At 40.1% G+C, this 144,179-nt stretch overlaps 2 long non-coding RNA genes and 2 pseudogenes across 2 annotated transcripts; 3 read left to right on the top strand and 1 right to left on the bottom strand.

Moving 5' to 3' along the window:
* The first annotated feature begins 37,940 nt into the window (after positions 1–37,940).
* LOC134809391 (uncharacterized) lies at positions 37,941–68,081 on the top strand. The gene is made up of 3 exons (XR_010154965.1): positions 37,941–38,409; positions 66,871–67,207; positions 67,806–68,081. It is a non-coding gene; the product is annotated as an uncharacterized LOC134809391 (long non-coding RNA).
* LOC735716 (C-terminal-binding protein 2-like) lies at positions 68,082–70,919 on the top strand (annotated as a pseudogene).
* An 11,325-nt stretch (positions 70,920–82,244) lies between these two features.
* Positions 82,245–103,652, top strand: LOC129138937 (uncharacterized). Its single transcript, XR_008542166.2, has 3 exons — positions 82,245–82,325; positions 92,330–92,420; positions 100,276–103,652. It is a non-coding gene; the product is annotated as an uncharacterized LOC129138937 (long non-coding RNA).
* PANTROV1R-PS295 (vomeronasal 1 receptor panTroV1R-ps295 pseudogene) lies at positions 133,917–134,069 on the bottom strand (annotated as a pseudogene).

Below are 144,179 nucleotides of genomic sequence, written 5' to 3'. Positions count from 1 at the left end.
TTTTGTTTCATTTGTCTATGTGTCGTTTCTATACCAGTACCATGCTGTTTTTGTTACTGTACCCTTCTAGTATAGTTTGAAATTAGGCAGTGACAGTTTCAGCTTTTTTTTTTCTTTTTTTCTTAAGGTTGGTTTTGCTATTTGGGCTCTTTTTTGGTTCCATATGAATTTTAAACTTTTTTTTCTAATTACCTGAAGAATGTCAGTAGTTCAATGTAATCTATAAATTACTTAGGGCAATATGCTCATATTCGTGGTACTGATTCTTCCTCTCCATGAGCATGGAATGTTTCTCCATCTGTTTTGTGTCCACTCTGATTTCTCTGAGCAGTTGTTTGTAGTTCTCCTGGAAGAGGTCCTTCACTTTCCTGCTTAGCTGCATTCCTAGGTATTTTTTTCTCTTTGTAGCAAATGTGAATGAAAGTTCATTCATGATTTGTCTCCCCGCTTGGGTGATGCTTGTGTACGGGAATGATAGCTACTTTTGCACATTGATTTTATATCCTGAGATTTTGCTAGTCTTGCTTATCACCTTAAGAAGCTTTGGGGGCCGGGCGCGGTGGCTCACGCCTGTAATCCCAGCACTTTGGGAGGCCGAGGCGGGCGGATCACGAGGTCAGGAGATCGAGACCATCCTGGCTAACACGGTGAAACCCCGTCTCTACTAAAAATACAAAAAATTAGCCGGGCGTGGTAGCGGGCGCCTGTAGTCCCAGCTACTCGGGAGGCTGAGGCAGGAGAATGGCGTGAACCCGGGAGGCGGAGCTTGCAGTGAGCCGAGATCGCGCCACTGCACTCCAGCCTGGGCGACAGAGCGAGACTCCGTCTCAAAAAAAAAAAAAAAAAAAAAAAAAAGAAGCTTTGGGGCTGAGGCAATGAGGCTTTCTAGATATAGGATCAGGTCATCTGCAAACAAAGATAATTTGACTTCCTCTCTTTCTATTTGAATACTGTTTATTTCTTCCTCTGGCCTGATTCTCCTGGACAAGGTTTCCAATACTGTGTCAAATGGGAGTGGTGAGAGAGGGCATACTTTTCTTGTGCCAGTTTTCAAGGGGAATGTTTCCAGCTTTTACACATACAGTATGATATGGACTGTAGGTTTGTTGTGTATGACTCTTATTATTTTGAGGTATGTTTTTTCAGTTCCTAGTTTATTGAGAATTTTAAACATGAAGGAATGTTCAATTTTATTGGATACTTTTTCTGCATCTATTGAGATAATCATTTGGTTTTTGTATTTAGTTATCTTTATGAGATGAATCACATTTATTGATTTGCATATGTTGAACCAACCTTGCATCCTGGAGACAAAGCCAATTCCATTGTGGTGGATGCACTTTTTAACGTGCTGCTGGATTTGGTTTGCCAGTATTTCATTGAGGATTTTTGCACAGTGTTCATCAAAGACATTGGCATGATGTGGTGTTGTTGTCGTTGTAGTATCTGTGTCAGGTTTTGTTATCAGGATGATGCTGGCCTGATAGAATAAGTTAGAGAGAACTTCTTTGTCTTCAATTTTTTTTGGATAGTTTTAGGAGAAAAGGTATCATCTCCTCTTTGTACCTCTGGTCAAATTCAGCTTGCTTGGTAGGCTAGTTGTTACTGCCTCAATTTCAGAACACATTATTGAACTATTCATAATTCAGTCTTGTGGAGGGTTTATTTTGCAAGGAAATTGTCCATTTCCTCTAGATTTTCTGGTTTATGTGCATAGAGGTGTTTATAGTATTCTCTGATGGTTGTTCATATTTCCATGGGATCAGTGATGATATCTCCCTTATTATTTCTAATTGTGTTTGGTTCTTCTTTATTTTCTTATTTATTTGCCTAGCTAGTGTTCCATCTAGTTTATTAATTTTTTTTCATAAAAACAGCTCCTGGATTGGTTGAGTTTTGTTTTCTTTTTTTTTGGAAAAGTTTTCAGTATCTCTATCTCCTTCAGCTCTACTCTGATCTTGGTTATTTCTTGTTTTCTGCTAGCTTTCACGTTCGTTTTCACTTGGTTTTCTTGTTCTTTTAATCAAGATATTAGCCTGTTAACTTTAGATCTTTCTAGTTTTTTTTTTTTTTTTTTTTTTTTCTTGTTGCAGAGTCTCAATCTGTCACCCAGGCTGGAGTACAGTGGCATGATCTCAGCTCACTGCAACCTCCACTTCTCGGTTTTAAGTCATTTCTGCTGTCTCAGCCTCCTGAGCAGCTGGGATTACAGATGTGCATCACCACACCAAGCTAATTTTTTGTATTTTTTTGTAGCGATGGGGTTTTGCTGTTGGCCAGGCTGGTCTTGAACATCTGGCTTCAAGTGATCTCCCTGCCCCAGCCTCCCAAACTGCTGGAATTACAGGCATGAGCCAACATGCCTGGCCCTTTGTAGCTTTTGATGTGGACCTTAGTGCTATACATTTCCCTCTTTTCTTAGTTTGTAGTGATTATTTTATTGTATCTTGGTGAGTCGTCAGGGAAATAATCTTAAATTCACAATCAACTTATAGTTTAAATCTAAATAATTATGTGAGAAGAACCCTTTGTTATTTGAAGGTGATGTTTGAAAGATTTTCTACTGTGCCTTTTAGTTAGTCTTAAATTTCTAATTGTAGTTAAAAACATTCCATTTTCATTTCTAACATTTTAAGTATATGGTGTAGAAGTGGTAAGTGTAGTTCTTTTTTTTGCAATAGGTTTTAGATAATTTTTGTCTTACAAAAGTAAAAGTGAATACTCATTACTTGTGAAAGAAGTTAGGTAGCTTGCTTTAGGTAGATAGCAAGAGAACGGTCCCTGGAAAGTCCCTGATCCTTGGGTCAGTGTCTCATCCCTGCATAACCTAAAAGGAATCCTGGAAAAAATCAAGCTGCAGACGCTAACAAGGTAACTAGCCCATGGTGTGCTTGGAGACCTGCCCATGGCTGCACGGATAGAAAAACCTCTGGCCCATTTGGATAAAAACTTGTACAAACCTCCAGCTCACTCAGATAAGGGAACAAGACTGACCTGGCATAGAAATGCCTTTGTTTGGCCAGGCACAGTGGCTCATGCCTGTAATCCCAGGACTTTGGGAGGCAGAAGTGGGCGGACCACCTGAGGTCGGGAGTTCGAGACCAGCATGACCAACATGGAGAAACCCCGTCTCTACTAAAAATACAAAATTAGCTGGGCATGGTGCCGCATGCCTGTAATCCCAGCTACTTGGGAGGCTAAGGCAGGAGAATGACTTGAACCCAGGTGGCGGAGGTTGCTGTGAGCCAAGATCGCACCATTGCACTCCAGCCTGGGCAACAAGAGCAAAACTACATCACAAAATAAATAAATAAATAAATAAATAAATAATAAGAAAGTACATCTCAAAAAAAAAAAGAAAGAAATTTAAGAAAAAGAAAAAAAGAAACGCCTTTGTCCTTTGTGCAGTCAGTGGGCTCCCAGGAAGTTTCTTCTCCTTTTGTGGGCATAAGCACAGTGGGCTCTGGTGCATTCCGGTCAACACTCTCCTTTATTTGGACTGTAAGTCTGACCTCTATGAATAATTACTTCAGCCCCTGATTGCTCCAGGGCCAAGCTCCTGGACCAAGCTCCTGGACCAAGCTTTCACCTTAGCTTCTGAGAAGTCCTGGGCCAATCTAAGCAGCATCTATGAATCATCCCTTCAGCTCCTGATTGGTCCCGGGCCAAAGTCCTGGGCCAAGCTGAGCCACACGTTTTTCAAGACAGCCTGTGAACTAGGCACATTCCCTTCCCTTCCCAGTCCATAAACTCCCTGGACCCCAGCCTCACAGAGGGCACCCCGTTCAGACACCTATCTCTCCTGACAAAGAGCTTTCTTCTCTTGCTTATCAAACTTTCACTCCAACCTCACCTTTGTGTTCACGCTCCTTAAACTCCTTAGAGGTAGAACAAAGAACTCTGGGAGTTATCTCAGACTATGAGAGACTGTTACATCTTGGTGCACTGCTGAGACTACAACATTTGGTTTCTTTGAGTTTGACTAAATATTTTACGTAAGTGTAATTATACAGTTTTCCTTTTTGACTGTCTTGTTTTACTTAACAGAATGTTTTCAAGATTTGTCCTTATTGTAGTACTTTTCAAGATTTCCTTATTTTTCAGGCTGAATGCTATCCCAGTGAATATACGTGCCCTGTTTGTTGAATCTACTCATCCTTAAAGGTACATTTGCTTCCAGGTAGTATGTTTGTGAGTAATACTACAATGTACATAAATGAGCATATATCTATTCCATGTTCTGCTTTGCCTGTTTGGGATATTTTTCACACGGTGATTTAGTACCATGTGTGTTCCCTTGCTTTTGTTGTCTCGTCCGTTGATTTTACATCCCCCAAATTATTGCCAGGACCAATTGTCATGAAGCTTCACCCTTCTGTATGGTGCTAGGAATTTTACAGCTATAGATTTTACATTATAGTCTTCATTTTGTAAAATTGACACATGTAATTGTACATATTTTGGGGAAACAATCATGTATATATGTCATATAGCAATAAAAATCAGAGTACTTAGTGTATTTATTGCCTCATGCATTTGCTATTTTTGCGGTGAGAACATTCAAAAGCTTCTTCTCTAGCTAATTTTTTTATCTTTATGTATTAACTTTTTTTAGAGAGAGGATCTTGCTCTAACACCCAGACTGGAATACAGTGGTGCACTCCTAGCTCACAGTAACCTCAAACAATCTTCTAACCTCAGCTTCCCAATTAGCTGAGATTACAGGAACCTGCCACCATGCCTGCATAATGTTTTAATTTTTCACAGAGACGGGGTCACATTATGTTGTCCAGGCTCATCTTGAACTTCTGTCTTCAAGTGATTCTCCCACCTCAGTCTCCCAAAATGTATGGATTGCAGGAATGTGCCACCAAAACTGGTCTCTTTTAGCTATTTTGTAATATGCGATACCTTTTCATAATTATTATTATTCTACTGTGTAACAAAAAACAAAAACTTGTTTCTCCTATCTAATTGTAACACAATACATGTTAAGCAGCCTTTTCCTATCCTACTGCTTCAGTCTCTCGTAACCCCTGTTGTACTCTTTGCTGATATCAACCTTGTTTTTCAGCTTCCTCAAATGAGTGAGATAATAACATCATAAAGTATTTGTGTTTCTCTATGTAGCTTATTTTACTTAATATGGTATGCTCAAGGTTCATCCATGCTCTTTTACTGACAGAATTTTATCCTTTCTTACGGCTGAATAGTATTTCACTGTGTATATACAGTAGATTTTCCTTATCCATTTATCTGTTGCTGTACATTTGAATTGATTCCATATATAAGCTATTATAAATAGTTCTGTAATGAACACGGGAATGCAAATATCTTTTTGACACAGTGATATGCTTTCTTTTGGATATACAGCCAGGAGTAAAATTGCTGGATCATATAATAGATTTATTTTAAATTTCTTTCAGAAACCTCCATACTATTTTCTATAATGGCCATACTAATTTACAATTCCACCAACAATGTATACATTCACTCTTTTTTATATCCTCATTAGTACTTGTTTTATTTATTTATGTATTTTTATTATAGCCATTCTAAATGCGAGTGAGGCGGTATCTCATTGTGGTTTGGATTTGCATTTCCTTGGTGATTAGTAATGTAGAACATCTTTTTATGTTCCAGTTAGCCATTTTTGTATCTCTTTTTGACGAACATCTATTAAGATCTTTTGCATTTTTAAAATTAGATTATAAGTGTATTTTATTTTGAGATTTTAAAGTTTCTTATATATTCTGAATATTAGCCTTTTGTCATATGTATATGAAAACATTTTCTTTCATCGCCTAAGCTGTCTCTTCAATCTTTTGGTTGTTTTTTTTAATATGAAAAAGCATTTTAGTTTGACATAATATTTTTTGCTTATTTTTGATTTTGTTGCCTATGTTTTGACATCTATTTTAATAATCCTTTCCGAGTCCAATGTTATAAAGCATTTTTTAAGTTTTTCTCTAATAGTTTCATAATTTATGGCATTCCATTTAAGTCTTTAGTTCGAGTTGATTTTCATATATGGCAAGGCACAAGGGTCTAGGATTATTTTTCTGAATGTAAATATTTAAATGGCCCTGCACCATTTATTGAAGAGATTAGCTTTTCCCTAAAGTGTGTTCTTGGCAATTTTGTTGACAATCAGTTGGCTTTAGGTGCATAAACTAACGACTGGGCTTATTGGGCACATTAGTCTATGTTTTTGTTTTTATGCCAGTACAGTGCTGTTTTGGTTACTATAGCTTTATAAGAAGTTTTGAAGTTTGAGAAAGCGATGCCTTTAGCTTTGCTTATTTTGCTCAATGTTGTTTGTCTATTCAGAGTTTTTTGTGGATCCACATAAATTTAAAATATTTTTTCTATTTCTGTGAAAAAATGTCATTGGTATTTTGATAAAAATCACATAATGTCTGTAGATTACTTTGGGTAGCTATATTAACAGTATTCTTCCAGTGTATAAACACAAGATTTTTTCATTTATTCATTTGTATTTTATATTTTTTATCCATGTTTTGTCGTTTTCAGAGTAGAGATCTTTTATCTTTTTAGTTAAGTTTGTTGCTAGGTGTATTAGTCGGGCTTCCCTAGAGAGATCACAGGATCCCACAATAGGTTGTCTGCAAGTTTGAGGAGCAAGAAGAGGCGGTCCATGTCCCAAAGCTGAAGAACTTGGAGTCTGGTGTTTGAAGGCTGGAAGCGTCCAGCACAGGAGAAAGATGTAGGCTGGGAGCTTAGGCCAGTCTCTCCTTTTTACGTTTTTCTTCCTGCTTTATATTCACTGGCAGCTCATTAGATGGTGCTCTCCCAATTAAGAGTGGGTCTCCCCTTCCGAGCCCACTGACTCAAATGTTAATCTCATTTGTCAATGCCCTCACAGGCACACCCAGCATCAACGCTTTCTATCCTCCAATCCAATCAATTTGACACACTGTATCAACCATCACATTAAGTATTTTAATTTTTGTGTTGGATGAAATTCATCATTCATTATGATGAAAACTCTCAACAAATTAGGAATAGAAGTTATGTGCCTCAACACAATAAAGGCCACTTATGACAAAGCAATGCTAACATTATACTGAATAAGGAAAAGCTGAAAGCTTTCTCTGTGAGATCTGGAACAAGAAAAATCATCCCCACTTTGAGACCTCTTATTCGACATAGTACTGGAAGTACTAGCCAAGGACATTAGGCAAGAGGAAGAAATAAAACTCATACTAATTGGAAAGGACAAAGTCAAATGGTCTCTGATTGTGGACAAAATAATCTTATATGTGAAAAACTCTAAACACTACACCAAAAGCTAAGAGAACTGCTAAACAAATTCAGTAACATTTCGGAAAATCAACAGAGTAGTAGCTTTCTGTATGCTGATAGCAAACTGTCTGAAAAATACAGTTTTAAATTGCATTTTAACAACTATAAAAAATTAGTTATTTTGAGTTTATTTCTTTATTTGAGGTGGAGTCTTTCTCTCTCGCCAGGCTGGAGTGCAGTGGTGTGATCTTGGCTCACTGAAACTCTCACCTCCCGGGTTCCAAAGATTCTCCTTCCTCAGACTCCCGAGTGTCTGGAACTATAGGCATGTGCCACCACAACCAACTAATTTTTGTTTGTATTTTTAGTAGCGACTTGGTTTCCCCATGTTGGCTAGGATGGTCTTGATCTCCTGACCTTGTGATTCACTTGCCTCAGCCTCCCAAATTGCTGGGATTACAGGTATAAGCCACTGCACCTGGCCTTCAGTTTATGTTTTTATTTGGTGCAAGATAAGGTCTAACTTTGTTATTTTTTCCTTATAAAATTTATTATTCCCAATACTGTTTGTTGAAGAGACTGTTCTTTCCTTATTGTGAATTCTTGGAACACGTTTTAAAAATATGTTTACTAGACTCATGAGGTCTTATGTCTGGACTCTCTCATCTGTTTCATCATTCATTTGTCTTTATGTCAGTACCAAACTGTTTTGATTACTATACATTTGTAGTATGTTTTGAAATTAGAAAGTATGATGCCTCTATCTTTATATTTTTTCCCCAATATTGTTTGGCTGTTTGTGGTCACTTGAAATTCCATAGAAATTATAGAATATTTTAAAACTTCTGCCAAAAGTTTCATTGGTATTTTGATAGAAAGTATATTGAATCAGCTGGGGGTGGTGGCTCATGCCTGTAATCCCAGCACTTTGGGAGGCTGAGGAAGGTGGATCACCTGAGGTCAGGAGTTCCAGACCAGCCATGGAGAAACACCATCTCTACTGAAAATACAAAATTAGCCAGGTGTGGTGGCACATGCCTGTAATCCCAGCTACTCAGGAGGCTGAGGCAGGAGAATTGCTTGAACCCAGGAGGTGGAGGTTGCAGTGAACTGATATCACACCATTGCACTCCAACCTGGGCAACAAGAGCAAAACTCCATCTCAAGATAAAAAGATAGAAACAAAAAGAAAGAACATTGAATCAGTAAACCGCTTTCTGTAGTAGTGACATATTAACAATATTAAGTCTATAACCTCTTGAACAAGAGTGTGTTTGAGAATTTATTGTTTAATTTTTACTTATTCTTTGACATGCTAGTGTTTTTAACTTCTTGTTTTATTGTATCATAGTTAGCAATAATTTGTGTAATTCCTTCTGCTTAAATTTGCTAAGATTTGTTTTTTAACTTAACAGGTGGTCTATCTGGAATATTGTGGCATGTGTGATTAAAAGTGTTGCAGATTCTACTGTTGAGTGAAGAGGTATAAATGTGAATGTTAGGTCTAATTATTCTATTGTGTTGTTGAAATCCTCTGTTTACTTATCAATCTTATGTTTGTTTTTTTAATTTACATTACTAAAAGTCAAATATAAAAGTCATCTCCTGTTATCAGGTGCTGGCTACTTCATGTTTCAATTCTGTAAAATGTTGCTTCATATATTTGGGAACTGTGATGTAAGGCACATACGTTACTGTTGTTGCTTTTATTGTTGTATGTTGTTTTAATGTTGCTGCTTTTATTGTTGTATGTTGCTTTATTATTGTTGCTTTTATTGTTGTTGTTTTTACTGTCCTTTTCCTCTTGTCTCTTGAGGAAGTTTTTGATATAATATTGATTTTGTCTACCATGACAGTATTGGATTTTGCATTTAATATTTTTTCTTATTCTTTCATGTACGGGTTATATGTGTTCCAGATCATAATTTGGTTATTTGTAGGAAGCAGAGAGTTGAATCTTGTTTCATGAATTTATTTAGTGAAAGTATGTTTTTGATTGACATAGTTGATTTATATTAAAAAATTACTAAAACGGAATGATTTCCTATTGCATTTTGTTTCTTTTTTGTTTTAGGTCCTCTAGCTTTTTTTTTTTTTTTTTTTTTTTTGAGACGGAGTCTCGCTCTGTCACCCAGGCTGGAGTGCAGTGGTGAGATCTTGGCTCACTGTAAGCTCCCCCTCCTGCGTTCATGCCATTCTCCTGTCTCAGATTCCCCAGCAGCTGGGATTGCAGGCGCCTGCCACCACGCCTGGCTATTTTTTCTTTTTTCTTTTAGTAGAGACGGGGTTTCACCGTGTTAGCCAGGTTGGTCTCGATCTCCTGACCTCGTTGATCCACTAACCTCAGCCTCCCAAATTGCTAGGATTACTGGCGTGAGCCATCGCTCCTGGCTGGTCCTGTAGCAATTTTGTTCCTGTTTTTCCCTCTTGTTCTCTTTCTTAGTGTACTCTTGATTTTTGCAGTGACAAGTTTTAATTCTTTTCTCACTACTCTCTGTGTGTGTGTGTGTCTTTGTGTGTGTGTACTATAGGTATTTCCTTTCTTTTTTCTTTTTTTTGACAGGGTCTTGCTCTGTCACCCAGGCTGGAGTGCAGTGGCACAATCTCTGCTTACTGCAAGCTCTGCCTCGCAGGCTCAACTCAAACAATCCTCTCACCACAGTCTTCTGAGTACCTGGGACCACAGATGGGCACCACTACTCCTGGCTAATTTTTGTTATTTTTCATAGAGACAGGGTTTTGCCATGTTGCACAGACTAGTCTCAAAATCCTAACTACTGTAGGTATTTTCTTTGTTGTTGCTACAGATATTACCAAGAATAACTACTATGGCATGTAGAACCCTGCCTCTTTATGGCTCCCTGTGTGTTTTATTGATGTCACAAATTATATTATTTTGTATTGTGAATCCATTGGCACAGATTTATAGTCATTTTTAAGTCTTTGTTATCTCAAATATATAGCAGAATTAAAAGTATTCTGTGCATCTTCATTATAATTACAAAGAACATTATGATTGTGTACATAATTTTCTCTATTAGAAAATGTCATATTTTACATAATTTTGTGTTGCTCTCATCATTTCATTTTTTAATGTGAATGACTTTTTAGCATTTTTAAAGACAGGCCTAGTGTGTATAAATTTATACAGTTTTCATTTATCTTGAATATTCTTTATTTTTATTTTTTAATTCGTTTGAAATGATAGTTTTGGCAGACATAGTGTTCTTGGCTGGTACTTGCCATTTTTTCAGCACTTTGAGTATGTCATCCTACACCCTCTTGCCTGTAAGTTTTTTTGCTGAGATATCTGCCGGTCATCCTGCAGTGGTAACATTTTACATGCTAAGTCACTTTTTTCTTGCTGGCTTCAAGATTCTCGGTGTTTTAACTTTTGAATCTCTGATTATAATGTGTCTTGTCATGGGTCTCCCTGTGTTGTTACTAGTTAGAGTTGGTAAAGTTTCATTAAATTTTAGGTCATTTTCTCCCTCAAATTTTGAGAGTTCTCAGTCACTGTTTGTTTCTTGAAATAACTTTGCTGCTCTCTTTTCTCTCTTTTTATTTTAGAATTCCCATTATAAGTATATTGGCCATCTTAATGGTATCCCATAAGTCCCTTAGGCTCTCTTAATTTTTTAAATTATTTTTAGCCTCCTCGCCCTATAATTTCAAATGACTTCTTATCAAGCTTGCTGGATTTTTTCCTGCTAGATCAAACCTGTTGTTGGATCTTCTAGTGAATCTCTAAATTCAGGTATTTTACTTTTCAGCTCCACACTTTGTTTCTATTTTGTACTTTTAATCACTTCGTTGATAATCTCATTATCTTCATGCATTGCTTTCTTTTTCTGTTTAGTTTTCTATGTTCTTCTTTAGCTGACTGAGCATCTTAAACTAGGTGTTTTAGCCAGGCACAATGACATGTGCATGTAACTCCAGCTACTTTGAAAGCTAAGGCAAGAGGACTACTGTATTAATCCATTCTCATGCTGATAATAAGGACATAAACAAGACTACATAATTTATCATGAAAAAAGGTTTAATGTACTCACAGTTTCACATGGTTAGGGAGGTCTCACCATTATTGGAGCAAGCAAGAGACTTTGTTCAGGGGAACCTCCAGTCATAAAACCATCAGATAACGTGAGACTTATTTGTTATTATGAGAACAGCACAGGAAAATCCCACCCCCATGATTCAATTACCTCCCACACGGTCCCTCCCAGGACATGTGGGGATTATTACAATTTAAGATGAGATTTGATTGGGGACACAGAGCCATACCCTATTAATTACTTAAGGCCAGAAGTTTGAGACTACCCTGAGCAATATTGTGAGAAGCTATATGTAAAAAATATTTTTACATGCATGGTGGAATGTTCCTGTAGTCTCAGGAATTTGGAGGCTGATGTAAGATTATTCCTTGTGTTCCCCAGTAATTTGAGGCTGCATTGAACTATAATCATGGTATTGTATTCTTGTCTGGGTGAGAGAGTAAGACCTCTTTTTAGAATTTCAAATTTATTTTAGATTTCGGAGGTACCTACACAGGTCTCTTCCATCGGTATTTTGTATAATGCTGATGTTTGAAGTATAAGTAATTCCATCACTCAGGTAGTGAGCATTGTACTAAATAGACAGTTTTTCAGTTCTTGGTCCCTCCCTCTCTCCACCCTCTAAGAGTTGTCCATTATTTTTGTTTTTATGTCCATGTGTAGCCAGTGTTAATTTCCATTTATAAGTGAGAATATGCAGTATTTTCATTTTCCATTTCTGCATTAATATGCTTTGTATAATGGCCTTTAGTTGTATTAACATTGCTGCAAAGGACAAGTTTTCTTTCGTTTGTTTGTTTTTTGTTTGTTTGTTTGTTTGTTTGGGTTTTTTTTTTTTTTTTTGCTAAGTAGTATTGCTGTACATGTGACACTTTTTAAATTCAATTTACCATTAATAGCCTGGACACGGTGGCTGATACCTGTAATCCCAGAACTTTGGGAGGCCAAGGCGGGTGGATCATGAGGTCAGGAGATCGAGACCATCCTGGAAAACATAATGGAACCCCTTCTCTACTGGAAATACAAAAGTTAGCCAGGCGTGGTGTCATGTGCCTATAGTCCCAGCTACTCGGGTGGCTGAGGCAGGAGAATTGCTTGAACCTGGGAGGTGGAGGTTGTAGTGAGCTGAGATTGTGCCATTGCACACCAGCCTGGGCAAGAGAGTGAGACTTCATCTCAAAAAAATAAAAAATTACTATTAATAGGCACCTAGGTTGATTCATGTCTTTCCTCTTATAAATAGTGTAGTGATGAACCAACAAGTGCATGTGCTATTTTGGTAGAATAATTTATTCTCTTCTGGGTATATACCCAGCGGTGAAATTGCCGGGTTGAATCATAGTTTAATTCTCAGTTATTTGGAAAATCTCCAAGCTGCTCTCCACTGTGGCTGAACTAGTTTACATTCCTATTAACAGGTATAAGTGGTTTTTTCCCTCTAAAACCTCATCAACATCTATTATCATTTTACTTTTTAACAAAAGCCATTCTAACTGGTGTATGATGGTGTCTTATTGTGGTTTTTATTTACATTTCCTTGATGGTTAGTGATGATAAGCTTTTTATTGTTATTTGGCCACTTGTATGTATTCTTTTGAACAGTGTCTGTTATTGCCCACTTTTTCATGGGGTAATTTTTTGCTTGTGAATTCTTTAAGTCTCTTACAGGTTCTGAGTATTAGATTTTGTCAGATTCATAGGTTATGAATATTTTTCCCATTCTGCTAGCTTTGGGGTTAGTTAGTTTTTATTTTTCTAGTTTCTCTAAGTGTGATGTTAAATTGTTAGTTTGAGATCATTCTAACTTCTTGATGCAGGTATTTAGCACTCTCAACTTTCCTCTTAACAGTGCTTTTCCTACATCCCAGATATTTTGTTATATTGTGTTTCTTCTATTTCAAAATCTTTTTAATTTTCTGCCTTAATTTTTTTGTTTACCCAAAATTCATTTAGGAGCAAGTTGTTTAATTTCAATATCATTCTGTGATTTTGTGAGATTTTCTTGGTATTGATTTTTATCTTTGTTCCATTGTGGCCTGACAGTATGATTGGCATAATTTTGATTTTTTAAAAATGTATTGAGAATTGCTTTATGGCTAGGAAGTGGTCAATCCTAGAGTATATTCTGTGAGCAGATGAGAAGAATTTACTTTGCTTAGATGATGTGTGGCATATACTGTAAATGCCTATTAGTTTCAATTGACCAAGTGTGAAATCAAACTCCAGAATTTCTTTGTTAAGTTTCTGCGGAGATAATCTGTCAAACACTTAGTGGGGAGTTGCATTCCCCTACTATCATTGTGTGTCTACTTGAGTCTTATTGTAGGTCTAGCAGTACTTGTTGTATAACTCTATGTTCCCCAAAGTTGGGTGCATCTACATTTAGGAGAGTTAAGTCTTCCTGTTGAATTGAACCCTTTATCATTATGCAATGTCTTTCTTTGTTTTATTTTACTATTAATGATTTAATGTCCTTTTTTCTTAAAAGAGAAAAATTCCAGGTATGGTGGCTTATGTCAGCACTTTCAGACTGAAGCAGTTGGATTGCCTGAGACCAGGAGTTTGAGACCAGCTGAGGCAACATAGCAATATACTGTTTGTCCAAATTTTTTTAAGGAAACTATACAGGAGTGGTAGTGTGCACAACTGTGGTCATATTTACTCAGGAGACATAGGTGGCATGACTGCTTGACTTCAGAAATTTGAGGTTACAGTGAGCTGTGATTCCACCACTGTACTCTGTCCCAGGAGATAGAGTAAGATCCTGTGCATAAAATGAAAAAGTAAAGAAACATAAAATGATTTTAAGTTAAAAAAATAATTCATAGATCTCCACTTCTTTAGGTTCACTTGAGTATATATTTTTCTCCTTTGATTAGGCTATATTTCCTGGTTGCTTTTACATACTGTGGTTTTGTTAAGGTTTCGATCAGTTAAGAAACCACTACCTATTTTATCCTTTATGAAATAGCTTTATACATGGGAAAATTGACAACATTCAGCCACACTAGTCATTCTGGGAGCTTCTCCAATCTGTTGTCAAAATGTGTCTTCTTTGGGCTACTGTATGTATTTTCTTCTTAATAAGGTTTACCTCTGTTTACCTAGCATCCCCACTGTGCATGCTAGGAGGCTGGGGAAGCCTCAAATACACAGTGACTTTTATTGGTTCCCAGAGATGGTAAGAAAAACACGGTTATGTTCCAGCTATCTCTTCTATCCTGGAACCCAGGCTGCATTTAGGTCTTTCCAGGGAATTAAGGGGAAGTTGTGTTTGCATAATTGTGTACAAATAAAAAGTTGAGCAATCAGTAGCATAGTGGGGCCTTTGGGTATGTCTTACAGAAACAAGCGGACCAGTAGATGGAACCTTGAAGAGTTTAACACACTTTCTTGGTGACAGAACCCAACAGCAGTTAAGAAACCAGGAATTCACATTCTTGAGACAGCTCTGTATCCACCTCTGTTGGTGAGAGATGCTCAAGAGAGTGAGATGCTCTTTCATTGTGCCCTGAAATTTCTGAGTTTCGGCCTTACAAAGGTTCAATGTAAAAGTCTTATCTGATAACACAGATGTCAACTCAGCCCTCATTCCTGATGTTCCTGGCTACTGGCTGGTTGCACCTACAAATAACGCAGGGCAGCCCAGAAAAGACCACTCCAGGCCAGGCGTCTCTTCTCAACTCATCTGGGCAGTGGCACACCACTTCTTATACCATGAGTTGTAGGGGGAACAAGAGGGAGGGCACTCTTCTTGGACTGAAGCAGATTGTCGAGTGTTGGAACTCTTGAGTATCTGTCATGTTCATACCCAGGCCATAGCTGGCAGAATAAAAAGAAGAGGCTTGGAGAACGAGTCTATGTACTCAGATGTGAATTCCAAGACTTTAACTTGTCCTCTGGTTTCCTTCCTTGATGGAGATTTATACAGATTGTCCTTATGTGCCTAATCTGAAGAGCAGAATTTCTTTTCTTTTCTTTTCTTTTGTCCTTTCTTCTCTTCTCTTCTCTTCTCTTCCCTTCTCTTCTCTTCTCTTCTCTTTTCTTCTCTTCTCTTTTCTCTTCTCTTTTCTCTTCTCTTTTCTTTTCTTTCTATTTCTTTCTTTCTTTCTTTCTTTCTTTCTTTCTTTCTTACTTTCTTCTTTCTTTCTTCTTTCTTTCTTCTTTCTCTTTCTTATTCTTTCTTTCTTTCTTTCTTTCTTTCTTTCTTTCTTTCTTTCTTTCTTTCTTTCCTTCTCTCTCTCTTTCTTTCTTTTTTTCATGAAGTCTCGCTCTGTCATCCAGGCTGGAGTGCAGAGAAAAGCAGAATTTCTAATGGAGGTGTCACATACAGTGAAAACAAGGCAGACCACAGACTTTTCTTTGCGTGGTTTCTAGGCACTTTTTACAAAGCTGCATTCAGATTGATGAGGAGCTGTTTGATGTGGCCAACTCCTCTCTCTTTTTGGAAAAAGAGCAGGTGCACTAAACCAGCAACCACAGCCAGCACCTTCCTGTGCTGAGAGCAGCCACATAGGCATCTCTACAGACAGAGACCTGAGAAGACCGGGACAGACCCAGGACCCAGACTCAAATATGAAAAATCTCTGGGCTTTGTCCTACGGCCTTCCCATGAGTAACTCATAGTCTTGTTCCAGTGGAATCTGGCCTTCATTAGTCTCAGTGGCAAGTTGGTTATGTGGAAAGTCTCTCTTCACACACTTGTGCGAATAACAGTAAAGACTTTTGTATTGTTTTCACTTTACATTAGGCCATGAGTATTTATGCCTGTGGCTGCAATTTTTATTAGTTTCCTGCCCCAGGAATCACCTGCAGCATGCAGCTTTAGTCCTACCAGACCCTCAAAACTTAAAAGCTGACACTATTACCAGGGAAGATTTCTCAGGAAAATGGAGAAAGTGCTACACACAAAAAAGGTTAAACTACTCTATGCATATTTCTGCAATGTATTATCTCAAGAACTCATCTCTGTAGCCTATCAGGGCAGGAGCTGGGCTCTCACCTTTTGATAATATTCCATAAGGGAGATTCTTCCCCACAGTGTTTAGTCTTCCAACGCTGGTACAGCCTGACATGATGACATTCTACTTTCATGTCGGTCATGCTGCAGGAAAAATTCTGTGAGTTTCCTAATATGCTGGAATCATTTGCTAGGGCGAACCCCATCTTTGTTGTTCACTTTTCTGTTATCTTATAATTAGCTTTATTCTAAGCAAATCCATGTCTATTTTATTTATTTGTTTATTTACTTATTTTTATGTATGGAAAAACACATTTTTTAATTAATTAATTTATTTAGAGACAGGGTCTCCCTCTGTCACTCAAGCTGGAGTACAGTGGCAGAGTGGTGTGATCATGGCTCATTGCACCCTCAAACTCTTGGGCTCAAATGATTCTCTCACCTCAGCCTCCTGTGCCACCATGCCCTGCTAGTTGATTTTAATTTTTTATAAAGAAGGAGTCTCATTATGCTGCCCAGGCTGGTCTCAAACTCCTGGGCCCAAGCAATTCCCTCATCTCAGCCTCCCAAAGCACTGGGATTAAAAACATGAGCCACTGTACTGAGCTGTGCCTACTTCAAAAGACTGAAAATAAAAAATCAATAAATCTTTGCCAAATTAAAAAACAAACAATAGTTTCCAGGTCTTAGATAAAGACAATTCTGTGTCATGAAGAATGGCGAAAGGCTTATTTAGCTGTTAAAATGATTTGCTTATATTTCAAAGAAGCAGAGAGAAAAAGGTACATATAAAAGTTTTCCAGGCCAGGCACGGTGGTTCATGTCTGTAATCCCAACATTTGGGGAGGCCAAGGCAGGAGGATCACTTGAAGCCAAATATTTGAGTCCACTACAGGCAACATGATGAAATTCTGTCACCATAAAAAAATAAAATAAAATAAATATGGCTCGGCATGTTGGCTCATGCCTGTAATCCCAGCATTTTGGGAGTTGGAGGCAGGTGGATAATGAGGTCAGGGGTTCGAGACCAGCCTGGGCAAAGTGGTGAAACCCTTTCTCTCCTAAAAATAATAACAATAAAAAACTAGCCAGGCATGGTGGTGTGTGCCTGTAATGCCAGCTACTCAAAATGTTGAAGCAAGAGAATTGCTTGAACCTGGGAGGCGGAAGTTGCACTGAGCTAAGATCATGCCACTACACTCCAGCCTGGCCCACAGAGTAAGACACTGTCTTGAAAAAAATAAATAAATAGATAAATAAAGTTAGCCAGTCATGGTGGTGCATGCCTATAGTCCTAGGTAATTAGGAGGTTGATGCAGGAGGACTGCTCAAACCCAAGAGGTTAAGGTTATAGTGAGCTATGATTATGCCCTTGCACTTCAGACTAAGCAAAAGCATAAGATTCTGTCTCAAAAAATTAGTGATACAAGTTTTCTAAATTACATTGTTTAAGAAAAGGGAAAAGAAAAAAATATCTTTTTTAATTTTCAAATGGGAGAATAGAGCCTCTCATTTCTAACTTGTATTTCCTTCTGCAAAAACACGGTCTAGGCCCATGGTCTTGAACTACTGGACATCTGAATTTTAGTAGGTGCTGGATTCAGGCAACTGAGGGGTGGCCTGGACACACTGAGTGCACTTAAAAAACGGTTTGAGGTGAACTAAAAGGTAAAAGAGGGGAAGGTGCTATTAAGAACCCACAATTGGGAGACAGTAAAGGGTTGGTGGAAGGATGGGTTCATGCTACAGATACTGACCTAGGTGAAACTTTGCTCTGACTTATTTCTATGTCCATGCAAGAAGATGAGATTATGATCAGGTGGCACAGAAACCTGGAATGGTGAAAAAACCAGGTTGCCATTGCAGATTCGGTGTCTAAGGTAGAGCATATGCCAGGGGTCTTGTAGGCACATGTGTGGGTTTTTGGTGGGAAAGTCTATGAGGAAAGGTAGCGTGGCAACAATCTTGATGCCGAAGCCCTGTCCTGGGAAGGGCTTGACCACATCAACCTGCAGTGCGTAAGTTCAGTGGGTGAAAAACATGTTGTGGCCTCAGGTTGGCAGGAGGGTAGAAGTCATCTGTTCTCGGAACTTCTTCCCTCAGAGTCCTTGGTCCTTCTCACCCTGGGAGGATGCCTGGAACCACAGGGCAGTTCATGGTGTATTAGCCTGTGTGCAGAGCAGAGACTACATTCCCCGACACACCTGGAGTCTCTCTCCAGCGGAGGCCCCCACGTTGTCTTTCTTTTTACAATGCTTTTGATCCTAAATGTGTAAAGTTCCCTGAAAACCCACTGATTCTCCAACACCCATTTGTTGCCCCCAAATTTAATTCTGACACAACTTAGAGTTCGCACAGACCCTAAAAATTCAGGGCTCAGTCTCACATCGCCATCTGCACTGCAGAGGAGAGTCACATGTCCTTGAAGCCCATCTATACTTCTCAGCTACTGCCTATAAATCTGAGACTCCCATAAACCCCTTTTCAAGTTAAATAATTTGATAGAATTACTAAAAAAAAAAAAAACTCAACAAATAACTCTAATTATATTTACCACTTTATTATAAAAATATAACTCAGAAACAGCCAAATGGAAGAGATGTCTAGGGCAAGGAACAGTTGTGGGTGAAGGTAATCCTGGAAATAGCTATATTTAAAGAAATTCCCCCATTCTTTGTATTCTCAAAGAACAGCTTAGTGAAGAGAAACGTGCTTCCCATTATGACTTTGAGAATGCTCCCCGCTGTCTTTTTAACCTATCACAAGATGGACACAGATTGAAAATTCCCATTTTTAAAAATGAACAACCATTCAGTAATTTAGTCTTCAGTGGTCAAAATAACATATTCGTTACAGGAAATTTGCTTGTTTCTCTTCTTCCAACCAGCCCCTGAACTTTGACTCACCCACCACCTCAGCAAACCTACAACCCTTATACATAACCCTCCTAAGAACAGGCTGACTTCAAGGTGAAACATTATCTTATCTGGGATCCGATTTTGCTGCCCTCCATCCTGTGCTTCCCTTCCAACCTTCCTTGTAAACTTGTTTTCTCCTCCCTATGAAATAAGACCCTTTTCCGCCTAACCTTTGAGACCCTCAAAGATCTAATCATTTGTACTTTTTCTTTGTTGCAATATTTCTTAGGTAACTTCTTAGACCAAGTCTAGAAACAGTCTCAGGACAATAACAATTCCATTCTAGAAAGAATCTCCCAACATTTCTTCTATCTCAAGCTCAATTGCATCTGTCTGTGAACTTCCGGCTTACCAACGTTTTATATCTTCTGGCAGTAACAAAGGCTCCTTCCATGGTTGGTGTGAGCAGGCTTGGATGCCTGCAGGGCAGACACCCAGGAATAATCAACTGGGCCTTCAGTGGTCCTCTTTTGCAGGGTCAAGGTGGGCCTTAGCTTTTAGTCAATGGTCTAAGAGTTCTACTTACCAGTTAGTCATTCAGTTAGTTTTCAATTTAAAAAATACTTCATGTTTGAAGAATCCAGCAAAAATTATTCAAATCTAAGGTATAAAACAGAGGAAATTACAGCCGGGCATGGTGACTCATGCCTGTAATCCCTGCATTTTGGGAGGCCGAGGCAGGCAGATGACCTGAGGTCAAGAGTTTGAGACCAGCCTGACCAACATGAAGAAACCACGTCTCTACTAAAAATACAAAATTAGCCAGGTGTGGTGGTGTATGCTTATAATCCCAGCCACTCGGGAGGCTGAGGCAGGAGAATCTCTTGAACCCGGCAGGTGGAGGTTGCAGTGAGCTAAGGTCTTGCCATTGCACTCCAGCCTGGGCAACAAGAGTGAAACTACATCTAAAAAATAAATAAAATAAAATAAAATAAAATAAAATAAAATAAAATAAAATAAAATAAAATAGGCTTACATCTTATAACTCATTAAGAAAAGCCAAAGTATCTATCCCTTTCAGAAAATAAACATGTAATTTAATTATGTTCATAACAAATCATTTAGTAAACAATTAATCATATGTGAACACTTCCAGTAGGTGCCAATTCCCAGCTCCTAAAACTTAGCATTACCCTCAAACGCCCAGATGGCAGCATATGGAATAGAGATATTCACTTTCACAAGTTCTCTGTTTTGAAAAAAAGAATAACTGATGTGATAAATTTATGTAATTTGACAATTAATCTACCTCATGGGCTTGCAGATATGTATTCATTTCCTACCACCGTAGTGGAAGACAGACTGTCCCTGTCTTTACACCTAGAAGCATTTCCAACACTAAGCTGTGAGATTCTGCTTGAAGTCCCCTCTCAAACAAATAAAAAACAGACCTGGAAAACGTGCTACACTCATTCTGCTGAAGAAATAGGTAAGTAACAATTTTTAACAAATGAAATATATTACTACTTAATTTTATTCAAAATTCACCAACTTAATGTGCTTTATAAATATTTTCATACCTTTGAAACTCTACTGATAAAACATAATTTACAGTTAATGAAAAAGTGAAGTTAAAATAAATACAATAATATATTCAGGGTGACAAAATTAAGAGGTGACAATGCCAATTGAAACACAGACATATCTTACCCAAGGGTCAAGTCAGCCCATTCTATTACTTGGGATATTTTCCCTGCTCCCATCTGTTTCAGTGAAGTGGGTCATCAGCATCCTACCAGGAGCCACTATGCTGTGCTCCACTGTGTCCCTGAGGTGCATTTTACTTTTCAGGTTTTTGCACTGACGCACTAGGTTGGGTTTCTTTGTCCTTTGAAATATTTTCTCTCCCTTCACCAATCTGAGGACATTTTTTCCTCAATATCAGCATCCAGTTGTCTGGACTGCAATGTGTATCTAAGGAATGGAAACTAAGCGTTGGGCTAAGAAATTCTTAATGTCCTAAGGGGTTTGCTTTTAGCGCAAGGGTATACCTGGAGATTCCTTCCAGGTACAGTGAATCCAATCACTCCACAAAGAGGCTGCGTTCTCAGACCTTGGGCTGTTCCCTGAGAGGAGATGACACAAGGGATGCTATTTACTAGACACTTCAAGAGTCATGGCCAGTGTTGGCATCTTGGGGAATCCTCAAACAGTTTTGAAACTCAAAACCAAGAAAATAACACAGGATGGCTGAGGATGTATTGCCCTGTGAAGTTTCCAAAATGAAACCTCAACCCAAAGACATTCTGATGGGGTGTCTGTGCCAAGGGAAGATTAAAGAAAGGGGCACAAATATTTTCCTTTCTTTCTTTCTTTCTTTCTTTTTTTTTTTTTTTTTTTTGTACTGTGGAGTGACAGGGGATTATTATCTGCTTTCATCTCCTGTAAAATGTTTACAAATGAAAAATATTTTTTAAGGGTCATCCACTGCTTTTTGAAAAAATGAAGAATCAAAATACTGTGTCTAAAATGTACAATAAAGAACAGTTGATAATACTGTGAGTTACACAATGTTAGTTAGTGTTGGCAAGTGTCAGGAAAGAACCGGAAATTTAAAATCTGACTGCAAGCCAGAGTTAGGCTGGGGTAACAGGGAGGTAGATTTAAGGCTCTGCTTGCCACACATTTGGAAAATGCATGAGAAAACGAATTCTCTTTTGGAGTGTTAAAACAACTAAAAAACAGGCGATTGTGTTGAGGTGGCTCTAGTGTCCTGAGCTCTGAGTGGAGAGACAGGCAAAGGCCTCCCTAGATCCAAAAAGCTGTCCATTCTTCTCCAGCTGTGCACCTGATTAGATACTTTCCACTCCAGCACCCATGATTGGATATAGTTCAATTCCCCATCACGCCCCCTCAGGCCATGAGTGATATATGTGATTTGACACTGGGTTGAATAAAGCAAGAATTACAGGTTTTTTCTGGATCCTTTTCTGGCAGGGCTTCCTCCATACACTGGACACTGGCCCTGCCTGTAAAATACTTGCATTTACATTTGTGTGTAAGATTATTTTTATTTATGAATAATATATATGTGTTATTCATACATGGAAGCAATATAATGACTATTATTTTAAAATTTCAGATTTTTTTACCTTCCTGGCACATCCAGGTTTTAGAGCAGGCAGCCTGAGATTTCAAAAATGAGGCAATTCTCTAAGAAATAATATGTGAGGCACATGTGAATTTTAAATATTCTAGTAGCTACATTTTAATAAATACACCAGACATGCTTGCCTGTGCCTGTAGGTCGAACTGTTAGGGAGACTGATGTAGGAGGATCACTTGAGGCCAGGAGTTTGAGACCAGCCCAGGCAGCATAGAGAAAGCCATCTCTACAAAAAAAAAAAAAAAAAAAAAAAAAAAAAAAAAAAAAAAAAAAAAAAAAAATTGAAAAATTAGCCAGGTCTGGTGCATGACTTCAGTCCCAGCTGCTCAGAAGGCTGGAGCTGAAGGATCACTTGAGCCTGGGAGGTCAAGGCTGCAATGAGCCATGATCACACCACTGCACTCCAGCCTCACTGACAGAACAAAACCCTGACTCAAAAAACTCATCTCTGGAAAGGCATTTTCTTTTTCTGCAACGTAGCCAAATAGCTAAGTATGTATTGAAGCCATCCTTTAATTTTTAACAAGGCAAGAATGTTTTCTAAGACCCCAAACTCCAGATATGCAATGGGGCAAATCCTGAAGCGTACATGGATATCTCTCACAGCTAAAGCATTCCTCACCCCCATCCAGCGCTTCTTACCCCTGGTGCAAGAGAATCACCTACGGGGAGGAAAACTTTCAAAATCCCTTAAATCCAAGTTGTAACTGCTCGATTAAATCAGAATCCTTGGAGTTGGATCTGAAAAAAATATGGTTTAAGTTGTGCAGGTGATTACAATGTGGAGGCAAGCCACAAAACCATGGCTTTAACCAGCAGCTTTTGTTAGAAATGATTTCTCAAATGAATGTAAAAACGTTTGCTGCTGAATTGTGACCCTTCAATTTTATCTGCTTTTCCTACAAAGCATATTTTGCAGACCCAGGCTCGCTTCTCCTTTTGTTCCTGGTTCACCCAGTGCCGTGTGTGCTCAATGCATCCTGTGCATGGGTCACTGTGCTGTGTGCTCTGGCCTGGGAGAGCATCATTCTTCGGGGGGAACCTTTCTGAAAACAAAGCTGCATTCCAAAATGTTAAAACCATGCTACTTACTGTATTGAGGTAAAAATTAAAAGACCTAGGGGACTCATCCAAAAGTTAAAACATAAATAAATATCTTGGTACATTAATATACACCTGATGATGTCCTGAGTGAACATGCTCCACTTTAAAACAAAACAAAACATTACTATTATTCTAAAATATTAATTTAGGACTGTTATGCAGATATGTACTATTTAAATTTTTATTGATGAATAACATGCATACAGCAATATTGGAACAAAATATTTATGGAATGCTTGATGAATTATTACAAAATAAACACACTTGTGTGTCTAAGAATCAGATTTGTTCATGCCCTTGACACTTTCTCCTTCCCAAAGGTAACCAAGATCTTAAGAGCTAAGTGCAGATAAACTTTGTCATCTTCTACAAGTGTTTTATTGCAGATCATTGAAAATGTATACACAATACAAAAAAAGTATAACAGACCAGTCACTCAGCTTTAACAGCTACTAGTCATGTATCATTTTTGTTTCACCTATACTTCCAGCCATTCTCACCCCAACTTCATTATTTTTTAGGCTTTTTGGATAACATGTATATTCATTGCAAGGTACAATGTGAACTGTAAATAGTAGAGAGATGGGGTTTCACCATGTTGACCAGGCTAGTCTTGAACTCCTGACCTCAGGTGATTCACCTGCCTTGGCTTCCCAAAGTGCTGGGATTACAGGCATGAGCCAATATACTTGGCCTGAGAATTCATATTTCTAACAACGTACAAATCCATAGGGCACACATGACAACTGCAATGTCTATCTACAGTAAATACAGTTTGATGAATAAAATGAAAGGCAATTGACCTAAGGTGAAAAAAAAAACAAAAACAAAAAATCAAAGCATGGGTACTATGTGCTATCTGTAAGAGCATTTGGTTAAGAATAACAAACAAACCAGTTTTATCATTTTAATAACCGAAATTGGCAAAATTTCTAGTTTTTCTTTCATAAAAATGCTCTTTGCAAGAAAAAATTTTCATATAGTGAGAGCAAAAATGGCAACCATTTGCAAGTAAATGTCTTGTGAAATTAAGTAGCACATATCAAGCTCATGACGTTCAGATAGTTACCCCTAACTCAATCATTTACACAGCAAGTGCAGATAATTCTCATAACTCCCTATTAAAATTATATTTGAATGCCCTTACAAATTGTGACTATTTTTAAATAAAGCTCACTAACTAAAATTTTGTATGTGACATATGATAAATTCGCCTTCAAGTCACCTTACATTTACTTAATTTTATTAGCCAGTATCTGTCTACTACCTAATAATACTTGGGGATTCTCCCTCCATTTGCACAGGCATCATAGCTGGGAAACAGGGATTCAAAAAACCCAGGCTGTTCCCTACATATGTTTCCTCCTCAGACATCAGTTCGTCAGTCAATCAAGTCATGTGAGAGTGGAGGCCATGTATTCCCTATTATTTTTGGGCACTCTCCTCCAAGGAGGAAAAGGCCAGGAGGTCCTGTTAGAGGATGCACTCTGAGAGGCCAGGCTTCCTAAGGTGTGAGAGTTCTAACCAGCTGGTGTAGACTTTTCAGGAGTCAGGAATGAGGCAGGCATTCCAAACCTGGAGCTTCATCACCTTTTGTTTCATCTCAAGACAGTTCTGAGGGGCTGTTTTGGAACGTGTCTGCAAGGTGAACATTGACGAAGAATGTGGGCTTTGCTGTGACTCAGATGAGATCTTTCATGGGGAGGCAGGAATTCAATGCCCAGAATCTGGGCTGGTGTCTTTGAGGTCAGTAGGTTGCCTCTTTGTATCCAAGTCCATTGTTACTAGGTTGGAGGCTGGAGATTCTAAATGGCTTCCAGACTGCCTCTCTGGTTCTCTTTGGGAGATGGGGTCTGAAAAAGACAATGTCAGTATTTTTGGGAAATTCTAGAAAGTCTGCTTGGAAACGTGGGAAGAGCTCTTGCCTAGTGCCTAAATGCTCCATTTGCAGCTCTAGCCACGTAGATGCTTGGTAGGTATAAAGCTGGGTTTGCATTTATATCAGCAAAACCTATGTCAGAGTTGAAGAAGTAGTCAGGACAAAGTGTCTTGGTCGCAGGCTGGGGAACATCTTAGAAGCAAACTTCTAGCCTGCTGACTCTTGCAGTGAGTGTTGGTTCCTGGCTAAAGCGCCTTGAATGCAGCATGAGGCCAATCCATGAATCCAACTTCTCATGGAGAAATGTTAATATTTTTTCAGTTTAATGCAATCAGGGTGAAACTACCATGCTATTGGGTTGCTTACCTTTTATTATTTCATATAAAATCTAAGACAAAATACATTAAATGCTTATTGACATATGTATTTATTCTTCACCTGGCTGATAATATCTGCCTAATTTTAAACTTTCTTCCATTTTGTAGGTTTCAACTTATTTTATTGTAAGATATTATTAAATCTAATACAGGCATTGTCACTTTTACATATAATTTTATTTTATTTCATGTATTTCCTATTGGCATTTTACATTTAAATTATGGAGCACTTCATCATATAAAAAGCTTCATTTATATTTAAACAGTAAGTCTTTGGGTTTTTTTGTCTTGTAATTTCCATATTACATAGTAATGAAATAAACATTAATGTTTTCAGGGTATTTTAAATTTTAGATAATTACTCATTGTATTCATGTGAAATTTGTTTTTACTGCATGTGCGGGTTGGAGAACTGTTTTCACTTCTGATTCATCTTTACTCTTATCTCCTCAGAACTCATACCTCTTGCAGTTGGGGGATTGAAGTTTATAATTCCAATAAATGGGGCAAATTCAATAATAACATAATACAAATGAATTTGAATGCAGGACAGGTCTTCAAAGCATACACAACATGGGTCTACATATGTACAACAATAATAATTTATAAGTTACAGTTTGGATGGAAAGTAAAAGTACTGAAAATTTGTTAAAGTAAATTAAAATGGAGATCACATCTCAATAATCTCTGAGCAGACAAAATTAGTTAGGTCTCATAAGTCATTTCAACCTTGCTTGATTTGCAAATACAAGCAAAACTTAAATTATTTCTTGTAGCTGCCTATTTAAAAAAGAGAAATGAAGCTCAACCAATCAGGAGTAGCCAACAACCTTATATAAATAGAAAGTGTCCAACAAGGTAAACAGACAAACAAAAAACAATAAAAAAAAAAAAAATTTGTGCTACCACCAATCAAATGTTTTCTTTGTTTCTACATTTTTCAAATAAATACTTGCTTCTTACACTGTCAATAAGCACTCAATATCTTTCTGTCTGATATTTTATAATTTATCAATTGCTCTTACTCAAATAAACACTTTGCAAATTCATTGTGTCTCAAATTACTTTTTAGCAGAATAAAATAAACTAGGAATAAATATTAGAAAAATATGTACATAATATGGAAAAAACATGGAAAGTTTATGAAATATATGAATGTACACATAAGCAAATAGACAATTTGTATCATATTCTTAGGCAGAAAAACTCAATATTATCAATTGTCCTTAAAGTTATTTATAAATTCAATTTTGTTCCTATACTGATACCATTTAATATTGCAAGTAGACGTTACTATAAAATATTAGATAGATGAAAACACAAATAAGAATAGACAAGAAAATTCTTAAAAAAAAAAAAAAAAAACACTGGCAAGCCCTGTGAAAAATCTTGATTGATTAAAAATCTCATAGATCACTGAAACTAAAAATTCAGAAATAAGCCAAAGTGCCTAAGAAAGTGTCATAGTGCATCCTGGCTGCTATAACAAAATACCTTGGACTGGGTAAAGGATAAATAACAGAAATGTATTTTTCACAGTTATGGAGGCTGGAAAGTGGAAGATCAAGGCAGCAGCAAATTTAGTATATGGTGAGAGCCCTGTTCCCCATAGATGGTACCATCTTGCAGACTGGATAAGGGCATTCCCTTCAACTTCCTTTGAAAGAGCACTGATTCCATTCATGAAGATGAAGAACTCTTGGCTTCAACACTTTCCCAAAGGCCTCACACCTAAAATTATACACATATGAATTTGAAAGAGGACATAAACATTCAGGCTATAGCAATAAAAACTACATGGGGGATGGCATCATTTATACATGAGGTGTAAAAATGTGACGTTCTTATCACAAAGGAAATAAATGATTTATTCTTCATGGCATATATCAAAATAAAGGTCCAATGAAAATATTGTTTATAAAGATAAATCTATATGGCAAAAAATTAAGTGTTGATAAGGTTAACCCTACAGTTTGCATCACGATGTTCAAGGTTTCAGGGGATGAGCAAGGCCCCGGAGTTTCATCCTGTGACATTTTCCTGAAAGTTGCTCATGCTGTTATTCAATTTGAAAGTAGATAATATTGTTTTTTTCTGTTCCGATATTTACTAAATTCAAAATAATATAGGGCTCTTTACACGTAATTCTCAAACAATCATCCAGTCAGTGGGGCTCTGCTGAGGAAGGGCACAGACACATCCACACAAGTATAATGTTCCTCAAATAGAAGACATCTCCCTGTGCTGGAGCCACCTATGTTGCACTCGATCAGAGGCTTTCTCAGGATAGAATTTCTCTGCAGCCCTACCACAGTCTTAACCCTGATAATCCGACTCAGAAGGTGACGGATGAACACCCACCCTAGGGTTCTAATGTAATGGATCCTCTCTTAACAATCCCTTCCAGGGATCTGGGATCTTTCCTGGATTCGTCGGCCACACACAGCTAGGCTCAAAATTTGAACAGAAACTTTGATCCTCATTGGCCCTCCTGACCTGTCCTACCAGATTCTCTAGAAGTATGCTTCTCTAATTGCTCCTGAGACACACTATCTAAGGGTATCTCCCTGTGCCAATATAATTGATCTCATAAAGTGAGAAGGGAAATAGGCAAGAGTCCAGCTAGGCTAGAAGCAGTGTCTAGGGTTCCTTACCTGATTTATGTCTCTGACTTACTTAAATATTGACAAATACAGATTCATCTCTACGTGGTAGAAAAACAGAAGGAGAAATCCCAGTTCATAGAGGAAGAAGAAAATGCAATCAATGCTGTCTAGAGTCCCACTTAAGCTCAGCCACAGGGTGCTAAGTCTCTTCAGGAAAAAGCAATGGTTGTCCATCATCTGAAAAACTGTGGCCCTGAACCAGGGGCACTGAGAGTGCACACTGCCCGCTAGAGTTCCAAGCCTACATCGCAGAGAGATAGAATAGTCTCAAAGGATTCTTAAGGGTAATGTGGAGACCAAAAGGAGATGAATCCGCAGCCTCTGCCTTACCGTCTGATGTAACGAATAGTACTTCCAGACCTTTTTGTGGGCTGCACCAGGGGTTATTCAGAAAGGAAAAAAGTTGTTAATGTCCCACCATTTCCCGTAGCTTCCGAGGTCTGTGTTGTTCATTCCCCAGGTTACAGGTTGTTGTTCTCCCACTACTTCCACAGAATCAGTGTATCTCATTCCGGTACCTATAATCTCACTTTTATTCTAGTCACCCTCTACTTTTTTCTAGACATTTTATCTAGTAGAGCCAGGTAAAATAGAGACAAGAATATTTACATAAAACTTAACTAGAACTAAGTTGGAGTCCCATAACTGCTACTAGGCTGGGATGCAACTAAGAGGATACAAAAGCCAGGCTTGCCTAGAATTGCAGTTATCGGAAAGAAAGTCACATTTCACCCAGGAATTATTAGCATGAAATTCCAACTTTGTGAAATAGATTCCTAGATCCCCCAACCATTTCATCCTCATCTTGGAGGCAATCAGGAAGAGATAATAAACCATATCTAATCAACAAATTATCTAACCAACGTGTGTGGAAAAGAAGAGAACATCATAGAGTTGGCTCATTTTAGTACATGTGGTGAAAAACGCCACAAAGTCAGCGCTCAGTTGGTCTCAAAAGCCTAAAAGATGGCACAGATTAGCTTCAAGGGACACATGGTGTGGCTGGAGTCGGCTTACTGTTATGCTGAAGATGTCGCGAGTGGTGACTGATATCCCAAGAAGTGGGCCAAAAGTCCACTTCTGGTTATTCTGCTAGGTATGGTGTAGGAATTCTTAAACCATGAGACAAACAGGTCAGCTTTCACCAGCAACCCCAAGTCTGGCTTGCAGTATTAGACTCTGCATTAGACACGGATTTAGGCTCAATCTGCAGCTTGATTGTGGTCACTCTCTAGAAAACAAACCCTTACCATGGATTTCTAGATGAGTGATCCAGTTAGATCAGCATCTGAGATTGTTTCTGGTTTGCAGCCCAAAAGACATTCAGCCAGTCTACAGTTTCCATTGTAGACAACCAAACAGATAGAATATGTGCAATTACCCCAAACCCTGAGTTCTGACCTTTGAGAGGAGCAACCACTCATGTCAGGTTCTGTATGGCTGGCACAGATTAAACAGCCACAGTGGCCCAGTGGACATCATGAGGTTTCACCTTCCCTGACTCATCTATGAACCAGGACCAGTCATATGGGAAATGCTCAGTAAATTGGGGGCCCCACAGAGACAGCAGCTTTGCTTCAGAGGATAGAAGGAGGCACAAAATTTCTACCAGCTAGGGATGCTCTAGCCCTCTATGGGTGAAACTGAGTTTGGCAGGAGTTCTGCAGCAAGCTCTTAGCTGACTTTCAAATCAGTGTAACCAGTAGTGTGTCACTGAGTCCAAAAGGCCAAAGAACACTTCTAGGTGGAGTCTAGTCCTTTACTGGAGGCTCCAAATGTCAAAATCAAGATTTTCTTGACCTCAGGATGAATTGATCAATGCAAATCTCCCCAAATATTTTTACTCAACCTTGATTGGATAGTAAGACTCCAGATTTTTTAATCCTCACTAAAAATAAATATCTGATTTTTTCACCTGGGATCTATGTATGTGTGTTGGAGCATGCCTTTACCAATCAGCATAAAGTTACAACTCTCCTTTAGCTTCTACTTTCTACTTGTGCAGAGTTTAAAATACAGAGGTGAGAGCTTAGGGTTTTCTGGGTCTTTTGCTAAGCATGTGCCTGACCCTGAGCATCGCCATTTCCCCATTTCCTTCTTGACCCCGAAGACCATTACCACAGTCCCAATTCCCAGCAGCTTTTCCTCCTAGAGCTTTTTGGCATGATTATTCTTAGACCCAACTGATATCCTTTGTTCCTGGTGGACTGTGTAGTTCATTTCCATTTAAATGCTTTTACAAACATTAAGCTATTGATTTAAGATTTATCTGCTTTTTAAATTAAGTAATGCTGCTGTTAGCTTTCCACAGGACTTGAGGGTTTAAAAAAAGGAGGAAAATAATTATTTTATACCAATAGTATGAAAAAGAGACTGCAGATGACTATATTAATAGCAGCCAGAATAGACTTAAAAACTTTCAAGAGACAATAAGACATCATATAGTCATAGAATATCCATTTGGAGGGAAGATAGAAATAGTTTAAACCCATATATAATAATTAAACATTTAGATATGAAAAGCATAAGTTGACAGAATTAAAGGGACAAATAGACAGTTCTAAAATAATAGTTGAAGATGTTAATATTCCACTCTGAGTAATGAATAGAAAAATGAGATAGATGATAAATTAGGAAATAGAGGACTTGACTAACTCAATGAACCAAATTGATCTAACAGACAGATACAATATACTCCATCCAACAAAAGAGACTACACACTCTTCTCAAATGCACATGGGGAATTCTCCAGGATGGGCTGTATAGTAGATCTCAAATTAAATCAGTAACAGAAGAAACGCTAGAAAGTTTACAAAATTGTATAAATTAAACAACATACCCTTAAACAACCAATAAGGAAAGGAAGAAATCACAGAGGAAGTAGAAACATACTTACAGAGGAAGAAAAATGAAAACAAAACATATCAAAAGTTATGGGAAACAGCAAAAACAGTGCGAAGATGAAAAGTTTGCAGCTAAAATAAATTTTAAAAGAACAAAGATTTTAAATAAATAATAACTTTATCACCTAGCAAATTAGAAAAATAAGACCAAATTAGATGCAAAGCAAAGAGAAGGAAGAAAATATTAAAGATTTTAGCAGAGATAAATGCAATACAGGTTATACGAACAACAGCATTCCAAAAAAAACAGAAGTTCATTCTCAGTTCTTCAAAAAATTAACAATTGGCAAACTTTCAGCTACACACAAAAATAATTAACAGCATATTCACATACTAAAATGAGAAATGAAAGTGGGACATTACTACCAATTCAAAGAAATAAAATGTTTTAAAAAATGTACTGCGAACTACGATAGGATGATAAATTGGAAAACCTAGATAAAGTGGGCAGATTCCTACGTATACATGACTTGATTACAAATAAATACAAAATCTGAATAGATACAAAACTACTAAGGAAATGGAATCCGTAATTAAAAATCTCTTCTCGAAGAAAAGCCCTTGTTTTTCTGGCTTCACTAGTGATTTAGATCAAGCATTTATAGAACAAAAATCCTTTCCAAAGTCTACCAAAAGCCCGAAGAGAGCAGTTCCAAACTTATTCCATGATGCCAGCATTAGCTCACACCAAAGCTTGACAAAGAGACTACAAAAACCCATTGACAAATATCCCTTATGAACACAGATGCAAAACTACTCCGCAACATCCTAGCTAACTACATTCAGCAGCATACTAGCAAGATTACAACCCACGACCAAGGGGAATTTATTATTGGAATGTAAGGAAGTTTTAGCATATGGCTGGTTTCAGTGCAGTGGTGTTTACAAATAATTGATCACAACCAGTATAGATTTCTTTATTCTTTTTCCACTCTCACTGGTTCACTTAGCTAGCCTTTCTTAACAAATGTTTAAGCATATGAAAATTAATCAATGCATATGCCACATTAACAACATTTTTAAAAATATTCTCTCATTAATACAGATAATGTATTTTACAAAATTCAAAATATTTTATAATAAAAACAATAAATTAGGGATAAAAGGAAACCATCATTGTAAAATTCACATATAAAAACCCATAGCAAACAACATATTCTAGAGAAAAAGATCACAATTCTTTCCTCTAAGCTCAGAAGACAGACTGAATGTCTGCTCTTGCCAGCCACTTTTATTCAACACTATATTAGAAGTTTCATTCAGAGAAATTAAAAAAGACAGTGAAATAAACTGCATCAAAGTTGGTACAGAAAATATATTCTTATATGTAGAAAATCTTTAAGGTTCCACAGAAAAAAAATATTACAACTAATAAATTCAGCTGAGTAGTAGCATACAAAATCAACATAGAAAAACAAACTGTATTTTTGTAGTAATATGAATAATCTGAGAAGAAAACTCTGAAAACAATTCAATTTACAATAGCATCAAAAGAAGAAAGTACTTAGGAAGTAACCAAGAAGTAAAATGCCAATTACTTTCGTGTAGATATAAAAAAATCAATTTTTAAGTTTATGGGGAATCTCAAAGATCCTTAAATTGCAAAAATAATTTTGAAAAATACCACAGTTAGGGAAGTCACACTTAATGATTTCAAAACTTACTACAAAATTCCCAAATAGCATGCTACAAAGAGACTAATGGAGTAATACAGAAAGCCAATATAAATAAACCCTCATATATATGGTCAAATGATTTTTATGGGAAATGAACTGCCTTTCAAAAATTAGTGCTGGGGAAATTGAGAGCCCACATGTAAAAGAGTGAAGCTGGGCCCTTAACTTCTACTATAAAAAAAAATTAACCAACTGGATCAAAGACCTAAATGTAAGAGCTAAAACTACAAAATTCTTAGTATAAAATGTAGGTAAAACATGTCATAACACTGGATTTGGCAGTGATTTTTTTTAACAGGACACCAAAAACTCAAGAAACAAAAGAAAAATAGATAAATAGGACTGTATCCAGAATATACAAAGAACAATTCAGCAATAATAAAACAAACTACTTGTTTAAAATATGGGCAAAATACTTACTTAAACAGACATTTCTCTAAAAATTATGTGAAGTGGCTAATAAGTCCATGAAAATGTACTCAACAAAACTAATCATTAGTAAAATGAAAAGCTAACCCCAAATGACATATCACTTAATACGCATCAGCATAACTACTACCAAAAGAAAAAAACAAAACAGAAAATCACAAGTGTTGGTGGGGAAGTGGAGCAATTAGAACACTTGTACGCTGTTGGTGGAAATGTAAAATGCTGCAGCTGCTATAAAACAACAGCATAGTAACCAAATAATTTACACAAAAAATCACCATACGATTCCGCAATTTCACATCTGGGTATGTAGCAAAATATGTGAAAGCAAAGACACAAAATAGTACACATACACCTAGGCTCATAGCAGCATTACTCACATCACCCAAAAGGTTTTTGAATTACCCGTGTCGTTTGAATTATGATCAATGAATAAATAGATAAAATGTGATTCATACATACAGTGGGATATTATTCAGTTATGTAAAATAAGGAAATTCTGACACATGGTACGTCACACATGAACCTTAAGGACATTGTGCAAAGTGACATGAGCCAGTCATAAAAGGACAAATACTGTATCATTCCACTTATGAGATACTGAGAGTAGTTAAATTCTGGAAACCCACGTGGAAGAGTGGTTCCTAGGAGCTGGAGGGGGAGTAACAGGGAGCTTTTATTTAATGTGTATTGAATTTTGGTTTTGGAAGTTGAAAGAAGGTCCCTATGAATGGGAATAATAGTTGGAAAACAACGTGAATGTAGTTAATTTTTCTGAGCTGCACACTTAAAATAGCTAAAATGGTTAATTTTATGTATACTTTGCCAAAATATAAAAAAAAAATTTAAATAAACTATAGCTATCTGAAATAACATGAATTAATATCATAAATATAAAGTTGCAATAAGGAAAGTAGATGTAAAAGTATACATATTATATAATTTCACTTATATAAAATCCAGAAAGTGAACACAACTGAGGTTCTGGCTTCCAGTAATAATGAAGCAGACTAGTTCGTTGAATAACTGTTTCACAGATAACTATAATAAAGCTTAATAAAATACTACATTTTGCCATATAGAAACGCGCACTGTTTAAAGACTGAATGAAGATTTTATCTATGTCACTGTAGAAGAGATAAGGATTGGGGTTTGAATCTATTCAAATTAACTCCCTCTTAAAATAATAATTTTCAAAGAAATACAACAGAATCCAGAGTCCCTGTAGTTCCTATTTACACAATTTAAAAATTCATGAGATGCGTGAAGAAGCATGAAAATGTAATCTATTCACAAGATAAAAAGCAGACAATAGAACCTATTCCCAAGATGTGCAGGATGCTGCAATCAGTAGATAAGATTTGAAAGAAGCTATTGTAAGTACGTTCATGGGGGTAAAGGAAAACAGTCTCATGACAAGTGACAAGATGTGTAACTGTACACTCCCAGTCTTTTGGTGACAGGGCTGTGGGACTGAGGAGGGAAATTAAAGAAAAATAAAATTAAAAAGCAAGAGGAATACATTTTCTTGTATTAGGCTGACTTGTCCCAGAGGCATCAACAGGCACAGCCCAGACCCAGGAAAAGTCTTGATAATATTATCTTATGTGCTCTGGAGGCTCTCCCAACACTCCCCCAACATAGGGAAAAGAAAAACAAATTTCCTTTGTTTTACGAAATGAGTTTATAGATTCTTGTTCTCTGTAACTAGTGACTTCAAGCATTCTGTTTTATCGAAGAAGTACAATGAAAGTCATGAGAAGCCTGAGTAGGCTGAACTATAGCTGCTTAGGCACCATAGTGAGGGTTATAGCATAAGCCCCTGCCGAGGGAAACCTAGAAAATGGACATGTGGGTTGCTTGGCAATGGTCTTGTGCAATCTTGTCTTTGTCCTGCCTCTGTATTCCTGCCTTCACGCCACTGTAAGCTTGCTTCAAGCTGGCCCACCCCCTTTTGTGAAGTGTGTCTAAAAGTCAGGTTCTGTCTTTTTTCCGGGCCCAGTCTTTTTGACGTGAGTTAGCTGGTCCAGAGTTTCACGCGCATCCGTATGAAGAGACCACCAAACAAGCTTTGTGTGAACAATAAAAGCTTATTTAATCACCTGGGTGCAGGCGGGCTGAGTCTGAAAAGAGAGTCAGCAAAGGTAGATAGGGATGGGGCCGTTTTATAGGATTTGGGTAAGTAAAGGAAAAAGGGGGGTTGTTCTCTGGCGGGCAGGAGTGGGGCTCACAAGGTACTCAGCGGGGGAGCTTTTGAGCCAGGATGAGCCAGGAGAAGGAATTTCACAAGACAGTGTCATCAATTAAGTCAGGAACAGGCCATTTCCACTTCTTTTGTGGTGGAATGTCATCAGTTAAAGCAAGAACCGGCCATCTGGATGTGTACATGCAGGTCACAGAAGATACGATGGCTTAGCTTAGGCTGAGAGGCCTGACACTGAGTGCACTCAATAAAAATTCTCCTGTTTCAACCCGAGGTCTCTCTCATCCTCCTGAATTCCGCAACATGAGAATTCCAGCATGCACCAGGTTCACAGGACAGTGCGCGGTCACTGAAAGAAGAGTGGGGCGGGGAGGGTGGTGCGCGGCTGTGGGCACCTCTTGCGCTTGCTGGGAGATGTAGTCTTACAAAGACTCCCAGCCCTTTGGTCACAGGGCTGCAGCACCACAATTCCAGCATACACCGGAATCAGGGGCAGTGCGCGCCAGCAGAGGAAGAGGTAGAGCTGTGCGTGACTCGCTGGGCTTGATGGAAAATGTAATCTCATGAACACTCCTTAATGAACAGTGCGCCTCACTGGAGGAAAAGGCGGGGCTGTGCAGGCCTTGCTCTTCTTGCTGAGAGATGCAGTCTCATAAAAACTCCCTACCCTTTGGTCACAGGGCTGCAGGACTACATTCCCATCATGCACCGGGATCAGGGATAGCGCATGTGCCTGGGCGAAGAGACAAAGCTTTGTGCGCCTCCTTTGGCTTCCTGGGAGATGTAGTTTCATAAAGACACCGAGACTTTTCATTACAGGGCAGCAGGACTACAATCCCAGTATGCACCAAGATCAAGGATAGTGTGCATAACTGGAGGATGAGGCGGGACTGTGCACGCCTCGCTGGGCTTGGTGGGATATGTATTCTCATAAGCATGCCCAACCCTTTGGTCACAGGGCTGCAGGACTACAATCCCAGCATGCACCTGGCTAAGAGACAGTGCCTGTCACTGGAGGAAGAGGCGGAAGACTACAATCCCAGCCAGCACCGGGCTCACGGAAATTGTGCGTCACTGAAGGAAGAAGCGGCGTTGTGTGCTACTCGCCGGGCTTGCTGGGAGTTGTATTCTCATAAGCCCTTCCAGCGCTTGCATCACAGGGCTGAAGGACTACACTTCCAGCCCCAGCATGCACTGGGCTCGGGGACAGCGCGTGTCACTGGAGGAAGAGGGAGGGCTTTGCGCTTCTCTCTGGGCTTTTTTGGGAGATGTAGTCTCATTAACCCTCCCAGCCCTTTGGTCACAGAGATCCAGGACTGCAATCCCAACATGCACCCAGCTCAGGGACAGTGCGCTAGTCACTGCAGGAAGCGGCAGATCTGTGTGCACCTCCTGGGCGTACTGGGAGATGTATTCTCATAAACACTCCCATCCCTTTGGTCATAGGGCTGCAGGACTACAATCCTAGCATGCACCCAGCTCAGTGACGGCGCGCTAGTCTAAGGAGAAAGAGGCAGGGCAGTGTGCGCCTTGCTGGGCTTCCTGGGAGATGTAGTCTCATGGCCTCTCCCTGCCCTTTGGTCACAGTGCTATAAGACTACAATCCCAGCATGCATGGGGCTCACGGACAGCTCGCGTCACTGGAAAACAAGGGGAAGGTTGTGCACACCTCGCTGCGTTTGCTGGGAGATGTTGTTTCATAAAGACTCTCAGACCTTTTGTCACAGGGCTGCAGGACTACAATCCCAGGATGCATCGGGATCAAAAACTGTATGCGTCACGGGGAAAAGATGCGGGGCTTTGTGCCTCTCCCTAGGTCTTCTGGGAAATGTAGTCTCAAAAACACTCTTGGCCCTTTCGTCACAGGGCTGCAGGACTACAATCCCAGCATGCAGCGGGTTCAGGGACAGTGTGTGTCACTGGAGGAAGACTTGGAGCTGTGCGTGCCTCGCTGGGCTTGCTGGGAGATGCAGTCTCATAACTACCCCAGTCCTTTAGTCACAGGGCTGCAGCACTACAATTTCAGCATACCTCTGGCTCAAGGAGAGTGCACTAGTCACTGGAGGAAGAGGCAGGTCTGTGTGCGCCTCGCTGGGCTTGCTGGGAGAGGTAGTCTCATAAACACTCCCAGCCCTTTCATCACATCTCTGTAGGGGTACAATTCCAGTATGCACGGGGCGCCGGGGAAGTCCGCGTCACTAGAGGAAGAGAAAGGCGTGTGAGCGCCTTGCTGGGCTTTCTGGGAGATGTTGTCTCATTATTTCTCCCAGCCCTTTGGTCACAGGGCTTCAGGACTACAATCCCAGCATGCACCCTGCTCAGGGACAGCGCGCGTCACTGTAAGAACAGGTGGACCTGTGCTGTTCTCGCTATGCTTTTTGGGAGATGTATTCTCATAAACACTCCCAGCCCTTTTGTCACTGGGCTGCAGCACTACAATCCCAGCATGCAACGGGCTCAGGGAGAGTGCGCTAATCAGTGGAGGAAGGGGCTAGGCTCTGCACGCCTGGCTGGTCTTGCTGGGAGATGCAGTCTCATAAACACTCCCAGCCCTTTGGTCACAGGACTGCAGCGCTACAATCCTAGCATGGACCGGGCTCAGGGAAAGTGTGCGTCACTGGAGGAAGAGGCAGGGTTGTGCGCGCCTCTCTAGGCTTGGTGGAAGATGCGGTCTCATAAACACTCCCAGAACTTTCATCACTGGCCTGCAGGACTACAATCCCAGCATGCGCCCGGCTCAGGGACAGTGCGCATTACTGGAGGAAAAGGCTAGGCTGTGGACACCTCCTTCTGCTTGCTAGGAGATGTAGTTTCATAAAGACTTCCAGAACTTTCATCACAGGGCTGCAGGACTACCATACCAGGTATGCACTGGGGTCAGGGACACGGCCCGTCAGTGGAGAAAGAGGCGGGGCGGTATGCGTGTCCTTAGGCTTGCTGGGAGATGTATTTTCATAAACACTCCCAACCCTTTGGTCAAAGGGCTACAGGACTAGAATCCCAGCATGCGCCAGTCTCCGGGGCGAGGCACAGTTCTGGAAGAAGGGGCAGAGTGCTACACGCCCCACCTAATATGCTGGGAGCTGTAGTCTGTTAACTGCTCTCAGCCTGTTTGTCGGTAGGCTTCAGAAATATAATCCCAGCATGTACCAAGAACCGGGGTGCATAGCCCTGGAGGGAGGGAGAGAGCGGTGTGGGTGTGGACTTCCCGGTGTGCAAAGCACTGCTGAGTTCTTATGCTATGCCGACTCTTTGCCAAGGAGAATGAGTACAGAGGTGGACCTGGAGGACAGGTCTGCGCTGAGCATTGAGAAGGGTATTACCCTACGTAGACACCTTACCTTTGCCCAAATCAGGCGGGTTGTCCTCAACCGATTGGCCCTATCCTTCTCAGGTTCTTCTTTCAGCTGTACCCAGGGTTCTTTCCAGAGCATTGCGCCTTCTGCAGCCCAGGGCGCTGCCTTCTTTCCTAAACTTCTGTGGAAACTGTCCTGATGTCTGAGACACTGTCCATTGTGCCGCAGCCCTCTTTTTACTCTAGCCAGAGCTCATGCTCAACAGCTTTTGAGAGAAATCTTCCACGTGGCCTGCTTATGAACAGCTTCAGAACTCTGCAGGGGGTGACAACGTCTGTGCCTCCCTGGAAATGTCACTCTCAATGGCGCCTTTTTCACGAATGTGAAAGTCAAGGCATCAGGAAGGTTAATTATTGGGTGGCACAAAATCTGCTAAGAGCAAAGGAGAAGACCCCATTTCCGAGGAGTGAGACTTGTGAGCCATTTTCATCCACCCATTTAAGCGGACAAGCTCCAAAATGCAAGCTGAAGCTGCTGATTATTTAGGCGTTTTACGCTTGAACTCATCAGTCTCATCTCAAGTCACGCCTGACTTGCCAGTGTCTCAGAAACACAGATGGGACCTGATCTCTCAGGAACAGATAGTGTTCCAGGTTTGTTGGAGCGACATTTAAGATGTGGAGCACTTGGGGTCCTTTGAAACCCGCTATCTTCATTAGGGACTTTTACTTCTAGACAGCATGTGCATTTTGATTTTATCTATCCTCAAACTGAACTTTTGCTCATTTTGATAGTAAAAACACATTCCTGGGTGGAGACTTAATATGCTAATGAGACATGCAATGTATGCACAAATATGTACAGCTACTGCACATGTGCACCCAGAAAACGACTCAAAACCTGCTTCCTATAACACTTCTTTCCACCTTCTTATGAATACTCACGTAAAAGTCCCAGAAGGAGGGTTTCTTCAGTAACAATTAATGCTGTCTCACTCTTATGAGCAGGCTGCCCTGGAATCTCTTTCTCAGAATGTACCGTCTATTCTGCACTTAATTTTCAAAGTATTCTTTTGTGTGTGTGTGTGCAATAAATTACTCTATGTGGTACTTCTTTTGCTGCGTGTTTCTTGTTTAAATTCTTTTAAACTAAGAAAATAAGAACCAAGGTATTACATCAGCCATCAACATTTCTTGTGCCATGGCCCGGAGAGATGTCTGTCCGCTTCATTAATTTCACTTTCATTTTACTTGCAGTGAATACTATGGCACTTCCAGACTACCTGGGTAACTATCGCTGGTTGTTCCAGCGCTGTTTCACTAACGTTCTGGGGAAACCCTGTCCCTTCAGGCTTTATGGATTTCCCAGCTCCTTGAAATTGTTCTTCAACAGTCTTTCTTTGCTGAACAAAAGATGCACAGTCATGTAGATGCCCAGTCGTAGGGTTTAAATCTGAGCATTGCAAGTGTTATAATTGGGCATCATAAATGGCAAGCCAGTGAATTAGGGAAAGGCTTGTCAGCCAGACATCTGCTCCCCAGCGAGCAGTGGGGGTCATCTCGGCAGGGCTGGAGATGTCCACCGCTGGTGAGATAGGACGGTGTATGGCAAATGCCTATGACCTCCTAGAGCTTCAGTTAATGGGGTTTCGAGGGGATGCACTGGACACCTTGGTGGTTCCACTTGGCCCATGGGGATGCCCATAGTCTCCTGGACTTTAGTACATGTTCTCTCGTTGCAGGATTCTCTCAGCACCATGGGAGTCACTTCCTCTATTGACACTGAAACACACCTGGGATGTATATTTAAAAATTGAAACAGCTTTTGGCTAGATGAATAAAAAAAATTATCTTCTTTTGTAACACTATTTAGCCTGCATAGAGATTAGTTCACGAAACATGGCTGGAGAATGAGACTGTGAACGTTAACACCATTCTACAGCTAGATCTTTTCTGTAGAAATCAGGGAAAATGGTCTGAAGTATCCCATGTGCAAGCCTTTCTGGGCTGACAACAAAACCCAGCTCTACGCAGCACCTGTGGGCTAAAGCCTAGTAAGCCACAAAGCCCCTCAGAACCATTAGAAGATCATCTGTTTTAAGGGGAAGGGACCCCAGACACCACAGCCCAATACCAGCTCCAGATAGGGGCCCTCAGAGGCCTACACCTCCTTTAGAATCCCCAGCGTCCCCACACTATCAGTCTTCTGTAGAATCTAAGCTTGTTTCATCTCCTCCTTATGCTCCTCTTTCGGCCTTTGCCAGGTACAATATAGACCAGCCCATCTGTAGTTACTCACAGTGGAGCTTCACACCATGCAGGACCAGATAATTTGATTCCCTTACAGAAAGTACCAAATGGAGAGAGGACCATCAGAGTGTTTGTTCTCTTCTCAATAAATGATCTAATCCAATGTAAGCAACAGCTCTGATGGCTCTCAGAGAACTTCAGCGCATTTACTGAAGCCTTCTAGGCTCTAACTTTGACCACAATTCAACTTCACCATCCATAAATGGACCCAATGACTGCTGACCACATAGCTGCACAAAACTTTTTCTTATTGGCAAAAAATAGTAAAGACTTAAAACTTTTGCTGCTTTCACCATTTTAATGCAGAATACTTTTGCAGCACAAATGTCACCATAAGGTGGATCCTTGGGAATCCAGTACAAACTATCTCAGAAAATCTCAATGTATCCCCAACGAGCAGCAGAGGGCCTCAATAGACTTCAACAACATCTGAACTCTATGGCCACTGTAGTCCAACAAAACCAAAGAGCCTGGGATCTTCTCCTAGCCAGGCAAAGAGGAACATGTTTATATCTAAAAGAAGAATGCTGTTTTTTGAGATCAATCAGTCTGGTTTAGTCCAAGACAATATTAATAATATCATCACCCAGGCAGACAAAATTGAATCTCTAGGAACTTCCATGGGAACATGCAAGCAATGTCCATTGCCTGCCTTGCTCTCTTTAATAGTACCAGACATTATTATACTTTCAGCTTTTACTTTTATTCCAATTTTGTTTAAAATGTTAACTGATTTCTTGCTCTCTTGCTTGCAGCAGCTCCATGTTTGCATGATGGTTGGCAAGGCTTTCAACCTTTGGCTGCCAGCATCTTGCCCACTGGCTCCGTGAATGATGTTGTTTACACCCAGTTAGATCACACAGGAAGAAACTTTAAGGCCCAGGCTAGGCAGAAGTAACACCCGTCTCAGCAGGAAACAGCTCCAGAAAAAGTGGCTTAACCCCTCAACCTCCAATAAGATGATTGCCCTAAAATCTCTTAGGGGGAAATTGAGGCAGAATAGATAGTCCAGAAAATGACCATGATCTCAGGATACAGAAACCATGGTGACTGTACAGCCAACACAATAAGCCTTAGCATTCGCATTGTAATTGGGCTTATTCAAGCAAAGCTATCCTCATTAAGGACTTTCTGTTCTAGAGAGCATGTGCATTTTGATTTTACCTGTCCTCAAACTTAAATTTTGCTTATTTTAATAGCAAAAAAATACACCGCCTAGCCAGGCACAGTGGCTTATACCTCTACTCTCAGCACTTTGGGAGGCTGAGGAAGATGGATCACTTCAAAGCAGAAGCTCGAGATTAGACTGGCCAACATAGTGAAACCCCGTCTCAATTAAAAATACAAAAATTAGCAGGGTATGGTGGTGCATGCCTGTAATCCCAGATACTCAGGAGGCCGAGGCACGAGCATGGCTTGAACTCAGGAGGCAGAGGTTGCAGTGAGCAGAGATCACACCGCTGCACCTCAGCTTGGAAAACACGGTGAGACTCTGTCTCAAACAAACAAACAAACAAACAAACAGAAATACACTCTTGGGTGGAAATCTAAGATGCTAACGAGACATGCAACATATGAACAAGCATGTACAGCTACTGAGCATGTGCACCCAGAATACCACTCAGAACATGCTTCCTAGCAACTCCTCTTCCCTCCTCCTTATTAACAATAATGTAAAACTGCCATAAAGGGGTTTCTCCAGCGACAATCCACGCTGTCTCACTCTTATGAGCAACCCACCCTGGAATATCTCTCTCAGGGTGTACTGTATTCTGCACTTAACTTTCAAATATTTTCTTTTCCAATAAATTATGCTGTACTTTTTTTCTTTGTGTCTCTTTTTTAAATTCTTAAAAACTACGAAGACAAGAACAGAGGTATCACATCAGTTGGCAACACAGCAATAAGTCAGCCTCCTTCTTGTAAGCATAGCCCATGTAGAAAAGGAGAGTCACATCACCTAGGTGCTGGATCCAGAGACATGTCACAATTTATCCCATGCACAAAGTTAAGGTCATTGAGGAGAGTCGTATTAAATAGTTTCTGGGCTCAGGGATATGTCACAATGGCTCCTGTGAGCAGAGATCCAGCAGCATAATCACATAACTGGTGTGCTGGACACAGCGATAAGCCACCCTTTCATCTGTGAGCATGACCCAGGCAAGAAAGAAGAGCCACAGCATTTAGGTGCTTGCTGCAGAGGTACTTAACAATCTCTCTTATGGGCAAAGCTCAGGTAAGAGAGAAGAGTCAAATCTCCAAGATGATTCATGTAGAAATTTGTCACAAGAGACTTTTTAGGCAGGGCCCATGCTGGATCTTCTTATCTTCCAGAAGTTAGGTCCAGGGATACGTCAGAATGCCCAAAATGCACAGGGCTCAGTCAATAAAGGAGAGTCACATCACCCAGGTGCTGGGTCTAGACTTATGTCACATCTCTTTTGTGGGGAAATCTCTGGTGAAAAAGGAAGGTCCCATCAAATAGTTGATAGGCCCAGAGATATGTCACATTGCCTCCTGCTTGAAGTGTCTAGGCCAAAGACTCACATCACATTGGTGCTAGGCCCGTGTTCATATATAAACATTCAACCAGAGTTGAAATGGTGGCTCATTTCTAAACCCAGCTTATAGGCAAGGGAGGACTCTCTTATCCTGACCTAGTTAATTGTAATGATGTTGACTCTCATACCTGGGCTTAATGCTACAAGTATGATCTTGGGTCCCTACCATTAGGAAGGTCTCAAAGTTGATTACAACTCTCATTCATACTGTATAGGGCCATTGAGTAGTACATAGAGCGTGCTAACTGGGCCGAGCACATAGGTGAGATTGTGACACTCATATGCACACCCAGCCAACAGTAACTATTGTCAACCTCTCACGGGAACACAGGTCAGTCTGCGGAGGAATTGAGGTTCTCATACACAAATCCAGTCTGGTGTTGAGACGGTTATTCGTGGGCTTAGACCCAACATACAGGAGATGTTGAATGTCATGCCTACAACTGAGACAGTTGTGGGATTGTTAATCTAATTCCTGGACCATTCTGCAGCTTTCAGTGTGAAATTTGCCAGTGCCTAGCACCTGAGTGCCTTGACGGTCTTGCATGGACCCAGCCCACAGATGCGATATTCACATATTGCTGGATCCAGCATATTGAGGATGTAACTCTGTTCTCCTTCCTTGGCACTGCCCACAGTGAGCATTTTGATATATCGCTAGACCTTGCACCCAGGTGATGTGCGTCTCCTCTTCTGCCTTGGTGCTGCCCACAGGAAGCGTTGTTATATATAGCTTGGCCTTGCACCCAGGTTATGTGACTCTCCGGCTTGCGCACTGCCCATATGGGACACTGTGTTATATTGCTGGGTCCACTACTCAGGCGATGTAACTCCCCTGTCTGGGCCCTGCCTTACAGGGGCATTGTGATATATTTCTGTGCTCATCAGCCAGGTAATGTGATTCTCTTCTCCTGCCTGGTCCCTTTACACAGAAGGGATTGTGACATGTTGCTGGGCTTAGCACCAAGTTGATATTGATGTGAATCTTCTGCCTGGATCGAGTTCACAGAAGGCATTGTAAAATACCTCTGGGTCCATCACCTATTTGATATGACTCTCCTCTCTTACCTGAGCGTTGCCCATAAGAGAGATTGTGACATATCTCGGGGTCTAGCAGTGGGATGATGTGACTTCTCCCTGCCTGGGTCATGCCCACAGAAGGAAGTGTGACTTATAACTGGGCACAGCACACGGGTGACGTGATTCTTCTGCCTCGTCCCTACATACAGGAGTCATTGTCAAATACCTCTGGGCCCATGATCTAGACTATGTGACTCTCTACTTCTAGGGCCTGCTCACAGTAAGGATTGTGACATATTACTTTGCCCAGTACCTACATCATGTGACATTTCTCTCATGTCTGGGCTCCTTCTTGGAGATGAATGTGACATATAGCTCGGACTAGCCCCTAGGTTCTATAACTTCTCGTTTTTCAAAATCCTACCCACCAGGGGCATTGAAACATCTCTCTGGGCACTTCACTTAGGTAATGTTACATTGTTGCCTGGAGCCTCCCCTCAGGGGGTATTGTGTCATATTGCTGGACCCAGTACCTTCATGATATTACTCTCCTTTCTTGCCTGGGCCTTGTATACATTGTGTATTATAATATATGGCTGGGTTCAATGACTAGGTGATGCAACTCTTATGCATAGCACCTACGCACAGGGACCTTATGACATTTCTTTAGCTCTGACTCTCCTCTTTTTCCTTAGCCCTGCCAAAAAGGGAGGTGGTGACATATATCTGGACCTAGCAACCAGCTAATATGGCTCTCCTCTTTTGCCTGCACCCAGCATATTTTAGGTGTTGTGTCATATCCTTTGTCTCAACACCTGCAGGATGAAAGGCTCCTGCTTGAGCCCAGCCATCAGTCAAAATTGTCATTCTCCCACACGAACATGGACCATAATTGAGGTTCTGAAACTCACACCCAGAGGCAGTCAAAAGTTGGAAAGTTGGCTCTTATAAGTGGATATGGTCTGCCAGTGGGTTTGTTACACCCTGACCAAGATCCAAAACACTTGTGAGGCTGTGACTACACTAAGATAAGTCAGTTTTCAAAAGGGATTAAGGCTCTCATGGAAAAAATCCATTCCTCCATTGAGATTGTGACTTATGCATATAGATGCAACATACAGGAGGCGTTCACTCTCATACCCAGAACTGACACTTATGTGGGATTGTTAATCTCATCCACGGACCTTCTTGCAGGTGTGATTCTGACGTACACCTCTAGCCAGCACCTGAATGTTTTGCTATTTTTGCCTGGGTGTAGCCCACAAATGAGATTGGGATATATCCCTGAATCCAGCATCTAAGTAATATGCTTCTATTCTCCTGTCTTGGCACTGCCCATAATGGGTATCCTGATCTTTCACTGGTCCTGGCACTTTGTTATGTGACTCTGTCCTGTGCTTTGCCCATATGAGCCATTGTGACATATTGCTGGGTCCAGCACCCAGGTGATGTAACTCTTGTCTAGGCTTTGCCTACAGGGGGCATTGTGATATATCTCTGCACTGATCACCCAGGTGATGGGACTCCCTTCTCCTGACTGCTGCCTGTTCATAGCAGGAATTGTTACAAATCGTTGAGGGCAGACTGTAGGTAATGTGACTGTCTTTTTACTGAGCGCCACCCACAGGAGGCATTGCAAAATATCTATGAGCCTCTCACCTAAATGAGGTGACTCTTTGCCTGGGCCCATTTCTCAGGGGCATTGTGACATATGGCTGACCTCAGCATCGAGGTGATGTGAGTTTCTTCTATGGCTAGTGCTCTGACCAAAGAGAGATTACAATGTATCACCAGGCCCAGTACCTGAGTGATTGGACTCTCCCCTCTTGGCTGCGTCCTGCATATATTGTGTATTGTGACATATCACTGGGTCCATCACCTAGGTAATGTGACTCACGTGCATGGGCCATTTCCACCTGGGTATGATGACATATCTTTTTGTTCATCACTTAGGCGATGCAACCCTCCTCTTTGCCTTCGGCCCCGCATAATTTAGCTATTGTGATGTATCACTGGGCCAATAGCCTAGACAATAGGAAGCTTCTGCCAAGGCCCTGACTACTGGGGGCCTTGTGACATTGCTCTGCATTTATCACCTAGAAAATGTGATCCCTCTCATTTCTGCCTGAGCCCTAATCACAAGAAAAATTGTAGCATACTTCTGGGCCCAGCAAACAGGTGATGTGTTTCTCCTGCCTGTGCCTTGTTCACAGGGAAAATTGTGACATATCGCTGGGCCCAGAACCCAGGTGAGGTGACTCTGCTGCATGTGTCGTGCTTTCAGGAGGGAGCAAGAACATATCCCTGGCAGAACACCTAGGGATGTGACTCTCTTGCCTTGTCCCTGTCCTCAGGGGAGACTGTGACATATCCCTGACACAGACCCAGGTGATGAGACTCTCCTGCTTCGTGACTACCCAAATGTGAAGTTGTGACATATATTTTGGCTTAGCACGTAGATGTGATGATGACATTCATACCTTAAACCAACCAATAGGAGAGAAACTTTCTCTCATAGCCAGGCTTAACAAAACTTGCAAAATTATGGGTCTTCTCTTACTGTGAAGGTCAGAGAAAATAAACACTCTTGCATATCATATAAAGCACTCAGATGGTACAGTGTCATCACAGGGTCCGGAACACAGGTGAGATTGTGTTCTCTGTGTGCACACCCACCAATCATCTGAATTGTCATTCTTACACAGGAACAGAGGTGATTGTGGAGGTCCTAAATCTCATACCTGAATTTAGGTTCCACAGTTGGAACTGTAACTATCATATGTGAACATCCGATCACAGTTGGGATAGTGACTTATTTCTGAACCCAGTTTATGGCCAAGTAAAGATCCTCTTATCTGGATCCATCCAGCTGGAGAGATGTTGACTCTCATACCTGGGCTTATGGCCACAGGTACAATCATAAGTTCATATCAGCACGAAGACCTCAGAGTGGATTATGTTTAATGCATACTGTACAAGGCCCACAGGAGGTACATAGTGTCCTAACAGGGCCCAGCAAACAGGTGAAATTGTAACACTCATGCACACTCTGGTGACAATAAAAGTTACCATCCTCAAAAATGGGCACAACTGGCTGGGCGCAGTGGCTCACGCCTGTAATCACAGCACTTTGGGAGGCCAAGGTGGGTGGATCATGAGGTCAGGAGGTCAAGACCATCCTGGCCAACATGGTGACACCCCGTCTCTCTACTATTTATGATTATGATTATGATTATGATTATTTTGAGACAGAGTCTTGCTCTGTCACCCAGACTGGAGTGCAGTGGCACCACCTAGGCTTACTGCAACATCCGCCTCCCGGGCTCAAACAATTCTCTTTTCTCAGCTTCCTGAGTAGCACGGACTACAGGCTTATGCCACCATGCCCAGCTAATTTTTGTATTTTTAGTGGAGACGGGGTTTCACCATATTGGTTAGGCTGATCTCAAACTCCTGACCTCAGGTGATCCACCCACCTTGACCTCCCAAAGTGCTGGGATTACAGGCATGGGACACTGCGCCTGGCCACCCCATCTCTACTAAAAATACAAAAATTAGCTGAGCGTGGTGGCATGTACCTGTAATCCCAGCTACTTGGGAAGCTGAGGCAGGAGAGTTGCTTGAACCCAGGAGGCAGAGGTTGCAGAGAACCGAGATCGCCCCACTGCACTCTGGCCTGGAGATAGAGTGAGACTGCATCTCAAGGGACCAAAAGAAATAAGAAAGAAAGAAAAAGAAAGGAAGAAAGAAAGAAAGAAAGAAAGAAAGAAGAAAGAAAGGAAAAGAAGAATGAAAGGAGAAAGAAAGAGAAAGAAAGAAATGAATGAATGAAAAGAAAGAGAATGAAAGAAGAAAGATAAAGAAAGAAAGGAAAAGAAAGAATGAAAGAAGAAAGAAAGAGAAAGAAAGGAATGAATGAAAAGAAAGAATGAAAGAAGAAAGAAAGAGAAAGAAAGGAAGGAAGAAAGAAAGAGAAAGAAAGAAAGAAAGAAAGAAAGAAAGAAAGAAAGAAAGAAAGAAAGAAAGAAAGAAAATAAATTGACTCTCATATATGGATCTTGTCCACAGGTAGGTGGGTGACTCTCAAACCAAAATTCATTACATCTGTGAGACTGTAACTCTCCTAAGGGGAGAAATTCTTCTCAGCCAGAGAAGACTTATTTATGAATCCAGTTCACTGTTAAGATTGGGACTGGCGTACTTAGGCCCCACATACAAATTCTCATACTTGGAATCTGGACATGTGTGAAGTTGTTCATGTCATCCCTGTCGCTTTCTGCAGGTGGGATTGTGACATACATCTCTGCCCAGCTCCAGAGTGTTTTAGATGTTTCCTGTGTCCAGCTCACAGATGGGATTCTGATATATCACTGAAGCCAGCACTTAGGTGATGTGACTCTTATCTCCTGCCTTGGTGCTGCCCACAGGGGACATTGGGACATATCACTTGGCCTTACACCTAGGTAATGTATGTTTTCTGTCTTGCATTAGTGCTACTCACAGGTGCGTTGTGATGTATTGCTGGGACCCACATCCAGGTTATGTGACTCTTCTGCCAGTGCCCTGTCCACAATGGCCATTTTGACATATTGCTGCATCCAAAAGCTAGATGATCTACCTCTCCTTCCTGAGTTTTGCCCAAGAGGATGTTGTGAAATATCTTTGTGCCCATCACCCGTGTGGTGTGATTTTCTTCTCCTGCCTAGTCCCTGCTTAAAGAAAGTATTGTGACATATCACTTTGCCCAGCACCTAGCTCATGTTACTCTTCTTTTGTTTTTTAGGAATTGTTTGGAAAGAGATTGTAATACATTGGTGGGTCCAACTTCTCGGTGACATTACTCTGTTGACTTTGCCCTACAAGCAGAAAACACTGTGACACATTATTGGGGCCAACACCCAAGTGAGTCTCCTGCCTGAACCCTGCCTACAGCAATTTGTGACATAAGGCATTGGGACATATCTCTGGGCCCATCAACTATTTGACAAGACTCTTCTTTTTTAACAAAGGCTTTGCCCATAGGAGAGATTGTGACATAATTCTGAGCCCAGAAAATAGGTGATGTTTCTTTTGTTTTCTGCTTGAGCCCCACATTGTGATATATTCCTGTTCTCAGCAACTGAGGGAAGGGAATCTCCTGCCTGGGTCTTGCATACAGGGAGCCTTGTAAAATCTTTCCACACCATCACCTAACAGATTTGACCCTCATCTTCTGCCTTGGCCATGTTTACAGAAGGGAGAGTGGGTTATTCCTAGACCCAGCACACAGATCATATGATTCTGCATCCTGGTCTCTCTAGAGGGGTCATTTTGACGTATCTCTAGACTCATCAACTAGATAATGTGATGCTCCTCTTCTCCCTGAAACCTATCCATATTGTGAAATATGGAGATTTTGAAATACAGCCTGGCACAGCACCTACATGATGGTACTCTCTTCTCATGCTTGGGCGCTGCCCACAGGCATCATTGTGACTTATAGCTGGGTACAGTCTTCAGGTGATGTAACTCTCCTCTGTTTTTGGGCCCACACACACAGGGCATTACCATATAGCTCTGCTCCTCTGACCTAGGTGATGTGACTCTCCTGTCTGTTACCTCCTCTTAGGGGGTATTGTGATATATTGCTGGGCCAAAACTGAGGTGATGTATCCTTTTGTCTTGCCCGGGCCCTGCATACATGGTATATGGTAACATATGTCTGGGTTGAACAAATAGGTGATGTGACTCTTCTGCATAAGTCTTGCCAACAGGGGTATTATGACATACCTTTATATTCATTGCCTAGGCGATGTGACTCTCCACTCTTATCTGGGCCCTTCCAAAAGAGGGGATTGTGATATATCACTGACCCTACCACCAAGGTGATGTGATTGTTCTCTTTTTCCTGGGTTTGCATATTTTGGGTATTGTGACATATCCCTGGGCCCAAAACTTAGGGAATAAAAGGTTTATTCCTCTATCTTATGCACAGTGAAACTTGTAACATATTTCTGCATTCATCACCAAGAAGATGTGACTCTTCTGCCTGCATCCTGACCACAGAGAGGATGGTGACATATTGCTAGATCCAGCATGCAGGTGATGTGTCTCTGCTGCCTGGGTCCTAATTTGAGAAGTGGATTGCAACATACTGATGCCTGAGCATTCAGATAATGTGACTGTTGCCTGGTCTCTGCTCTCAGGGAAGTGACATATCACTGGCCCAGCGTCCAACAGATTTTACCCTCCTGCTCTCTTCCTATACTCAGGTGTAATTATGACATATATCTTGGAACACAACACACAGGTGCAATGATGACTTTCATATGTCAAACTAGCCAATAGGAGAGATACTGCTTCTCCTAGCTACACTTAGGGAAATGAAAAAAAAAACATGGGTCTCCACACTAGGATCATCCACTCTCTCACATATTACAGAAAGCTCTCAGGTGGTAGAGATTCTTATCACAGGGCCCAGCACACAGGTGAAATTTGTTTCTCGTATGCACACCCTGCACCCTCCTGACCATTATGATTTTCACCCTCACATATAAACAGAACCCACTGGTGAGGTCCTGAATTGCACACATGAATCAGTTTATAGTTGGAACTGTCACTCTCATATGTAATCATCTGTCCAGAGTTGGAATGGGAACTTCGTTAAAAACCCAGCGCATAGAAAGTTGATGATTGTCTTATCTGGACCCCGCCAATTGTAAAGGTGTTGACTCATATATTGGCTTAGGGCCATAGGTATGATCATGGGTCCATGTCAGCATGAAAATCTCTGAAAGAATTGAGACTGTCATGCATAACATATAAAGCCCTCAGGTGCAACACAGATAGTCCTAATAGGGCTCAGCACACAGTAATATAATGACATTGGGATGCACACCCAGCCAACATTAAAAATTGTCGTTCTTTCACATGATCATAGTTCGCTTTTGAGGCTCTGAATCCCACACCCGAAGGCGGTTTCAAAAGTTGAAAAATTGACTCTCATATGTGAGAGTCACAGATGTGTTGATGACTCTGAGATCATGAGTCAGCACACCTGGGAAGCTGTGATTTCAATTAGGGGACAAAGTCTGCAAGAGAAAATAGGGTTGCCACGCACAAGTTTAGTCCACTATTGAGATAGTGACTTGTGTACTTAGATCAAACATACAAAAGGTGTTCACTCTCGTGCCTAAAACCAGAATATGTGCAGGATTAATCCCATATCTGGACCTTCCTCCAGGTGGCATTGTGACAAATATACACTTTTGTCCAGCACCTGAGTGATTAGACTCTTCTGTTTAAGCCCAGATCACAAATAAAATTGGGACATATCATTGGACCTAGAACGTAGGTGATGTGGCTCTATTCTCTTGCCTTCATGCTGCCCACAGGGAGCATTGTAACGTATCACTGAACTTAACACCTAGGAGATTAGAGGCTCCTGCCCAAACTCTGTCCACAGTGAGCCTTGTAGCCTATTTCTGCTTCCAACGCCAGATGATGTGACTCTCCTTTCTGCCTGCACCTTGCCCACAGGAAAGATTCTGACATATCACTGGGCCCAGTAATCGGTAATCACGTGATGTGTCTCTCCTGCTATGGCCTTGCCCACAGGGAGTGTAGTGACATATCACTGAGCTCAATATTCAGGTGATTTGTCTCTTCTGCATATACTCTGATTTCAGGAGGGGATTGTAACATATCCCTGGTGAGCACACAAGTGATGGGACTCCCTTCCTAACCTCTGACCTCAGAAAACATTGTTACATATCCCTGGCCCAGCCTTAGGTATGTGACTCTCCTACATGGTCCCTGCCATCAGGGAAGATATTGACAAATCTCTGGCCAAGCATCCAGGTGATGTGACTCTCCTGCTACCTCCCTACCCAGAGGAGAGATTGAAAAATATATCTTGGCCAGCTCACAGGTGTAATGACTCTCATACCTCAAACCTGCCACTAAGAGAAACATTGTTTTTCATAGTGAGGCTTTGGAAAACAGGTAGGTCCTAAGTTTTCCTTTTGTATGAAGGTCTGAGGGGAATACCACTCTCTCTTATATTATATAAAGCCCTTAAATGGTACAAAGAGTATTATCACAGGGATATGTTGCACAACCTAGGGAAGGGGCCCAGTTATATGTCACAATTACCCCAGGAGGCAGGGCATATGCATGAGAAGAGAGTCACATCACATATGTGCTGGCCTAAGTGATATGTCATCGTCCTCACTGTGGACAGGTCTCAGTAAAAACAGGAGAGTCATATCATTCTAATAATAGTCTCAGAGATACATCACAATGACTCCCCTGGGCAGAAACAAGAAACAAGAAACAAGGGATAAGAGTCACATCACCTGTGGGCTAGGCCCAGAGATGTCACTCTTACTTCCGTGGGCATGTGTCAGGCTGGAGAGGAGAATCACATCATTTAAGCACTGGACCAAAAAATACGTCACAATCTTTCTATGGGCAAAACCCAGGTAAGGGAATAGAGCCATATCAAATAGTTCATGGGCTCAGAGATATGTCACTATGCTCTCTGTGGGCACGGTTCAGGTAGGACAATCACATTACATTGGTGCTTGTTCAGCAATATATCCCAATGCCTTCTGAGGGCAGAGCCAAGATAAAAGAGTAAAATCATTTTGGAGTTTTACCTATCGATATGTCACAATCTCCCCCTTGGGCAGAACCTGAAAAAAAGCAAAGAGTCACATTAGCTAAATGCTGCGCCTGGTGATAAGTCACAATTCACCCTGTAGGCAGAGACTAGACAGAAGATAGAGTCACATCATCTAGTGACTGGTGCAGAGATATGCCACCATGCCCTCTGTAGGCAGAGTTCAGACAGGAGAGCTATGTCACCTGTGTTTTGGACCCAGAAATATGTCACAAGAGCTCATGGACAGAGCACAGAAAAGACAGTCACATAACCTGAATATAGGGTTAAGTGGTATGTCCCAATGCCTCCTGTGAGCATTCCAAGGCAGGAGAGGAGACTCACATCACCTGTGTGCAAGACCCAGTGATAGGTCACATGGAGGAGTACCACTGTCATGCATATTGTGTAAACTATGGTAGAGAAATTGTCACCACAGGGCTCAGCACACTGGTGAGATTATGCTTCTCAGATGCACACCCCACCAATGTTCAGGATGGTCTCTATCACACGTGGAGAGAGTCCACTCTTGAGGTCCTGAATTACACATGCAGACACAGTCCACAATGGGGATTCTGACTTTCATATGTGAACACCCAGCCACAGGTGGGATGGTGACTTATTTTTAAACACAGCTCATAGGCAGTTAAGAACTCTTACTTGGAACTTGCCAATTAGAAAGATGTTGACTGTCATACCAGGGCTTAAAGCTAAAGGTACAAGGAGGGGTCCGTGCCTGCTTAAGGTTTCAGAGAGGATTGTTATATTCATGCAGACTCTATAAAGACTTCATGTGGTGAAGAGAGTGTCCTGACAGGGCCCAGAACAAAGGTAGATTGTGACACTCATATCTACTCTGAGCCGAGAGTAAAAACTGTCATCTTTTCACATGAACAGAGCCCACTGTTGAGGTTCTGAATCTCACACCGAGAGGCAGTTGAAAGATGAAAAATTGACTCTCATAAGTGGATGCGATCCAGGTTTGAGTTAGCGACTCTAAAACTAACATTCAGTAAACACGTGAGGCTGTGACTCCATTAAGGGGCCACAGTCCTTAGGAAAGACTGAAGCTGCCATGCACAGATCCAGCACACCATTGAGACTGTGACTTGTATATTTAGACCCAACATACAGAATGTGTTTGCTCTCACACCTAGATATGGGACATGTGAAGGGTTGTCAGTCTCAACCCTGGACTTTCCTGGAGGTGTAACTGTGAAATATATCTCGGCCCAGCTCCTGAGGGACTTGACTCTTCTGCCTAGCCCAGCCCATATATAAAATTGTGACATTATTGAACCCAGCACCTATGACCCTCCTCTTCTGCCTGGGTCCCGTCAAAAAGAGAGATTGTGACAAACCAATGGGACACAAGCACCCACATGATGTGACTCTCCTCTTTTGCCTGGGCGCTGCATATTTTAGATATTGTGACATACTGCTGGGCATAATACCTAGGGAATTGATGGCTACTGCCTGAGCCCTGTTCACAGGGGACCTTGTGACATCTCTCTGCATTCACCACCTAGAAAAAGTGCGTGCACCCTGCCTACTAACAAGATTGTAACAGATTACTTGTCCTAGCAACCAAGTGATGCGAGTCTCCTCTCCTGCCTTGGTGCTGCTCGCAGGGGACATTATAACATATACTTGGTGCTGCACCCATGTTTTGTAATTTTTCTGCCAGGGCCCTACCAAATAAGCCACATTGCCTGGTCCAACACCCAGGTTATGCAGCTCTCCTGCCTGGGCTCTGCCTACAGGGGACACTGTGACTTATCTCTGCACCCATCACTCAGGTGATGTGACTTTCTTCTGCTGACTGATTCCTGCTCAAGTGGGGATTGTGACATATCAATGGGGTCCCCATCTAGCTGATGTAACTATTCTCTCCTGCCTAGGTTCTTCCTGCAGTGGAAATTGTGACATATCACTGGGCTTAACACCAAAGTGACATTAGTTTTTTGCCTTGGTTCTTCCCTCAGAAGACATTGTAACATATTGCTGGGCTCAGCACCAAAACGATGTAAGTTTCCTGTCTGGACCCTGCATACAGGAGTGTCTGTGACATATCTCTTGACTCATCAACTATTTGATGTCACTCTCCTCACTTCCCTGGGCTTTGCCTATAGGAAAGCATCAGCCTGGGCTCCAGAGCCAGCCACCCACCCCTGCACAGACAAGAAGAGGTCTCATTAAGCTTCAGCACAGTCTGGGACCTTGGCTTTTTTTGTAACGATTTGTTCGACATGAGGCCCACTCACAAGGGCCCTTCGTGACTGGACTCAAGGAAAACGAAAAGGCCAACTTGTCTTTGCGATTGTCTGTTGTTTCTCAATAACTATTTCTCAGTAACAGTGCTGGATGAATTCCACTAGGGGTTCACACAACCTGTTCCAGGACTTAGTGACCATTGTGTCTGTCCGTGTTCATTGAGTTCAAATTTAATATTTAACTTTTCCTCCTCATTCAGCCTCAATTTGACACTGAATCACAGGAAAATATTTTTACCGATATACGGGGAAGGCACAACTGGTATAGATTACAGATAAAGCAGAGGAGAATTAAAAGCACGATTAATAGAAACCACACCCACCACGGCCAACGCCAATGCCGGTTTGACAGCCAGTCCATGATGGGGTCCTGACGGTTAGATTCTCACTGTTTTACTTGTCCTTGCATGTCTTGGTCAAGGAGAGTAATATTGTGAGACTTGTCAGGGATATACACACAACATTCAGTATGCAGCAAGGTTCAAAGCCCTCCTTAGGCTGCTGTAAGCATACCTAATGCCATTCGATTTTGCAACACAACAGTACACAGCTGAGCAAATTCTTCTGATAACAACAGAAGTCTAGTGCTACTATCTTAGGCGCTTTTTCTACATGTAGACTTAATATTTTAATTTGTTGCTGAAGCAGGATTGTACCAGGGGCAAGGGAGAATATTGTGATAAGTTTCCACCACCAGGGAGTCTGGCACGTTCATAACCAGCTCTCTTCGTAAGCATCTAAATTACTGGGGAGGGGAATATTATCCCAGATGCTGAACGGAATTAATGGCACCCCCAAGTGAATCTCCCCATCCAACATGGGGGCAGGTACAGCCACCCATAGTGTCTGCATACCCAGAGGGCCCCCCAGGGGACAGTAATGGTTATACTATAATTATAGTGCATTAAGATGTTATTAAAGTAGCAAAGAAGTCCAGGTTGGATTGCAAGTGTTGTTGTTTTGGCCCCATTGGTAGTGACAGAGCCATTCAGAAATATTGGCAAGGACAACTCTCCAAGGTAGTCCATTTCCTGTGGCCTCTGTCAATTTGATGCATAGCCAGCATTGACTGCAGTTGGCTTCTGTTGCAGTGGTTGCTGCCCAGTTGATGAACTCATTCTCAGCCTCAGACAAGATGACCCAGGTGCTGAATACTAGCAGACAGGTTATTCTCTGTAACAACAAAAATGAAGGGGAACATGATATTGTTTTTCATTTTTAGGAAATTGTACTACCTCTTTATTTTCTGCTCCCATAGCTACAAGGTCACCAGCCTTAGGGGCGGGTTCTGATGGAGGCTGTATCCATATTTTGGCTCCAGGATTTAAGCTACCTATACCAGTGGATCTGAATTTCCCAGTTCTGTACGTAGCCTCTGTTGAGGCAGAGATTTCCTCAGGGGTTAATTGTTAACAAGGTACCAGGTACCAATGACAATTGAGCAACCTGCATCTGCGGTCTTGTAACAAAAGAATGTGGAGTGGTATTGTGTAAAGTGAACTATAACTCTTCCCGGTAATCATTATCAGTTATACCACCATACATTATAATGTGTCTCATTGCCAGGCTTGAACGTGTTGTAATACATTCACCCACATTCAAGTTTGCATTTATGCTGGAAATTTTCGCCTGTCGATCTGCCTGCTGTTTAGTCTGTCAAGAGAAAGCAGAGATGCATGAGCATCAATATGGAAAACAGCAATAATGGTAGTGTGCGTCAGGATTCAGGTATCTTCCAATATTGTTTTCTCCAAACCTCTCTATTTGTAATTCACCATTTATTTCATGGTCATTTGGGCAACTAGGTAGTAAGACAATTTTCTGCTGACTAACAGTCGGTATACAAGCAACAAATCGCTCTGGCCTCCTCTTAAATAGCTCAGGGGATGGCTTCTAGTTCAGCCAGCTGGCTGCTCACACCCCTCCCTTCATCAGAAATGTTTATGTTTTTAACAGGATTATAAACCACAGCCTCCCAGCATCGAGTACCATCAATGTATTTGGTGGGACCATCAGTAACCAAGCGTGTTTCTGATCCTCTGGGCTTAGTACTTTAAAGGATTTGCCCCATTGGGCAAGGAAGGTTTCCTTCCCTATCTGCAGGACTTGCTCAGTTGTTTGCTGAGCTGGCAAGTTTTGCACATCCTCATGTAAAAATGATACATGTTTTGGTTCCAGCTTAGCCTGGTCTTTTATGTACCATTTCCATTTACTTTCTTGAGTGTACCCTATCCAGTGAGTTTTGAGGGAGCTCATGACCCAAGTCATAATAGGAATTTGGGGCCTCATAAGAACATCATGATTGAAACAAAGGTGTTCTGTTTCCTGTGAAGCCCAGTAGCAGGCCAACAACAGCTTCTCAAAGAGAATATAAGCTTTGCCAGCCTCTGGCAGCTTCTGGGTCTAAAACCCCAAAGGTATCTTCTTCCCATCTTGTTTCTACCTAAGGCTCCAATAAGCATGTTGATCTAGGACAGTTACTTGCAGTTCTGTTGACCCATCCTATAAGGGCCATAGATCCAGGGCCAGTTGCTCCGCTTGTCTGGCTTACTGAAAAGCCAGGCTGTCTTTCTGTCTCCAGTGAAATTCATAGCGTTTTCAAGTGACTGCCTGCAGAGGTTGTAAAATGTTACCCAAGTGGGGAATATGATGTCTCCAGAATCCAAGCAAGCCACTACAATTTTGGACCTCCTTTTCAGTGGTAGGGCTGCAAATTCTAGTATTTTAGCCTTAGCCTTTGGTAAAATGGACCGTTTCCCTGCATTCCATAGGATGCCAAGAACTTTACAGTTTGTGCAGGCCATTGAATTTTACTAGAGTTAACTTCCCATCCTTGAGACAGGATTTGGGTTTTTACCCTCTCCAAGCCCTGAAAACTGACTAGTTCTTCAGTTTTACCCTGACCGGGCCACTGGGACAGCTGCTTTTTCTGCAATAGGCTGGTAGCTTTGAGCCTGATCAGTCAAGACATAGGCCTGGCATGGGGCCAGGGCCAGTCTGGAAGTCAGATTAAAATTTTCCTTTTCCAGCTTACATTTCTCTTGTAGCAACCAGTCCCTATATTGACACTTTAACTCATAAGCCGTAAGCAAGCATCATCAATGCTGGGAAATTCCCTCAGCATTCCAATTACCAACTGGGATTCCCTGCAGCACCTCACGCACAGCCAATGATTCAAAATGCACTAATATAGATTCCCAATTTTCACAAAGGCCAGTTCCCTTGGACCAGTCAAAGGCCAAGGGGAAGAACTGGAGGAGTTTCCATCTGAATACATGGGAAGTTCCTGAGCTCCCTGTCTGGTTTCTGCTGCCAAAAAAATGGCACGCTTTTGCTTTTGAATCCTGTTCATGACGCCAAAAATGTACTGTGCGGGAAACACCCAAAGGGAGAAGAAAAAAAACACACACACACAATAGCTTTAAGGGTAAACAAACTTTATCCCACTTAAAAGGCAATGCAGATATAATAAGCAAATATATAAGCAAGTTGCAATGGGAAGGGGAGAAGGGAAAGTATATATATTATATATATATAGTGTATATATACATTATATATAGTGTATATATATTTTAAATATAGTGTATATATATTATATATAGTGTATATATAATATATATAGTGTATGTATATTATATAGTGTATATATAATAGCTATAGTGTATATATATTATAGCTATAGTGTATATATATATTATATATACTGTATATATATTATTTATAGTGTATATATTATATATAGTGTATATATAATATATATAGTGTATCTATATTATATATATAGTGTATATATATATTATATATAGTGTATATATATTATATATATATAGTGTGTGTGTGTATATATATATAAAATATATATATTTACACTCACCAAACTATGGAGGATTCACCACCAGACTGTGAAGCAACAGCCTGGGCTCCAGATTGGCCACTCATCCGTGCACAGACGAGGAGAGATCTCATGAAGCTTTGGCGCAGTCTGGAACCCTAGCTCTTTTTGTAATGAGTTATTTGGCATGAAGTCCAGTCAGAAGGGCCCTTCACGACTGGGCTCAAGGAACACAAAAAGGTCAACTTGTTTTTTTGATTATCTATTGTTTTTCAATAACTAACATATAGGAATAAATTGAAATAGAAATTTATCTGAAACAGAGCCGGATGAAGCCTTCAAGAGGCTCACACAACCTGTTCTGGGACTTGGTGAACATTGTTTGAGTCCATGTTCAATTGAGTTCAAATTTAATATTTAACTTTTACTCCACAAAGTGTCAAAAGTAATTCCTTCAAATGCAGGAAATTATGTAGCTACTCACAAACTAAAATTCTCAACCAAAAGTCATAAATTGAGTACAGAGATAAAAAATAAAATAAAATCTAACTACATTTGTCTACAGGGTGCTCAATTTATTTATTGATTTATTTATTTTAGAGACATGGCATTGCTGTGTTTCCCAGGTTGGTCTCAAACTTCTGGCCTCAAGTGAACCTCCTACCTCAATCCCCTAAAATGCTTGGATGACAGATATGAGCCATCATACTATATAGTAACAAAAACAGACTAAAAGTGGCAAGATGCATCAAAACAATTTTATGCAAATCGTAAACAAATGAAGACAATGTCACAATTACATTATGCAAAATACTTTTTAAATGACTGTCTTAGTTTATAAAATATACTGTAAGTTAAAACTGTCAAAGAAAACAAAGGACAAACTAATAAAAGAGTTTATTCACTGGAAACCTAGGACAATTATATACATTTATATAATTGTATTTATCTAATTATGTATACACACACATATATATATGCACCTCACATGAGGATTTTAAAATAAATCAACAACATTTTGTCAGAACATAAACAAAAAACTGCAATATACTGAGAACAATATTTTAATACACCAGTTCTGTAATTAATAATAAAGCCAGATAGAATATTAAAAAGAAAACAGAGGACATGAAAATACTATAAAGCAGTTAGATTTAACAGATGCATAGAGACCCCTCTACACAACAACAAAACTCACAGTCTTGTCAAAAGCTCATAAAACATTGTCCTAAAAATAAATATTAGGCAAAAAAAATTTTTAACAGAATTAAAAAAAAATTGCATGTTACAGAAAACCCTTCAAAAAATCAATCAACCCAGGAGCTGGTTTTTTGAAAAGATTAACAAAATAGACAGACCGCTAGTAAGACTAATAAAGAAGAAAAGAGAGAAGAATCAAATAGACGCAGTAATAAACGACAAAGGGATATCACCACCAAACCCGCAGAAATACAAACTACCATCAGAGAATAGTATACACACCTCTACGGAAATAAACTGGAAAACCTAGAAGAAATTGATAAATTCCTGGAAACATACACCCCCACCCCAAGACTAAATAAGGAAGAAGTTGAATCTATGAATAGACCAATAGCAGGTTCTGAAATTGAGGCAATAATTAATAGCTTACCAACTAAAAAAAGTCCAGGACCAGACGAATTCCCAACAGATTTCTACCAGAGATGCAAAGAGGAGCTGGTACCATCCCTTCTGAAACTATTCGAATCAATAGAAAAAGAGGGAATCTTCCCTAACTCATTTTATGAGGCCAGCATCATCCTGATACAAAAGCCTGGCAGAGGCACAACAAAAAAACAATATCCCTGATGAACATCGATGCGAACATCCTCAATAAAATGCTGGCAAACCAAATCCAGCAGCACATCAAAAAGCTTGTCCACCACAATCAAGTCAGCTTCATCCCTGGGATGCAAGGCTGGTTCAGCATATGCAAATCAATAAACATAATTCATCACATAAACAGAACCAAAGACAAAAATCTCATGACTATCTCAATAGATGCAGAAAAGGCCTTCAACAAAACTCAACAGCCTTTCATGATAAAAACTCTAAATAAACTAGGTGTTGATGGAACATATCTGAAAATAATAAGAGCTATTTATGACAAACCCACAGCCAATGTCATGCAGAATGGGCAAAACTTGGAAGCATTCCCTTTGAAAACCAGCACAAGAAAACGATGCCCTCTCTCTCCACTCCCACTCAACATAGTATTGGAAGTTCTGGCCAGGGCCATCAGCAAAGAGAAAGAAATAAAGGACATTCAATTAGAAAAAGGAGAAAGCCAAATTGTCTCTGTTTGCAGATGACATGATTGTATATTTAGAAAACCCCATCGTCTCAGCCCAAAATCTCCTTAAGCTGATAAGCAACTTCAGCAAAGTCTCAGGATACAAAATAATGTGCAAAAATCACAAGTATTTCTATACACCAACAACAGACAAACAGAGAGCCAAATCATGAATGAACTCCCACTCAACAATTGCTACAAACAGAATAAAATACCTAGGAATCCAACTTACAAGGGATGTGAAGGACCTCTTCAAGGAGAACTACAAACCACTGCTTGATGAAATAAAAGTGGACACAAACAAATGGAAGAACATTCCATGCTCCTGGAAAGGAAGAATCAATGTCATGAAAATGGCCATGCTGCCCAAGATAACTTATAGATTCAATGCTATCCCCATCAAGCTACCACTGACTTTCTTCACAGAATTGGAAAAAACTACTTTGAAGTTCATATGGAACCAAAAGACAGCCTGCATAGGCAAGAAAATCCTAAGCCAAAAGAGAAAATCTGGAGGTATCATGCTACCTGACTTCAATCTATACTACAGGTCTACAGTAACCAAAACAGCATGGTACTGGTACCAAAACAGATATATAGACCAATGGAAAAAAACAGAGGCCTCAGAAATACCACCACACATCTACAACCTTTGGATATTTGACAAATGTGACAAAAACGAGCAGTGAGGAAAGCATTCCTTATTTAATAAATGTTGCTGGACAAATTGGCGAGCCATATGCAGAAAACTGAAATTGGATTTCTTCCTTACACCCTATACAAAAATTGACTCAAGAAGGGTTAAAGACTTAAATGTAAGACCTAAAACCATAAAGACCTAAAACCATAAAAACCTAAAAGAAAACCTAGGAAATACCATTCAGGACATAGGCATGGGCAAAGACTTCATGACTAAAACACCAAAAACAATGGCAACAAAAGCCAAAATAGACAAATGAAATCTAATTAAACTTAAAAGCTTCTACACAGCAAACGAAACTATCATCAGAGCGAACAGGCAACCTACAGAATAGAAGAAAATTTTTGCAATCTACCTATCTGACAAAGGACTCACATCCAGAATTTACAAAGAACTTAAACAAATTTACAAGAAAAAATGAGCAATCCCATTAAAAGGTGGGCAAAGAATATGAACAGACACTTCTCAAAAGAAGACATTTATGTAACCAACAGACATGAAAAATTGTGCATCGTCACTGTCATCAGAGAAATGCAAATGAAAACCACAATGAGATACCATCTTACACCAGTTAGAATGGGGATCACTAAAATGTCAGAAAACAACAGATGCTGGAGAGGATGTGGAGAAATAAAATGCTTTTACACTGTGGGTGGGCGTGTAAATTAGTTCAACCACTGTGGAAGACAGTGTGGCAATTCCTCAAGTATCTACAACCAGAAATACCATTTGACCCAGCAATCCCATTACTGGGTATATATCCAAAGGTTTATAAATCATGCTACTATAAAGACACTTGCACACGTATGTTTATTGTGGCACTGTTCACAAGAGCAAAGTCTTGGAACCAACCCAAATGTACATCAATGATAGACTGGATTAAGAAACTGTGGCACATATACACCATGGAATACTACGCAGCCTTAAAAAAGGATGAATTCATGTCATTTGCAGGGACATGGATGAAGCTGGAAACCATCCTTCTCAGCAAACTATCACAAGGACAGAAAAACAAACACTGTATGTTTTCACTTATAGGTAGGAGTTGAACAATGAGAACACATGAACACAGGGCAGGGAACATCAAATGCTAGTGCCTGTTTGGAGGTGGGGGGCTAGGAAAGGGATAGCATTAGGAGAAACACTTAATGTAAATGATGAGTTGATGGGTGCAGCAAACCAACATGGCACATGTATACCTATGTAACAAACCTGTACGTTCCGCACATGTACCCTAGAACTTAAAGTATAATAAAAACTGAAGGTTACAGACTATAATTTCTGACCAAAATGGATTAAAACTAGAAATCAATAACAGAAGAAAATTCATAAAATTCACAAATACATGAAAATTAAACAATTTACTCTTCAACATGTTTTTGTTCAAGAGTTAGAAAATTTAGTATTTTGAACGTGTCTATAACACCCAAGGTGAGCTACAGATTTAATACAATCCCTATGAAATTCTTAAGATTATTTTTGACAGAAACAGAGAACGTGACTCCCCAAAGTATACGGAATTTCAGGGGACCACATAAAAAAGTTGGAAGCATTACAATTCCTGATTTCAAGACATGTTAGAAATCTACAGTAATCAAAATCGTTTGTTACTGGCATAAAGACAGAAAACTAGACTAATAAAAAAATCTTTGCCAATTCTGCAGACAGTGCCTGCATCATCCTGCAGACTGAAAATGATCATTTTGCTGCTGATGACTTTAAAGTGTGAGACAGAGCTGGCCATATGCCAGTTTGTGGAGAGCGACATTACTGATAACACCAGTATCACTCAGCCTCTGCTGGAGACAGAGATGGAGGCCCTCAAGGAAGAGCTGCTCCTCATGAAGAATCATGAGGAGGAAGTTAAAGGTTTATAATACCTGATTTCCAGCTCTTGGTTGACCATGGAGGTAGATGTCCCCAAGTCTCAGGACCTTGGCAAGATCATGGCAGGCATCCAGGCCCAATATGACGAGATGGCTGAGAACAACCGAGAGGAGCTGGACAAGTACTGGTGCCGGCAGACTGAGGAGAGCACCACAGTATTCACCGTGCTGTCCACTGAGATCGGAGCTGCCGAGAGGATGCTCAGGGAGCTGAGATGTACAGTCCAGTCCTTGGATATAGACCTGGACTCAATGAGATATCTGAAGGCCACCTTGGAGAACAGCCTGAGGGAGGTAGATGCAGATGGAGGAGCTCAACAGGATCCTGCTGCACCTGGAGTCAGAGCTGACCCAAACCCGGGAAGAGAGGCACCAGGCCCAAGAGCACGAGGACCTGTGGAACATCAAGGTCGAGCTGGAGGCTGAGATTGCCACCTACTGCCGCCTGCTAGAAGACGGGGAGAACTTCAATCTTGGCGATGCTCTGGACAGCAACAAATACCTGAAAAACATCCAAAAGAACACCCCTGCAGGATAATGGACGGCAAAGTGGTGTCTGAGACCAGTAACACCGACGTTTTGAGGTGCTGAGCCAGCAGAAGCAAGGTCCCTTTGGGGAGCAGGAGGCCAGTAAAAAGTTCAGAGGTCAAAAAAAATTACCTTCAAATCACAGAAGTGTTTCCTTCACACAAAAGTAATATAGAATCATTAATACATAGAAGTGGAAATTAAGACAATTTCCACAACTACGCACCCAGAGAGGATTAAAAAAGTAATTGACCACCAACTAATAAAACAAATACACAAGTCATAAATAAAGTATGAGTAAAGTTTATACAGGCAAATGAACAGAGAATTATGTTGGCAATAGACATATGGTTGATTCACATTTGACTTATTTTCTACACTCTTTGAAACTGTACACAGTTGAATATAGTCGTGCAAAATTATAATATATAGGCAGAATCTAAAAACACAAATGATGTAAGGCAGCCTATCCTAACAAGGAAATACAAGAATATATAATATTAGAAAATAAAATTAAATAAACATTAACCTGTGAAATACTGAATAAACAAAGCATACAACGGAAGAAGACTCTTTCTAGGTAACTAGCATGTTCAACCATAACTGGGCACCCAGAAAGATCAGATTTTGAATTATTAGCATATGGTTAGAGTAACAAAATTGCACAACAAATACATTATAATCTCCCATACAGAGCATTTAGAAGAAAATTTTAATAGAGATTTCAATGATATTAGAGACACTTTTTATTATATTCTTAATATATTACTCCTCTTTTTATACAAATGCAAAGGCTATAATTTATTTATTTATTTATTTATTTATTTATTTATTTATTTATTTAATTTTTTGAGACGGAGTCTCGCTCTGTCACCCAGGCTGGAGTGTAGTGGCGAGACCTCGGCTCACTGCAACCTCCGCCTCCTGGGTTCACGCCATTCTCCTGCCTCAGCCTCCTGAGTAGCTGGGACTACAGGTGCCCACCACCACGCCTGGCAAGTTTTTGTGTATTTTTAGTAAAGATGGGGTTTCATCATGTTAGCCAGGAAGGTCTTGATCTTCTGACCTTGTGATCCACCTGTCTCGGCCTCCCAAAGTGCTGGGATTACAGGCTTGAGCCACCGCACCTGGCCGGCTATATTTTTTGTAGTTTTAGTAGAAACGGGATTTCACCATGTTGGCCAGGCTGGTGTTGAACTCCTGATCTTGTGATCCACCCATCTCGGCCTCTTAAAGTGCTGGGATTACAAGCATGAGACACAGCACTGGCCAATAATTTATTTTTATAAAAGCAAAGAAAAGCCTTACATTTTTACATATGGGAAAAACATGAATATTGTAAAATATGCCGTGGAACACTACAATATAATAAGCAATTAGAAATAAATTATACTATCATTCAGATAGATGTTGAGGAAAGTAAATGGAAACACTAATGATAAGTTTTTCTATGCAGTGAACTTAGACACAAACTAAAACTTTTCTTAATGTGATGTGCATACTATCTACTTCACTTTCTGTATAACACATAAATTCAAGTATGCTATTCTGAAACCCCCGAAGCTAAAATTACAGGCTAATTTGACATACACAAAAACAGGACAGGGAAAACGTACAGATCACAGTCCCACTAAGCTTCATATAAGATTAATTAATAAAATAACTCATTAAGAAATCATGTGACAATTAAGAATTTGTTCTATTCCTCGCAAGTTTCCAAGTTTTTCTATGGCATCAAGTTCTTTAAAATTTCTTTGAGATGAGTAGATACAATAAACTATTCCACAGGTGAGACGTTTGGCATAGAGAGTTCACATTTCTAAGTTAGTTTCTACTAAGGGAAAGAAAACATTTTGACCTACATTACCAGAGATGAAAAAAAGAATAAAGTGAAATAGAAGATTCAACTTTATCATATGTGCTAAGGTGCTTTGGGCTCTGATAATTTTTTTTCCAATTTTTTTGCAGGATCACATTTGAAATCATAGGACTGAAAATTATGAAGAAGAAACCTTTGTCCTTGGACTTTCTGAAATATGTGAACCAAACCCCAATGCCTGCACTTTTACTCTCACAGACTTCTGACATGAGGCACAGATTTTTACAAAACAGCTTAACATGGAAGTCTCACAAAATGTGCAGATTTCCTCAGATCCCAAAAACAATGGAAAAGTACTCAGACCACAAGGCCTTCACAGGAATAACAGAAAGAAGAGGAGAACTTTGGCTGTCACTGTGAATGCCCTGGAATGCTAGAGGATGAACAGGAGAAGCCTTAGAAGACTGAAGAGCATAATAAGCAAGGGTAGGAAATTCCCATCTGTGGAGGCAAAAGAAGTAAATCTAGAATTTTCCAGAACCAATTTCTTTGAAGCAGAACTTCCAACACCACATTTTTAAGGTTTTCTCCTTGGCCTCTGCACCTCTCATCTTTGTTATTTGTTCATTCTTTCCTATTGGGGTGATGCCTATTATTCTCTCTTTTTACATTCCAAAGATATTTCCTTTACTGTAGAATGGGGCATCCAAGGGAGACTACAGCCATGAGTTCTTAGCTTCTGTTTCTGGTTGAGCCAGTAAGGTCCTTTCCTCATCCCCCTTTGCTGCTTATCACTAGAGACAGAACCTGAAAACCATTGCTGCAGGCTGCTAAAAACCTAACACAAAACAGAGCCATAACAAAAACAAAACAAGGCGGGTTGGAAAAGCTTGCTGTACAAGGCAACCAGGTCTGGCTTATATTCACCACATCCCTTCTTCTTTCCCAGAACAGCAATTGGGCTCAAGAGAAAACATCCAACTTTCAGTATCTCCCTCAGTATAGAATGAGAACAGTGGAACATATATTCAAAGGTTTGGCTTTTTGGGCTACCCCCATGACTAGATTCTGTCTCCCCCAACAGGGAATGCTAAAGGAAATGGCAGAGTTATGAGAATGACAACTTATGACTGCTGAGAAGAGAAGTTCCATGCTTATCACAGCCTCAGAGAAACAAACACTGCAATCAACTGCGGAAGCAAAGGACTACCGTGTCTGGAAAACAATGGGAAAAAATATCTTTACCTTAAAAATACACACACAAGCCCACAGAAGACACATTGAGGACCCTGTTAATGAAGCACCAGGATGTACAGCCTCGCTGATTGTTGTATTATCTTGTAGTAAGAAAGTGTGTACATACTACATTACACAGTTGTTTTATAAATTTCTGAATCTCATCAAAAGATTGCAGGACATACAGAAAAGGACGAAAACATGTCCCAAATGAAGAAATAAAATAAACCTACAAATATTGACCTTTAAAAATCTTTGTTGACTTTTAAAGGTCAAAATTTGTAGGTTTATTCTTTGTTGTTTTTGTTGTATTCGCATTATATAATTTCAAAAATCAAAATAATTATCAAAGCTCCTTAATGACATGGACACTCCTCCGGTCCGCAGGGCCCCCGCAAGGGAGGAGACTCGACACCATGCAGGACACCCGGGTGGACCCCCAACCCACGCCCAAGTCTCAGAGCAGGAGCAGGCACCTGGCTGCACCAGGACGAAGCCGCCTCCACCCCCAGCGGTCGCGGACTCCAGGAGCTCCAGACCTAGGGTCGTGGTGAGATTTTTTGATTGACTGCGCGATGGTGGCTGAGTTGCAAGCAAATGGGTTTCATCACCTTAAATGGTTTTGAACCAATGAAGCTATATTCCCTTAAAAAGACGGACAGCCCATCGTGTGAACTATAGAGTTTGTGAACAAATTTATATTGGGTTCATAGTGGCATCATGCATACAGACTCCTGCGAGTTCCCCTAAGTTCTTAGAGGACTGCTTTGCCTTTTCAGCTGAGAGTTGCAAAGTTCCGTAAAGAATGGCCCTTGTGGATAAGCGCTAAGTCAAGAGACAGCGATTGGACAGAATTTGTGAAGGAATTCGCCGCCAGATCATGAAAGACCCCCTGAGCCCCCGCTCACTGGCCGCGTTCCTGGTCGGCCGTGACTGCACTGTGTACATGCCCATCCTGAAGGACCTGGCCACCGTGGCCTTCTGTGATGCAGTCCACGCAGGAGATCCACGAGAAAGTTCTAAACGGAGCCGTGGGCTCCATGATGTACCACGCCATCACCTCACCAGGGAGGATCTGGCAAATTTCAAGGCCTTGAGAGTGATCGTGGGGGTGGGCAGTGGCTATGACAACGTGGACATCAAGGCTGCCAGCGAGCTTGGAATTGTTGTGTGAAACATCCCGTCCGCAGCCGTGGAAGAGACAGCAAATTCCACCAACTGCCACATCCTCAACATGTACCGGAGGAACACATGGCTGTACCAGGCACTGTGGGAAGGCAAGCGGGTTCAGAGAACGGAGCAGATCTGCGAGGTGGCCTCGGGAGTGGCCCCCATTCGTGGGAAGACGCTGGGCCTCATCGGCTAGGGTCGCACGCAGCAGGCTTTCGCAGTTCCAGCCACAGCCTTTGGATTCAGCGTCATATTTTATTACCCCTACTTGCAGGATGGGATCGAGCAGTCCCTGGGCATGCAGAGGGTCTACACCCTGCAGGATTTGCTGTAGCAGAGCGACTGCATCTCCTTGCACTGCAGTCTCCACGAACTTAAGCACCACCTTATCCATGACTTACCATAAAGCAGATGAGGCAGGGAGCATTCCTTGTGAATGCAGCCCGTAGTGGCCTGGTGGACGAGAAAGCCTTAGCACAGGCCCTCAAGGAGGGCAGGATACGAGGGGCAATCCTCGACGTGAATGAGTCGCAGCCCTTTAGCTTTGCTCAGGGTCCGTTGAAAGATGGCCCCAATCTCATCTGCACTCCTCACACTGCCTGCTACAGCCAGCAGGTGTCACTGGAGATGAGGGAGACAGCTGCCACGGAGATCTGCGGAGCCATCACAGGCCGCATCCCAGGAAGCTTAAGAAACTGTGTGAACAAGGAATTTTTTGTCATATCTGTGCTTTGGTGGGAAATAGACCAGCAAGCAATTCATCCAGGCATCGTGGGGGTGGCTCCAGGAGGACTTCCCGCATCCATGGAAGGGATCTTCCCTGGAGGCATCCCGGTGACTCACAAACTCCCCACAGTGGCACATCCTTCCCAAGCGCCCTCTCCCAACCAGCCGTCAAACACGGGGACAATCGAGAGTACGCCAAGGAGAAATGACAGACAATGCCGGAAGGTAATCATTCAGATACACTTGGGAACAAGAGACAGTGAAAAATAGATAAACTAAGAGAAAAAGAATCTGACGCTCTTCTTAGCTGATTCTGGACATAGGCTCATTGGTATTGCAGTGCTAAAACTACAAGAGCTAGAAAACTGAAGATGTCGTCTGCTTACGGAAGCTCTGAAAGACTAGAGTGTGATTTATTAACGACCAACTTCCGTTATTGTGTGTTGTTTTTCATCTGTGCGTCAAATCACAAAGAATAAATAGAACTTTTTCCTTTATCAGTCCCTTGGGCACAGCAGGTCCGGAACACCCTGCTCAGAATGTTGCATCAAGACTTCAAACATCAAAATAAAAACCATGAGGAGGAAATCCCCATCTTGTGACTTGAGTCCCTTCAGTCTACAGGGACTGTTTACCGCTTTTTGCTAATAGGAAGATCACATTACTAGAAAATGTGGAGTAAACTATGTGCCTGTGTTAGTCATCCGCACCCATAGGATTGAAGACAGTACCGGCCCCTGTACAGAGAAGCATCTCTCATATCTGAACTGCATACTGAGCGGGCAAGTCGGTTGCAAGTTCAGTAAAAGCCTCCGATAATGCAAAAAAAAAAAAAAAAAAAAAAAAAAAAAAAAAAAAAAAAAAAAGTATTAAGTTTCACAAGCTGTTTGTAATGAAGTATATTTTCTCAGTTTCAGATCCTCTGCTATTTTATTGAGTGGAAAGGGTTCAAGGTTTCTTGAACCCTTGCACTAAAAGGGTTCAAGAAAAATAATATTGCATTTTCTTATGTCACAGGAAACACTTTTAATGGTAACTTGTCAGATGCTCTATGAACAAACCCACTTTTTAAGACATTGATAAAGTCTTCTTTTCTTCACGTTGTGTTTTATACAAGAACACTTCAGATGTATTGGATGTGACTGATTTTAACAAATTCTATTAGATTTGCCTCAATTAGTTACATGTTCTGTTCATAGTCTTTTGTGAATCATTGTCTTTTTGTTTAAAAAGATGGCCTATTTTGATGCTTTGATTAGGTACATTTACGTTTTTGTAAGAAAAGAAAAATTTTTTAAATTGTCCCAAACAGAAAAATAATGGCTATCAGAAGTACATTTTGTTGTAGTGTAGTACGAGTTACCATTACTGTAGTTGTTTATTGTAAAGATGGACATTTAGCATTCAGTGCAGTTTTCAATAAAATGTAATTAGAAAAAAACTGTTTAATGAACAAAAACAGAACACAGATAACAAAAGAATATTAGAAGAAGCGATACATAAAGAAAATGAGATATCAATAAAAAGATTTTTAAAAACCTACAACAATTGTGAATCTGAAGAACATAATAACTATATTAAAAATTTAATCAACACTCACAAAAGCAGACTAATAAAGGAGAAAAAAATTACACAATTAATGACATTGTAGTTATAAATATTGAGTGATAAAAACAAATTTTTTAAACAGAATGGAGAAAAAAGTATAGGACGTACTGCACACCATCAAGTGGACTATTATATTTATAAATATAAATATTTACATTTTTTTGTTATCTTACAGAAACAATACAGGAGAAAAGTAATAAAGCGGTTATTTTTAAAAAGTAGCTGAGAAATCCCCAGATGACAAGGTAATTAAACAAGAAGAAATACTTCCAAACAAAAACCTTCAACTGGAATAATATCACTTCAGAAATAAAAAAACTAAACCTTTCCAAAATAAATAAAAGTTGAGTCTGTTACTAACCACTGGAACAGTCCTAAAGGAAACGTTAAAGAAACTCTATCACGTCAAAAAATGAAATGATGCTGCACAGCATCATAAAAGCACATGAAAATAGAAAGTGCTATATTAAAGGTAAATATATAAACAGGTAAAGAAATCTCTACTGTCATAATGATGGTGCACAAAATTTTCAAAATATTGCCATGGACTTTAAAAAATGCAGCAAAAATCTGCATAAATGTGTGTTCATAGAGAACAAGAAAAGATAATATGTGATATTAATAAAACGGTGGGGATGTGAAGAGGTACAACTTTGCATTCAGTTGAAATATAGTTGTTATATACTGTCATAACTTTAAGATGATTTATGAAGTCTTTATTTCTCAAGATGATTACCAAAAAAACCTGTAGAATGTATGCAAAGGCAAATGAGAAAGAAATTCAATCATGTCACTACAAAATCAACAAACAAAAATAAAGAAGTAAGAGAAAAAATGATAAATAACACATCTACAAGAAACACAGAAGACAATTACAAATAATAAAGTAACTTCATTAACTGCAGTAATTACTTCAAATATAAAAAGCTAAATACCTTAAAGAAAGTTAATAAATAATTTAATGTATTAAGAACAAAGAAGATCCGGCAATGTGCTCTCTACAAGAGTCACTTCAGCTCTAAGAACTCAAATAAGTTGAAAGTAACAGTATAAAGAAAATGTACTTTATGCAATGAGTAGCTACAATTGGAGGGCCATGGTCATAATTATATTAAACAAAATATATTTTAAATCAAAAATGTGAACAAGAGACAGATTGGTATTATGTTTTTGTTTTTGTTTTTGGAGACAGAGTCTCATTCTGTCACCAGGCAGGAGTGCAGTGGCACTATCTCGGCTCACTGCAACCTCCGCCTCCCCGGTTCAATCGATTCTCCTGCCTCAGCTTCCTGAGTAGCTGGGACTACAGGCATGCGCCACCACACTCAGCTAATTTTTGTACTTCTTAGTAGAGATGGGGTTTCACCTTGTTGGCCAGGATGGTCTCGATCTCTGGACCTCATGATTCACCCGCCTTGGCTTCCCAAAGTGCTGGGACTGCAGGCGTGAGCCATTGCACCCGCCCGGCCGAGACAGATTGGTATTATGTAATGGTGAGATGGATTAACTTTCAAGGAATCTATAACAATAATTTATAAATCATATATGTATATAATTTGAAAAATCTGCAAAAATATACCAATGAGATTTTGACAAAAATTACATTAATTTTTATATTACTATAAATAGCATTGACATCTTTCTGTTTTTTTTTTTTTTTTTAGAGACAGAGTTTCTTTCTCCCAGGCTGGAGGGCAGTGGCACGATCTCGCGATAGGCTCAGTTCAACCTCCTCCTCCCAGGTTCAATTGATTCTTGTCTTTCAAATATGTAAAAGAAATATTGACAGAAGTCATGCAAGAAATACATAGCAACACAACAATGGTGGACTTCAAGACTCCACTTTCAATAACGACTAGAATAGTCAGATATAATATCAGTAAGAAAGCCAAACCTGAACACTATAGACCCAACCAGCATTTACAGAACTCTCCAATTGAAAGGAGCAAAATCTGCGATATTCTAAGTCACACAGGGTACATTCTGTTAGGATACATGTCTTATTAAATTTAAGAAAACTGAAGTCATACAAAGTAAATGAAACTAGAATTCAAAAGCAAGAAAATGTGGCAAATACGTAAATAAGAGGAAATTAAGCAAAACCTTTCTATAGTCTTGCTGAAGTGTCAGGTGATTTAATATTGTTAAGATGTCAGGGCCGGCACGTGGCTCATGCCTGTAATCCCAGGACTTTGGGAGGCCAAAGTGGGTGGATCACTTGAGAGCAGAAGTTTGATACTAGCCTGGTGAATATGGCAAAACCCTATCTCTACTAAAAATACAAAAGTTAGCGAGATGTGATGGTGCATGACTGTATTCCCAGCTACTCTGGTGGCTGAGACTGGAGAATTGCTTGAACCTGGGAAGCAGAGCCTGCAGTGAGCACATCTCACACCCCTGCCCTTCAGCCTCAGTGACTCACTAAAACTCCATCTCCAAAAAAAAAAAAAAAAAAAAAAATTGTTGTCAGTACTACTCATGATGATATAAAAATGTAATGTAATTTTTGTCAAAATCCCAATGGTATTTTTTTTGCAGAATTTTTGTGTATAATTATAAAGGTTGCTTAGGAAATGTGACTAGCCAAACACCCTTTAAAAAGAACAAAGAGTTATTAAATTTTCTGATTTAAAATCATAATACAAAGCTACGAAAATAAAAAAAATATAGTATTGCCACAAAAACAGATACATAGATGATGAAACAGAATAGAGATCCCAGAAATAAACCCTTGCATATGTGATAAAATACTCTTCCATAAGCTTTCCATGATCACACAATAGAAAAATAAGAATCTCTTTAACAAAGAATTTTCCAAATTGAATATTTACAGAGAAAAAAATAAAGTTGGATGCTTCCTTTGTATCACATAAAAAAAGAAAAGTTTTTTTTTAATGGATTCAATACTTAAACATAAAAACTAATAAAATTCTTAGGAGTAAACATAGAGGAAAAGTTTATGACATAAGTCTTAAAACTCTTCCCTTAAGTTTGACATCAAATTCATATGCAACAAGGAAAAGAACAACGACAAAAAAAGGGACTACATTAAGCTTCAACTATTCTACACATCAAATAAAACATTTAGTGGCATACAAATGTCACCTAATAAGTGGGTGAAAGCTAGGCATGGTGGCTCATGCCTATAATTCTAGAACTTTAGGAGGCCAAGGTAGAAGAATTACTTGAGGCCAAAGTTTGAGACTAGCCATGAAAACATAGGAAAACCCTGCCTTGTATAGGGTTATATATGTGCATACATACATACACACATACATGTAACAAAAAAAAAGTAAAAATATTTTCTAATCACATATTTGGTAGGTGTTAATTTTCAAAATATATAAATTCCTAAAACTCAACAACAAAAAAAGTTAGTAACTTGATTTAGAATGGCAAATGTTTGAAATGACTTTCTCCAAAGAAGATATAGAAATGACTAGGCATTTAAAAGGATACTCGACATCTCTCTTCTAGAAAAATGCAAAGCAAAGTCACAATAATCTACCACCTCAAACCTATTTTTAAAATAGTATGAAAGCTCTTCAAAAAATTTAAAATAAGATCATTATACAATCCAGCAAACCCTATTCTGGCTATGTATTTAAAATATACAACACATGATCCAGAAGAGATATTTGCACACCCAAATTTATTGCAGCATTACTAACACAAGCCAAAAGGCAGAATAACCCAGATGTCCCTTGACCAATGAACAGATTAATAACAAGTGACACATACATAAAGTAGAATATTATTCAGTCTTTAAAAAGTCACATTATATGATAATTATTGAGAACATCATGTTAACTGAAATAAGCCAGGAACAAAGTGACAGTCTATGATTCCATTAATAATCAGGTATCTTAAGCAGACAAACTCATAGGAAAAAAAGTTAGAATGGTGTTTCTTAAGGGCTGAAGAGATGGTAAAATGGGCAGTTGTCTTAAAAGGAATTTAATTTTAGTTTCGCAAGACATAGAAGTTCTACAGATCTTTTGCATAACTATGTGAATGTACTTAACACTAACGAAATATACACTTAAAAAGAATTAAGATGGTAAATTTTACATTATGTGTTTTTACCACAATCACGATTTTTAAAAGAAAAAATATGGACTTATAAAGCTTTCCAAAAATTAAATTTTGTTCACAAAAGATTTTCTCTCACACAAAGGAAGTATAGATTTATAATTAAACACCTTGTGAAATTAAGACTATTTCAATGACTATTCATCCACACAAGATAAAACAACCACTGAAAATCAGCCGAAAAATATGGAAGATAAGCCATGAGCAAAGTTAGGGACATATTTATAGAGACAAGCACACACACATATAATTTAATTTTGAAAACGTATGACCGATTTATATTTTAATTAAACCCAACATTAGTTGCCTGAGTGAAATTTGGTTTTCAATTTGGGCAAATGAAAACGTTTCTGGGGTTAAATGGATTCTTTCTTCTCCGTTTCTTGATATGGACCTGTGCTGGGGATTGGTCAGCTGTTCAAGTGAAATGCACTCAGTTTTGGTTCTGTGCCAGGATTAAACCTACGATATTTCACATTTCATATATAAACCCCGATGAAGTGTTTCTAGGAGATGGCTACCCCATGATCTATGTTTTGCCAAACGTTTACTATGAGTTTCACCACCATCCTCTTGAACGTGGTATTGTAACTAAAACCCTTCAGGAAATTCTACTTAAAACTAAAATCATGTATATCTCAAGAAACTCCTTTCTGATTTGAAATGCCTCTGTCATGTATTGTCTGCAATCAGCATCCTCTTTCAAAGAAAGTAGAAAGGACACATGAGGAAACTGATAGTGTTAGTGCATGGGAGACAGAGGTGAGGATACCCATGGCGGATGAAAACATGGAAGTTATTTCTACAGCACGATCTTGTAAGTGTCTGACTGCGATGCTCCCTTGTATATCAAATGATGTACCTTTATTGCAAGAGAAGAAACTGCGCTGTTTACCTTGACATTAAGAGGCAATTTTGAATCTCTGTCGTGATTGCTTAGGACTGAGGATTTAATGTGTTATTTTGTGGAAATCTTAGAAGCAGTAATGGGATTTAATGATCTTAACTATCATCCATCTGAAAAATCTAACGCAATTTTAAATAAAATGGCCTGCTGCTTCCACTGTTCCCTTTTTAAACCAGGAGCTGCCACTGCTTTTAACATTATGAAGGTGAATCTATGAACAGTTTGTACTATTAAAAAAAAAATCCACATTGACTTGAAGTGTACAGGCAGAGTTGGAAATTATAGCATCCAAAATTATAATACATATGTAAAACGCAAAATGAAATCAACTGCTTCCCTGGAACCTATTCTAAATAATTGAGACAGTAATATGAAATTGTAAAGAAAAGTAAGAAACATACTTACTCATAAAATCTTGCAAGCAAAGTTTTTTTTCTTTTTTTGAGACAGAGTCTCGCTCTGTCACCCAGGCTGAAGTGCAGTGGCGAGATGTCAGCTCATTTCAACCTCCGCCTCCTGAGTTCAAACCATTCTCCTGCCTCAGCCTTCACTGAGATTGCAAGCACCTGCTACTAGACCCAGCTATCTTGCATATAAACTTGATATATCATTTATAAAAATATTTATTAGATAACTAAAATATTCTACTGTGACTGTGCATTCATGAAGTTCCGGTATCTTGAATCATTGGCATGTAGTGTATGACAGTAAAATTTTACAGAAAATACACTATAACCGTTAATAAAAGGCTCTAATAAGAGAACTTTAATGCATAAGAATTGAAAAGACACCATAAATAATTTCCATTATGTTTTTAATACACTGATGCTATTCTTACATAAAGTAAAAAGGCTGGGTAAGTTGTGGTGGCTCACACCTGTAATTCCAGCACTTTGGGAGGCCAAGGTAGCAGACTGCTTAAGCACAAGAGTTCACAACATGCCTGGGCAGCATAGGGAGACCCTGTCTCTACAAATAATAATAAACAGCCAAGTGTGCTAATACACATTTGTGGTCCCAGCTGCTCAGGAGGCTGAGGCAGGAGAATTGCCTGAGCCTGAGTGGTCAAGGCTAGAGTGAGCTGTGATTGTGCGTTGCATTCCAGCCCAGGTGACAGAGTGAGACCCTGCTTAAAGAAAAAAAAAAAAAAAAAAAAAAAAAAACAACTACAAATTAACCAGGAGTAGTGGCATGCACCTGTACTCCCAGCTACTTCAGAAGCTGAAGTTAGAAAATCATTTGAGCCTGAGAGTTTGAGTCTGCAGTGAGCCATAATTGAGCTACTGAACTCCAGTCTGGGTGACAGAACAAGGCCTTTTCATAGATAGATAGATAGATAGATAGATAGATAGATAGATAGATAGATAGAATACACCTGGAGAAAGAGTAAATTTTAAAAAATATAGTGTAATTTTTAAAATAAACTTTATGTGTATCACTTAGAAATTTATATAACAGGCCAGGCGTGGTGGCTCATGCCTGTAATCCCAGCACTCTGGGAAGACGAAGTGGGCAGATCAATGGGCCAGATATCGAGACCAAGACCATCCTGGCTAACACGGTGGAACCCTGTCTCTACTAAAAATACAAAAAATAAGCCGGGTGTGGTGGCGGGCACCTCTAGTCTCAGCTACTCGGGAGGCTGAGGCAGGAGAATGACATGAAACCGGGAGGCAGAGCTTGCAGTGAGCCGAGATCGTGCCACACCACTCCAGCCTGGGTGACAGAGTGAGACTCTGTCTCAAAAAAAAAAAAAAAAAAAAAAAAAGAAATTTATACAACTTAGCCAGAAGAATAAAAAACAACCTCTTAACAGTTTTTTCAAATTAAAAAAAAATGAGTTTGAAGAGAAGGGAATAAAGGGGACTTTCAGTTTATTATGTTTTTATTTTTTGGGTCAGGGTCTCACTTTGTTGCCCACATGGAAGCACAGTGGTGTGATTACAGCTCACTGCAAACTTGGCCTCCCAGGCTCAAACAATCCTCCCACCTCAGCCTCCCTAGCAGCTGGGAATACAGGTGTACATCACCACAACTGGTTACTTTTTGTATTTTTGTAGAGAGAGGGTTTTACCATGTCGCCCACACTAGAGTTGAGCTTCTGGGTTCAAACATTTCACCTGCCTTGGGCTCCCAAAGTGCTGGGATTGAGCCACTATGCCAACCAAGTTTTTTGTTTTGTTTTGTTTTTGAGATGGAGTCTTACTCTGTTGCCCAGGCTAGAGTGCAGTGGCATGATCCTGGCTCACTGCACCATTCGCCTCCTGGGTTCAAGTGATTCTCCTGCCTCAGCCTCGTGGGTAGTTGGGATTACAGGCACCCGCCACCGAGACCAGCTAATTTTTGTATTTTTTAGTAGAGACGGGGTTCCACCATGTCAGCTAGGCTGGTCTCAAATTCCTGACCTCATGATCCACCCACCTCGGCCTCACAAAGTGCTGAGATTATAGGCATGAGTCACTGCTCCTGGCCACCAGCCAAGACTTTTGCTTTATAAAGATATTTATGATGTGTTCTTTTCTTTTTACAGTATGTATTGCATTTATAATTGGAGATACAAAAAAAGGCGACTGTTAGTGTTTGACAGCAAGGCAGTAGTATTATCTTCATCAATATTTGCAACTTCATTCACAGGAACCTGTAAGAGAAAGCCCAGACAAAACTTTAAGGCAAAGAAATTACACTTGTAAAAAGTGAGAGGACTATTTTTTTTATAATAACCAATATTCCAGGTGAGGACTGTTCAGGATCTACCACTGCTCCATCTCACTTGATAACTCTCACACCTGCCAGGGTAAGAAGAAGCAGAGAGAAGGACAAATTCCAGTGAGTTTTCTCTCCCACTGAGGACCCGTTTGTCAAGTTTCCTACCATCAAGTAAAAGATGTACTAAAAATAAAACATGTACCCTTGCAGATGCTAGCAGAGAGGCACAAAATAGAAAAGGAGGTAAGCCCACACACTGTGGAGGCAGAGATCCAACTTAAGATTCAAAATGCACCAGAAAGTTGTGTAAAGTTAATTAAATTACGCAAAATCTTGGAACATTAGTTTCCTCACCTGTAAAATGGGGATCATGTGCCTACTTCATAAGTTGTTTTGACAGTTAAATTCACAAAGATATTTAATAAAGCCTGCTATGGCAAGTGTTCACATTAACAAAGTAGTATCAAACTTCAAAATATGGGAAAGGTATTTTGAATAATGTCAACGAGGCCAAGGACAACATGCCCAGCTTCATAATGAATCCCAGCCACATTACACTGAGGAGATCTACAGGTAACTATACTTCTTCAACAAATTCCATTAGAGAGGAAGAGCGTGGAGTCTGACAACATGACACAAATGTGACCAGTGTACAGTGACTTAGGTAGTGGGGGGTGGAATCCGACATATTCTCCGAATTGCAGCTACACAGTGAGTTCCCAGGAAACAAATGGAATGGAAAAGGCAACACAAAAGATACTACCATAAATGGGGTGAGCATAGCAGGTTCACAACCATAAATCTAAGCAGGAGACTCAAATCACAAGGAGGACCGAGATCTGTGAACAGCAGCTTGTGGTGGCATCAGGTTCAACTTTCTGAGACCACCGCTGTGGGCAGTGTCTTTGCAGGCACATACTCAGCAGCAGTGCATCTGAACACAGATCTCAAGGCTCTTCTCTTCATTAATTATTAAGGTGACAGATGACGGATACGCTCATGTTACAACATCCCCACGCTGTGGACCAGTGAATTCAGAAACCCCCACATAAATACACAGTGAAGAGTAGAATGACAATACTGCAGGACAGGTTAGGAATGCAGGCATTCGACCCCATAGAGTCTATTTTAAATAAGAGAAGGGCCCTAGTATTGTGCTGTGGTCTCCCTATATATAGTTCTTTATTTTTCCAATTTCATAAAGGCCATACAGTTTTTCTTCCTTTCTTTACAAATGTGCTGATGAACCCATGTGTAATTAATCCTAAAGCGGTTAATTCCTCATAAAGTACAGTAACATGATTCAATTGCTATGATGAGGTTTTTCAGGTTTTTTAAATAGTGTCCCATACTCACTAATCACAAGTGAAAATTATAAGAACATGTAATTTGAACAAAGTATCTTTTCACATAGAGTAATACACAGGTTTGTACAGATTAGATGCATCATGAAAGTTGGTAACATCTGGGAACAAAAGGAACCATCCTGAGGACATAAGGAACTTAGGGACGTCAATTATGAAGAGGTTACCTGCAAGTGGAACTTCTGGGTTTTCATTGTCTAGACAGAAAAATTTAACGGATAAGCCCCAGCATATTAAGGTACATCCCCAACGGCTGTGGGTGATCAACTTTCCATCCAAAGCAGAGATGTAAAACATGAATGACTTCCAATGCTGCCCAAGTGCTCTGCACCTTGAAAGGCATCCCCTCAAAGCTGCAGCACCACCTGTTCCTGAGGGATCAGGTCACCAACTGTGTTTTTGAGACACTCGTCAGTCAGGACTCAGTTGAGGTGAGGCTGGTGATTTCAACTGTAAAACATCTAAACCATCATCTTTAGGTAGATTATTATGCCTGGAAATTGTGGTTTTCTCCTCTGCTGTTAGCAGATCCTGGGTAACCCAATAAATACTCTCTCTCACGCGTCAACTTCTATATCACAGGAAAGGCGCTGTAGAGGGTGACATTTTCGCGAAGGAGCCACAGCCTGCATCACCCCTTGAAAGCTCTGAAGTTGCGCACGGGTGGGCCACGCAGCAGATGGATGTCTCAGTTCCCATAGAGTTTAGCACAGCAGGCGGCTCCCTGGGCTGGAAGAGGTGCGATGCTCTGGAAACCCCCCGCGGGTGTGTATGTGAGAGGACACCGAGATGTTCAGCGGGCTGTTCAGTGAGGACCAGACCCCTCCGATTTGAGCAAGGGAGGTGCACTTCGCAGCGTCACACCGTCCTCATCGCCCAGCCAGACCTGCCCCTCAAGTCCTTCTCCGGACTCCCTTGGCGAGGGGGTGGCACCGCTTAGGAAAGGCGGAGGCCCACACCGCCCTGTCCCTTCCTCCAGGGCTGCGCACCACGGGGGAGGACAGACAGCGCATGCTGGGATTGTAGTTCTCAGGTCGGCGACCAATGGGCTGCAAACCGTTAAGACACCATAACTCCCAGCACTCCTAGCTAGGGACGCGCCTCCCTATCCTTCGCTGCCATACTACACACCACCCCCAAACCCAGCGCATGCTGGGATTGTAGTCCGTTGGCCTCGCAACCAATGGGCCGGAAATACTTAAAGTACTATGACTCCCAGGATGCCTTGCGAGGTACCTGTCGTCCCGATCCTTCCTCTAGGGCTGCGCACCGCCCCCAAGCCCAACGCATGCTGGGATTGTAGTCAGGTAGGCCTGAGACCAACGGACTGGAAACTGTTAAGAGACCATAACTCCCAGCACGCCTGGCTAAGGACGCACCTCCCTATCCTTCCCTCCAGTGCTACACACCGCCTCGAAGCCCGGTGGCTGCTGGGATTGTAGTGTGCAGGCCGGGGCCCAATCGCTGGAAACCGTTAAGAGACCATAACTCCCAGCATGCCTGGCCAGGGACGCGCCTCTCTATCCTTCCCCCCACCCCCCCCCACCCGGCGCGTTAAACACCGCCCCAATTCCGGTGCATCCCGGGATTGTAGTTCGGTAGCCTTGCGATCGACGTGCTGGAAACCGTTTAAGGACTATGACTCCCAGGATGCCATGCCAGGGAACCCACCCTGTTGACCTTTCCTCCAGGGCTGGGCACCGCCCCTAAGCCCAGCGCATGCTGGGATTATAGTCCGACTGTCGCGACAAAAAGGCTGGGAGTGGATCTGAGACTACAGTGCCAACACTACGGGGTAAGTTTCATCTTCTCTGAGACTACAGTTCCAACACTACGGGGAAAATTTCATCTTCTCCTCCGCCCCTCCATGTTTCCAGTGCAATTGCTCCCTGCTGTGGGGAGCCTATCTGTTCCCAAACTTCTGCGTGCGAGGAGACAGCATGGCCAGGGCAGGTGGTCTCACTTGTAATTGTGACACAGTCTCCCCACGTGCCAGTTGCACGACTGTGTGCCTGAAGTTTGATTTTTCTCTGACAAGATAGAGCCCGGGAGCTTCCGACAGCCTGCCCAGCATTGCCATAACGCTTGCTCGCGGAGAGCTGGGCTCGCCCAGACCTTTGCAGGGCCCCTCCCTCAGCCCCGACCCTTCTCCTCGCCCCTCCCCTGCCACGCCTCTTTCGACATGCTGGAAAGTCATCTACCTTTAATAACAGTCATCTTTGCAAAAAAAGAAAAAAAAAACTCTGAGAATAACCTATCTCCCATTCTACTTACTATTTATTTCCATAGTATCCATAAATAGTAGCAATTAGAAATCATAGCAAGTCAAGCAAAATTCCTGCCTTGACTGTTTCATAAACCACGATATGGCCTTGCTGTGGTTTTATTTGTATTTTGTTTTGTATTTATTGACCTTTTGGATATAAATATTTAGGTATTTGGATAGTTTTTGGAAGTATTCCGCTATTAGTTTTTGATTTGCTTTTGTTCCCTATTTAATTTTTTTTTTTTTTTTTTGTCTCTCCCTTCTCCTTAGACTCAGTCATTCCACAGGTCTCGAGAACTCTGTTCATTTCCTTTAAACTTTTTGTACTTTTTTTCCCCAGACTGATAATTTCTATTGCTGTGTCTTCTGTTTTAAATCTGTGGACAAACTCAAAATTTTTTTTCATTTCCTTATCTATTGTTTTTTTTATATATAAGTTCATTTCTTTGCTGAAGTTCCACATCTGTTTGTTTATGAACAGAATATTTTCTTTTTTCCCCACGAACGTATTCATAAAAACTGCCTTCAAATTCTTGTCTGCTGATTGCAATATCCTAGGATAGCTTCTACTGCCTGCTTTTGATATTGTGTATGGATTACATTTTCACGTTTCTTTACAAGTCTTATGAATTTTAAAACTGTGTACTAGAAACTATAAATGATAATTATAGATAGAAACTCTGGATTTTGTTGTTTTACCTTGAAGACTTTTGTTTTATAAACAGGGTTCATTGGGCTAGTGTCAAACCAATGCTTATCTCCGCTACAGTGGGCATAGCTGAAATCTTCATTCAGTTGTTAAACACATATGTCATATATGTATTATGCATAGGCGTTTTTCTAAAATAATATATTTTATTCAAGTTTCATCATCGTTATTTGTGAGAGTTGAACAAGCTACTCCACAGTTAGTGGAAGTCAGAACCTCAGTTTTATTTGATTGTAGTATTTTATATAAATGAAATTATATAGTATGTATACTTGTACATCTATTTTCTTTCCTTCCTTTTCTATCTGCTTTCTTTCCTTTTCTTCTGTCTTTCTTTCTCTCTTTTCTTTCTCTTTCTTTCTTTCTTTCTTTCTTTCTTTTTCTCTTTCTTTCTTCTTTCTTTCTTTCTTTTTCCTTCCTTCTTTCTCTCTTCTTTTTTCTTTCTTTTCTGCAGGTTGGTGTGCAGTGGCATGATCTGACTGCAACCTCTGCCTACCAGGCTTAAGATATCCTTCCACTTCAGCCTTTTGAGTCACTGGGACCGCAGCCTTGCACCACCATGCCCGGCTAATTGTTTTGTGTTTTTGGTAGAGACAGGGTTTCACCATGTTGCCCAAGCTGGCATGTCTACTGTCTTTTATGCAACATTACATTTGTGATATTCACCCACCATTTGCAAGCAGCTATAGTCTGTTCATTTTAGAAAGTAGTTTTTACATTTTAGTAAAATATGAAAATACATAAAATTAACCATTTTAGTATTGTTTTGTGTGTGTGCAGTTTAAAGAAATTAAATACATTCACATTGTTTTGCAACGATTGTCCACGTTCATAAGGAACTTTTTTTCAATCTTTTAAAACTGAAGATCTGTACCCAGTAAACAGCACTCCCTTCCCATTGCCCTTTGTGTAGTCCCTGGGAACTTTGTGTTCTACTTTGTGTTTCTATGAACTTAACTGCTCTAAATATCTCTTATGAGTGGAAACATACAATATAGCAAAAAAATCATGAGGAAGAATAATGTATACTATATAACATATGTTTATCCATTTTAAGAAAAATGCTAGCAGAGATCAGGTCATGGTGATTATAGAGAAAGGTAGGTAACAGTGAAAAGGGGATTGGGTGCATTAAATTTACGACGTGATGCCTCAAGTGCCAGAGCAGTGAGCTTTCTGCCCCACTCGCAGGGCTGGTCAATGGTGCGGCTGGGACCCTATTCGAGCAGCCTGACTTCCAGAGCCCATGCTTAGTACAAACTTCAGTGAACCATGAAAGCAATTCCAACAACAGGCACTTAAGGGCTCTGAGATTTTATCACAGCCTGTTCTTCATGGATAGCAACTTCAGAGAAGAGTGACAGCTGTGAGGTTCCAGAAGCCACACCTCAGGTCCCCCAGTTCCTCCCCAGCAGCTGGAGTCCAGCTGCAACAGGGCCTGATGCCGGCCAGGGAACCATGGCCACAGGCTGTGTGAGGCTGGCGGCAAGACAGGCTCCCCTCCTACCCTCTGCTCATCTGCTAGGTCTTTGCCTTTTATTCTGATTGTGCTGCCCCAGGCTTGGAACCAAGCCAGAAATTCCTCTTGAGTCTGAAGATGATGATTGTTTCCAGCTATCTGGAACCGCTGCATCTCCTGGAGGACTTTAATCTTCTGGAGACAGAGGGAAAGACAGGATGCTGACAGGGCCTGGGTGAGAGACTCTGTAGGGGCCTTATAAAAGAGGAAGGGAGCAGGGCTGGTCTATGGGGTGTTTCTTTTAAGAGGCTGTCACCTCTCCTCCAATATCATGCAGCCCTAACTTGTTCTCAGAGTTGAATGTAAACAGCCCTTCCTCTAGGAACTTGTCATCAACTTCACTCCCCTGACTGCACCCTGCATTAGGATAGGTCTCCTCCTTCTCTGTGTATTACTCCCTTTCAATAAATCTTAGATGTGGAAGACGGGACCAGGGAATGTCCTGCCCAGGGTGATTTCTGATTTCCACCTCCACCCTCCCGCAAAGTGAGGACTTCAGCTACTGCTCACCTTTGTGTTTTTCTGGGTTTTGATCATATTTCTCTGGAAGACAGAAAGCCAAAGACCATCAGAAAGGTCCGCTGGTCCATGAGTAGCCTCCATTTCCTGGGATTTCCAAGCTTCACCACCACCAGAGCCACCAGGGTCAGAGAATGTGCACAAAAGAGGCCTTGCAGCTCTGCAGCTTCACTACTCAGGGAGTGGGACTGATGACTGCTGTGCAGCCTCCATCACTCATGAGTCAAATACCCTGTTTACGGGGTGGGGAGGGCTGTGAGGCCCTTGCAAGAAATTTTGGCAAGGACTGAGATCTAGGAACTCAGTTCAAGACTCTCTTCTCCCAGACCTCAGGATCCTGGTCCCTGACCCGTCTGCTCCAGGCTCACTCACATCCACACACTCCTTCATGGCAATGTCCAGCATCACCAGGTCAGTGAGGAATGTCTCCAGAGAGGGCATGACACCTGCACCATCAGAGTGGTAGTGGTGAGGAGCACCTGCTCTCAGGTGCCCACCCAAGTCCTATCCCCTGAAATCTTATAAACCCCTGCCTCCTGGCGCCCTCTACCTAGGTTACCCACTTGGAGTAGCTGAAAACCCTCAGCTCTCTTTTCCCAATTCTCTATGTCTTTCCATTAGCTGTCCTCTATGGCCATTAACCTCACCATAATTACCTCCTTGGTGGGATTTTAATAAGCCACAAGGTCATGTGGTCCCTGGCTCCACCTGTTTTAAAAGCCACAGGGAGCCCAGCTCTCCCAGGCCTTCCTCTGGTCTGTCTAATGAAGGTGTTTTAGGCACTGCAGCCCCAGGAGAAAAGGGCTGGAGTAGAAAGCCCCTCTGCTTTTTTGATTTGGAGGTCTCCAGCTGGGAGAAATAAGCTCTGTTCTCTGAAACCCTGGAGCCCTTCCCCACTACAGGTACATTCACCTTCTGCTGTCACAGCTTCATCTGGGCTCTCTGGGGCTCCGCTACAGGGTAGACAACTTATAGGTCTCCATCTGCTAGGATGAGGGACAAGGTCAGTAAAAATATGCTTCTTTCAGTTGTGCCTCAGCCACACTAACCTTGGACATGGATAAGTGGCCTGAGTCAGCTTGTCTAGTGCTCTGACCACCTCCAGTGAGCTCTGACTCTAGACTCCCTCCCAGGTCCAACACTCCCTGGATGTGTCATTTTGGGCATGCAGTCGGGTTTCCCTGAGCTCTTTCCTCAACTGGAAAGTGTGGTGGGAACCAACTACCTCACAAGGCCTCTTAACACCTCGGTTTCATGTGGCTGTCATGATTGCTGTCACCATCATCCCTCTCAGGATGAGCCAGACACAAGCACCCTCAGATTCTCTTTCTCCCTGAGCCCCATGATCGCCTTGTGAGGCCTGCCCAACAGGCTCATCATTCCTACATTTTCCACATAAGAAAACAGAGGCCCAAAGGGGCAATGACATGCCAAGGACCCCGCAAGAGAGGCCAACTCCTCCCTCAACCTGGAGGGACTGTCCCAGCTGTCCTCATCCAACACCCTAGCATCACCACTGACCAGCATTGCATCTTCTAAACTCTATGAGTGACAATATTCCCAGCCAGGCCCTGTGGTGGTGGACATGGTTCTGAGAATTGGGAATCTAATGTGGAGGAAAAGTTAAATATTTAATATGAACTCAATTGAACATGGGCACAAACAATGGTCACCAAGTCCTGGAACAGGTTGTATGAGCCCCTTGAGGTATTCATCCAGCGCTGTTTCAGAGAAATCTTTCAATCCATTCCTATACGTTAGTGATTGAAAAAACAACAGATAATTGCAAAAACAAGTCGATCTTTTGTGTTCCTTGAGCCCAGTTGTGAAGGGCACCTGTGACTGCGCCTCATGCCAAACAACTCATTACGAAAAGAGCTAGGGTTCCAGACTGTGCCGAGGTTTCATGAGACCTCTCCTTTTCTGTACATGGACAGGTGGCCGACTCTGGAGCCCAGGCTTTTGCTTCCCAATCTGGTAATGAATCCTCCATAGTCTGGTGAGTGTAAATATACATATATATATGTATATAAATGTGTATATATACATATATAGATGCATATATATGTATATATATATATAATATACATATAAATATACATATATATTTTTTCTTTCTCTCTTTCCCATTGCAATTTGCTTATTATATTATTTGCTTATCGTGTCTGCATTGCCATACACTTGGGATAAAGGCTGTTTATCCTTAAAACTATTGTGGGTGCCTTTTCTTTTCCCCTCGTGCCTTTCCCACACAGGAGCGCAGGTGATGGAATCTCGAAGTGACCTCACTTCCTTAGTTACAAACTCAAAGGAAGTTGAGAACTCTGGTAACCTGGAGCCCTCATTCTAGAGACAGCCTTGTATTTACTAAGGAGAGTGTGAAGACAGCAAGATGTTCTCCTACTATGTCTTGAATTTCTGAGGCTCTCATCTCAGGAAGGCTTGAACTGAGAAACTTTTTTTTATGATAGAGACAGTGCTCATTCTGCACCACTGGCTCTTCTGGCCATTTGGAAGGGGTTACCCATGGATAACACAAGGCCATCCATGGCAGGCCTATCCAGGCCAGGCCTCACCTTTGATATCATCTCGGTAGCCACACACCCCTCCTCATCTCCACGTCTTGTGGGAAAGAAAGAGATAATGGGTCCTTTCTTGACAGGAGCAGGTTTCCAGATATTGGGAGGCTAAAATCCTGTCAAATTTACACCACAGGTTACAGCTGGCAGGAGGGGAAGGTGAGTGCTGGGGATCACCTTTGTCTGTTCAGATGTTTATTCTAAGGCTTCAAGCTGTCATCTTGTTTTCTCCCTGGCTGGAGGTCTATGCAAATGCTCCTATGTGCCTGATATGGGGAGTAGACTTTCTAACTGGAATTTCCTCTGCGGGGAAAGCCAGGATGCCATTGATGCCTCTTGGCCAGGCTTCCAGGCACTCTCTTTGCAGAACTCTATTCAGGAGATCCCTGAGGAGCTGTTTGATGAGTCCAACTACTCTATCTCATTGAACAAAAGGCAGGTGCACCATGCCAACAACCATGGCCCGTGCTAGTCTGGAGTCAAGGTGGGCACAGAGAGGTCTCCAAATGGAAAAGACCAGGGAAGCCCAGGACCATGACCCAAATGTGAGGATTCCCCAGAAACCGTTTAGGGCTTTCTCCATTAAGGACCCACAGTTCCTTCCCAGAGGAATCTGGCCTCCATTAGTCCATAATGGCAACTTAGGTGCACAGTAACCAGTCATATACTTGCAGGAATGTCAAAAGAAACACTTCTGTGTTGTTTTTACTTTACATTAGGTTGTGAGTATCTTTGCATGTTGCTATTATTTTTATTGTTATATCTACCCACCCCAGATACTTCCTGTAGCAGGCAGCTTCATTGCCTTGCCAGACCTTCTCTAAGTCTTAGAAGTTCACACTGTTACCAGAGAGAGGTTTTACCCAAAAAGTGGGAGTTATGCAAAAGGGTCTTATGAGACTCTATACATGTGTCTCCCAGAGCCCACCTCTATAGCCGCATCAGGACAGGAGATTTGCCCTCGTATGTCTTCATAAGATTCCATAAGTGGAGCCTTTCCCTCAGTAATTTAGCCTTTTAATACTGGTTGAGCCTGACATAGTAAATTCTATTTCCACTTTAGCCATGTTACAGGGAATATACTTTTTTTTTTTTTTTTTTTTTGATACGGAGTCTTGCTCTGTTGCCCAGGTTGGAGTGCAGTGGCACAGCCTCTGCTCACTGCACTCCGCCTCCTGGGTTCACACCGTTCTCCTGCTTCAGCCTCCTGAGTAGCTGGGACTACAGGCGCCTGTCACCATGCCCAGATAATTTTTTTTCTGTATGTGTGTGTGTGTTTTTTTTTTTTTTTTTTTTTTTTTTTTGGTAGAGACAGAGTTTCACCATGTTAGCTAGAATGGTCTCCATCTCCTGACCTCATGATCCACTCGCCTTGGCCTCCCAAAGTGCTGGGATTACAGGTGTAAGCCACCATGCCTGGCCGCTACAGGGAATATCTTATCTGTGTCCTAATAGGCTGTAACAGTTTGCTATGACTTCCATAATACAGTACCACAGGCTGAAGTTCTTTAACGACAAAAATGGAATGTCTCACAATTCTGGAAGTTAGAAATCCAACCTCAAGCTACTGGCTGTGTGGTTTCTCTGAGGTCTCCATCCTTGGCTTGTAGATGATCATCTTCTATCTCTGTGTTCACAAGATCTTCTCTTGTGCTTTTCTGTCCTTCCTGCCTCTTCTAATAAGGGCTGTGGAATTAGGATGCACCCCAATTAATTCACTTAACTACATTTGCAGAGGCTATATGTTCAAATATAGTCACGTTCTGAGGCACTAGGTGTTAGGACATGAACATATAATTTTTAGGAAGGGAATGCAATCTAGCTCACAACATTTACTAATCCCTTGTAGATTATAGTCTCCCAGGAAAATGATTACTCAGTGAAAGAGTAGGAAAGTGTAAAGTTTTAATAGGTAAAGCCGGAATATATTCCAAAAGGGTTGTGAAAGGTATACTGTAAATAGTAGTTTCTGAATTTATCTACTTTTGTGTATCCAGACCCCCTTGGATGTTAACATTCTTTTAATTTTTTTTGTCAATCTGCTATCTATGTGGCAAAAAATTATGTTTCTATTTCAATTTTTCAACTGATATATTTGAGTTACCTTTCAGTTGATTTATACCTATTTGGGTTTTCTGTTCCCTCAGTTAACCTGCTCAATTCCTTGGCCCTCTGAGGGGTTTCTCTCACCTTGGAGTCCCCGAGCACTGACACCTTTGTCAGGTGTGGGGTTGCTGTAGTTGTTTCTCAAGACTCCTTTTAAGGTTTTAAAAGACCCAGTTAAGTTGCTTTAAGTCAAAAGGGTTGTCTTAGGGTATCTTGTCCTGTGCCCTGTCTCTAAAATAGAAAGAAAGTGAGGCTTCCCCATGCCCTTTCCTCTATGTCAGGGACAGACATAGAGCCTCAGGTAGCTTAAAGGGAATTTCATGCAACCCTCACCGTAGAAGATTCTCATTCTTACTTGTGTTTTTCTGAGCAGCCATTTGACATCACAGAGCCTTGTTTTCTCATTTGTAGACTGAGAATGTTTTTTTGAGAATTCTCTGGGATAATGTTCTTCATAAAGATTATTAATACAAGTGGGTGCTGTTGTCTTACAGCTGATATGATATCGTGAAGGCCTTGAATGTATTCATGGTTTAATTATTCTCTACCTGCACATTAAATTTGATATCAGAGGCCTAAAATCTTTTTCACCATAAACACCCATGTCCTCCACATGCCCAAATCTCTGAAGGATGGGGATTTCCTGATCTGAGCTCCACATTCCAGGCCTCTGGTGTTTCATGGTCTTGCCATGAAAGGTCTTGTCCCCTCCCCAAGAGGAAATGAGTCTATTCTGAACCTAGAGGTGTGAATGATGCCAATGCGCCAAACCAGGCACAACGGAGAAGCTGACAAAGTCCCTGACAGCACCTTCCAGGGTCAAACTCTCTTCTTCTTTAACATTTTTCTCAACTTTTACCAGGACTTCCCCACCACTCTATAGTTTCTGGACCAGCTGTGTAGTAGTTGAGCATATGTCTTCTCCAAGGCACAGTGGTGACTCTGCCAGCTACTAACTGTGTCTTAGGATACCAGTGCATCCTTATCAGCCTCAATTTGCAGCTGCAATTCTCTGTAGAGAATTGTAAAATGAGCCTCTGTTCTGTACGAGAGACGTGCAAGGGGAGAAGAAAACACACACACAAAAAAACCTTTAAGGGTAAACAAGCCTTATCTCATGTAAATGGCAGTGCAGCTATAATAAGCAAATTGCAATGGGAAGGGGAGAAGGGAAACATATATACATATTTACATTTACCAGACTGCGGAGGATTCATTACCAGACGGGGAAGCAATAGCCTCGACTCCAGAGTAGGTCACCCGTCCGTGCACAGACAAGAAGAGGTCTTATGAACTTTCGGCGTGGCCTAGGGCCCTAGCTCTTTTTGGAATGAGTTGTTTGGCATGAGGCCCAGTCACGAGGGCTCTTCACAACTGGGCTCAAGGAACATGAAAAGGTTAACTTGTTTTTGCAATTGTCTGTTGTTTTTCAATAACATATAGGAATAGATTGAAACAGATACTTCTCCAAAACAGTGCTGGACGAATGCTTCAAGCGGCTCATGCAACCTGTTCTGGGACTTAGTGACCATTGCTTTTGTCCATGTTCAATTGAATTCAAATTGAATATTTAACTTTCCCCCACAACCTTATATGGTTTTTGTGAGAAATGAATGGCATAAAACATGAAAAGTGGATCCCTAATGCTTGGCTTTGTGGAAAGGCTGCTGGGGCATGCTCTGATTGTTCGTATTTATTATTTTTTTCTCTTCTTTCACCCCAGAAGGTCTTTCATGTCACAATGACTCATGTCCCTCTATAATTGGACAATTATATAGAAAACAAACATTTTCTTACATTTGTAAAGGGCGTTTGAGCTTCCTGTTAGCTGAACTTTGTCCTTGAAACAGAGAGATCCTGTTATCTCTCTGAGTGTGCCCCAGGCACACTCAGACATAGCTAAAGAGGTTGTAGTTAGGGCTTATTTATTCATCACGTATATATAATGCAGTTTTCAGGCATTTGGCATAATTCAGTGAAGACAGCAGATGACAGTTCCTGGGCCACAATTTACTTCAGGGAGTCAGACACTGAGAGTGGACATCATAAGCAGGTCATGTTCACGGAACGTGAGATCTGACGTTCTCATGCTCTTCTCTAGGAATTGATGCACCTGTCAGCTTCTGATCAGAATGACAGACCCAGGATCAAGCATAACATTTAAATAGATGAAGAAAACTTTTTTCCAAAAGGTAACATCGCTTTATGATAAAAATTCTCAACAAATTAGGTGAAAATAAATTCACTTCAAAGTATTAAAGGCCATGTATTACAAATGAATAGCTGGGTGGACAGATGTGCCATAAGGCAAGGGCATCCGCTTCCCTAGATACATATCCAGGGGCACAGAGAATGAGCAGTTCCAGGGTTGTGCTTCACCTGAGGTCCTCTCCAGGTCGGTTTCAAGAGGACAGGACTGCGGTTCTGCATCCACCTCTGTGGAGAGCTGGAAGTAAAACGAGCTATGCTCCACCTCAGCCTAATGTAGACAATGGCTACAGAAAAGACTGTTTTCTTCCTCATAAATAGGGGTGCTCGAAGTGGGTAACCTCGATTGTTTCACATACTCATAAGTGTCTGCCAGCCTTGGTTCTTCATTGGTGAACTAGGACTCTTTGCTCTGAGACTCTGCAAAAATGCTTCTACTCCCTGAGGCCCTTCAAATCAGGCAGAGGCATGGCCACTCCAGAGGGATTTTGGGTAGATAAAGATGGGATAGAGCTAAACGTGCCACAGCACTGGACCCTGACTCTGAAGTCACGGGAAAATGCCAGTTCCTGTTGGGTTTTTGAGCTCCTCATTTGAAAGTCGTTTTAAATAATTTCCCTGGATAAGGGGAGGGTGCCTCATGAGTAAATAGCACACCCCAAATGGTGGAGGCAAAGAGAGGGCAATGGAGGATTCCAAGGTCACTCATTGTACTTGGAGCCTTCTGATCCTGCTCCTTTGTCCCCTGGAACTCTAAAGAGTCAGTGTCTTGAGGACGCAAAAAAATGGTACCTGATTTTTTTCCATAATGTTCCTGCATGGGGCTGCAGTGTTAGTGATGGCCTTGAGGTGGTTACAGCCTGCTGTGTTTCTGGTGCCTATTGAGATTTGCCGGAGCAGCTGGAGCAAGTAAGAGTCACACACCTCATGTTATTATCAACAGTTTCCACATTGCCCACTTAGCCAATCTCTTTTCCCTTGCACTCACCCTTTGCCAGCTACCTTGGTGGGCCCAACATGTAGCACAGAAAATGATTACATCATGGCTGCATGCCCCTCTGAGGACAGAACAGTCTGAAGACAGCTCGACAAAAGCACTAAAGCAAGTATATATAAAAGAAAAGAGCAAGGACTATCATATAAAGTAGAATGTTGAGAAGAGCTGCAAAGTCATTGCATGTGGGTACCCAAAGGCCTCACTGAGGTGATCTTTAATCCATGATGAGAATGACAACAGGGAGGCATCTCTGCACAAGAATGTGTCAGCGAGAAGCCACCCTTGGTGAAGAGTCTTACAGGTGTGAGTTTGGCAGAGATTAGAAAGGGACCAATATGGTGCAGACAGCCTGAGGAAGAGATAAGCAGAGGCATGGAGAATCCTGGGGCTCGGGAGATGAGGCTAGATATCTGCTCCTTCTGACAACATGGCCCTAAAACTTAGCACCTTTCAATAGTATATACTATCTCACAATTTGTGTGGACCAGAATCTGGACACAGTTTAGTTAGCTGCCTCTGCCTTCACGTCCCTTATGAGATTGGGGAAGTGATCTCAACTGAAGGTGGACCAGGAAAGCATCAGACTTTAAGCTCATGCTTGTGAAAATTGGCAGGGTTAAGTGTAGACTGAGAGCATGACCTTACTTCTGTCTACTGGCCTGAGCACTCTCTCCGTTCTTTGTTATGTGCGTCTGTACATAGAGCATCTCATAGCATTGGAGCTTGCTTCCTCTGTTCGAGGAATACAATTGAGAGACAGAATTAGGCAAACAGGTTCACACAAAAAGAGACAGAAAGAAAGGGAAAGACTGAGGAAGCAAATAGGAAAAACCCAGTAGGAGGAATAATGACAGCTTTAAAAAAAATCTTGAGAGTTACAATAATTTGTATTAAAATTGTAACCCCCCGTGTAATGCTATAAGGAGATAGGTTGTAATTAACTCCTGAGGTTGAGGCCATGATGATTGAGATTATTGGCTTTATACAAGAAACCCCAGGGGGATGTCTGTCTCCTACCAAATGAGAATAAAACTTGATGTGTGCAGTCTGAAATTCAGAAGAGTCATCACCAGAGCTCAACCATGCTAATACCCTGATCTCAAGTTTCTAACCCCTAGGAGTGTGAGAAATTAAATCCTGTTGTCTATAAGCTGTCTAGTTCATGGTTCTTTGGTATAGCAGCCTGAACTAATACAAAAGTCATACACTATTGTGTATTCCATTTGACAAAAGCTGAATTTGTGCCTCCAAACTATCAAAAAAAAAAAAAAAGACTTTAAAAATTGTATATTTAGAATGAAAGATAAGAAACAGCTTGTTGAAACACTTAAGTTTCCTCTGCTTATAAGATTTTTTAAAATTGGCTGGAATTTGTTGGAACCAATATGGTCAACTGAAGTCCATGGAGAATGAGTTTGCTGATGTTAGAACCCAAATTTCCACTGCATGTTTCATACTAACTCTCCCTGAATATTCATGTGACCTGTGAGGAAGCAAGAGGAGATGACTGTGCATGTCTCATGACTTTCCATATTACTACTTTTCTTCCAGCAATCCCCTCCTAATCCAGAGCCCACTTCTTAAGCTTTTTTTAATCAACACCTTAAAGCCTATATAAGAAAACCGATTTGAGCGGGACTTCTATCTCCTGTTGGCCAACCTACAACAAGATGCCATTTTTCTCAAAACCCAAGTGCCATACTACTGACATCAAGCAGTAGGCCATTTTGTTTAATTACAAACTGAGTCACTAACCACCTAGTGCTGGGAGACTTTGTGAAGGCTTTCCCCGACATAGGTGAGATAAGGCACATGGATGTAATTCTATATATAATAAGAAGGCACCAGAAAGTTTAATGCTTGTATTAGTCCATTCTTATACAGCAATGATGGAATACCTGAGACTGGGTAATTTATAAAGAAAAGAGGATAATTGACTCACAGTTCCTCAAGATTGGGTGGGAGAGGCTCAGAAAACTTCCAATTATGGTGGCCAACAGGTGAAGTGAGTGAGAGCAGGGGATATACCAGATACTTATGAAACCATCAGATCTCGTGAGAACTCACTATCACAAGAGCAGCATGAGTAAAACCCGTCCCCATAATCCAATCAACTCCCCTCAGTTCTCTCCCTTAACACCTGGAGGTTATAATACAAAATAAGGTTTGTGTGGGGGCAGACAGCTAAACAATATCAATGCCAGAGGATGATATCTACATTTAATTTCAACCTCATACTTCAGTTTCAGAATGAAACTGAAGCCCAGTGGGGAAGTGACTTTCCCAAGATTACACTGCTAGACCCCAGGCCTACTTGAGTTGTGGCCCATGCTACCTCACACCTATTCTCCTAATGCTTCCACCTCTAAGTGTGTGCGTTATTTACAGGTGAAACCACACAACGATTTTTATGTTTTATCTTATATACCTCTGATACATTCCCTAGGAAGTAGATAACATTATCCCCACTGTGCACGCTAGGAGGCTGGGGAAGCCTCAAATACACAGTGACTTTTATTAGGTCCTAGAGATGATAAGAAAAACAAGGTTATGTTCCAGCTGTCTCATATCCTGGAACCCAGGCTGCATGTAGGCCTTTCCAGGGAATTAAGGGGAAGTTGTGTTTGCATAACTGTGTACAAATAAAGAGTTCACATGGAAGAGGAGACTGAGCAATCAGTAGCATAGTAGGGCCTTTGGGTAGGTCTTACAGAAAGAAGGGGCCCAGTGGATGGAACCTTGAAGAGTTTAACACACTTTCCTGGTGACAGAACCCCGCAGCAGTTAAGAAACCAGGAACCCACATTCTTGAGACAGCTCTGTATTCACCTCTGTTGGTGAGAGATGCTCAAGAGAGTGAGATGTCCTTTCATTGTGCCCTGATAATTCTGAGTTCTAGCCTTACAAAGGCTCAATGTAAAAACCTTGTCTGATAACACAGATATCAACTCAGCCCTCATTCCTGATACCCCTGGCCATTGGCCAGGTGCACCTACAGATAACACAGAGCAGCCCAGGACAGGTCCATCCAGGGCAGGCCTCTCTCATCATCTCATCTGGGCAGCCCCATGCCACTTCTCAGTACCATGAGTTGCCGTATGGACAAAAGGGAGGGCACTCTTCTTGGGCAGAAGCAGATTGTCAGGTGTTGGAACTCTTGTGTGTCTGTTATGTTCATATTCAGGTCATAGCTGGCAGAATAAAAATAAGAGAGTTGGGGACTGAGTCTGTGTACTCAGATGTGAATAGCAGGACTCTAACCTGTTCTCTGGTTTCCTTCCTTGCTGGAGATTTATTTATTTATTTATAATTTAAGTTCTGGGATACATGCACAGAATGTGCAGGTTTGTTACATAGGTTTACATTTGCCATGGTGGCTTGCTGCGCCTATCAAACTGTCAGCTAGGTTTTAAGCCCCACATATATTAGGTATTTGTCCTAATGCTCTCCTTCACTATGCCCCCTGACAAGCCCCGATGTGTGATGTTCCCCTCCGTGTGTCCATGTGTTTTCATTGTTCAACTTTCACTTATGAGTGAGAACATGTGGTGTTTGGTTTTCTGTTCCTGTTATTTTGCTGAGAATGATGGCTTCCAGCTTCCTCCATATCCCTGCAATCTAAGGTCTCTGTTCTGTTCCTTCGGTCTATATATCTGTTTTGGTACCAGTACGACTTCCTCTCTTCCTATTTGCATACCCTTTATTTCTTTCTCTTGCCTGATTACCCTGGCCAGAACTTCCAGTACTATCTTGAATAGGAGTGCTGAGAGAGGACATCCTTGTCTTGTGCTGGTTTTCAAAAGGAATTCTTCTGGCACTTGCCTATTAAGTATGATATTGGCTAGGGGTTTGTTATAAACAGCTCTGATTATTTTGGGATTTTTTCCGTCAACACATAGTTTATTTAGAGGTTTTAACATGAAGGGATATTAAGTTTTATCAAAGGCCTTTTCTGCATCTATTGAGAAAATCCTGTGGTTTCTGTCACTGGTTCTGTTTATGTGATGGATTACATTTATTGATTTGCATATGTGGAACCAGCCTTGAATCCCAGGGATGAAGCTGACATGATCATGGTGGACAACATTTTCGATGTGCTGCTGGATTTGGTTTGCCAGCATTTTATTGAGGATTTTTGCATCGATGTTCCTCAGGGATATTGGCCTGAAATTTTTGTTGCGGTTGTGTCTTTGCCAGGTTTTGGTATCAGAATGATGCTGACCTCATAAAATGAATTAAGGAGGAGTCCCTCCTTTTCAATTGTTTGGAATAGTTTAAGAAGGAATGTTACCAGCTTCTCTTTACACTTCTGGTAAAATTCGGCTGTGAATCCATCTGGTTCTCAGTGTTTTTTTATTGGTAGGCTATTAATTACTTCCTCAATTTCAGAACTTGTTATTGGTCTATTCAGGGATTCAACTTCTTCCTGGTTTAGTGTTGGGAAAGTGTACATGTCCAGAAATTTATCCATTTCTTCGATATTTTCTAGTTTATTTGTGTAGAGATGTTTATAGTATTCTCTCATGGTAGTTTTTATTTCTGTGGAATCAGTGGTGATATCCCATTTATCATTTTTTAATGTGTCTATTTGATTCTTCTCTCTTTTCTTTTTTATTAGTCTAGCTAGTGGTCCATGTATTTTGTTAATCTTTTCAAAAAACCAGCTAGTGGAATCATTGATTTTGAACAGTTTTTCTTGTCTCTATCTCCTTCAGTTCTGCTCCGATCTTAGTCGTTTCTTTTCTTCGGCTAGTTTTTGAATTTGTTTCCTCTTGATTCTCTAGTTATTTTAATTGTGATGTTAGGGTGTCGATTTTAGATCATTCCAGCTTTCTGTTGTGGGCATTTAGTGCCAGCATATCCCCCCTTAAAACTGCTTTATCTGTGTCCCAGAGATTCTTGTACATTGTCTCTTTGTTCTCATTTGTTTCAAAAAAAACTTAATTTCTCCCTTAATTTTGTTATTTACTCAGTAGTCATTCAGGAGCAGGTTGTTCAATTTCCATGTATTTATGCGGTTTTGAGTAAGTTTCTTAATCCTGAGTTCTGATTTGATTGCACTGTGGTCTGAGAGACAGTTTGTTATGATTTCCATCATTTTGCATTTGTTGAGGAGTGTTTTGCTTCCAATTATGTGGTCAATTTTAGAATATGTGCTATGTGGCCTGGAGAAGAATGTATATTCTGTTTGTCTGGCATGGAGAGTTCTGTAGTTGTCTATTAGGTCCACTTAGTCCAGAGCTGATTTCAAATCCTGAATATCCTTGTTAATTTTCTGTCTCATTGATCTGTCTAATATTGGGAGTGGGGTGTTAAAACTTCCCAGTATTATTGTGTGGGAGTCGAAGTCTCTTTATAGGTCTCTAAGAACTTGTTTTATGAATCTCAGTGCTCCTCTGTTGGGTAGGTATATATTTAGGATAGTTAGCTCTTCTTGTTGCATCGATCCCTTTACCTTTATGCAGTGCCCTTCTTTGTCTTTTTTCATCTTGGTTTAAAGTCTGTTTTATAAGAAACTAGGATTGAAACCTTGTCTTGTTTTTTTTTCTTTTTTTTTTTCTTTTTTTTTGCTTTTCATATGCCATTTCTGCTTCCCTTTATTTTGAGCCTATGTGTGTCTTTGCATGTGAGATGTGACTCCTGAATACAGCACAACAAAGGGTCTTGACTGTTTAACCAGTTTGCCAGTCTGTGTCTCTTAATTGAGGCATTTAGCCCATTTACATTTATGGTTAATACTGTTATGTGTGAATTTGATCCTGTTATCATGATGCTAGCTGGTTATTTTGCACATTCGTTGATGCAGTTTTTTCATAGTATCGATTGGTCTTTATATTTTGGTGCATTTTTGCAGTGGTGTACCATATTTTCCTTTCCATATTTAGTGCTTCCTTCAGGAGCTTCTGTAAGGCATGCCTGGTGGTGACATAATCCCTCAGCATTTGCTTGTCTGTGAAGGATTTTATTTCCCCTTTGCTTTTGAAGATTAGTTTGGCTGGACATGAAATTCTGAGTTGAAAATTCTTTTATTTAAGAATGTTGAATATTGGCCCCCACTCTCTTCTGGCTTGTAGGGTTTCTGCAGAGAGATCTGCTGTTAGTCTCATGGGCCTCCATTTGTAGGTAACCTGACCTCTCTCTCTGTCTGCCCTTAACATTATTTCCTCCATTTCAACCTTGGAGAGTCTGGGGATTATGTGTCTTGGAGTTGCTCTTCTCAAGGAGTATCTTAGTGATGTTCTCTGTATTTCCTGAATTTGAATGTTGGTTTGTCTTGCTAGGTTGAGGAAGTTCTCTTGGATAATATCCAGAAGTTTGTTTTCTAGCTTGAATCCATTCTTCCTGTCACTTTGAGGTATACCAACCAATCGTGGGTTTGGTCTTTTCATATAGTCCCATATATCTTAAAGCCTTTGTTTAGCTCCATCAGGCCATTTATGTTTATCTCTAAGCTGGTTATTCTAATTAGCAGTTCCTATAACCTTTTATCAAGATACTTAGCTTCTTTGCATTGGGTTAGAACATGCTTCTTTAGCTCAGAGTAGTTTATTATTACCCACCTTCTGAAGCCTACTTCTGTCAATTCTTCAATCTCATTCTCCATCCAGTTTTGTGCCACTGCTGGAGAGGGGTTGCGATCATTTGGAGGAGAAAAGGCATTCTGGTTTCTGGAAATTTTAGCATTTTTGTGCTGATTTTTCCTCATCTTCATGGATTTATCTACTTTGGGGCTGATGACCTTTGGATGGGGTTTTTTTTTGGCGGTGGGTCCTTCCTGTTGATGTTGCTGTTGTTGCTTTCTATTTGTCAGTTTTTCTTCTAACAGCAACGTTCTTCTGCAGGTCCAATGCAGTTTGCTGGAGGTCCAATCCAGACCCTGTTCACCTGGGTATCACCAGTAAAGGCTGCAGAACAGCAAAGATTTGCTGCCTTCTCCTTCCTGTGGAAACTTCATCCCAAGAGGATACCCGCCCAATGCCAGCTGGAGCACTTTTGTATGAGGTGTCTGTCCACCCCTGTTAGGAGGTTTCTCCCAGTCAGGAGTCATGGGGAACCCACTTGAGAAGACAGTCTGCCTCTTAGCAGAGCTGGTGCACTGTGCTGGCAGAATCCCTCTAGTCGAGATCAGCTGCTCTCTTCAGAGCCGGGAGGCAGGAATGATGAAATCCACTGAAGCTGCACCCACAGCCGCCCCTTCCCCCATGTGCTGTGTCCCAGGGAGATGGAGGTTTTCTGTGTAAGCCTCTAACTAGGGCTGTTACCTTTCCTTCAAATATGCCCTGCCCAGTGAGGAGGAATCTAAAGAAGCAGTCTGCCACAGCCACTTTGCTGCACCTGACCCAGACCTCCCAGCCTCCTTGGCATTGTCAGGGGAAAACTGTCTACTAAAGCCTCAGTAATGGTGGACTCCACTCCCCGCAACCGAGCTCAATTGACCCAGGTCAACTTCAGACTGCTGTGCTGGCAGCGAGAATTTCAGGATGAGGAACGCATTAGCTCTTTGTGATTTTCATGTCTGTTGCAGGGATTTGACCCATTGTTAGTGCTAGATTTGGAGTCTTAAAAAACAGATTTATCTTACTGAACTCAAAGTACAACTTGAAGATGCACTCAGCTGTTTAGTTAAATTGCAGCAGGAGAAAATGTATCTTTGCAGATCTATTTTATGTCACTTTCTTTTAGAGACGAAATTGTCTCTGGCACAGTAATTTAACTTAGTCTATGTCAAAAACATAGCCTGAAATTACTCAAAAAAATTATGAATAGTGGAGTGCATTCTATGTGTTTTCAGATTTCTTCTATGATGTAAAATAAATAACATAATGTTTTACCTTGGATTTCTAACCTCAACCCTCAGCCATTTTCCCAAACTTTTTTTTTTTTGAGATGGAGTCTTGCTCTGTCTCCCAGCTGGAGTGCAGTGGTGCTATCTCGGCTCACTGCAAGCTCCACCTCCCATGTTCATGCCATTCTCCTGCCTCAGGCTCCCAAGTAGCTGGGACTACAGGCACCTGCCACCACGCCCGACTACTGTTTTGTATTTTTAGTAGAGACGAGGTTTCACCGTATTATCCAGGATGGTCTTGATCTCCTGACTTCATGATTCACCCATCTCAGCCTCCCAAAGTGCTGGGATTACAGGCGTGAGCCACCTTGCCCTGCCCCACTTTCCCAAACTATTAAAAGACCTTCTAAGGTGGTTCAGAAGCATTTTTCAGAGGAGATTGTTCCTAATGGTAAAGGATAATAACAGATGGATAAAAATATCAAATAAATTATGCCTCTGTTTGCAGAAGTGTCACTCTCCAGAGTCTCCAAGATCCAGAGAAGTTCCACGAGATAGAGTAGTTTATGAACATTTAGCAGAGTTGGTCCTGACTGCCGTCTCAGCCTCTTAATAGCTGTGCAACTATAGACAATTTACTGGACTTAGAACAGTTATATAAACCTCAGCTGCAAGAAAACACATAACACTGATTGCAAGAATGGCAACCACTTCTCATTCCTCTCTGATCTGGGCCCTCTGCAATGTATACTTGTGGCTGCTTCCATAGAGGGAAAGATTTTCTTTTCCCAAATCTTGGATCTGGCTGGGCTTATTTACTCTGCCTCATTCATACTTTTTGTTCTAATGAAATAATTAACATGTTTAGCGTCTCATCCCAGCTTTTATCTTGTTAAAACTATATCTTATAATATGTCATCTCTCTTTACTATATTTGGTTATGTTCATTCTATTCATTATTCAGCTTTACTAATCTTTTTATCTCTGTTTAGTGTTTCACCTATACATTTTCTTAATTTTTTTATTCTTTACATTCTACCGAGCTGTGATTCAAATATGCTATTTTAATATGGAAAATGGTGGCCTAGTTTTTCTTCAGAAATTTCTTTTTATTTACTTGTGTTCTTCTGTTTTTAACTTGGTTCCAATATTTGGGAAATATCACATTTGAGATGTCTGTAGTCATGTTATTTCTGTGCTTATTCCATTTTCCCTTGGAGGAAGGTGGACAGCACACAGACTTGACATCCTTGTAATCTATCAGTATCTGAAGGGACCACTTTTTTTCAGTTTGATTACTTCTCTGGCTTATTCTCTTGATTTACTTTAGCTTTCATCAAGTGCTTATATATTTTTAAACTGTATTCATTATTTTCATGGTTCTTGTAACTTCTTGAGAACTTTTACTTGTCTACACTAAAATATGTAAAAAATATGTAGCCTTTTCTTTTTAAAGCACAAATATTCAGTGCACACATGAGTAGAGTATTTCATAGGCATTGGGCAGCATACAACCACATCTTATGAGATATTCCGTTTCTTCATTCAAAACATCTCTCTCAAATATGTAGTAATAGTCACTTGTAAAGGGTAGTTCTTTTGATACTTAAAATTTTGTTTCATGTGCCTTTTTGAAAATATATACTTAACTGCAGTGAACAGAACTGACCTAGATACAAAAAGAACTACTGTTTTTGTAAAACATTAAGTTGATAGAATGACTTATCTTATTTCAAGTCTTTTGACTCTAGTCACTGTGCTTCCTTTTAGTATGTCCTTGACCTCACAAAAATAATTCGTGGAATCTTCTATTTATTTTATAAATGAATTTAAAGAAACAAAATTTGTGCATGGCTAAATATTACTTGTTGAGTACAATTTAGAATTTCTACTGTCATTTTAGTGTCCTAAAAGATATGACCTGTTGAATTTCTGCTGTCATAAAATGAATGATATCGTTAGGCCTAAACCCTTGCCATTTATTTTCGCCCTCTGTCATACAGTGTGTATCTTTGGTTCACTGCTGAAAAATTTTATTAATTTTTCTCTCTTGCTAGTAATCAAACTTTTGAATAAAGTTATCATTACTTGTCTTTATTTAGTTACTGTATGTTAAACATTTGATTTCTGATGGTCTTAATGTCATTTAATATAATTGTAAATATTTCAATTTGTCATTATTAACGAATTTCTGTATTATATATTTTAGACTCAGCTATTAATTATATGTGTGTAAATGACTGTGAATAGTTTCTAAAACATTGTAGGGGCTACTAAGTACTAATAACCCTGATTCATTAAAATTTTATTCGTTATACTATTCTTTATTTACTAAATTATTTTGTAATCTTATTTAAATTTATTCTTTTCTAAATATTTGTGAAAAAGGGGGTAGGCTAATGTGTCATTTTGATAAAACTTCATGTCAAATGATATGCTTCACTGTTTTCTTTTAGATGTAATAGCTTTTTTGACTCAGGCAATGCATGCCAGTATGAAGTATAAAAATTATAGTCTCAATCCTTAAGCAGAAGAAAAACGTGGCTATTTATTGATTGTAACAAAGCTACATTATCCCACATAATACATAAAACTTTCACAAATCTACATTATCCCACATAACAGGCATGCCAGCTGCCTAGATCTGGACACATGGATTGTTACAAATTAGAAGTAAATAACTTGATAGGCCCAATTTAACAAATGAAGCTCAAGAAGTGGAAGATATAAGACCTATAATAAAAGATTAAATTATTGTAAAAATCTTACCACAAAGAAAAATCAGAGTCAAATATTTTAACTATTAAATTATACAAAATATTTAACAAAATACCAATCCTTTACAAATACACACCATACATAGACAAGAGATAAACAACCCTTAATTACTTTATGAGGCCAATATTACTATACCAAAGACAGACAAACCCAACATGTGTTAGGAATAATATGGGTACATACGGCTGATGAATAAAGACACATAATTCTAAAAAAGTACTAGTAAATTAAATACAGAAACACATAAAAGTAATTATACACCGTGGCCAAGTACAATCTTTTTACAAATGAAATGGCTTAATATCTAAAAACCAAAAATTTAATACACAACATTGATAAACTGAAGAACATAAAATGATCCTTTTAATAAAAACAGGAAAGCTTGTGATACAAATAACACTGATTCATTATAAAATCCTTAACATGCTAGGAAGAAAAAACTCACTAGAACTACTAAAAAGGATTCATAAAAGTTTCCCACTAATATTAAACTTGCTGATGAAAGACTAGGAGCTTTGCCTCACAGTCTGGGAAACAGATAAGCATGGCTACTTTTGCTACTCTACTAAATTGAACTAAAGGTGTTAGGCAGAGAAATTATATAATAAAAACAAATAAAACAATTCTAAATTTATAAAATAAACTTTTATTGTAAATGGCATCAACTTATATGCAACGATTTTTAAAGAATTTACAAAAATCAACTGGAACTAATAAATGAGTTCAGTAAGTCACAAGATACAAGATAAATGCACAGTATTAAATTGCACTTGTATACACTAACTAGGAGCAATCTGTCAATAAAATTAGAAAAAATAATTCTACTCATTAGCTCAATGTGTAGTGGCTTAAAATTCCAAATATGCATTATGTCATATTTTCTGTTGGCCACAAATACTGACACAGCTTAGTTGAATGGGTCTACCACAATGTCCTCATGTGTCCGGAATTGGTGGGTTCTTGGTCTCACTGACTTCAAGAATGAAGCCGCGGACCCTCACGGTGAGTGTTACAGTTCTTAAAGGCGGCGTGCCTGGAGTTTGTTCCTTCTGATGTCCGTATGTGTTTGGAGTTTCTTCCTTCTGGTGGGTTCGTGGTCTTGCTGGCTCAGAAGTGAAGCTGCAGACCTTCATGGTGAGTGATACAGCTCATAAAAGCAGTGTGGACACAAAGAGTGAGCAGTAGCAGGATTTATTGCAAAGAGCAAAAGAACAAAGCTTCCACAGTGTGGAAGGGGACCCAAGACGGTTGCCACCGCTGGCTCGGGCATCCTGCTTTTATTCTCTTATCTGACCCCACCCACATCCTGCTGATTGGTCCATTTTACAGAGAGCCGATTGGTCTGTTTTACAGAGAGCTGATTGGTCCGTTTTGACAGGGTGCTGATTGATGCATTTACAATTCCTGAGCTAGACACAAAAGTTCACCACGTCCCCACTAGATTAGTTAGATACAGAGTGTCCATTGGTGTATTTACAAACCCTGAGCTAGACACAGGGTGCTGACTGGTGTGTTTGCAAACTTTGAGCTGGATACGAAGTGTCCATTGGTGTATTTACAATCCCTTAGCTAGACATAAAGGTTCTCCAAGTCCCCACCAGACTCAGGAGCCCAGCTGCCTTCACCCAGTGGATCCCGCACCAGGGCCGCAGGTGGAGCTGCCTGCCAGTCGCACGCTGTGCGCCGGCTCTCCTCAACCCTTGGGTTGTCGATGGGACTGAGCGCCATGGAGCAGGGGGGTGGAGCTCGTCGGGGAAGCTTGGGCCGCACAGGAGCCCTTGGCAGAGGGGAGGCTCAAGCAAGGCGGGCTGCAGGTCCCGAGCCCTGCCCCGCGGGGAGGCAGCTAAGGCCTGGCGAGAAGTCGAGCACAGCAGCTGCTGGCCCAGGTGCTAAGCCCCTCACTGCCTGGGGCTGGCGGGGCCAGGTGCTAAGCCCCTCACTGCCTGGAGCTGGCCGCTCCAAGTGCGGGGCCCGCCGAGGCCACGCCCACCTGGAACTCGCGCTGGCTGGCAAGCACCGCGCTCAGCCTCGGTTCCCGCCCGCGCGTCTCCCTCCACACCTCCCCGCAAGCTAAGGGAGCCGGCTCCGGCCTTGGCCTGCTGAGAAAGGGGCTCCCACAGTGCCGCGGTGGGCTGAAGGGCTCCTCAAACGCGTCCAGAGTGGGCGCCAAGGCCGAGGAGGCTCCAAGAGTGAGCGAGGGCTGTGAGGGCTGCCAGCATGCTGTCACCTCTCACTCATGAGACTGAAGCTGTGTGTCAACTAAAGCTGGACTGGGAAGGATGCACTTCTGAGCTCAATCTGGTTAGTTGTGGCATTATTGTTTTGACTGAGGTCTTAGTTTCTTTCTGTCTTTGCTCAGGGCACTCTCTCCATTCTCTGTCACACAAGCCTGTAAAAATGAAAGCTCAAAACATTGAAGCTCGCTTCTCCAGAGCAAAGTATGCGACAGACAGAGAGAAAGACAGGAAAAAAGGAAGGAAACAAAAACACAAGAGAGAGAAAGTAAGAGGCAAGTGACAGTCTTTTCATAATTAAATATTGGAAGTGACATTCCCTATTTTCAAATGTATTCTACTGACATGAGGTGAGTCAGTAACAACTTACTGTTTACACATGTGTATGTATAGTTGGAAATAAAAATTGTTATGAGCCGTCATGAAGGCTGTTCACGACGTATGCTAAGGTGAGACAAATGGGCATGATTCTAAATATAACGAGAAGGTATTACAATGTGTGTTGTTGTTATTGTTGTTGTTCTGGCCAAAGAATAACAACATCTAAATTGTATTCAATTTCGATGTTTTCATGGTGGAGTTTGAAAAATAAATTCAAGAGGAGACATGACTTTCTCAAGATTCAAGTTATGAAACCCAGGCGTGTTTGAGAGGTATTCACGCAACGTCCCATCCCTTGTGGTTTCTTTCTCTAAGTTTATGCAGTAGCTGTGTTTAATATCAACCCCCAAGAGTCATGCATATCATTTTATACATATCTCATGAGATCCCTTGCAGCTGGATGCCACCATAATCCCCACTGTGCAGGATGTGAGACTATGGAGCCCCTGAGAGGCACAATGACATACTTGGGATCACAGAATTAATACATTAAACATAAAGACTTTAACTCAGCTTGTATCCTCAAGCCTGTGGCTCTGGCCGCATTCCATTTCCTCAGGGACTGGTGCAGGAGGTGCTTTATTTGCATAATTGTGCACAAGTAATCAGATGACTTGGGAGAGATTGGTGAGCAGTCATCAGTGCAGAAAAGCCTTTGAGTAGGTCTTATCGAAGGAAGGTAGGTGTTATTGAAAGAAGAATACTACCTTCAAGAAGTGACCTCATTTCTTTGGTGAAAGGCCCTAACAGTACTAAGAACTCTGGTAACCAAACACTCACATTCTAAAAACAGTCCACTATACAGCACTGTTGGCCAGAATCTCTCAAGAGAGAAAGATGTTCTGCTGTATAACAACTTTCTGAGGCTCTTGCTTGTGAAGTTCTGTTCATCACAAGTAGTACCTTCTAGCTATGTCTTCACACAGCAGAAGGGGCATGAATATTCCTTTCAACCTCTTTCACATGGGCACTATTATTTTTTCATTAGCATGCAGCCCTCCTGACTTAATAACTTTCTCAAAGTTCCAATAACTAATAGTATCACACTGAATCCACATGTGGATTAAGTTTTTAAATATGAATGTGGAGAGTGAGGAACACAAATATCCAGACCATAGCAAAAACTTACTAAGCAATAACAATTGCAGTGGACAGTATTATTAATACTTGGGGTATGGGAATTTGATGTTTCTATCACAAAGGTTAAAAAATGGTTTATCTTGGCCGGGCATGATGGCTCAAGCCTGTAATCCAAGCACTTTGGGATGTCAAGGCGGGTGGATCACAAGGTCAGGAGATGAAGACTATCCTGGTTAATACGGTGAAACCCAGTCTCTACTAAAAATACAAAAAATTTGCTGGGTGTGGTGGCAGGCGCCTGTAGTCCCAGCTACTCGGGAAGCTGAGGCAGGAAAAAGGTGTGAACCCAGGAGATGGAGGTTGCAGTGAGCTGAGATCACACCACTGCACTCCAGCCTGAGCGACAAAGCAAGACTCCATCAAAAAAAAATAATAATAATTAAAACACATAACAAAATTAAAGTCCAATTAAAGGTAAATATATAGAGCAAAAAAAAAAAAAATCAAGCTCTGATAAGGTTAATTATAATAGATTTTGCCAGAATTTTGAGATTTCTGGGGATGGACAGAGCCCAAGAGTTTCCTTCTATAACAATTTCTGTGAAGTTTCTTACACTCTTACTCAATTTGAACATGGATAAATAGGTTTTCTCTGTTTTATTATTTAAGACATTCATGATAAAGAAGGCCAATTTATGCATGATTCTTTTTTTTTTTTTTTTTTTTTTTTTTTGAGACGGAGTCTCGCTCTGTCGCCCAGGCTGGAGTGCAGTGGCGCGATCTCGGCTCACTGCAAGCTCCGCCTCCCGGGTTCACGCCATTCTCCTGCCTCCGCCTCCCGAATAGCTGGGACTACAGGCGCCCGCCATCACGCCCGGCTAATTTTTTGTATTTTTAGTAGAGACGGGGTTTCACCGTGCTAGCCAGGATGGTCTCGATCTCCTGACCTCGTGATCCGCCCGCCTCGGCATCCCAAAGTGCTGGGATTACAGGCGTGAGCCACCGCGCCCGGCCTTATGCATGATTCTTAAACAATTATTGAGTCAGTGGTGTCTGCTGAGGAAGGGCACAGAATCTCATGCCCACAGAAGCATGATGTTCTATCAGATAGGAGACTTCTCCTAGAGCCAGAGCTTCATCTTTCAAATGGAATTAGAGGTTTTCACAGGCATACATTACTCTGAAACCCTATCAGAGGCTTAGCACTGAGAATATGACCAAAGAAGGTGACTAATAAACATATGACCTAGTACTCTGATCTACAGTGATTCTACCCTCTCAAATAGCTCTTCCCTGGCTCTGGAATCTTTTCTGGATTCATCTACCAGAAACAGATACACTGAAAGATTGAGAAGAAGCTTTGATTCTCACTGTTAGTCTTGCCCTGTCTCACCGTCTTCTCTAGAAGTGCAATGTTCTAACTATTCCTGAGAGACTTCATCTCAGGTAGTTCTCTCTGATGACACAATTGAGAAGAGAAATGAGAAAGACTCAGATTATCTTGAAGGCTTGTTTAGGGTTTTTACATGATTTATGTCTCCGATTTATGTCAATATTGACAAATATAGATTCACCCCTAGATGGTAGAAAAACAGAAGGAGGAGCCTCTGTTCACAGAGAAAATAAAAGATGAATTCAATTTTTTGTAGATCCAGCTTAATCTAAACCATGGGGCATTTAATCTTTTTAGAAAAAATCAAAAGCAATAGGGTTTGTTGTTTTTGTTTTTGCTTTTGCTTTTGTGTGTGTGTGTGTGTGTGTGTTTTTTTTCCCTGAAGCAACTCAACTGTGGCCTCAGACGACTGGGCACTGAGAACGCATGCTTCTCACTAGAATTTCATTACTACATTGCAGAGAAATGGAATAATTCCAAAGGATTTTTTTTTTTGAGATGGAGTCTTCCTCTGTCATCCAAGATGGAGTGCAGTGACATGATCTCAGCTCACAGCAACCTTGCCTCTCAGGTTGAAGCAATTCTCCTGCCTCAGCCTCCCAAATAGCTGGGACTACAGGCATGTGCTACCATGCCTGGCTAATTTTTGTATTTTTTAGTACAGGCTGGGTTCCACCATGTTGGCCAGATGGTCTCGATTTCCTGACCTCATTATCCACCTGCCTTGGTCACCTAAAGTGCTAGGCTTAGAGGTGTTAGCTGCATGCCCAGCCCAAAGGATTCTTAAGGGTGATATGGGGGACGGAATGGAAAAAATAAACCTAGTCTTTGCATTTCCATCTGGTCTAACTAACCCTACTCTCATCATATCCCAAAATTATTGCTAGACTCTTTTCTGGAGTGTGCCAGGGGTAATTCAGAAAGAAAAGAAGTTATTCATGCCTATCCATTTCCCATAGCTCCTGAGGTCTAAGTCGTTCACTCCCCTGGTTTCAGGTTGTTGTTCCCCTTCTATATCCTCAGAATTAATGTGATCCATTCCAATAATTATAATTGTACCTTTATCTGATCCCCTTCTATTTTGTTGTAGACATTTTATGTAGTAGAGTCAGTTGTAATGGAGACAAGAATGTTTATATACAACATAATCAGAACTAAATTAGAGTTCCATAACCCCCTTTTTGACTGCGCTGCTAATCAGATGTCATACAAACCAGGCTGCCTGGAGGTTGCAGTTAGGAGAAAACACATCTTGCCCAGGAATGTCAGTGTGGAACCTCAAATTTGGAAAATAGATTCCTATAGCCCCAATCATTTTGCAACTCTTCTGCAGAGTTAAAAGAAAGCCAGTATCTAACAGAAAATCTTGAGCTTGCAGAATAACAGACAAGAAAAAAAAGAAAAACTGAACTTGCCAAAACACTGAAACTCTCTCTACTTATGAAATAAACAAACTGGCTTAAATTGGTGGAATCAATATGGCCAAATGGTGTTTCAGCAGAATCACCTTGCTGAGGTCACAGTCTGAATTTTCACTACGTGTTTCATCACAACTCCCCTTCAGTTTGCACATGAGATCCACGAGGAGGCAACAAGAGATCAGTCCTCGCCTGAGAACTTTCCACTGTCCCTTTCCTTCCACTAATCACCGACTAATCTCAGAATTCACCCCATAAGTCTTTTTTAATAATATTATTACCATAAAGCCAACACAGAGAGACAGATTTGAGATTGAGAGTCACGTTTCATTATAAAATTGCTTTCTCTTAAAAACCTGGTGTCATAGTATTGGCTTCTAGCACTTCAAGAAGTGAGCTCCTTTTACTCAATAACAATGTTATCTATATCGTAGACGCAGTCAGCAGGAGATAATCTCTTCTGGGACCAAAGAAGGTGACTAATAAACCATTTAATCAACACATTACCTAACCAACAGCGGTGGACACAGATGAGAAAAATAAGTTAAAATGAGACTATTGGCTCATTTTAATAGATTTGGTGATGAAAGAAAAAAAAAGAGAGAGATAATTTAAGTGGTCTTAAATACCTAAAAGATGACATGGATTAGCTTCAAGTAACACAAAATGTGGCTGGAGTCAGCTGATCTTTATGCTAAAGGTGTCAACAGTAGTGACCAATACTTCAGATAACGGGTCAAAAGTCTAAGGCAGTCATTCTGCTGGAAATGGTCTGGGACTTCCCCAACCATGGGACACATAGATCATCTTTCACCAAGAACCACCAACCTGGCATGCAGTGATGAGCTCTGCAGTGGACATTGATTTAGGCTTGATTGTTGTTCATCTCTTTGGAGACATAACGCTAATTGTGAACTTCTAAATTAATGGTCTGACAATTAGATCAGCAGCTAAGATAAATTTCAGTTTGCAGCCCCAAAGAAGATGTTCTTAATTAGACAGTTAATCATTTTCAATGTGGAAGCCTAAACACGTAGAATGTGGCAATAACCCAGAACTCTCAGTTCTGACAATTGAGTGAAGTAATCACCCCTGATTCAGGTTCTTCATTGGCTGACAATGAGATCAAAACACCCACACCACCCCAGTGAACACCATGAGGTGTCATCTTCCGTGGCCCATTAGTGAACCAGGAACAGACATTTAGAAAATATTCAGTAAATTGGGGAGTCCCACAGTCAGAAAGTTTGCTTGAGATAGTGGAAGGTGGCATAAAATTTCTACCAAATATGAATTTTAATTTTTACTTTAGTGTTGTTTCTATTTTAGTCTAATTTCCTTCTAGAATATGTTATTTCTGTTTACCAAGTGGCCTCCTGACGTCTTTCATAGAGTTCAAATTGACCCATCTCAAAACAGAAAGATCAAGCTAACGACCTCCCACAGGGGTCAGAATTCAGTTTCACAGCTCTGTAGCAAGCTCATTGTTGACTTACAAATTACTGTAACCAATAGTCATGTCATGGTGGCCGTAACTCCAACATCCCAAAAAGCCCCTCAAGGTAGAGGCTGACTTCATTTATCAGAGGATTCAAATGGCAAAATCAAGCTTTACTAGATTACTGGATTGCTGGAAGAAGTGAGCGATGCGAATCTGCAACACAGTTTCACTAAACTTTAATAGGACAGCAAGACTCCAGATATTGTAGCCCTCTCAAAATATGAATCTTCTGATCCTTTCATCTGGAATCTGTATGTGTGCCATAAAGTCCTAACTCTGCTTGTGCCTATACTTTCTGCTCATGCAGAGATTAAAAGACAAACAGGTGGGAGCTTAGGGTTTTAGCATTTTTCCTGAGCATCTGTCTAGCCTAGAGCATCCCCATTTTTTTTCTAGATTCCAAGGAGTACTATCACAATGCTAATTCTCAGTGTCTTGTTTCCAAGTATTTCCTCCTACGATTGTCAGCATGACTATCTTTTGACCCCACTGATAGTATTTGCTCCAGGTGAACTAGGTAGTTCATTTTCATTTAAATGCTTCAATAAGCATTAAACTATTAATTTAAGGTTTCTTTGTTTTTTATAAAGTAATTCTGCTGTTTCCCTCAGAGCTCAACTTTCACTAAGTCTCATGAATTGTGTTATGTTTTGTCTAAATTTCTATTCATCTTAAAATATTTTCTGACACTATTTGTAAATTTTTTTATTCATTAATTATTTAGGAGTGTGTCATTTAATGTACACTTGTTTGCATTTCCCAAATTTCTTGCTTTTTTGGTCTCTAATTTTCTCTTTTGTGATTAGAAAACATTCATTTTATTATTTCAATCTTTCAACTTTATTGATGTTTGTTTTATGATGCAGCATATTCTCCATTCTAGAGAATGTTCTGTGGCATTTGGGAAGAACATATATTCTGATTTGGGCTGAAGAATTCTGTACATATCTCTAGTTTTATTTGGTTTATGTTATTCATGTCTTCTATTTCCTTGTTTCTCTTATGTCCAGTTCTTCTACCCAATAGTGTAAGTGGGGAAGTGAAGCTTGCAATTATTATTGTTGCAACTATTGTTGCAACCATTTCTGCCTTTATTTCTGTCAGTTTTGCTTCATGTATTTCTGTGAACTTTTGTTACATTCATATATGTTAATTTATTTTCCTCATTAATTTATCCTTCTAATTATAATTTATCTTCATCTCTAGTAATAGTATTTGTTGTCTTAAAGTATATCCTAATTTTTTAATTTTTGGTTTTTCTGGGTGCATAGTAGGTGTATACCTTTATGTAGTATATAGAATATTTTGATACAGGCATACAATGTGTAATAATTACATGAGAGTTAATGGGGTATTCGTCACCTGAGGTATTTACTTTTGGATTTCAAATAACCAAATTATACAATTTCTGTTATTTTAAAATGTACACTTAAATTACTATTAACTAGAGTCACCTTGTGCTGTCAAATGCTAGAACTGATTCATTCTTTCTAACTATATTTTTATACCCATTAACCATACCCACCTCCCCACCTCCCCACTCCCAACCTTCTACTACTTCTCTCAGCCTCTGGTGACCATCATTCTACTCTTTATCTCCATTAATTCTATTGTTTTAATTTTTAACTTTAACAAATAAGTGAGAACGTGCGAAGTTTGTCTTTCTATACCTGGCTTATTTCACTTAATATAATGACCTTCAGTTTAACCCACGTTGTTATAAATGACAGAATCTCATTCATTTTTGTGGCTGAATAGCACCACATTGTGTATATGTACCACTTTTTTGTTTATTCTTCTGTCGATAAACACCTATGTTACTTCCAAATCTTGGCTATTGCGAATAATGTTGCAAAAAACACAGGAGTACAGCTATCACTTTGATACACAGATTTTTCTCTCTTTTGGGTATATACCTAACAGTGAAATTGCTGGATTGTATAGAAGCTCTATTTTTAGTTTTCTGAGGAACCTTCAAGCTGCTTTCCATAGCGGTTCCACCAACTTACATTCCCACCAACAGCATACGAGGGTTCCCTTTTCTCCACATGCTTGTCAGCATTTGTTATTGCCTTTTAGATAAAACCCACTTTAACTGGGGTGAGGTAATAGCTCATTGTAATTTTGATTTGCATTTCTCTGATGATTCATGATGTTAATCATCTTTTCATATACCTATTTGCCATTTGCATGTCTTTATGAGAGTAATGTCTGCTTACATATTTTGCCTATTTTTAAAAATAGGATTATTAGATTTTATTTTCTATAGAGTTATTTGAGCTCCTTCTATGTTTTGGTTACAAACGCATTTTCAGATAGGTAGTTTGAAAATATTTTCTTTCATTCTGTGGGTTGTTTTTTTCACTTTGTTGATTCTTTTCTGTGCTGTGCAAAATTTTATAATTTGGTGTGATACAAATTTTCCATTTTGCTTTGGTTACCTGTGCTTGTGAGGTGTTACTCAAGAAATCTTTTCTTAATCTAAGGTTTTTTAGAGTTTCCCCAATGTTTTCTTTCAAAAGTTTTATAGTTTGCGGTTTTCCATTTAAATATTTAATCCATTTTGATTTAATTTTTGCATGTGGCAAAAGGTAGAGGTCTAGTTTTATTTTTCTGCATATGGATATCCAGATTTACCATCACTGTTTATTGAAGAGACTGATTTTTTTTATTCTAAATGTATTTTCTTGGTGTCTATTTAAAAAATGAGTTCACTGTAGATAGATGGTTTTGGTTCTGGGTTCTCTATTCTGCTCCATTTTTCTGTGTGTCTGTTTTTATGCCAGTACTATGCTGTTTTGGTTACTACAGATCGGTAGTATAATTTTATGTAATGTAATAATGTATGTTATGTAATGGGATTCCTCCAGTTTTATTCTTTTTGCTCAGGATAGCTTTGGCTAGTCTAGGTCTTTTGTGATTTTATATAAATTTAAGATTTTTTAGAGCTGTTCTATCTATTTGTGTGAGGAATGTCAATGGTATTTTTACAGAAATTTCATTGAATCTGTAGCTTGCTTTGTGTAGCATGGACATTTTAATATTGATTCTTCCAATCCATAAACACGGAACACTGACTAATACAATCTGCAAGTGGGCGGTTTGACTTCCTCTCTTCTTATTTGAATGCCCTTTATTTTTTTCTCTTGTCTGATTGCTCTGGCCGGGACTTTCAATACTACGTTGAACAGGGCTGGTAAGAGAGGGCATCTTTGTCTGTGCCAGTTTCCAAGAAAAATGCTTCCACTTTCACCCATTCAGTAAAATGTTGGCTGTGGGGTTGTCATAGATGGCTTTTATTATTTCAAAGCGTGTTTCCTGAATACCTTGTATATGGAGAGTTTTAACATAAAGGGGTTTTGAATTTTAATAAAAGCTCTTTCTGCATCTATTATGATAATCATGAGGTTTTTGTCTTTAGTTCTGTTTGTATTATGAATCACATTTATTGATTTGCATATGTTGAACCAAACTTGCATCCCAGGGAAAAAGCCTACTTGATTGTTGTGGATAGGCTTTTTCCTGTGCTGCTGGATTTGGTTTGGCAGTATTTTATGGAGAAATTTTGCATCAGTATTCATCAAAGATATGAAATTTTTCATTCTTTTGCTTTTCTTCCAGGTTTTGATATCAGAAGAGTGCTGGCCTCATAGGATGAGTAAGGAAGAAGATGCTCCTCCTCAAATTTTTAGGAGTTTCATTAGGAATGGTACCAAATTCTTCTTTGCATATCCAGTAGAATTTGGCTGGGAATTTGTCTTTTCCTGGGCTTTTTAAAGTTGATAGTCTATTTACTACTGATTAAATTTCGGAGCATGTTATTGGTCTGTTCAAGGATTCAATTTCTTCCTGGTTCAGTCTTGGAAAGGTGTACATGTCCAGGAATTTATCTATTTGTTCTAGGTGTTCTAGTTTTTTTGCATAAAGGTGTTCATAATATTCTCTGATGTTTATTTGCATTTCTGAGGAGCCAGTGGTAATATCCCCTTTGTTGTTTCTGATTGTCTTTATTTGGATCTTCTCTCTTTTCCTCTATATTAGTCTAGCTAGTACTCCACTTTTAAAACAAAACCTACTCCTGGATTCATTAATCTTTTAGTTTTTTTGTGTGTGTGTCCCAATCTCAGTTTATCTCTGATTTTGGTTATTTCTGTCTTCTTCTAGCTTTGGAGTTGGATAGTTCTTCATTTTCTAGATCTTTTAGTTGTGATATTGAGTGGTTAAATTGAGATCTTTATTACGTTTTGTGGTGAGTGTTTAGCACCGTCAGTTTTTTTCTCAACATTGATTTAGTTGTGACTCAGGGATTCTGGTAGGTTGTGTCTTTGTTTTCATTAGTTTCAAATAACTTTTTGATTGATGGCTTAATTTCATTATTCACACAAAAGTGGTTCAGGAGCAAGTTATTTAATTTTTATGTAATCATATGGTATTGAGTCTTGGTTTTCTCACCTTTTACCTCCAATTTTATTGTACTCTGGTCTGGAAGAGTGGTTGTCATAATTTGATTTCCTTTATAATTGCTGAGGACTGTTTTATGTCTGATTATGTGGTTGATTTTAGAGTATGTGCCATGTGGCAAGGAGAATGTATATGTTGTTGTTTTTGGTGGAGAGTTCTGAAGGTGTCTATTACATCCATTTGATCCAGTGCTGCATTCAGATCTTGAATATCTAGTTAATTTTCTGCCTTAATAATCTAATATTGTAAATGGGTTGTTGAAGTCTCTCACTATAATTGTGTAGGAATGTAAGTCTTTTTGAAGACCTCTAAGAACTTGCTTTATGAATTTGGATGATCCTGTGTTGGGTGTGTGTATATTTAAAATGTATGTATTTAAATAAGAATACATATATTCTTGTTGAATTTAACCCTTTAGCATTTTGTAATGCCTTTTTTTTGCCTTTTTAAATCTTTGTTGTTTTAAAGTCTGTTTTGTCTAAAATTAGGGTTGCAACCCATTCTTTCTTCTGTTTTGCATTTCCTTGGTAGATTTTTTATCCCTTCATTTTGTGCCTATAAAAGTGATTTCATGTGAAATGAGTCTTGATGACAGCATGTCATTGGTTCTTTGTTCTTTATCCAGTTTCCCACTCTATGCCTTTTAATTAGAACATTCGGCCCATTTACATTCATAGTCAGTATTGATATGTGTGCATTTGATGCTGCCATTATAATGGTAGCTGCTTATTATGCAGACTTGTTTGTGTGTCACAGGTCTGTATACCTCAGTGTTTTTTTTAAGTGGGTAATAATGGCTTTTTTTCATCTATATTTCGTTCTTTCAGGAGCTCTTGTAAGGCATGTCTTGTAATGACTTTCCTCAGCATTTGCCTGTTTAAAAAGAACTTTATTTCCCCTTTACTTATGAAGCTTAGTTTGGCCAAATATGAGATTCTTGATTGGAATTTATTTTCTTCAAGGATGTTAAATATTGGTATTGGGCTCTTCTGGCTTGTAGGATTTCTGCTAAGAGGCATACTTTTACACTGATGATCTTTCCTTTGTGGTTGACATCCCTTTCCTCTCTAGCTGCCTTTGACATTTTTTTTTCTTTTATTTCGTGCTGAAGAATCTGATAACTATGTGTTTTGGTGATTATTATATTGTGAAGTATCTTACTAGATTCTCTGCATTTCCTAAATTTGAATGATGGCCTCTCTAGCCAGCATTCCCCAGGTTGGGGAAATTCTTACGAATGATATCCTGAAATATGTTTTTCAAATGGCTTCCATTCTCCCCACCTGTTTCATGAACATCAGTGGGTCATACATTTGGTCTCTTTACATAATCGTATATTTTTCAGAGGCTTAGGGGTTTTTATTATTCTTTTTTATTTCTGTCTGAATGTCTTACTTCACATAAACAGTCTTCAAACTCAGATTCTTTCTTAGCTTTGTCTATTCTACTATTAACAGTTGTGAATTTCTTATAAAAAATTTAGTGTGATTTTTTAGCTCTCTCAGGTTAGTTATGCTCTTAATACTGGCTCTTTTGTCTGTCAGCTCGTGTATCATTTTATTATGACTCTTAACGTTTTTGAATTGAGTTTCAAGGTAGTTCTGCATTATAATGATCTTTATTTCTATTCATATTCTGAATTCAATTTCTGTAATTTTAGCCATCTTGGACTGGTTTATAACCTTACTGGAGAGGTAGTGTGGCCATTTGGAGGAAAAGAGGAACTCTGGCTTTTTGAGTTGTCAGAGTTTTTGTGGTTATTCTTTCTTATCTTTCTGGGGTGATATTTCTTTAATCTTTGAAGTTGTGAACTTTTGGATTTTTCCTTTTATTCTGCTTGATGACCCTAAGGGTTTAATTGTGTTATAAGGTTGGCTCAGTCAAGTGGTTTTGTGTGTATTAATGCAGGTGAAGGTGGCTGCTCAGGGCTGAGGAGAGTATGCTGTTTTTTGTGCTTAGTTGTACTCAAATGGCAGTGTTGGCAAAGGGGCAGGGTGCTGGTGTGGTGGGGCGTGGGCTCTGTTTCCCCCAAGACTCTGTATGCAATGGTGGTATAGAATGGGTGGGGGCCTGGAGTACACTCCTATCAACAACAGTGCCAGGGCAGAATGCATATGCACATGTGCACTGACAGGGCAGGGAAAGCAACATCCTTCCATGCATGCACACACACACACACACACACACACACACACACACACACATACACACCAGCATAATGATGTGTGGTGTGGCAATGGGCCTTGGGGGGAAGCTGCAGTGAGGAGAGGCAGCAGGCAGGCTGATGCCTGGATGTGGTCACTCCACTTGAGCTGTCTACTGGTCAGACATGATCTGCCAGTTCAGGATCTATGATGCAGGCCCCCAGGGCACTCAAGGCGGCACTGCAAGCATGCATGGCCAAATTGGGGCCACAGGAGAGGCCAGCACACGAACGCATGCTCAGGTCAAAACATCCCCATCTGATGGGCCACCACCCTGCAGACTTTTTGTCCAAAATTTCCCCTAGGGCTAACGTCTCTTATGGGAGCAAGTTAAGTTTATGGGTATGGGCATCCCTGGACATACTTCACTACAGATGTTCCCACAATAAACCCTCTTGGCTGTGCACTGGCTGGTGTGCTGCCTCTATCCCTTCTCTAAGCAGCTCTTCCTTTCAACTCATTTTCCATGGTGGTCAGAGGGTCTCTGCCACTGGGATTCCCAGAGGCCAGTCAGGAAAGCAGGTAGCTCCTTGCCAGTTAAACTCACCTGTTTTTCTCAGAGTCACAGGGGGCCAGAAATTAGTTCCACTGTGATTTAGCCCTGTACAGGATTCCCAGCTTCCGAATCTTAAGTTCAGCTGTTGTGTCTTTCCTCCATCCACTATCAGTACCTGCCCTCTGTTAAGAGTGTGCCAGTCATCCTGGTCCCTTGGTGTCAGATGTTCCCCCTTGGTTTGTCTATTCAGCCATCTTGCTCAAATCCACAAAGTCTTATAAATCAATAATAAATAGACAACTGACTACTGGAAAAATGTGCAAATAATTTGAATTAAAAATTTCTACAGATAAAAAGCAGAATTTGTCATTAAATTTAAAATATATGACATTACTAGTTTAGAGAAATGCAAATCAAAAGCTCAATGAGATACTTACTAGAAGAGCTGTAAAAGGCAATATAAAAGGTTGCCAAAGATATCAAAAATATGAAAGCCTCACACATTGTATGTGGGAGTGTAAAAAACAGCCGATTTAAAGAACAATTTGGCAATTATTCAAAATGTTATAAATAGTATCACCATATGACTGAGACATTTTACTCTCTGTTGTGTACTCAAAAGAAATGAAAACCTATGACTATACAAAGAATGAGATGTCAATGATCAACGCAGCAGTATTTATAATAGCGCAAAGGGGATAAAACCAAAATATTCATCAAATAATAACAGAAAAAATAATGTGTGGTGTGTCCATACAATAAAATACTATTTGACAAACAAAGAAAATGAAGTAATAATACCTGCTATGTCAGGAAAAAACCTTAAAATCACTAAAGTAAGTAAAATAAACCAAACCCAAAAGGGCAGATAATTTACAATTTCACTTAAAATAACTTCTAATCAAAGGCTTATATATATAAAAAGGCTAATGATTGCCTATGACCAGGGTAATGAAATCAGTAAGTACAAAAGAGATTAATTTCTTTTTCCATGGTGATAAGATTATTTCAAAATTAGATTGTGGTTATGGTTGTGTGTAAGTATACTTTAAAAACCTGGAATTGTACACTTAAAACATGTGATGGTTTTGTTATAAAATTATATCCCTCTAAAATGTTTCCAAATGAAGCTGTTGACTTTTGGAGAACTAAGTCACAGACTGTAAAACCAAACCCATTTATTGTTCATCTCAATGCATGTTAAATAAAGAGGAAAAGACAAAGATATAGTTATAACATTAAAATGTTCATGGCAAATAGTTATAAGAAAACAATTACATTTGTAAAATGTATTAATAGACATAAATTACCTGGTTAGATTTACCAGACCAGAAATGTAAATTAAATAATAGTACATTATTGAAGACCACTCTGAGTCACTGATTATTAGAAACTTGTAATGATGTCATCATAGGGTTAAAATATCCCTTATCAAAAATGACTCAGAGCAAAAATGTTCAATAAAGTGTGTTAGTGGCACCCCTGTCCACAGTTGCTGGTACTTTTAGTGTATGGCCAATTAGAAAGCTGCTCTTTTGTCCCTCATTTTTAACCAATTTCAACACTCAAATTCAATATTGAACTCCTAAATTTATTGATAAAACATGTAAGAAGATGTTTGACTTGTTTTATTGTAAAACATGGCTAATATACAGTATGTGAAAGTTTCCATAAATTTCTTAAATTATATATTTAAAAGATATTATGAAAATAAAAAATCTTAGCAAACATAGGGAGAATTATAAACTAACATTTATCATACATCCCCATCACAAGGCTTCAGCAATTCTCATATTTTTCTCTTTCATTTTTCATTATGAACTTCAATTATTCTGGTAATATTTTAAAGTAAGTATATTATGTTGTCAGTTTGTAGAAGTTTGAGTACCTATATCTAAGAAATAAAGAGAAAATAAAAATAGTACCATAAAATATAAGTAAATACATGTATTCTCTAATATTGTACTAAACAGTTTCTTGATTTTTTACTTGCAAAACAGTAGAACTTAGCAACCACCAAGATTTTATGAGAAATAACAGTTTAAGACTAATATTTATCCTGGAGACTCAAAGCGACTATAAATAAATATATCTTTGGTTAATAATAAAATATTTGCTTAAAAATAAAGTATTAGTAAAAACACATTTTGAACATGGCTGACACCTTTATTACTAGACATGGGGCTTGTGTTGTAAATAATTAGTTTAAAAGTCCATGGAAAAGAGATTTTCAACCAAAAAGTCTATAGAAAACAAAAAAATCTGTTTTTTCTGAACTCGGTGTGAGGCCAGCTTTTAAAGCCTTGATTTTCAAAAGCACTCAAGACCCTAAGCTTGATAAGCAAGTCACCAGCAGGTCTCATTTTTCAGCTCTGTGCACCAGGTGGCATGTCTAGCAAAATGTCCCCTCTCATGTCAGGTTTTTTCTGTGAACTCAGAATGGCCACTGTCCCTTAGTATGCAGCCCTGCAGTGGACCCAAAAATGACAATCAATCAGGTCCAGAGTTGCTCATTATGGTCTTTCCAGAATGTAATTATCTAAGGACAATTCTCCCCTTGTAAAATTAAGAAAGTATCAGAATATTTGCCTAATTTTTGATAACATTATACTGTGAGCCACAAAAAAGCAAGAATTTAAAAGGTAAGGGATTATCTGTATCCTAGGGCACAGAAATACACCTCAAATAGAATAGTTTCACACATGATTTTATATGTGGACTTCCTGTGTGAAAGCAAAGAATGTGGGGGTCAATAGTAGAGAATTCTGTATATAGCGGAATTTTAAGAAATCAGAGAGGCCGATGGGGTTCAGGAGGGTATTTATTAATTATTTAGGTGCACTGGTCCAGTCGGATTAACATCCAAAGGAATGAGTCCTGAACAAAGACTTAAGCTATCTTTTAAGCATTTCATGGGTGAGGGGAGATTTGTGCAGGGAGAATCATACTACAGAAGCAAGAAACAAAGACAGTTATTCAATTGAGACATGCATTACATTATTTCTTACTTTTCAAGGAAAAACCTGTTTTGTGACTTGAATTTATCTGTCTAGTGACCTTGCAGCTTCACAGCTAGGGAAACAGGGTCTTCACAATTCCTGGGACAGGAAGAGAGATAAGGATCCCTAGCCACAGAAAAACAGACAGTTAGTTTGTAAAGAACTCCAGCTGTTACTCTTTCTCAACAGGAGTTGGGTTTTCTTACACACAAGTGAGTTTCTGCTTACACACTCTTTATTCTCTTATAAGTCCTGTTCCATTCTCCCCATTGGTGCTTTTTATAACAGAGGTGTTAATAGAAAGCACCATTATTTGCCACATCTTCTTGGAGCAGAGCTTTTTCTTCTTCTGGCAGTGGCTGATGTCTGGTTAATGCATCAACTGTGCAGTAGTATTTTGGGCTACTATTGCCTCCATAGTTGACTGAATGCTCCTAATAAACAGAGACAAAAGGCAAGGGAGGATGAGGCAGATGCAAAGAATAAGCAAGAACCTACTAATGAGGGTTTAAAATTTTTCAAATGCTGAGAACCATCCTCCAAACAAGGAATCCGGGGACTACCTGGATCAAGTCTGAAGTGGAACCTGGGCCAACTTGTGCATTCTAGCTGTAATTTTTATGACCATTAATATTGATTTCTTGGCTATTGTTATTGATTTCTAGGCAACAGTTTGTTAAATTAAATTTTCTACATATTCCCCCTCCTGGGATAAGAGGTAATTTAAAGCCAGCCTATTTTGATACATAGCATTTCCTATTTGTGTTGCTTGTATTGCCAATAAATCCAGTGCCCCCGATGTTTCATTGATTATGATTTCAAGGACTGCCTGCAACTTCATGATGCGGCTGAGGATATAGATTATGGTGCAGTACCCTCATGACCTGTCTTGCACCCAGGTAGCTGGCCCATAGTATGTCATGATTCTTTCAGGAGGCCATTTATTATCTTTTTGGTCTCCTGTGTCCACATCTTTTTTGAAATTTTTGTTACTTTTGTGATTATGCTTTTTCTCGTTCTTCTTTTATTTTTATTATAAACTGGATATTCTAAAAATTTCCCTTGCTTTAGAGGAATTAGAAAGAAGGATGGCTTGATTGCTTTTAACAGACATGCCCCTGCCCATTTTGCTGGCAGTTGCCAATATGCCCATGCTCCACATATCCAATATAGGCCAGAGGGTGGCTTTCAAGCATTTGAAGCCTCTAGCTGATGCCAAGTGCAGCTTAGAGTAGAGAATTGAGAGAAAGTGTTTGGACCTGGTAAGTAAGAGTCATTCTGGGTGTTTCTCCATAGAGTTTTGTTTTTAGTCTCATGATAATACTGTTGCCCTAGGCAGGTTGTTTTTCCTACTGCCTCTGTGAAAGCCTTTCCCCATTGGGTGATACGGTACTTTCCAATTATGGAGATTTTTAACAATCAAACACTGGCTGAGGCTGTTGGTTCACTGGCAGGGTTAAGTAAACTGAAGTTATCTTGTGGCATTAATTCCTTTGCCTCCCATTGCCACTCATTCTCCATATTAGTTTCTCTACATACATAGCATGAAGAAATTTTTAAGCTGCCATCTCTGTTTTCAGCTAGTTGAGCAAATAAGTTTTTGGTTGATGGAGGAAGCTCGGGCACTGGCTGATCAAAATGCTTACAGAATGACTTGGTCTTGAGGGGTTGGATGCATTTGAGTCCTTTTAGTATTTTTGACAATTAGTAGTGGAACTCCAAGACCTGCTCCTTGCCTATCAGCTCATAATAGTGCTCTCTGTCCTGTAGACCAAAAAGGTAGCTCTGGCTTTAAGACAGTAAAATTTAAAGGATCGCATGTCCTTGTCTTACAATCTGGTTTTTAGGATTATGAACATACGTGGCATGGCAGTCATCAAAGAGGAAATAGGCCCTTTTTAGAAGGGAGGGGCTTCTTTGGTTTGAGATATAAGCTTTTCTTCTTTTTCTCCCTCTAATTTAATATGTACCTCAAACCAGAATTCATAGGTTAAGAGCCCAAGGTCATAACATACATAACTGATTATTTCCTCAGTCACAGACTGAATAGGTGGTCTGGTTGTATGTGCATGTTCCTAACTTGGTTTCTGTACATTCATAGTAGGTATGGTACAGTAGAGTTTTAACTATGGTATTTTTTACGGAGGTAGTGTGTGCACAGTGTGGACATCCTTCAGGAGATTTATCCCCTTTTAGTATAGGCAGAAATGGTAACAACATTATTGTATATAATAGAAACATGCTTACACTACACTTGGGCACACAAACCTTCCTCTGGGCATAGACATTTGCAGTTTTTGCAGTAATAATGTAACAACAGAACAATCATTAGTGACAGAATTATAACTAGGGTTATAAATTGTATTTACATTTACTTATCCAGAGATGGTCCTCTTAGCTTTGGCTGTGTGTACACTAGTCAGCTTCCGGGATGTGACTAGAGCAGAGTTTGAAGGATCCTCAAGCTTCAGCCATGTGTAGACTGACCAGCCTCCAGTGTGGTCAGAGCAAGGCAGTTATCCTTTTTACCTGTGGTTGAGACTTGCCATAGGGCTATTCAAGTGGGGCAATCTGGGTCTTGTTGGCTAATCCACAGGTTGTCATCAGGACTCGCTACTGCCACTGGTTTTAGCCAGCTATGGTGAATCCAAGGTGTGACACCTGCAACTTTAACAGCAGTGGGAGTAGACATGATTACAATACGCAGCCTATCCTATATGGGTCCTAGAGTGGTTGAATTCCATTTTTTTACCTAAACAAAGTCCCCAGGTTTGAAAGGGTGTACTGGGTCTGTTAGACTTATAGGCATTTTTTTATATACTTAACCATGCATCTTTTGCATAGCCATACTTAAAGCCTGCATTTGCCTTCTTAAAGTTAATTTTCCCAGTTTACAGAGATTATCCTTAATCTGATTTTTATGGGAGGTGGGCAGCTGAACAAAATCTCAGAGGGCGAATACTCAGTTTTTTTTGGTGGGGGTGCACCTGACTCGGAAGAGGACCATGGGCAAGACCTGATATTACTTCAGATGAGTTTTTTGACAAAATTTCTTCAACAGCTGCTTGAGTGTCCAGTTTATGCTCTCCACTTTACCTGAGATCTGCTACCTGTAGGCTGTATGTTATTTCCACTTTATTTTTAATAGTTGAGTTAAGTCCTGAACTATTTTAGCCACAAATGTTGGTCCATTCTCTGATCTTAGAGTTAGAGGCAGTCCAAATCTGGGAACAATGTCTCTTAACGTCTTGGTCACCTCTAGTGCCTTCTCTGTCCTGGTGGGAAAGGCCTTGAGCTATCCTGAAAAGGTGCAAATGAACACCAACATGTACTGATAGCCCCCGTCTCAGGGTGATTCAGTGAAGTCCATAAGCAGTTTTTCACAGGGCATGGCTCCTTTTTCCTGAACTCCCATGGACCGAGTAGGACCTTGTCATGGATTGTTCTGAGTGCAAGTTAAACACAGTTTACAAATGGCTCGAGTAATAGCAATGAGCCATGGCAGAAAAAAAATGATGCCTTAATAATGTCTTTATTTTTTTTTAATCTGAGTTCTGTGGTGGAACTATTTTACAAATCTGGGGGCCACCATTTCAGGTATGGCTAGCCTCCCAATGAAGAATTTGTACTATCCCCTTTCAATGTAGTTCTTATTTTCCTGGGGAAGCCAAGCTCTTTTATTTGGAGTGTAGATTGGGATCTCCAGGAGGGGAATCTCCGGGAGGAGAGGCATAGCTAAGGCTGGAGTTGTCATTGCAGCCTGCTTTGGCTCTTTGCCTTCCTATATTTTTAGCCCTTAGTGTTCTTGCTTTTTGCTGCCTCTTGCAGGACGTCACTACCATCACTTTTGGGGCCCATACATCGTTTAAGAACTGTAGAATTTCTTCCTTGTACTTTATTTCTTTGTTTCCAGCAGTTAAAAGTCTTCTTTTTTTCTTTGTAAATAACCTTATGAACATGCAAAGTGGCAGAAGCATATTTGGAATCTGTGTAAATATTTGTCTTTTGGTCTTTTGCTAGCCAGAGAGCTCTTGTCAGAGCTATTAATTCTGCTTTCTAATCAGAAGTTTCTGTAGATGAAGACTGCACCTCTACTATTGAGTCTAAAGTCACCACTGCATATACAGCTTGGCGGGCTCCTTTTATTAGGAAACTGCGTCCATCAGTAGAATATTCAATGTTCGGGTCCCCGAGGGACTGATCTGTCAAATCTCTCTGGCTTGAGAACACTTTATCTACCACATCCACACAACAATGAAAGGGGCCTCCTGGCACTGACTCGATGGAGTAAGGTAGCTGGGTTTAGGGTATTCACAGTCTCTAAAGTTAGTTTACCAGCTTCCTGCACCAGTAGGGCAGTGGCAGCTAGTGCTTTAAAACAAGGAGGTCATCCAAGTGCAACAGAATCTAATTGCCTGGATAAGTATGCCACCAGGCGATGCCATGACCCTATGGCTTGAGTCAGAACCCCTGTGGCCTCCCTTTCACTTGTGGACATACAAGAAGAAAAGTTGGTTAGTTAGATCTGGCAGTCTTAAAGCTGGGGCCTGAGTCAAGGCTTCTTTGATTTCTTTAAAATCCTTCCCCTCTTTGGCCTCCTAGAGGAAGGGCTCCTTTTTTCCTCCTCTTAGTGGCTTGGTATAATGGCTTAACCATGAGCAAGAAATTTGGGATGTAAACAGGGCAGAACCTTGCTGCTCTTAGGAAATCTCTTACTTGACACCGGGTGGTTGGAGTAGAAAGTGCACACACAGCCTGCTTTTGTTCAGGACTAAGCCATGTTTCCTCTTGGCTTATATAAAAGGTTAAATATTCGACACTTTTAGAGGAGATTTGAGCTTTTTCTGACACTTTTTATTCTGCCTTCTACAGCAGGTGCAGTGGTTCTTGGGTTTCTTCTCGGTGTAGTAGCCCTTGGCGTGTGTGTGTGTGTGTGTGTGTGTGTGTGTGTGTGTGTGTGGTTTTTTTGGTTTTGTTTTTTGTTTGTTTGTTTGTTTTTTACCATTGCCCTGATCATTTTCCTTATTTTTTTTTTACATTTATCCTTCCAGTGTCATTTCCTTTTGCACCATGCACATTAATCTCTCTCTAGCCTCAGCTGGCTTTCAAACTCCTGTCCAGACTAGCCTTTTTCATGACTACGTTCACACCCGTGTCCATGCCTCCTTGTAAAGCCAGCTTCTCTTCCCGTAAGGGCTGCTGCTAGTAAATTAGCCTTTCTTAAGCCTGTGATCAGCCTTTCCCTTTGCCTCCTGATCTCGGTTAATGTACGCCTTGGTTGTCACTTTAATAAGCTGAGTAGCATTCACGCCTACGGAGCTTCTATCTTCTGCAATTTATGCCTGATATCTCCTTGGGTCTGCCTTACAAATGCTGTTTTCACCCTTCACTGATTTTTGAGTAGCCTCAGGGTTAAATGGAGTGTACAATAAAAGTGTCTCACAAAGTCTTTCATAAAACTTGCTGTGCTTTTATCTGCACCCTGAAGCACCACTGAGATTTTTTAAAATATTGATTGCATTTTTCTTTTACCATACTTTAGCTTTTGCAGAAGGGCTTCTCGGCACCTTTGTAGGTGCTGAATCTGGACTACATCATCTGGGTCCTAGTGGGGGTCCTCCTGTCCTCTTAAGAGGCATGAGCATATCTTATGCACAACCAGACCTGAGATGGCGTGCCTGATTTTTGCTCTCATTTCACCTTCTTGGGTGAGACTGGCAGCATGTATCCATTGGAACTTAACTCCTTAGGGACAGTTACCTTGGTAAAGGGGGTAGATTGGAATGTAAGGAGGAGAGGTCTGTATTCTTTTCTGTGGTTCTTAAGAAACCGGTTTTTCTGCCTTTTCTGAGATTTTTTAATTTGTCTTCAGCTGCTGGGGCAGCTGATTTTACTTTCACTTTTGGCTGGGATGTGCTACAAGCCTCTGTGTCTCCTTTCAACTCTGTAGCTGCCAGAGCAGCTGATTTCTCTTGCTGTGAGCTGTGAGCACTCTACAGTAAACTCCTAGGAAGGGCTGCATTCATTTAGCCACGAGTCAATATAAAGACTAGGTCTGAATGTCCTCGCTGTTCTCTGACCCTAGTCACCACCTTAAAACACACAGCCAATTTTTCTATAGTGCCTTTGGCAAGCCGTCCAAAACTAAAAGAGGGCTATTCTAATTCACAGTATGTCCTTAACTTTTGAATATTCAGTTTCATCCTATAATCACCTCTAAATCTTTTTTTAAAATTCTTTATTATGCTTTTCAAAGGAGTCACTTTTGATGCTTTCCCTCCCATTTCCTCCGTTGTAGTTCCCTTTCACTCTTGGGTCTGCCAGACCTGGTCCTATTATGGTAGTTTCAGATGCTGCTTAGCCAGGAACATGCCTTCCCCTGTCACAGACTGCTGCAGCTGTAAATCTGGTACTATCAGCCATATGAAGCACCCTAGGTCTGATTTCCCCCACATTCGCCTCAGAGCACACAGCCAGAACTAAAGGATCTGTGCCTCCCCATGTCACTCCCTGCATTGGCCTCTCCCAATGTAGCAGAAAGAGCCTCAGACAAAACCCCTTGGACATTGAGTTAAAGAAGAAAGGGGTTTATTCAGCTGGGACCTTCAGCAAGACTTCTTTCCCAAGAGCTGAACTCTCCAAGTGAGCAATTCCTGTCCCTTTTAAGGGCTCACAACTCTAAGGGGGTCCACATGAGAGGATAATGATCCATTGAGCAAGCAGTGTTTATGTGACTGGGGGCTGCATACACTGGTAATTAGAAAGGAACTGAACAGGACAGGGATCTTCACAGTGCACTTTTTATGCAAATAACCGATTAGGTCAGGGGTTGAGCTCTAACTACCAGGCCCAGGGTGTGGCGCTGGGCTGTCTGCTTGTGGATGTCGTTTCTGCCTTCTAGTTTTTTACTTCTTCTTTCTTTGAAGGCAGAAATTGGGCATAAGACAATATGAGGGTTGGTCTCCTCCCTTATTTCCCCTCTTTGAGACTCTCACTCATTTTATTAGTGGGAGTTCTCACCTTCTTCCTCACTATCTATGTCTTCCTCTATGACAGATTGATAGTGATTCATGTAGTACACTTTTGCTGAAGCATTCTGGTGAATGAGTTGCGATGAAACCTTTTACCACTTGAATGAGTACAGGTAGTAAGCAAGAGATCAGTAAGCAGGTTCCTATTACTACTATAATTTCCATTATAAGAGTTTTAAATCTTTCTAGTGCTGGGAACCATTTTCAAACATGACCTCAGGGTCAAATTGGTGCCACACTTGTACAGGCACAAGTGCCAGTTTCATCATGCCTTTAACTGTATCTTCGACTACTTGCCCCTGATCATCTATGTGCAGGCAGCAATTGGGCCTAATTACAGTCACTAAATTGGGCCAAATTACAGTCACATTTAATTTACTAAAATAACCAGACAGCCAGACAGGTTTCCAAACATTGGCAGATGTTTCAGGGAGAAAAAAAATACCCCACTAGAGAAGCACGGCTGTATCTATGTGTGTACATACACACGGGGCCAGGCAGTTCTATGCATGATAGTCTGGGACTGTAAAAGTGACTATACAACCCTTTACATTCTGTCACGTAAGTTATAATTTAAAGTGAGGATCTTTTTCTGTGATTTAGAAACTGACATTTTTTTTTTTTTAGTTGGGAGCCACTTTTAGCATTTTTCCCTTTGTTGATACATGATAATAGTATATATTTGTGGTGCCTAAGTGATATTTTGGTACATGCGTGTAATGTACAGTGATCAAATCAGAGTAATTAGAATATCCATCACCTCAAACATGGATATTATTTTCCTTGTTTTTGAAAAATTTCCTTTGTGTTGGAAGAATTGAAAGCCATCCCTTCTAGCTATTTAAAATATGTTAAAAATTAGTGCTAACTATAGTTATCCTACTGTGCTGTCAGACACTAGAAATTATTCCTTCTATGATAAAAAGTTTAGGCTTTATCCCATGGGTAGTAGGACACCACTTGACTGAGTGGTCATCTGGGAAATTATCTGGATGACTTTGGAACAGTCCTGGCTGAGCCAGGTGGCTGTTGCAACAAACAGTGGGGAAGCCCCTCCCCTAATGTCTCCTGAGCCAGCTGTCACTACATGGCAGGAAACCTCCAAACCTAAGGGACCCAGGAAACAATGACAGTCCCCACTCACATGCAACTTGTGCTGTGCTCAGTGCCCTCCACATTGAGCCTGATCTAGTTTTACCCAAGGGCTCTGAGGTGGGACAATCAGTATCCCTTTATTTTATAAGGCTCAGTGAAGCTTTGGGCTTAATGTGAGTGAAGTGATCCTAAAAGCTGACTCTGGGATCCCAGCTCCACCACTGACCAGTCCTGCAAGTGTTGAGGGTTGCCTCTACTCCTCTCGATTTGATTTTGTCCTCTGTGAAGTGGGGCGATGCTAATGACTCACATATCAGGGATACATGGGAACTGTCAATGAATGGAGTGCTCTACACAGTGCCTGGAGCCCAGAGTGCAGATGAGGGAGGAGGGTGAGCCATAATTCTGAGGGAAGTCCCAACATAATTTAGCCCTTCCATCTAGTAGCCGGGCCCCAGTATAGATTCCTATGTCGGTGACGGGGCCAACTGAAACCAGCTCAAACACAGCCTCTTCCTCAGCAGCAGGGCCCAACTAAGGCACTTGGGGTTTTGGTTCATTTCCTGCAGCTTCCATGTAAAGAATATTGTGAGACATTTACTGGGACCACTGAAAATCAGAAGAAGAAGAGACAGCTCTTCTCCATCTCCCTGAGAGCTCTTCCCCAGAACTTGTTTATCCACAGAGGAGGGGAAATATTTATTTTTTGTAAATAGTAAATGCTAGAGTTGAATATTATATTAAAATCTCATTCTACTACAAACTCAGAGTTGTGGTTGTGGTTCTTTTTATTTCACTTGTGTAAGCTTAAATGAGATACAGACTCTAACATTTCTCCTTGAATTATGAAATCCTAAAGAGTCCGCAGCATAATGTATGAGGAAGAAGAGAAAAGCAGCCATACTTTCTGGCTGCTGGATAAGACACTCAAGTCTATCTTTCTCAGAGCGTATGTTCATTTTAGTATTAACCCAAGGAAAGAGTGAAGATAGACCATTCGAACTTCCAGAATTAATAATTTGAAGGTATTTTCACAAAGCATAGCTACAGTCTTGGAAATATAGATTTCTTTAAAAAGCAGTTGCAGAGATCAGGATGGGTAACTTTTTATGATTTTACAAAAAAAAAATCAACTTCTGCTTCACTTGCTGAGGTTTCCCTTAAGCAACTATTAGGACATTGTCGTTTTTTCTTCCAACTCTGGAGTTATATCAAGTGTATGAGGAAAAAAAACATTATAAAATAATCAAAATGACCAATGTGAAAAGGAGAAGGCCAGGGAAAGTCTATTGACAATGGATGCAGGGCAGAAAGGAAGCTGCATTCTCAATCTTCTTCTGGTGTCCTGTGTTTGAGCCTCTACCTTAGATGTAAATCCTCCCAGAGTTTTGTCTCTTACCTTAGAATTTCTATTGTTTTTTTAAGTTGGTTTTTTATCTAGAATGAAAGAATTGTAATGCCACTTTATGGCTACACCTGGGCCTTATTCTGTAAATATTTTCACTATGAGGTAAAATTCTCAGCATTAGAGCAATTCTTTATCCAATTTTTTTTTTTTTTTTTTTTTTTTTTTTTTTGAGACAGAGTCTTGCTGTGACACCTAGGCTGGAGTGCATTGGTACAATCTTGGCTCACTGCGATCTCCAGCTCCTGGGTTCAAGAGATTCTCCTGCCTCGGGCTTCTGAGTAGCTGAGATTACAGGCACCCACCTTCATGCCCAGCTAATTTTTGCATTTTTAGTATGTTTAGTAATTTTTTTATTTTTAGTTTCACTATGTTGGTTAGGCTGGTCTTGAACTCCTGACCTCCAATAATCTGCCTGTCTTGGCCTTCCAAAGTGCTGGAATTACAGTTGTGAACCAATTCTTCCTGAAGAATAAATTACCTGAAAGTCCTCAAGCCTTTTTGTGAGGCGTTTCCTGGCCTTTTCTCTCTGGCTGGGGTCCGATGAATCACAGGTGAGCACTATTTTTCTATATTCCTCACCAGTGATAATCCTTGCACTCTTTATTTCTGATTAAAAGAAATCCAAAATGGAGATAGTTATTTCAGAGGTCTCTAAAGACAAACTAGGAGGACATGAGAAGTTGAATTAATACTCATACACACCCAGGTGGAATTTTACCTGTTTGAACTGGGAAAATTACAGATGTCCTAAAAAGGCAACGACATTTGACTTGAATTGTTTATACTGAGCCTGATCACAAACCTCCTGAAGAGAAAACTGTGCTGAATTAAGCTGATGATTGCCTAGATACAGTCTAAGCTGGCAACCAAACATTGTCCATCATAGACTGTGCTAAAATCTTTCACATGTGTAAACTTTCAGTAAAACTTTGTAAGTCCCTCCCTAACCTCATCTGAATGGAACATGATATAGCTTCTTGCTAAATTTGTGTCTCCTATATAACAATTTATAAAAAATCATGATTAACATGTCTTTTATTTTGTTTATTTTCCACAGGGTTTGTTTTAGTCCCATGTTATAAAAATGCTTTTCTCAAGAAAGCATAGAGCCCATTCTCTTCTCTGGAGAGAATCGCAGCCTTGCAAAAGAGACAACTAAAAATACTTACATACATATAAGTAGCAAGAATTTAAAACTCAAAATATTAAATATGTTACAAAAGTATATAAGCAATAGAATAAATAAGATGAATAGCAAAATGGATAAAATCAACTGTGAATTGAAAGCCTGAAAGTTCAGGTGATGGTGTTGAAAATGCTTCAGAAAAAATGAAAGAGATAAATATTTATAAAAATAAAGAGCGGGGCTCAGTGACTCACACTTGAAATTTCATCTACTTGGGATGCTGAGGCCAGAGGATCAATTAAGGCCAGAAGTTTGAGACAAGCCTAAGCAAGACCCCGTCACTAAAAATGTTTCAAAAATTATTTTGACATTATGGCATGTAACTGTGGTCTGAACTGCTTAGAAGGCTGAGGCAGGAGGATCACTTGAGCTCAGGAACTTGAAGTTACAGTGAGCTATAATCATGCCACTGTACTCCAGCCTGGAGTGGGGCAAAATCTAGTCACATTAAAATAAAATAAAGTAATAAAATAAAATAAAATAAAATCTACTCACATTAAAATAAAGTACAATTATCAAGGACAAAAATAAAATTGTATAACTTGGCAATAGAAAAAATAGCGCATAGAGCAATTGGGGGAAAGTGGGTTGAAAGCATAATTTTCTTTTTATTTTCTTAATTCGTCATTACTTAGGCTTTTTCACTTAACAAAAATTTTTGTATACTTTGGTGCCCAGTTAACCCCAGAGCATTTTTAATTAATTGGTTTAGAGGTAGATACTCATATAAGCTTTCCAATGCAAATTACAAGAGCCAAATTTTAAATAAATGTTGGACCTCTAAATTTTCTGAATTGCAATATTTAAGGAAATAAAAATTATAAAAACACTTTGTAAAACATTTAGTTTGTAACTGCTGTTTCTAACATATAATAAATCCAATTATGGCACAGACTCACTCTGTTGTTGAGAATTGCTCCATTATATGACTGCAGCTTGTGGTGCTTAAACCTCAGCAAGAAGGAATATATAAATGTCTGAACATTGCTTTAAAAAGACAATGTACATTTAATGTAGAGATATGTGACCAGCTTAGAAAGCTGCACTCTTTCCACAGCAGGCAAACCAGAGCCGGGATATCCCTGGGTCACATCTCATGAGAACATAGGGCTGGACTGTAAGAAAACAAGAAGCAATTAGTGCACAGGAGTTGACAAGCCACCAACTGGGCTGAGAAAAAAGAGCTGGTAGATTAATTTCCAAATTATACCACAAAACATAAAATAAACAGATCCCATGGCTTTATACATTAAAAACAAATGATGACTAATAGTGAGGATTGCATTAAATTAAATTAGGAGCAGATAAAGACTGGTTTATGATCTTGAACTTTAGTCCCTCTCCACAGTTCGATCCCATGACACAGTGATTATTTCCTCCCTTCTGCATGCGTTGGGCACTGGTCCGTTTCTGGCCCCAGAGTGTTCCTTTTTCTAATAAGAGTACTTACTTCATCTCTTAATACGCTTCCTTTCCTTGCATACTGCGCCCCAAAGAAGAAATATTAAAAACTTTCCTGATGTTTTTCTGCTGGGGGTTGATGGGCTCAGAGTGATGATAAGAACAGCCAATGAGTGTGTGGAGCCAGATAGTGCTTAAAATACGGACTTTTGTCCAGTGAAGTCTAACGAGATTGGCACCTGAGCACTCTTCTTTGAGACCTGAGGATGGACTCACTGAACCTGGAGCTACTACCACAGCTGATACCCGCACATATGCACCACCTGTGTTCCTAGAAACTGGCCTTCCCAGCCCATCACAGCCAACAGCAACACCAGCATGGAATGCTTGGGAGTCAAAGGTTTTTCTTGTCATTGCTACTGCCATCATCCATGCCATAACCACTGTCCAGGGTCTCAAGAAGCTGCCCACCCACCTTGCTTACTGCTGGCACCTGAGAAAGTCACATGAAGGCCAAATAATTAGTCTTCCTGGATATGCTAACACTGCTGCCAGCATGACTGCCTTAAGGCCCCAAAGCAGGCATGCTAAGCTCACCACTGCCACCACTGGGATACAATGACTAAACCTCTGGTGCCCCTATACCCAGCAAAACTTTACCACAACCTCTGCTAAAAACGATAACCTAAGCCACTGAGAAAGATACAGATGCCACTGGTACTCTTTACAGCCAAAGAAATCATAAAAAGACAGGCCGGGTATTGTGGCTCATGCCTGTAATCCGAGCACTTTGGGAGGCCAAGGCCAGTGGCTCGCTTGAGCCCAAGAGTTTGAGACCAGCCTGGGGAACATGGCAAAACCCTGACTCTACTAAAAACACACAAATTTGCTGGGCATAGTGGTAGGCAACTGTAATCCCAGCTACTTGGGAGGCTGAGGCACGAGAATCGCTTGAACTCAGAGATGGAGGTTACAGTGAGCCGAGATAGTGCCACTACCCTCCATCCTGGGCAACAAAGCAAGATTCTATCTTAAAATATATACATATACAGAGTTTAAAGTCTGTGCTCTCCTCTCCTCAGCTGCCTTGTGACTGTGTAAGTGTATGTTTGGGAAGGGAGGGATAGGATAAGGACAGGCCAGTAGAGAGTCACCAGCACCGGCTAAAGGTCTCAGACCATATTTTATACTCTTGACCCAGAGAGACTTCTTTGTTATTCTAATCACACTAAACTCAAGCTTTTTCTTTCTTTCTTTTTTTTTGAGAAATCACATCAAAATTCCAAAATTATAAAGTTGAAAATATGTAATAATTGACAATTCGAAACATGAAAGAGGATTAGCTATAAAAATAACTCAGGACAATGTACTTATCATGAACGGATGGTCTTGGTGGAAGAAAGTTTCATGCCCAGCCAGCCCAGTCTCCAATATCTGCTAAAAAAAAGAGCAAAGGGAACTTAAAGACATCATAGACTTAGGAATTTCGTCTCACAGTGCATTAATTTCCCATATCACATGTGGAAGAGAAGAAGTTGTTGCCTATTAGACTAACTAGTTTTACTGAATGTTGTCTGTTGATTTAAAAATCAATACTCTTATCAAGGGCAAATTGAAATACTGAAAGTTATTTACTAAACACCAAAGAATATTTTCAGTATATAAAAAGATTTTAAAAAACATTGACACCTTAACTAAATCTGACACAGATTTAAAAGAAAAAGTAACTAGACAATGAAAGAAGCATCGTACAAGTATGCGATGCACCCTCTGTTGTGCCAACTGCTCCTGTTTGATGAGTCTCCTCCTCTATTCTGCCTCTTCCATCTCCTTGATGATTCCCCTTTTTGTCTATTTTAATTTCTCTCTCTACTCCTTTCTCAGTTCACCATCTCACATTCCTTTTGTGTCTTTTGATGTCCAATCTCACCCACACCACCTTCATTCTCTATTTTATCTTTACAAATGGTGAATTGAGAATAAAGAGGGAAAACACTACTGGGAAGATACCTGAATCCTGGCGCACACTATCATTATCACTGTTTTCCATGTTGATGCTCATGTGTCTCTGCTTTCTTGACAGGCTATTTAATCAGCGGAGAGATCAACAGGCCAAAATTTCCACCATAGTTGCAAACTTGAAGGCGGATGAACGGATTAAAACACATTCAAGTCTTGCAATGAAAGGCATAATGTATGGTGGTATAATTGAGAGTGGTTACTGGGGAGAGTTAAAGGTCATTTTATACAATATCACTCAAGATTCTTTTGCTATGAAACCGCAGATGTGTGTTGCTCAATTTTTAGTGGTACTTTGTCAACAATTAACCCCTGAGGAAGTCTCTGCCCTAACAGAGGCTACATACAGAACTGGGGGATTCAGACGCACTGGCACAGGTAGCTTAAATCGGGGAGCCAAAATATGAGTACACCGTCCATCACATCCTACCCCTATGGCTGGTGAACTTGTAGCTATGGGAGCAGAAACTGAAGGCATAGTACAGTTTCCTAAAGATGAAAAACAATATTATGTTCCTGTCTCTTTTGGTTATTACAGAGAATAACCTGTTTACTAATGGTCAGCACATGTGTCTCTGTGTCTGAGGCCAAGAATAAATTCATCATCTGCGTAGCCACCACTGCAACAGAAGCCAACTGCAGTCAATGTTGGCTATGCGTGGAATTGCCAGAGGCCACCAAAAATGGTCTACCTTGGAGAATCATCCCTGTACCTTACTGCATACTGAATGTTGTGTGCATATCCCTGGCAATTCTCACACTATGACTCTCCTTGCACAGCCATGGTGGGTGTGGTTTTTATTAACTGTGCTTTTAATTCTCCTGTGCTTACCCTGAATCTGTAATCTGTATCAACTATACTTTCCCCAAGTATCTGTAAGGGCATTTTCCTACAATTGAGTGTCAAATTGAGGCTAAATTTGGAAGAAAAGTTAAATATTAAATTTTATCTCAATTGAACATGGACACAAACAATGGTCACCAAGTCCTGGAACAAGTTCTGTGAGCTTCTTCAGGCGTTCATTCAGCAGTGTTTCAGAGAAATCTCTATTTTAATCTGTTCCTGTATGTCAGTTATTGAAAAACAACAGACAATCGCCAAAACAAGTTGACATTTTTTGTGGTTTTTGAGCCCAGTAGTGAAGAGTCCTCGTTACTCGAACTTATGCCAAAAAACTCATTACAAAAAGAGCTAGGGTCCCAGATGGCACTAGAGCTTCCTGAGACCTCTCCCCACCTGTGCAGGGATGAGGGGCCAACTCTGTAGCCCAGGCTGTTGCTTCCCGGTCTGTTGAAGAATCCTCCATAATCTGATGAGTGTAGTGTCTGACTCTGGAGCCCAGGCTGTTGCTTCTCTGTCTGGTGATGCTTCATCCATACTCTGTAGTCTGCTGTGTGTGTGTGTGTATATATATATATATATATTTATTTATACATATAACTATAAATAAAAATTATTATATAATTATGTATATAATTATTTATGTAAATAAATACATATATAATTTTATATATAATATATAATATAAAAGATACAATAGCTATGTATCTTTTCCCTTCTCCCCTTCTCATATCAATTTGCTTATCATATCATTTACTTATTATATCTATATTGCCATATAATTGGGACAAATCCTGTTTACCCTTAAAAGTATTGTGTGTGCCTTTTCTTCTTCCTCATGCATCTCTCATGCAGAACACAGGCCTGACAAATGTTTGTATTTTTAGTGGAGATAGGGTTTAGCCATGTTGGCCAGGCTGATCGCAAACTCCTGACCTCAGGTGATCCGTCCTTCTCGGCATCCCAAAGTGCTGAGATTACAGGCATGAAACAGCCAGCCAGGAGGAGGCTTTTCTATAAAGAAAACATACAAATGGCAAACAGGCATATAAGCGTTGCTAAACATCATTAAACCTCAGAGAAATGCAAATCAGAACTACAATAAGATATTATCTCAACCCAGTTAAAATGTCTTATATCCAAAAGACAGATAATAACAAGTGCTGATGAGGATGTGGAGAAAATTTTAGTGCACTCTTGGTGGGAATGTAAATTAGTATAACCACTATAAAAAAGTGTGAAGGTTCCTCAAAAAACTAACAATTGAGCCACCACAGCTACAATGTAACCCAACGATCCCAGTGCTGGGCCTTGACTTAAAAGAAAGAAAATCACCTTGTTGCTGCACTGTTTACAATAGCTAAGATTTAAAAGCAAACTGTCTACAACTGAATGAATGTATAAAAAAAAGTAGTACATATATACGATGGAGTAGTATTCAGCCATAAAAATGAGATTTTGTCTTTTACAAAAACGTGGATAAAAGAAAAGAGTATGTTGAATGAAATAAACCAGGCACAGAAAGATAAACACTGTGTGTTCTCACTTATTCGTGGGATGGAAGAATTAAAACAACTGAATTCACGGACCTAGAGAGCAGAAGGATGGTTTTCAGAAGCTAAGAAAGACAGTGGAGGCTGGGGGAAAGGTGGGGACTGTTAATGGTTACAAGAAAAAAATAGAATAAATAAGACCTATTATTTGATAGCACAACGAGATGACTCTGGTCAATAATAATATAATTGTACATTTTAAACTAGCTAAGAAAGAATAATCAGATTTTAACCCAAAGAATAAATGCTTGAGTGGGTGGGTATCCCATTCTCTATGATGTGATTATTATGCATTGCAAGACCGCATCAAAACATCTCATGAACCCCATAAGTATACACACCTACTATGTACCTTCAAAAATTACAAATTAAATAAAGTAAATAAAATAAAACTATTTAAAAATAACATATCATAACATTAACTAGGCCCAGAAATATAAGATTTTAATGAAATAAAAATGCCTATATAATAATCAAAAAGTGAGAAGAAAGTCACACTTTACTTCCATTTTTGTTTCTAATCTATCTTTTATCTAGTTTCCAGTTGTAGAATTTTCTTTTTTTCATTTCTAATTAAATTTTATTTTATTTTATTTTTTTTATTATACTTTAACTTTTACGGTACATGCACACAACGTGCAGGTTTGTTACACATGTATACATGTGCCATGTTGGTGTGCTGCACCCAGTAACTCGCCATTTAACATTAGGTATATCTCCAAATTCTGTCTGTCCCCCTTCACCCCACCCCACAACAGGCCCCCATGTGTGATGTTCCCCTTCCTGTGTCCATGTGTTTTCATTGTTCAATTCTCACCGATGAGTGACAACATGCAGTGTTTGGTTTTTTGGGCTTGTGATAGTTTGCTGAGAATCATGGTTTCCAGCTTCATCCATGTCCCTATAAAGGACATGAACTCATCAATTTTTATGGCTGCATAGTATTCCATGGTGTATATGTGCCACATTTTCTTAATCCAGTCTATCATTGTTGGACATTTGGGTTGGTTCCAAGTCTTTGCTATTGTGAACGGTGCCGCAATAAACATACGTGTGCTTGTGTCTTTATAGCAGCATGATTTATACTCCCTAGGGTGTATACCCAGTAATGGGATTGCTGGGTCAAATGGTATATCTAGTTCTAGAGCCCTGAGGAATCACCACACTGACTTCCACAATGGTTGAACTAGTTTATAGTCTCACCAACTGTGTAAAAGTGTTCCTATTTCCCCACATCCTCTCCAGTGCCTGTTGTTTCCTGATTTTTTAATGATCACCATTCTAACTGGTGTGAGATGGTATCTCATTGTGGTTTTGATTTGCATTTCTCTGATGGCCAGTGATGACGAGCATTTTTTCATGTGTCTTTTTGCTGCATAAATGTCTTCTTTTGAGAACTGTCTTCATATCCTTCACTCACTTTTTGATGGGGTTGTTTGCTTTTTCTTGTAAATTTGTTTGAGTTCTTTGTAGATTCTGGATATTAGCCCTTCGTCAGATGAGCAGATGGCAAAAATTTTCTCCCATTCTGTAGGTTGCCTGATCACTCTGATGGTAGTTTCTTTTCCTGTGCTCTTTAGCTTAATTAGATCCCATTTGTCAATTTTGGCTTTTGTTGCCATTGCTTTTGGTGTTTTAGACATGAAGTCCTTGCCCATGCCTATGTCCTGAATGGTATTGCCTAGGTTTTCTTCTAAGGTTTTTATGGTTTTAGGTCTAACATTTAAGTCTTGAACCCATCCTGAATTTATTTTTGCGTAAGGTGTAAGGAAGGGATCCAGTTTCAGCTTTCTACATATGGCTAGCCAGTTTTCCCAGCACCATTTATTAAATAGGGAATTGTTTCCCCATTTCTTGTGTTTGTCAGCTTTGTCAAAAATCAGATGGTTATAGATATGTGGCATTATTTCTGAGGGCTCTGTTCTGTTCCATTGGTCTATATCTCTGTTTTGGTACCAGTACCATGCTGTTTTGGTTACTGTAGCCTTGTAGAATAGTTTGATGTCAGGTAGCGTGATGCCCCCAGCTTTGTACTTTTGGCTTAGGATTGACTTGGTGATGAGGGCTCTTTTTTGGTTCCATATGAACTTTAAAGTAGTTTTTTTCCAATTCTGTGAAGAAAGTCATTGGTAGCTTGATGGGGATGGCATTGAATCTATAAATTACCTTGGGCAGTATGGCCATTTTCACGATATTGATTCTTCCTACCTATGAGCATGGAATGTTCTTCCATTTGTTTGTATCCTCTTTTATTTCCTTGAGCAGTGTTTTGTAGTTCTCCTTGAAGAGGTCCTTCACATCCCTTGTAAGTTGGATTCCTAGGTACTTTATTCTCTTTGAAGCAATTGTGAATGGGAGTTCACTCATGATTTGGCTCTCTGTTTGTCTGTTATTGGTGTATAAGAATGCTTGTGATTTTTGTACATTGATTTTGTCTCCTGAGACTTTGCTGAAGTTGCCTATCAGCTTTAGGAGATTTTGGGCTGAGATGATGGGGTTTTCTAGATATACAATCATGTCATCTGCAAACAGGGACAATTTGACTTCCTCTTTTCCTAAATGAATACCATTTATTTCCTTCTCCTTCCTGATTGCCCTGGCCAGAACTTCCAAAACTATGTTGAATAGGAGTGGTGAGAGACGGCATCCCTGTCTTGTGCCTGTTTTCAAAGGGAATGCTTCCAGCTTTTGCTCATTCAGTATGATATTGGCTGTGGGTTTGTCAGAGATGCCTCCTATTATTTTGAGATAAGTCTCATCAATTCCTAATTTATTGAGAGTTTTTCGCATGAAGCGTTGTTGAATGTTGTCAAGGGCCTTTTCTGCATCTATTGAGATAATCACATGGTTTTTTGTCATTGGTTCTGTTTATAAGGTGGGTTACGTCTATTGATTTGTGTATGTTGAACCAGCCTTGCATCCCAGGGATGAAGCCCACTTGATCGTGTTGAATAAGCTTTTTGATGTGCTGCTGGATTTGGTTTGCCAGTATTTTATTGAAGATTTTTGCATCAATCTTCATTGGAGATATTGGTTTACAATTCTATTTTTTTGTTGTGTCTCTGCCAGGCATTGGTATCAGGATGATGCTGGCCTCATAAAATGAGTTAGGGAGGATTCCCTCTTTTTCTATTGATTGGAATATTTTCAGAAAGAATAGTACCAGCTCCTCCTTGTACTTCTGGTAGATTTTGGCTGTGAATCCATCTGGTCCTGGACTTTTTCTGGTTGGAAAGCTATTAATTATTGCCTCAATTTCAGAGCCTGTCATTGGTCTATTCAGAGATTCAACTTCTTCCTGGTTTAGTATTCGGAGGGTGTATGTGTCGGGGAATTTATCCATTTCTTCTAGATTTTCTAGCTTATTTGCGTAGAGGTGTTTATAGTATGCTCTGATGGTAGTTTGTATTTCTGTGGGATCGGTGGTGATATCCCCTTGGGTTTAATAAACCAATAAGATAAAATCAAACAATCAACTAATCAAATAAAAACAAATTTTATTCATTTGAGCATGTGTTTTCCAGAGCAAACTTAAATATTACATTTTAACTTCATGATTTATATTTTATAAAAACATAACTAATTCAAGTTAATCTGCTCTAATTTTTAATTCAATTGAATTTTTATCAGGATCACCATATTTAAATGAAAATTACCTGAATTTTTCACATCATAATTTACAGATTCTGCTTCTACAAGTTGTCTGTAGGGACCATTATTTCTGTACAGTCAACTTTCCTGGGTTAAGTTGTGGATACCCAAATGTTTTTTAGAATAATGTTTTCTTATATCAGTTTTTAGTCAATGATACATTGTACCATGTTTAATTTTAAGCATTATCAGTTTTCTTTCTTGTGCATTATTTTCACAGTAATATAAATCATGGACATCAAAATATTCTCAGGGTTAAAAATGTTAGAGTCCAAGCAGTCTATATTTCTGATTTGTATGGTTTCAATTATGACTCAGCATTTTAGGAAAACATTGGCTCTATAATCTGACACCCTCACCCCATTTGAATAAAAGCATACGTTTTTTGGACACACAAGAATCAGGCAGACACAACTACACAGTGGATCACATCATTTTTGTGAGCAAACTGAAAACTGTTTTTATACTGAAACATACTGTTGGGAAACTGTGAAATAAAAATTTCTGATGTTTTTTAAAAATTGGGAAGAAAGACATTAATACTATTGTAGTAGATTTTATGGCCATTGTAATAGGGTTCAGTTCAGAAATTGATCATAACTCTGAACACAGACAACTAAGAATTTATAGTCAATAAGCAGAATAAATCAGTCGATAAAAATTACTGAAAAACATTTGATAAAATACCAAAAGAAGAGGAATTTTTTATAGCAGAAACCTGGTTACAAGTTGGCTAAGGACTTAAATATCAAAGAAGGGGAATCACAATATTAGCAGAAGTAAGAGATATGTGGATTTTTACTAAACAGTATTAGCAGGATTTATGAAAATCAGCCTCTCAAACCAGGAGCAGTGCAAGAAGTCAAGGTTGGCTTAGTCAAAAAGAGGGTTCAGTTAAGCTTGACTAACATTTGGTCATAAAGGGAGTGCTTACAAGAACCCAGATTTTTTCCCACCTGATCAAAAATCAATAATCACCAAAAAAGGCTTTGTTTGAAAAATGAGTGCCCACTTCACCTGAGAAAACCTCAATCTTCTCCTGTTTATCTTTGAATTTAGTGTAGAAAAGGAGCACTGGTCATTGGCACAGTTTTAATCTTGCTTTCACTCTTAAAAACAGAGAAGCAGGGCTGGGTGTGGTGGCTCATGCCTGTAATCCCAGCACTTTGGGAGACAAAGGCATGTGGATCACATGGTCAAGAGATCGCGACCATCCTGAACAACATGGTAAAACCCTGTCTCTACTAAAAATACAAAAATTAGCTGGGCATAGTGATGCAAGCACACCTGTAATCCCAGCTACTTGGAAGGCTGAGGCAGGAGAATCACTTGAACTCAGGAGTCAGAGGTTCCAGTGAGCCAAAATCACACCACTGCACTCCAGCCGGGTGACAGAGTGTGACTCTTTCAAACAAAACAAAACAAAACACAAAATCAGAAATTTTGTTTTATTCAAACAACAACTTAGAAACACAAAGGTTATAGTTTCTGACCCCTATTCAAGACAATTGGTTGTAGCCGTAAGTATTGATGGGACTTCAGGGAGACTCCTCAGATGGAGCTGACACAGCTGTGCAAGCCACTTTGACCTTGCATCTTTCCTACTTCTTAGCCTTTGAAATGGACATGGTTGCTGGTGCCGGCTTGTGCTCCTACAGCCAGCCATATGGGGCCATGAGACAGCCTACAGGATAAAAACCGTCTACTGAAATATTGTAGCAAATTGTGCCAAGAGTGCTGACTAGAAGTAGCTATGGTGTGTGGCTTTCATGAAAAGAAACAAAGGGGGAAAGTAAATACAGCACCATCAGCTGAAACACCCAGATATTT

The sequence above is a fragment of the Pan troglodytes genome, chromosome Y (assembly GCF_028858775.2).
Source record: "Pan troglodytes isolate AG18354 chromosome Y, NHGRI_mPanTro3-v2.0_pri, whole genome shotgun sequence".
Lineage (NCBI taxonomy): Eukaryota > Metazoa > Chordata > Mammalia > Primates > Hominidae > Pan > Pan troglodytes.
Note: the sequence above shows the minus strand (reverse complement) of the source record. Positions and strands in the feature narration are given on the sequence as shown.